The sequence below is a fragment of the Pristiophorus japonicus genome, chromosome 6 (assembly GCF_044704955.1).
Source record: "Pristiophorus japonicus isolate sPriJap1 chromosome 6, sPriJap1.hap1, whole genome shotgun sequence".
NCBI classification, from domain to species: domain Eukaryota; kingdom Metazoa; phylum Chordata; class Chondrichthyes; family Pristiophoridae; genus Pristiophorus; species Pristiophorus japonicus.
The window spans coordinates 40,446,576-40,588,148 of record NC_091982.1 but is presented as its reverse complement, the minus strand read 5'-3'; the positions used below and the strand labels follow the sequence as shown (position 1 = coordinate 40,588,148).

Sequence of the window (141,573 nt, the reverse complement as noted above, 5' to 3'; positions counted from 1 at the left end):
TTCCCCATGACAGTCTCAAATAAGAATATAGAAAATGGGCATAGCCAGCCAACTGCAAAGAAATGGAGGTCAGAGCAGGAGGAAGCTAAAAGCTTACAATAAGATACTCCGACTCAGCTGGCGAATTTGTAAAATTGTAATCATGCCAAGTAATCTATTGAAATATTGTAAAAATACCTTGCGTCTAAAAAAAGGGGAAGCAGTGTAATGTATGCACCTATTAGTATGCTCACAAGTTTGTAGAGCTGTTGGGTTGGGAGTGGCTTAGCCAGTCACGTGATGTTCACAAGACTATATGGGTAGAGCTGCAGAACACCAAAGGGCAAAAAACGTTAGTAGGAGTTGTGTACAGACCTCCAAACAGTAATAGGGATGTTGGGGAGGGCATCAAACAGGAAATTAGGGGTGCATGCAATAAAGGTGTAGCAGTTATAATGGGTGACTTTAATATGCACATAGATTGGGCTAGCCAAACTGGAAGCAATACGGTGGAGGAGGATTTCCTGGAGTGCATAAGGGATGGTTTTCTAGACCAATATGTTGAGGAACCAACTAGGGGGGAGGCCATCTTAGACTGGGTGTTGTGTAATGAGAGAGGATTAATTAGCAATCTCATTGTGCGAGGCCCCTTGGGGAAGAGTGACCATAATATGGTGGAATTCTGCATTAGGATGGAGAATGAAACAGTAATTTCAGAGACCATGGTCCAGAACTTAAAGAAGGGTAACTTTGAAGGTATGAGGCGTGAATTGGCTAGGATAGATTGGCGAATGATACTTAGGGGGTTGACTGTGGATGGGCAATGGCAGACATTTAGAGACCGCATGGATGAATTACAACAATTGTACATTCCTGTCTGGCGTAAAAATAAAAAAGATAAGGTGGCTCAACCGTGGCTATCTAGGGAAATCAGGGATAGTATTAAAGCCAAGGAAGTGGCATACAAATTGGCCAGAAATAGCAGCGAACCTGGGGACTGGGAGAAATTTAGAACTCAGCAGAGGAGGACAAAGGGTTTGATTAGGGCAGGGAAAATGGAGTACGAGAAGAAGCTTGCAGGGAACATTAAGGCGGATTGCAAAAGTTTCTATAGGTATGTAAAGAGAAAAAGGTTGGTGAAGACAAACGTAGGTCCCCTGCAGTCAGAATCAGGGGAAGTCATAACGGGGAACAAAGAAATGGCAGACCAATTGAACAAGTACTTTGGTTCGGTATTCACAAAGGAGGACACAAACAACCTTCCGGATATAAAAGGGGTCAGAGGGTCTAGTAAGGAGGGGGAACTGAGGGAAATCTTTATTAGTCGGGAAATTGTGTTGGGGAAATTGATGGGATTGAAGGCCGATAAATCCCCAGGGCCTGATGGACTGCATCCTAGAGTACTTAAGGAGGTGGCCTTGGAAATAGCGGATGCATTGACAGTCATTTTCCAACATTCCATTGACTCTGGATCAGTTCCTATGGAGTGGAGGGTAGCCAATGTAACCCCACTTTTTAAAAAAGGAGGGAGAGAGAAAACAGGGAATTATAGACCGGTCAGCCTGACCTCAGTAGTGGGTAAAATGATGGAATCAATTATTAAGGATGTCATAGCAGTGCATCTGGAAAATGGTGACATGATAGGTCCAAGTCAGCATGGATTTGTGAAAGGGAAATCATGCTTGACAAATCTTCTGGAATTTTTTGAGGATGTTTCCAGTAAAGTGGACAAAGGAGAACCAGTTGATGTGGTATATTTGGACTTTCAGAAGGCTTTCGACAAGGTCCCACACAAGAGATTAATGTGCAAAGTTAAAGCACATGGGATTGGGGGTAGTGTGCTGACGTGGATTGAGAACTGGTTGTCAGACAGGAAGCAAAGAGTAGGAGTAAACGGGTACTTTTCAGAATGGCAGGCAGTGACTAGTGGAGTGCCGCAAGGTTCTGTGCTGGGGCCCCAGCTGTTTACATTGTACATTAATGATTTAGACGAGGGGATTAAATGCAGTATCTCCAAATTTGCGGATGATACTAAGTTGGGTGGCAGTGTGAGCTGCGAGGAGGATGCTATTAGGCTGCAGAGTGACTTGGATAGGTTAGGTGAGTGGGCAAATGCATGGCAGATGAAGTATAATGTGGATAAATGTGAGGTTATCCACTTTGGTGGTAAAAACAGAGAGACAGACTATTATCTGAATGGTGACAGATTAGGAAAAGGGAAGGTGCAACGAGACCTGGGTGTCATGGTACATCAGTCATTGAAGGTTAGCATGCAGGTACAGCAGGCGGTTAAGAAAGCAAATGGCATGTTGGCCTTCATAGCGAGGGGATTTGAATACAGGGGCAGGGAGGTGTTGCTACAGTTGTACAGGGCCTTGGTGAGGCCACACCTGGAGTATTGTGTACAGTTTTGGTCTCCTAACTTGAGGAAGGACATTCTTGCTATTGAGGGAGTGCAGCGAAGGTTCACCAGACTGATTCCCGGGATGGCGGGACTGACCTATCAAGAAAGATTGGATCAACTGGGCTTGTATTCACTGGAGTTCAGAAGAATGAGAGGGGACTTCATAGAAACGTTTAAAATTCTGACGGGTTTAGACAGGTTAGATGCAGAAAGAATGTTCCCAATGTTGGGGAAGTCCAGAACCAGGGGTCACAGTCTGAGGATAAGGGGTAAGCCATTTAGGACCGAGATGAGGAGAAACTTCTTCACCCAGAGAGTGGTGAACCTGTGGAATTCTCTACCACAGAAAGTAGTTGAGGCCAATTCACTAAATATATTCAAAAGGGAGTTAGATGAAGTCCTTACTACTCGGGGGATCAAGGGTTATGGCGAGAAAGCAGGAAGGGGGTACTGAAGTTTCATGTTCAGCCATGAACTCATTGAATGGCGGTGCAGGCTAGAAGGGCTGAATGGCCTGCTCCTGCACCTATTTTCTATGTTTCTATGTTTCTATGTTTCTAAGACTCAATAAAACCCCAGCCAGTTGGGTTCAGGGGATCCATGATGAGGCAGGTAGTTGTGAGCCTGGTGGATGAACTGGTAATGTGTAGTGTGATTGTTAAACCTTTGTTAATAAACCAACTAGTTCTTAATAATAATGTGTTGCTATGAATTCTTAAGCAAAGAACCCATGAAGCAAATACATTACAGGTGCAGCGCCTAAAATCCAAAACCCTTGGGACCGAGGCCGTTCTGGATTCCGGGCTTTTCCGGATTTTCAATTTGTTTTCTGACGTCACGAATCCAGAAACACCCGAGCCCAGGTTCGGGTATTTCCAGATTTTGAAACATCGGGGGGAGGCGGGATGGGTGGGGGGTGGGTGCAGAGATTCCTACCGAGGAGCTGTTTGAGCTGTCTGGCCCCGCCGAGGATGTTGTCGGGCAGGGCCCTGCCAAGGAGTTGTTCGGGCACACCCCGCCGAGGAGGTGTTCGGGCCAGCCCCACTGAGGAAATCGTCGGGTGGGCTGGCGAGCAGGCCCCGAGGTAAGGGCAGCAATGGTGTGGCGAGCAAGGCGAGGCGAGGCCCGAGGTTGGGCTGTGGCGGGGCCCCGAGGTCAACAGGGTCATCAGGTCTGGATTCTGGAACATTTTTATGGATTCCAGATGACCCTGCCATCGATCGGTCCGGATTCCGCAACATTCCGGATTCTCGACACTACACCTGTACACCTATCTTATATTTAAGGCCTCTTGTTTTGAACTCCCACAAGTGGAAACATCTTCTCTACGTCTATCCTGTCAAATCCATGCCTAATTTGGAAGACCTCTGTTAGGTCACCCCTCAGCTTTCTCTTTCCTGGAGAAAAGAGCCCCAAGTCTGTTCGGTCTTTCCTGATTGTTTATAACCTCGCAGTTCTGGTACCATCCTTGTAAATCTTTTTTGCACCTTCTCCAATGCCTCCGTATATTTTTTGCATGACCAGAATTGTGCACAGTACTCTAAGTGTGGTCTAACCCAGGTTCTATACAAGTTTAACATGACTTCCATACTTTACAATTCTACACCTCCAGATATGAATCTCTGTGGTTTGTTTGCTTTGTTTATGGCCTTGTTAACTTGCATTGCTACTTTTAATGATTTGTGAATGTGTACCCCTTTACTCCTCTATCCCATTTAGACTCCTATAGGATACTTAAAGATAGGAACATAGAAAGTATCAATTGATTTGGTAAAGGCAGTACAGACCAGAATGCCCCAGGTTTGATGCCTGGTGTTGAGTTAGCTGGGATGACAGCAGGCGCAGTTCCAATGGCTTCGATACCCTTGGGATAGAGAGAGAAAATCAGGAGAGTTCTCTTCTGATTGTTACCACATGCCACTCGTTCAAAAGCTTACCATCACTTACTGTTTCGGTTCACCCGTGAAGACTGGTCATTTGGGGAGGTGTTGGAGAGTGCCCAGCACCCAGAGAAACATACTCTAGCGAGAATCGGCAAGTTCATAAAAACATAGAAAATAGGTGCAGGAGTAGGCTATTCAGCCCTTCGAGCCTGCACCACCATTCAATATGATCATGGCTGATCATGCAACTTCAGTACCCAACTCCCGCCTTCTCTCCATACCCCCGATCCCCTTAGCCGTAAGGGCCACATCTAACTCCCTCTTGAATATATCCAACGAACTGGACTCAACAACTTTCTGTGGTAAAGAACTCCACAGATTCACCACTCTCTGGGTGAAAAAGTTTCTCCTCATCTCGGTCCTATATGGCTTACCCCTTATCATTAGACTGTGACCACTGATTCTGGACTTCCCCAACATCGGGAACATTCTTCCTGCATCTAATCTGTCCAGTCCCGTCATGATTTTATATGTTTCTATGAGATCCCCTCTCATTCTTCTAAATTTCAGTGAGTATAAGCCTAGCTGATCCAGTCTTTCTTCATATGTCAGTCCTGCCATCTCGGGAATAAGTCTGGTGAACCTTCGCTGCACTCCCTCAATAGCAAGCACGTCCTTCCTCAGATTAGGAGACCAAAACTGCACACAATACTCAAGGTGTGGTCTCAGCAAGGCCCTGTACAACTGCAATAAGACCTCCCTGCTCCTACATTCAAATCCTCTCGCTATGAAGGCCAGCATGCCATTTGCTTTCTTTACTGCCTGCTGTACATGCATGCCTACTATTGTGTTCCTAACACAGATGAGGCTGCACACAGGGAGGTTAAAGTAACAGTGACCTCAGTCTTTATTAAGACACTTTAGAGTGAGGAACAGGCCTTAGGGGCCGGCTTATATACAGTTCTCCCAAGGGATGCTGGGATCCCTTGGGAATCAGGGGATGGGCTCCCAGGTGGTGGAATATGGGAGTGCATGCTTTACAGATACTCAACACCACTCCCCCCAAAGGCAAGGTGAAAACTATTTAGAAGGTGAGGCGGTCGGGAGCCTTTCTTTACCTGGTGGACCGCCATGATACAAATGTCTGTTCTGGTGTGTTGGCTGTGCCCTCGCTGGGCTGGCGTGTTGTTGGCCCTGCAGGGCTGCTGGGTGAGCCTGGCCTTGCTGGGCTGTTGGGCATGATGGGTTCAATTTCCTGGTCCGGGGTGGTGTCGTTGATCCTTTGGGTGTGTGTTGTGGGCTTGAAAAAGGTGGTGTCTGGGCAGTCTGTGAACCGCAGCCTCGTTTGGTCCAGGTGCTTTCTGCAAATTTGTCCATTGTCTTGTTTGACTACAAACACCCTACTCCCTTCTTTAACTATCACCGTGCCTGCGATCCACTTGGGACCATGTCCATAGTTTAGCACATACACAGGGTCATTCAGATCAATTCCCCGTGACACAGTGGCGCGACCATCGTTTACATTTTTTGCTGCCGCCTGCTCTCTATCTGATCATGCAGGTTGGGGTGAACCAGCGAGAGTCTGGTTTTAAGTGTCCTTTTCATGAGTAGCTCAGCCGGGGGCGCCCCTGTGAGTGAGTGAGGTCTTGTGCAGTAGCTGAGCAGTACTCGGGACAGGCGGGTTTGGAGTGAGCCTTCTGTGACTCGTTTAACGCTCTGTTTGATTGTTTGGCGGCAGTCGGGAGCAGTGTCGAGGAGGTCCATTGGTGAGGCCTATAAAAGGCACAGCAGGGAGTCCGGGGCCCAGCGTTGGTGGCAGTCAGGAGCAGTGTCGAGGAGGTCCATTGGTGAGGCCTATAAAAGGCACAGCAGGGAGTCCGGGGCCCAGCGTTGGTGGCAGTCAGGAGCAGTGTCGAGGAGGTCCGTTGGTGAGGCCTATAAAAGGCACAGCAGGGAGTCCGGGGCCCAGCATCGGCGGCAGTCGGGAGCAGCGTCGAGGAGGTCCGTTGGCGAGGCCTATAAAAGGCACAGCAGGGAGTCCGGGGCCCAGCGTTGGCGGCAGTCGGGAGCAGTGTCGAGGAGGTCCGTTGGTGAGGCCTATAAAAGGCGTACTTGTGCAGCTACAGGGAGAAGGCAAAAAAGAAGTAGAAAGAAACAGAAAAGTCACATCACAGACAAAGGGGGTAAGTGATTGGCTGGAGATTAGTGAGTAGCATTTCTTTTTCTTTCTTTTTTATATCAGTCAGTAACTTTTATCATTGTTGTTGCCAATTTAAGTGTATCTAAGGGTTAAGTCATGGCAGGGGAGCTCGGTCACGTGATATGCTCCTCCTGTACCATGTGGGAACTCAGGGACACTTCCGGTGTCCCTGACGACTACGTGTGCGGGAAGTGTATCCGCCTCCAGTTCCTGCTGGACCGCGTTGCGGAATTGGAGCTGAAGGTGGATTCACTCTGGAGCATCCACGATGCTGAGAATGACGTGAGTAGCACGTGTAGCGAGTTGGTCGTACCGCAGGTGAAGGGTCCACAGCCAGCTAGAAATGGAAGACCAGCAGGAAGAGTAGTGCAAGGAAGGTAGTGCAGGGGTCCCCTGTGGTCATCCCCCTGCAAAACAGATACACTGCTTTGAGTACTGTTGAGGGGGATGACTCATCAGGGGAGGGCAGCAGCAGCCAAGTTCATGGCACCGTGGCTGGCTCTGTTGCACAGGAGGGCAGGAAAAAGAGTGGAAGAGCGATAGTGATAGGGGATTCAATTGTAAGGGGAATAGATAGGCATTTCTGCGGCCGCAACCGAGACTGCAGGATGGTATGTTGCCTCCCTGGTGCAAGGGTCAAGGATGTCTCGGAGCGGGTGCAGGACATTCTAAAAAGGGAGGGAGAACAGCCAGTTGTCGTGGTGCACATTGGTACCAACAACATTGGTAAAAAAAGGGATGAGGTCCTACGAAATGAATTTAAGGAGCTAGGAGCTAAATTAATAAGTAGGACCTCAAAAGTAGTAATCTCGGGATTGCTACCAGTGCCACGTGCTAGTCAGAGTAGGAATCGCAGGATAGCACAGAGGAATACGTGGTGCAGAAGGGAGGGATTCAAATTCCTGGGGCATCGGAACCGGTTCTGGGGGAGGTGGGACCAGTACAAACCGGACGGTCTGCACCTGGGCAGGACCGGAACCAATGTCCTAAGGGGAGTGTTTGCAAGTGCTGTTGGGGAGGAGTTAAACTAATATGGCAGGGGGATGGGAACCAATGCAGGGAGACAGAGGGAAACAAAAAGGAGACAAAAGCAAAAGACTGAAAGGAGATGAGGAAAAGTGGAGGGCAGAGAAACCCAAGGCAAAGAACAAAAAGGGCCACTGTACAGCAAAATTCTAAAAGGACAAAGGGTGTTAAAAAAAACAAGCCTGAAGGCTTTGTATCTTAATGCAAGGAGTATCCATAATAAGGTGGATGAATTAACTGTGCAAATAGATGTTAACAAATATGATGTGATTGGGATTACAGAGACGTGGCTCCAGGATGATCAGGGCTGGGAACTCAACATCCAGGGGTATTCAACATTCAGGAAGGATAGAATAAAAGGAAAATGAGGTGGAGTAGCATTGCTGGTTAAAGAGGAGATTAATGCAATAGTTAGGAAAGACATTAGCTTGGATGATGTGGAATCTATATGGGTAGAGCTGCAGAACACCAAAGGGCAAAAAACGTTAGTGGGAGTTGTGTACAGACCTCCAAACAGTAGTAGTGATGTTGGGGAGGGCATCAAACAGGAAATTAGGGGTGCATGCAATAAAGGTGCAGCAGTTATAATGGGTGACTTTAATATGCACATAGATTGGGCTAACCAAACTGGAAGCAATACGGTGGAGGAGGATTTCCTGGAGTGCATAAGGGATGGTTTTCTCGACCAATATGTCGAGGAACCAACTAGGGGGGAGGCCATCTTAGACTGGGTGTTGTGTAATGAGAGAATTAATTAGCAATCTCGCTGTGCGAGGCCCCTTGGGAAAGAGTGACCATAATATGGTGGAATTCTTCATTAGGATGGAGAATGAAACAGTTAATTCAGAGACCATGGTCCAGAACTTAAAGAAGGGTAACTTTGAAGGTATGAGGCGTGAATTGGCTAGGATAGACTGGCGAATGATACTTAAGGGGTTGACTGTGGATGGGCAATGGCAGACATTTAGAGACTGCATGGATGAACTACAACAATTGTACATTCCTGTCTGGCGTAAAAATAAAAAAGGGAAGGTGGCTCAACCGTGGCTATCAAGGGAAATCAGGGATAGTATTAAAGCCAAGGAAGTGGCATACAAATTGGCCAGAAATAGCAGCGAACCCGGGGACTGGGAGAAATTTAGAACTCAGCAGAGGAGGACAAAGGGTTTGATTAGGGCAGGGAAAATGGAGTACGAGAAGAAGCTTGCAGGGAACATTAAGACGGATTGCAAAAGTTTCTGTAGATATGTAAAGAGAAAAAGGTTAGTAAAGACAAATGTAGGTCCCCTGCAGTCAGAATCAGGGGAAGTCATAACGGGGAACAAAGAAATGGCAGACCAATTGAACAAGTACTTTGGTTCGGTATTCACTAAGGAGGACACAAACAACCTTCCGGATATATAAGGGGTCAGAGGATCGAGTAAGGAGGAGGAACTGAGGGAAATCCTTATTAGTCGGGAAATTGTGTTGGGGAAATTGATGGGATTGAAGGCCGATAAATCCCCAGGGCCTGATGAACTGCATCCCAGAGTACATAAGGAGGTGGCCTTGGAAATATCGGATGCATTGACAGTCATTTTCCAACATTCCATTGACTCTGGATCAGTTCCTATCGAGTGGAGGGTAGCCAATATAACCCCACTTTTTAAAAAAGGAGGGAGAGAGAAAACAGGGAATTATAGACCAGTCAGCCTGACATCAGTAGTGGGTAAAATGATGGAATCAATTATTAAGGATGTTATAGCAGTGCATTTGGAAAGAGGTGACATGACAGGTCCAAGTCAGCATGGATTTGTGAAAGGGAAATCATGCTTGACAAATCTTCTGGAATTTTTTGAGTATGTTTCCAGTAGAGTGGACAAGGGAGAACCAGTTGATGTGGTATATTTGGACTTTCAGAAGGCTTTCGACAAGGTCCCACACAAGACATTAATATGCAAAGTTAAAGCACATGGGATTGGGGGTAGTGTGCTGACATGGATTGAGAACTGGTTGTCAGACAGGAAGCAAAGAGTAAGAGTAAATGGGGACTTTTCAGAATGGTAGGCAGTGACTAGTGGGGTACCGCAAGGTTCTGTGCTGAGGCCCCAGCTGTTTACACTGTACATTAATGATTTAGACGAGGGGATTAAATGTAGTATCTCCAAATTTGTGGATGACACTGAGTTGGGTGGCAGTGTGAGCTGCGAGGAGGATGCTATGAGGCTGCAGAGTGACTTGGATAGGTTAGGTGAGTGGGCAAATGCATGGCAGATGAAGTATAATGTGGATAAATGTGAGGTTATCCACTTTGGTGGTAAAAACAGAGAGACAGACTATTATCTGAATGGTGACAGATTAGGAAAAGGGGAGGTGCAACGAGACCTGGGTGTCATGGTACATCAGTCATTGAAGGTTGGCATGCAGGTACAGCAGGCGGTTAAGAAAGCAAATGGCATGTTGGCCTTCATAGCGAGGGGATTTGAGTACAGGGGCAGGGAGGTGTTGCTACAGTTGTACAGGGCCTTGGTGAGGCCACACCTGGGGTATTGTGTACAGTTTTGGTCTCCTAACTTGAGGAAGGACATTCTTGCTATTGAGGGAGTGCAGCGAAGTTTCACCAGACTGATTCCCAGGATCGCGGGACTGACCTATCAAGAAAGACTGGATCAACTGGGCTTGTATTCACTGGAGTTCAGAAGAATGAGAGGGGACCTCATAGAAACGTTGAATATTCTGATGGGTTCAGACAGGTTAGATGCAGGAAGAATGTTCCCAATGTTGGGGAAGTCCAGAACCAGGGGTCACAGTCTAAGGATAAGGGGTAAGCCATTTAGGACCGAGATGAGGAGAAACTTCTTCACCCAGAGAGTGGTGAACCTGTGGAATTATCTACCACAGCAAGTTGTTGAGGCCAATTCACTAAATATATTCAAAAAGGAGTTAGATGAAGTCCTTACTACTAGGGGGATCAAGGGGTATGGCGAGAAAGCAGGAATGGAGTACTGAAGTTGCATGTTCAGCCATGAACTCAGTGAATGGCGGTGCAGGCTAGAAGGGCCGAATGGCCTACTCCTGCACCTATTTTCTATGTTTCTATGTTTCTATGTTTCTATGTTTGTACTGCCCGCTCTGCCTGCCCATTGGAGGCTGGTTTAAACGGGGCCGAGGTGACATGTTTGATCCCATTGCAGGTCATGAATTCTTTCAATTCGGCAATGGTGAAACATGGCCCGTTGTCACTGACCAGTATGTCAGGCAGGCCGTGGGTGGCAAACATGGCCCTCAGGCTTTCAATGGTGGCGGTGGCGGTGCTTCCCGACATTATTTCACATTGATTCCATTTTGAAAAAGCATCCACCACCACCAGGAACATTTTACCGAGTAATGGGCCCACATAGTCGACGTGGATCCTCGACCATGGTCTGGAGGGCCAGGACCACAAACTTAGTGGTGCCTCTCTGGGCGCGTTGCTCAACTGAGCACACACGTTGCATTGCCGTACAGAGGACTCTAAGTCAGAGTCGATACTGGGCCACCACACGTGGAATCTGGCTATCGCTTTCATCATTACTCTACCCGGTTGTGTGCTGTGGAGATCCGAGATGAACATCTCCCTGCCCTTTTTGGGTTGCACTACGCGGTTACTCTACAACAGGCAGTCTGCCTGAATGGACAGCTCATCCTTTCGCTGCTGGAATGGCTTGATTAGCTCCTGCTTATCATCGGGGATGCTGGCCCAGCTCCCATGCAGTACACTATTTTTTACTAGGGACAGCAGAGCATCTTGGCTGGTCCAAGTCCTAATCTGGCGGGCCGTAACAGGTGATTTATCATTTTCAAATGCTTCCATGACCATCAACAAGTCTGCGGGCTGCGCCACCATCTACAAGTTTGCAGACTGCGCCATTTCCACCCCCGTGGTGGGCAATGGTAGCCGACTGAGAGCATGCACACAGTTGTCGGTGCCTGGCCTGTGGCGGATGGTATGGTTATACGCTGATAGCGCGAGTGCCCACCTTTGTATGCGGGCTGAGGCATTCGTATTTATCCCCTTGTTTTCAGCGAACAGGGATATGAGGGGTTTGTGATCGGTTTCCAGCTCAAATTTGAGGCCAAACAGGTACTGATGCATTTTCGTTACCCTGAACACAGCTAATGCCTCTTTCTCAATCATACTGTAGGCCCTCTCGACCTTAGACAAGCTCCTGGAAGCATAGGCGACATGTTGCAACTTCCCCGCAACGTTAGCTTGTTGTAATACACACCCTACTCCGTACAACGATGCATCACATGCTAGCACAAGTCTTTTAGACGGGTTATACAGTCCAAGCAGCTTGTTGGAGCATAAAATGTTTCTGCCTTTCTCAAAAGCAATTACTCATTTTTTTCCCCATTCCCAGTTCTCACCTTTGCGCAATAACACATGTAGGGGCTCTAAGAGGGTGCTTAACCCCGGTAGGAAATTACCAAAATAGTTGAGGAGTCCCAGGAACGACCGCAGCTCCGTGATGTTCTGTGGCCTGGGCGCAATCCTGATAGCCTCTGTCTCGGCGTCTGTTGGCCGAGTGCTGTCCGCCGCGATCTTTCTCCCGAAATACTCCACTTCTGTTGCCATGAAGATGCATTTCGACCTCTTCAGCCGCAGCCCCACGCGATCCAGTCGCTGGAGGACCTCCTCCAGGTTTTGTAGGTGCTCGACGGTGTCCCGACCCATGACCAATATGTCGTCCTGAAAAACCACCGTGCATGGTACGGACTTGAGTAGGCTCTCCATGTGTCTCTGGAAGATCGCTGCAGCTGACCGAATTCCAAACGGGCATCTGTTGTAGATGAACAGCCCCTTTTGCGTGTTGATGCAGGTGAGGCCTTTCGAAGACTCCTCCAGCTCCTGCGTCACGCAGGCCGAAGTCAGGTCGAGCTTGGTGAATGTCTTGCCTCCTGCCAGCGTCGCAAATAGGTCGTCTGCTTTAGGTAACGGGTATTGGTCCTGTCACGAGAAACGATTAATAGTTACTCTATAATCGCCGCAAATCCAGACCATGCCATCACTTTTGAGTACTGGAACAATCGGGCTGGCCCACTCGCTGAATTCCACTGGGGAGATGATGCAACCTGTCCAATTCGATTTCCACTCTCCCTCATCATGTGAGGTACCGCTCGCGCCTTGTGGTGACTGGGTCGTGCCTCTGGGACCAAGTGGGTCCGCACTTTCGCCCCGGAAAAGTTTCCAATGCCTGGCTCAAAAAGGGAAGGAAATTTGTTAAGAACCTGGGTACATGAGGCCTCATCGACATGTGATAGCGCTCGGATGTCATCCCTGTTCCAGCGGATTTTGCCTAGCCAGCTCCTACCAAGCTGTGTGGGGCCATCACCCGGGACAATCCAGAGTGGCAGTTCATGCACCCTGCCCTCATAGGTGACCTTGACCATGGCGCTGCCCAGGACAGTGATGAACTCTTTGGTGTACGTTCTCAGTTTCGTGTGGATGGGGCTCAGCGCTGGTCTGAGTGCCTTGTTGCACCACAGTCTCTCAAACATCTTTTTACTCTTGATGGATTGACTAGCACCAGTGTCCAGTTCTATGGCTATGGGTAGGCCATTCAATTGTACATTTAGCATTATAGGTGGACATTTCGTCAAAAATGTGTGCACCCCATGTACTTCAGCATCTGCCTCCTCTCTCTGAGGCTCGAAATTGCTTTGATCCACCATGGACCGATCTTCCTCTGCCACGTGGTGGTTAGCAGGTTTTGCAGAGCTTGCAGCTCATCTGCAAGCTCATTGGAGGTGCACCATTGTTCCACAGCTCTTGCAAACTTACCCTTTGAAACGGCATGAATAGGCTGAATGGAAGCCTCCACAACGCCAACAAGGTGTGAATTGCCTTGCATTCATCCTTTGTTGTGGACTCTCAGTCATCTGGGTCACCTGAGGCCTGCTGGCAGTTGCAGACTCGTGGTTTCTGCCCTGTACATTTCTGCTCGCAAACACAGTTCCAGTTATTTTATGAACATTGCTGGCACTTGTGTGCTGAGAGATTTGTTTGGTGTTATCACTGGTGGACAAAAACGCCTGTGCTATCACAATGGCCTTACTGAGGGTTGGTGTCCCTACAGTCAAACGTTTTCGTAGGATGGTCTCGTGGCCAATGCTCAGTACAAAAAAGTCTCTAAGCATCTGCTCCAGGTAGCCATCAAACTCACATTGTCCTGCAAGTCGCCTTAGCTCGGCGACGTAGCTCGCCACTTCCTGACCTTCAGATCGCTGGCACGTGTGGACCCGATACCTCACCATCAGCACGCTCTCCCTCGGGTTAAGATGCTCTAGAACCAGTGTACACAGCTCCTCATACGACTTATCTGTGGGTTTCACCGGAGCCAGAAGATTCTTCATGAGGCTGTAGGTCGGTGCCCCGCAGACTGTGAGGAGCACCGCTCTCCTTTTTGTAGCGCTTCCTTCTTCGTCCAGCTCGTTGGCTATAAAGTACTTGTCTAGCCGTTCGACATAGGTTTCCCAGTCCTCACCCTCCGAGAACTTCTCCAGGATGCCCACAGTTTGCTGCATCTTTGCGTTGGATTCGTATCCTCATCGCCAGTTATTGTGTTCCTAACACAGATGAGACTGCACACAGGGAGGTTAAAGTAACAGTGACCTCAGTCTTTATTAAGACACTCCAGAGTGAGGAACAGGCCTTAGGGGCCGGCTTATATACAGTGCTCCCAAGGGATGCTGGGATCCCTTGGGACTTCAGGGGATGCGCTCCCTGGTGGCTGAATATAGGAGTGCATGCTTTACAGATACACACCTACCTTCAATGACTGATGTACCATGGCACCCAGGTCTCGTTGCACCTGTAAGGGGTTTTCAGGGAGTGTTGTTGTGCCTTGTGTGTCTCTCTCTGGGCTTCTGCCCTCACAGCTTATGCCTGGCCTGTGAGGTACCCTGAGTGCTGCAAGAGCACCCCTGGAGAGACTGTGTCCACAGCTTATGAAGGGGGGTTTTGAGATTCGTGCGTCCCCACAGCTTATGCCTAGCCTGTGAGGCACCTGTGAGTGTCAAACACTCCTAACCCCTTCTTCCCTAGCCTGTGACACACAGTTGAGCATTTTCGAGGCACTCCTAGCTTCCCTTACACTGTTCTGACATAAGACTCACGATCAGGAGATGTAATACAATAGAACTGAGACAAGGTGATTCCAAGAGGAACTTTAGGCTTCCAATTTATTTGACAAGGTGTATCTCAACAAACAGCAATACACCAACCAAACAATCCCCCTAAATCCCACTAAACGGACACAACGAAAATCTTTACACAAGTTTAGCAGTACAATGCCCAACCTCCCACCTTTCCTGGCCTAACTGAGTTGGGAGTTCCGGGGACCAGAGGTTATATTCACTAATGTGCCTTCTGCAAGTTTGGTGGTTTGTTTCTTCTATCTTCGGTGTCTTCGGACACTGGTTTTCCTTCAGTGTCGAGTGGCTTGCTGGTTGTTGGATCACGAGAGTAGGGAACCACACACACTACGTCAGAAACCCCTTTTTATAGCCAGATTATCCAGTCCGCCTCTCCTGCTGAAATTGATTCTTCCCACTGGTGGGCTATGTGATTTTGAAAAATGCAGCAATTTTAGATTATTGCGGGTTTTTTCCACTGATGTTAACCTACTCAAGGTTTGAATGGGTGTTGATTGCGTTGGCCTCCTGTAGCCATTGTGTAGGCCCTTGGGTTGTTTTGGGTTCCCTGGTTTCTGAAGGTCTGCATAATTTTCCTCCAATTCAAGTTTTCTAACCTACTCAAGATTTGGGTTGGCCTCCTGTAGCCATTGTGTAGGCCCTTGGTTTATTTTGGGTTCCCTAGTTTTCAAAAGGTCTGCATAACTTCCTTCCATAGTGTAAACATGGGGAAGACAATAGCCCGATAATGGCTATGGGTCAGTTCCACAGTTTTTGAGCAAGTGTTCTCCCATTGGCTTGAAAGCCACATGCTTCGGGCTGACTCTGTCCCACCATTGGCCCTCCGGTGTCCTCCCCCGTCCAATCATTGCTCTGTCAAGGTCAAACCGTATCAGTTTCAATTCACAGCACAGACTGATCCGACAGCCCTTTTCTTTTTCTGGGTAAAATGAGGGTTTTTTTTGTCCTCCCCTGCACACCTCCCCTTTTACTAATCTGCCACCATTCAGATAATAATCTGCCTTCCTGTTTTTGCCACCAAAGTGGATAACCTCACATTTATCTACATTATACTGCATCTGCCATGGATTTGCCCACTCACCTAACCTGTCCAAGTCACCCTGCAGCCTCTTAGCATCCTCCTCATAGCTCACACTGCCACCCAGCTTAGTGTCATCTGCAAATTTGGAGAGAGGAGGAGATAAAAAGGTTTCTAAAAATGACTAATGTCAGAAATGATCATTATTTCCATGACATTTCATTAATCAGATTTTCATTGAAGATGCCTTATCAATGCTGGTTTTTTACCTCAAATGCTAATTGCCAGTAATACAAAGATATTCTTTTAAATGTTTTTCTCTAGGTTCCAAATTGGTTCTGGCAATGCACTGAGAGTTCAAGCTAATAAAGTTGCACTTTTAGAAAAGCTGTTGTAAAGGGGAACTATTTTCAGACACTTTTACTGACTGTAATAACTTAGACAGTAAACGATGTAAGACAAAATGGAAAAAAAATCCCCCTGTTCACTTTTATTTCACCCATCTTATCCTGCAGTGTGGTGCCTTGTGCCCTGGTCCCAAGGGTTAGCAGACACCTTGCTGCCAGGCAGTGCTGAACTGTAACTACTTAAACTAACCAACGAGAAGCTGGGATTGTTCTCCTTGGAGCAGAGAAGGTTAATTGGAGATTCAATGGAGGTGTTCAAAATGATGAAGGGATTTGATAGAATAGATGGGGAGAAACTGTTTCCATTGGCAAGAGGGTCGGTAACCAGAGGACGCAGATTTAAGAGAATTGTCAAAAGAACCAGGGGGGTTGTTGTGTACGTGTAAATAACTGACAAACTGAGCCAGGAGAAATGTAACTTAACTTAACTGTGCTTTTATACAACCCAAAATGGAGTCTCAAACCGGCATGAACCAGAATGAATCCAGCAACTGTGAATAGTTCCTGCAGGGTCCTAATGCCCGTTCAGTGAGCTGTAACAAATAAATAGAGTATGAACACAACATATTTCCCCCCTTTTTAAAACCAAAGTCTATGTACAGACAAAGTCCTTGAGATAGCCAGGCCATGTTCTGATACGCTGGAGCTTGTGGTGTTTGTTCGAGGTTTTCGGTTGGGAAACAGAACGATGCCTCTGTCTCATCCTGCTGGTCTGTTGACCTGTGAGTTGGGATCAGTCTACAAGCGTTCCATCGAGTTCCATCATTGAGCTCATAGATGTGAGTGCTGAACTTTCGTCCGATCTGTTTTGGAGGCGAAAGTGAAGATGGGAGCTTATGACTCCGGTTTGAAACTGGGTGGTCAGCCTCTCCACCCCCTCCCCCCCCCCCTCCACCCCACACCCCTCTCACCCCCAGGCTAGTAATGATGGTACATCAACTTGCTCAGATTCTCCATTCTTCAGCTGGGGCTTTTGAGTGTGTCGTCTTATGTCAGTGTATGACTTCGCATTTCGTTGCCATTCCGAAATCTGGGATGCAAGTGTGGTTATCTTCGCTCTAGGTTTGGCTGGTGGTTTGAGATTGTCCAGTAGCCAGCGAAGATTCTGCCCAATCATGAGCTCAGCGGGTGTCTTCTCCGTTAGCTTTGTCGAACGGTATATGCGGAGAATGCTTTGAACCGCTTTGTCTAATGTTTGGCCTGCTGTGAGGTTGGCTTCCAAACCCTCTTTGATGACATGGTTAAATTGCTTAACACCTCCATTGCTTTGAGGATTATACTGAGCAGTAAGGCATTGCTTGATAGCATGACGAGAAAGGAAATCCGCGAACTGGTCGGACACAAACTGTGGTCCATTTTCAGTGATTTTGACCTCTGGGAGGCCCCACCTCCTGAACATATGCTGCAGAATAGTGACGATCATTGATGAAGTCTTGATGTTGTAGCGATTTCTAGCCATTTGGAATGCAGGTCATGTACAACAAGGAAATGCTGCTGTTGTGGAGCCGCTTCAACTGGACCGAAGATATCCAACTGAAGTTATTGCCATGGTCTTTGTGGCCATGGAATGGTCTTCATTGGTGCTGGTCGGATGTTTGTAGCCTTTTCGTAGTGTGAGACGAACTCCTCGATGCGAGTGTCAATCCCAGGCCACCGTTCTGAAACGCAACATCTCTGATTCATGCGGACAATGCCAGGGTGTCCATCGTGTGCCAATGAGAGAACGCGCTGTTGAAGCGACTTGGGAATCACTGCTCTATCAACACGAGCTAGGCAGCCTTCGTTCCAAATGGAAAATTCTGTGAAGTCTGTGGAAGGTTTTCATCTCTTCTGGAATTTGCTTAGGTCACTCAGTCTGGAGGAACTGGCACACTAGCTGAAGCGTAGCATCACTCTGTGATTTGGTTTTGAGATCGTCGCAGGAGACAAGATTTCTGATGGACTGAGTGATGATCGACGTTGTCACGTATGCAACCTTCATGTAACTGTAACCTTCATAACAACACTGCATCCTGTATACACCTAAGAAATGCACACCTTGACCACAGGTGGTGAACTTGTGGGAGACACTCCTCACCTGGTCATCCAGGTATATAAAGTGAGGTCCCACACAGGGTCATCACTTCTTGGTCCTGTGAATAAAGGTTCAGGTCACAGAGTGACCTTGTCTGTAGAATGTGCCTCGTGTGAATTTATGGTAGTGTGTAAAGACATTACATTTGGCGATGAGAAACGGGAATCAACGACTCACGAGAATGGCCACCGGTAGCACAGAGGAACGGTACTGGGTTGGTGAGGACTGGGACGATTTCGTTGAGAGGCTCCAGCAGAGCTTTGTCACGAAGGACTGGCTGGGAGATGCAGCGGCTGACAAGCGAAGGGCGCATCTACTGACCAGCTGTGGACCTAAGACGTACGCGCTGATGAAAGACCTGCTCGCACCCGAGAAGCCGGCAGACAAAACCTTTGAAGAGCTCAGCAAACTGATCGATGAGCACCTCAAACTGGCGAGCAGTATACACATGGCCCGACACCGATTCTATACACACCGACGTCGGGAAGGACAGAGCATACCGGACTGCGATGCGGACCTTCGGCGCTTGTCCAGCCTCTGTAAGTTCACAGATGCCTGCAGGGGGGAAATGTTAAGGGATGTTTTTATTGAGGGCATTGGTCATGCCGGGATTTTCAGAAAGCTAATTGAGACCAAGGACTTGACCTTGGAAGCGGTGGCATTGATGGCTCAGACCTTCATGGTGGGGGAGGAGGAAACCGAGATAATATACGTGCAACTCTGCTTCCAACGTGGCGATGGATCAGGGAGTTAACATTGTAAACGCGACTCAGAACCCCGCAGGCAGGCAAGGGCAATTCGACACCACCCAGGCAGCAACAGACTCTAGAGTGGGTCCTCAACAGAGACAATGGCAGGTTGAACGGACATTTACGCCATCACGGTGGACAATGCATCCTGGGATGGGGCCATTGACACCCATTAATAGAGTGCTCAAGAGTAATCAAAGAGACAATCAGAGAGGAATGCCTGGTAACAGCCCTTTTGTTCACAATGATCTCAGCTCATGCTGGAGGTGCGGGGGCAGACATGCTGCAAAAACCTGTAGGTTTCAACAATTTATCTGTAGAAATTGTAACTTCAGTGGACATTTAGCCAGAATGTGCAGGAAGCCCGCAGCGAGGCTAATTTATGAGGCAGACGAACCAGCAGAGGGGTCTGCAAGGCAGGTTGATGCTTGGGACAAAGCAATGGATGCTGAAGTTCAGCGGGTTCATGTGGCAAACATCCACAGCTCATATACCAAAACGTCACCTATGATGATGAAAGTCCTATTAAACGGCATTCCGGTATGCATGGAGCTGGACACAGGGGCCAGCCAGTCACTTATGAGTGTCCAACAATTCGAGAAACTATAGCCACTCAGAGCTAGCAGACCCAAACTAGAACGCATTGACATGCAATTACGGACGTACACCAAAGAGATCATCCCAGTGCTAGGCAGTACAATGTTGGTGGTCACACATAATGGATTACAGAACCGGCTGTCACTCTGGATTGTCCCGGGAAATGGTCCTGCGCTTTTGGGGAGGAGCTGGCTAGCCGAGATGAACTGGAAATGGGGGGATGTGCACGCCATTTCATCTGTGGAGTGAAGTTCATGCTCACAGGTCCTACAAAAGTTCGAGTCATTATTTCAACCTGGTGTCGGGACTTTCAAAGGTACCAAAGTAGTGATACGCATCACCCCGGACGCCAGACCAGTGCACCACAAAGCCAGAGCTGTGCCATATGTGATGCGGGAGAAAATTGAGAGTGAGTTGGACAGGTTGCTAAGAGAGGGCATAATTTCGCCCGTTAAATTCAGCGACTGGGCAAGAAGCCCCATCGTCCCTGTCCTAAAAACGGATGGCTCGGTCAGGATATGTGGCGACTAAAAGGCCACTATCAACCGAGTGTCACTACAAGACCAATACCCGCTTCTGAGAGCAGAGGACCTTTTTGCCATGCTGGCAGGCGGCAAGCTGTTCACCAAGTTGGACCTCACTTCAGCCTACATGGCCGAAGAATCCAAGCTACTGACCACCATCATCACGCAAAAGGGGCTGTTTGTCTACAACAGCTTTCCATTTGGCATTCGATCAGTGGCCACTATCTTCAAAGGAACATGAAAAGCCTGCTCAAATCCATCCCTGGAACAATCGTATTTCAGGACGACATCCTTATCACGGGTCGAGACACCAAGGGACACCTCCACAACCTGGAGGAGATGCTACGCCGAATGGACCAGGTAGGCCTGCGACTAAAGAAGTCCAAGTGTGTGTTTTTGGCTCCAGAGGTCGAGCTTTTGGGCAAGAGGGTTGCCACAGATGAGATTCGACCTACCGAATCCAAAACGGAGGCGATTCGTCGTGTGCCCAGGCCCGGCAACACATCGGAGTTGCGTTCATTTCTGGAACTCTTGAACTATTTCAGGAACTTTCTGCCGAACTTAAGCACATTGTTGGAACCACTACATGGGCTCCTGCGTAAGGGTTGCGATTGGTTTTGGAGGGACTGTCAGGAATGGGCTTTCAATCGGGTGCGGAACCTGCTTTGTTCTAATAAGCTGTTGACTCTGCACAACCCCTGGAAGAAATTGGTTTTGACATGTGATGCATCATCCTATGGGGTTGAGTGCATGTTGCAGCAGAGTAATGATGAGGGCCAACTCCAACCTGTGGCTTATGCCTCCAGGTCGCTCTCCCAAGCAGAACGGGGATATGGGATGGTTGAAAAGGAAGCACTCGCATGTGTCTACGGGGTGAAAAAGATGCACCAGTATCTTTTTGGCAGAAGGTTCAATTTAGAAACGGACCACAAGCCATTAACATCCCTGTTGTCAGAAAGGAAAGCTGTCAATGCCAATGCGTCAGCTCGCATACAGCGATGGGCTTTCACGCTGGCTGCGTATGACTACACCATACGGCACCGGCCAGGCACTGAAAATTGCGCTGACGCGCTCAGCAGACTTCCACTGGCCACCACTGAGGGGGCAGTGGAGCAAAGCGCTGAGATGGTCATGGCCGTTGAAACCTTTGACAGCGCAGGCTCCTCCATCACAGCCCGCCAGATCAAAATCTGGACCAACAGAGATCCCCTCCTATCCTTACATAAGAACATAAGAACATAAGAATTAGGAACAGGAGTAGGCCATCTAGCCCCTCGAGCCTGCCCCGCCATTCAATAAGATCATGGCTGATCTGGTCGTGGACTCAGCTCCACTTACCCGCCCTCTCTCCGTAACCCTTAATTCCCTTATTGGTTAAAAATCTATCTATCTTTGACTTGAAAACATTCAATGAGCTAGCCTCAACTGCTTCCTTGGGCAGAGAATTCCACAGATTCACAACCCTCTGGGAGAAGAAATTTTTTCTCAACTCGGTTTTAAATTGGCTCCTCCGTATTTTGAGGCTGTGCCCCCTAGTTCTAGTCTCCCCCACCAATGGAAACAACCTCTCTGCCTCTATCTTGTCTATCCCTTTCATGATTTTAAATGTTTCTATAAGATCACCCCTCATCCTTCTGAACTCCAAGGAGTAAAGACCCAGTCTACTCAATCTAACATCATAAGGTAACCCCCTCATTTCTGGAATCAGCCTAGTGAATCGTCTCTGTACCCCTTCCAAAGCTAGTATATCCTTCCTTAAGTAAGGTGACCAAAACTGCACGCAGTACTCCAGGTGCGGCCTTACCAATACCTTATACAGTTGCAGCAAGATCTCCCTGCTTTTGTACTCCATCCCTTTCGCAATGAAGGCCAACATTCCATTTGCCTTCCTGATTACCTGCTGCACCTGCAAACTAACCTTTTGGGATTCATGCACAAGGACCCCCAGGTCCCTTTGCACCACAGCATGTTGTAATTTCTCCCCATTCAAATAATATTCCCTTTTACTGTTTTTTTCCCAAGGTGGATGACCTCACACTTTCCGACATTGTATTCCATCTGCCAAACCTTAGCCCATTCGCTTAACCTATCCAAATCTCCTTGCAGTCTCTCTGAGTCCTCTACACAACCCGCTTTCCCACTAATCTTAGTGTCATCTGCAAATTTTGTTGCACTACACTCTGTCCCCTCTTCTAGGTCATCTATGTATATTGTAAACAGTTGTGGTCCCAGCACTGATCCCTGTGGCACACCACTAATCACTGATTTCCAACCGGAAAAGGACCCATTTATCCCGACTCTCTGCTTTCTGTTCGCCAGCCAATTCTCTATCCATGCTAATACATTTCCTCTGACTCCGCGTACCTTTATCTTCTGTAGTAACCTTTAGTGTGGCACCTTATCGAATGCCTTTTGGAAATCTAAATACACCACATCCATCGGTACACCTCTATCCACCATGCTCGTTATATCCTCAAAGAATTCCAGTAAGTTAGTTAAACATGATTTCCCTTTCATGAATCCATGCTGCGTCTGCTTGATTGCACTATTCCTATCTAGATGTCCCGCTATTTCTTCCTTAATGATAGTTTCAAGCATTTTCCCCACTACAGATGTTAAACTAACCGGCCTATAGTTACCTGCCTTTTGCCTGCCCCCTTTTTTAAACAGAGGCGTTACATTAGCTGCTCTCCAATCCGCTGGTACCTCCCCAGAGTCCAGAGAATTTTGGTAGATTATAACGAATGCATCTGCTATAACTTCAGCCATCTCTTTTAATACCCTGGGATGTATTTCATCAGGACCAGGGGACTTGTCTACCTTCAGTCCCATTAGCCTGTCCAGCACTACTCCCCTAGTGATAGTGATTGTCTCAAGGTCCTCCCTTCCCACATTCCTGTGGCCTGCAAATTTTGGCATTGTTTTTGTGTCATCCACTGTGAAGACGGAAGTGAAATAATTGTTTAAGGTCTCAGCCATTTCCACATTTCCCATTATTAAATCTCCCTTCTCATCTTCTAAGGGACCAACATTTACTTTAGTCATTCTCTTCCGTTTTATATATCGATAAAAGCTTTTACTATCTGTTTTTATGTTTTGCGCCAGTTTACTTTCGTAATCTATCTTTCCTTTCTTTATTGCTTTCTTAGTCATTCTTTGCTGTCGTTTAAAATTTTCCCAATCTTCTAGTTTCCCACTAACCTTGGCCACCTTATACGCATTGGTTTTTAATTTGATACTCTCCTTTATTTCCTTGGTTATCCACGGCTGATTATCACTTCTCTTGCTGCCATTGTTTTTCACTGGAATATATTTTTTTTGCGCACTATGAAAGAGCTCCTTAAAAGTCCTCCACTGTTCCTCAACTGTGCCACCATTTAGTCCTTGTTTCCAGTCTACTTTAGCCAATTCTGCCCTCATCCCACTGTAGTCCCCTTTGTTTAAGCATGGTACCCTCATTTCTGATACAACTTCCTCATCCTCAATCTGTATTACAAATTCAACCATATTGTGATCACTCATTCCGAGAGGATCTTTTACGAGGAGATCGTTTATTTTTCCTGTCTCATTACACAGGACCAGATCCAAGATTGCTTGCTCCCTTGTAGGCTCTGTTACATACTGTTCTAAGAAACAGTCCCGTATGCATTCTATGAATTCCTCCTCAAGGCTACCCCCTGCGATTTGATTTGACCAGTCGATATGTAGGTTAAAATCCCCCATGACTACTGTCATTCCTTTTTCACATGCCTCCATTATTCCCTTGATTATTGCCCGCCCCACCGTGAAGTTATTAGTTGGGGGCCTATAAACTACGCCGACCAGTGACTTTTTCCCCTTACTATCTCTAATCTCCACCCACAATGATTCAACATTTTGTTCATTGGAGCCAATATCATCCCTCACAACTGCCCTGATATCATCCTTTATTAACAGAGCTAACCAACCTCCTTTCCCTTCTTGCCTATCTTTCTGAATCGTCAGATACCCCTGTATGTTTAATTCCCAGTCTTGGCCACCTTGCAACCATGTTTCTGTAATGGCCACCAAATCATACCCATTTGTAATGATTTGTGCCGTCAACTCATTTACTTTATTTCGAATGCCGCGTGCATTTAGGTAGAGTGTTTTCATCCTCGTTTTTAAACCATGATTTTTAGTTTTGACCCCTCCTGCAGCCCTTTTATATTCAGTGGCCCGTTTTGTTTCTTTCCTTTGGTTTCTCTGCCCTCCATTTTTACTCATCTCTTTTCCGTTTTTTGTTTTTGTCTCCTTTTTGTTTCCCTCTGTCTCCCTGTATTGATTCCCATCCCCCTGCCATATTAATTTAACTCCTCACCAACAGCACTAGCAAACACTCCCCCTAGCACATTGGTTCCGTTCCTGCCCAAGTGCAGACCGTCCAGTTTGTACTGGTCCCACCTCCCCCAGAACCTGTTCCAATGCCTCACGAATTTGAATCCCTCCCTGCTGCACCACTGCTTAAGCCACGTATTCATCTGTGCTATCCTGCGATTCCTACTCTGACAGCACGTGGCACTGGTAGCAATCCCGAGATTATTACTTTTGAGGTCCTACTTTTTAATTTAACTCCTAGCTCCTTAAATTTGTCTCGTAGGATCTCATCCCTTTTTTTACCTATGTCGTTGGTACTAACGTGCACCATGACAACTGGCTGTTTTCCCTCCCTTTTTAGAATGTCCTGCACTCGCTCGGAGACATCCTTGACCCTTGCACCAGGGAGGCAACATACCATCCTGGAGTCTCGATTGCAGCCGCAGAAACGCCTATCTATTCCCCTTATGATTGAATCCCCTATCACTATCGCTCTCCCACTCTTTTTTATGCCCTCCTGTACAACAGAGCCAGCCACGGTGCTATGAACTTGGCTGCTGCTGCCCTCCCCTGATGAGTCATCCCCCTCAACAGCACTCAAAGCAGTGTATCTGTTTTGCAGGGGGATGACCAGGTGGGACCCTTGCACTACTTTCTTTGTACTACTCTTCCTGCTGGTCTTCCTTTCCCTAGCTGGCTGTGGATCCTTCTCATGCGGTAAGACCAACTCACTAAACGTGCCACTTATGTCATTCTCAGCATCGTGGATGCTCCAGAGTGAATCCACCATCAGTTCCAATTCTGCAATGCGGTCCATCAGGAGATGGAGGCGGATACACTTCTCACACACGTAGTCCTCAGGGACACCGGAAGCGTCCCTGAGTTCCCACATGGCACAGGAGGAGCATATCACGTGACCAAGCTCTCCTGCCATGCCTTACCCCTTAGATACCCTTAAATTGGTAATAACAATGTTACAGTTCACTTACCGATATAAAAAATTAAAAGAAAAGCTACTCACCAATCACCAGCCAATCACTTACCCCATTGGCTGTGACGTCACCTTTTGATTCCTTTCTACCTCTATTTTGCTTTCTCTCCCGCTGTAGCTGCACCTTTTATAGGCCGCTCCCGCCTCTCACCAACTGCTGCTGATTAAGAAATGTGTCCTGACTGGGGATTGGGCGCCCGCACACGGAGCATGCCCCGAGGAGGTCAGACCGTTTCACAGATGGATGGATGTGCTCTCCATCCAAGTCGACTGCCTGCTATGGGGCAGTCGGGTAGTCATACCCCAGAAGGGAAGGGAAGCATTCATCAGGAAACTCCACAGCGAGCACCCAGGCATCGTGCTAATGAAGGCCATTGCCCGGTCACATGTATGGTGGCCGGGAATTGACTCAGACCTGGAACACTGTGTTCGCAGGTGCACGACGTGTACCCAACTGGGCAATGTCCCAGGGAGGCCCCACTCAGCCAGTGGCCATGGTCACGCATTCACGTAGACTACGCGGGCCTGTTCATGGGAAAAATGTTCCTCATTGTTGTTGATGCGTACTCGAAATGGATCGAGTGCTTCATATTGAATTTGTGCACGACATCCACCACTGTGGAGAGTCTGCGTGCGATCTTTGCTACCCACGGCTTGCCGGACATCCTGATTAGCGACAACGGCCCATGTTTCACTAGCTATCAATTCCAGGAGTTCATGTCGGGTAATGGCATCAGACATGTTAGGACGGCACCGTTCAAGCCAGCTTCCAATGGCCAGGCGCAACGTGCGGTCCAAATCATAAAACAGGGCATGCTCCGGATTCAAGGATCCTCCCTTCAATGCCGCCTATCGCGCCTCCTGCTGGCCTATAGGTCCCGACCGCATTCGCTCACAGGAGTCCCGCCCGCGGAACTACTCATGAAACGTACACTTAAAACTCGGCTGTGCCTCATTCATCCTGTCCTGTCAGACATTGTTGAGGGCAAGCGCCAGTCCCAAAATGAGTGCCATGACTGTAACTCAAAGGGGAGATGTAGAGAAATCGATGACCCTGTATTTGTTCTTAATCACGTTTTGGGGCCCAAGTGGCTTGAGGGTACTGTAATTGGCAAAGAGGGGAATAGGGTCATAGTGGTCAGACTTAACAATGGACAGATATGCCGCAAGCATCTGGACCAAGTCAAAAAAAGGTTCAGCATGGACACTGAGGAACCTGAGGAAGATCATGAGATGTTGCCCACACCACTGCCAGAACATTCAGCAGCATGCACAGTCCCTGTGGCCAGCCCGGTCGAGCTTGAATCACCACAGGTGACAGAGACGCATGCCAAAGCTCAACAACCAGAGCCCCAACGGCGGCGCTCCACAAGAGAGCGTCGACTGCCTGAAAGACTTAATCTTTGACCCCATAAGACATTGGGGGGAGGTGATGTCATGTATGTAACCTTCATGTAACTGTAACCTTCATAACAATAGTGCATATTGCCTACACCTAAGAAATGCACACCTTGACCACAGGGGATGAACTTGTGGGAGACACTCCTCACCTGGTCATCCAGGTATATAAAGGGAGGTCCCACGCAGGGTCACCACTTCTTGGTCCTGTGAATAAAGATTCAGGTCACAGAGTGACCTTGTCTGCAGAATGTGCCTCGTGTGAATTTATGGTAGTGTGTAAGGACATTACAAGTCCGAGAGGCGGGAGTTCCTGGCGTTGGTGAGGCCTATAAAGGCTCAGCGGCAGCGAGAGGCGGCGGCAGTCCGAGAGGCGGGAGTTCCTGGCGTTGGTGAGGCCTATAAAGGCTCAGCAGCAGCGAGAGGCGGCGACAGTCCGAGAGGCGGGAGTTCCTGGCATTGCTGCGGCAGCGAGAGGTCTACCTGTGCAACTGCAGCGGGGAGAGAAGGCAAAAAAGAAGTAGAAAGAAATCAAAAGGTGACGTCACAGCCAAGGGGGTAAGTGATTGGCTGGTGATTGGTGAGTAGTTTTTCTTTTTTCTCTTCTATAACAGTGAGTAAACTTTAGCATTGTTGTTGCCTATCTAAGGGTTAAGTCATGGCAGGACAGCTCGGTCACGTGTTATGCTCCTCCTGTACCATGTGGGAACTCAGGGACGACACCAGTGTTCCTGACGACTACGTGTGCGGGAAGTGTATCCTCCTCAGCTCCTGACGGACCGCGTTGCGGAGTTGGAGCTGAGGGTGGATTCACTCTGGAGCATCCACGATGCTGAGAATGACGTGAGTAGCACATGTAGCGAGTTGGTCGTACCGCAGGGAAAGGATCCACAGCCAGATAGGGAATGGAAGACCAACAGGAAGAGCAGTGCAAGGAAGGTAGTGCAGGGGTCCCCTGTGATCATCCCCCTGCAAAACAGATACATTGCTTTGGGTACTGTTGAGGGGGATGACTCATCAGGGGAGGGCAGCAGCAGCCAAATTCATGGCACCATGGCTGGCTCTGTTGCACAGGAGGGCAGGAAAAAGAGTGGGAGAGCGATAGTGATAGGGGATTCAATTGTAAGGGGAATAGATAGGCGTTTCTGCGGCTGCAACTGAGATTCCAGGATGGTATGTTGCCTCCCTGGTGCAAGGGTCAAGGATGTCTCGGAGCGGGTGCAGGACATTCTAAAAAGGGAGGGAGATCAGCCAGTTGTCGTGGTGCACATTGGTACCAACGATATAGGTAAAAAAAGGGATGAGGTCCTACAAAACGAATTTAAGGAGCTAGGAGCTAAATTAAAAAGTAGGACCTCAAAAGTAGTAATCTCGGGATTGCTACCAGTGCCACGTGCTAGTCAGAGTAGGAATCGCAGGATAGCGCAGATGAATACGTGGCTTGAGCAGTGGTGCAGCAGGGAGGGATTCAAATTCCTGGGGCATTGGAACCGGTTCTGCGGGAGGTGGGACCAGTACAAACCGGACGGTCTGCACTTGGGCAGGACCGGAACCAATGTCCTAGGGGGAGTGTTTGCTAGTGCTGTTGGGGAGGAGTTAAACTAATATGGCAGGGGGATGGGAACCAATGCAGGGAGACAGAGGGAAACAAAAAGGAGGCAAAAGCAAAAGACAGAAAGGAGATGAGGAAAAGTGGAGGGCAGAAAAACCCAAGGCAAAGAACAAAAAGGGCCATCGTACAGCAAAATTCTAAAAGGACAAAGGGTGTTAAAAAAACAAGCCTGAAGGCTTTGTGTCTTAATGCAAGGAGTATCCGCAATAAGGTGGATGAATTAACTGTACAAATAGATGTTAACAAATATGATGTGATTGAGATTACGGAGACGTGGCTCCAGGATGTTCAGGGCTGGGAACTCAACATCCAGGGGTATTCAACATTCAGGAAGGATAGAATAAAAGGAAAATGAGGTGGGGTAGCATTGCTGGTTACGGAGGAGATTAAGGCAATAGTTAGGAAGGACATTAGCTTGGATGATATGGGTAGAGCTGCAGAACACCAAAGGGCAAAAAACGTTAGTGGGAGTTGTGTACAGGCCTCCAAACAGTAGTAGTGATGTTGGGGAGGGCATCAAACAGGAAATTAGGGGTGCATGCAATAAAGGTGCAGCAGTTATAATGGGTGACTTTAATATGCACATAGATTGGGCTAACCAAACTGGAAGCAATACGGTGGAGGAGGATTTCCTGGAGTGCATAAGGGATGGCTTTTTAGACCAATATGTTGAGGAACCAACTGGGGGGCGGCCATCTTAGGCTGGGTGTTGTGTAATGAGAGAGGATTAATTAGCAATCTCGTTGTGCGAGGCCCCTTGGGGAAGAGTGACCATAATATGGTGGAATTCTGCATTAGGATGGAGAATGAAACAGTTGATTCAGAGACCATGGTCCAGAACTTAAAGAAGGCTAACTTTGAAGGTATGAGGCATGAATTGGCTAGGATAGATTGGCGAATGATACTTAAGGGGTTGACTGTGGATGGGCAATGGCAGACATTTAGAGACCGCATGGATGAACTACAATTGTACATTCCTGTCTGGCGTAAAAATAAAAAAGGGAAGGTGGCTCAACCGTGGCTATCAAGGGAAATCAGGGATAGTATTAAAGCCAAGGAAGTGGCATACAAATTGGCCAGAAATAGCAGCGAACCCGGGGACTGGGAGAAATTTAGAACTCAGAAGAGGAGGACAAAGGGTTTGATTCGGGCAGGGAAAATGGAGTACGAGAAGAAGCTTGCAGGGAACATTAAGATGGATTGCAAAAGTTTCTATAGATATGTAAAGAGAAAAAGGTTAGTAAAGACAAACGTAGGTTTCCTGCAGTCAGAATCAGCGGAAGTCATAACGGGGAACAAAGAAATGGCGGACCAATTGAACAAGAACTTTGGTTCGGTATTCACTAACGAGGACACAAACAACCTTCCGGATTTAAAAGGAGTCGGAGGGTCTAGTAAGGAGGAGGAACTGAGGGAAATCCTTATTAGTTGGGAAATTGTGTTGGGGAAATTGATGGGATTGAAGGCCGATAAATCCCCAGGGCCTGATGGACTGTATCCCAGAGTACTTAAGGAGGTGGCCTTGGAAATATCGGATGCATTGACAGTCATTTTCCAACATTCCATTGACTCTGGATCAGTTCCTATCGAGTGGAGGGTAGCCAATGTAACCCCACTTTTTAAAAAAGGAGGGAGAGAGATAACAGGGAATTATAGACCGGTCAGCCTGACATTGGTAGTGGGTAAAATGATGGAATCAATTATTAAGGATGTCATAGCAGCGCATTTGGAAAGAGGTGACATGATGGGTCCAAGTCAGCATGGATTTATGAAAGGGAAATCATGCTTGCCAAATCTTCTGGAATTTTTTGAGGATGTTTCCAGTAGAGTGGACAAGGGAGAACCTGTTGATGTGGTATATTTGGACTTTCAGAAGGCTTTCGACAAGGTCCCACACAAGAGATTAATGTGCAAAGTTAAAGCACATGGGATTGGGGGTAGTGTGCTGACATGGATTGAGAACTGGTTGTCAGACAGGAAGCAAAGAGTAGGAGGAAATGGGTACTTTTCAGAATGGCAGGCGGTGACAAGTGGGGTACCGCAAGGTTCTGTGCTGGGGCCCCAGCTGTTTACACTGTACATTAATGATTTAGACGAGGAGATTAAATGTAGTATCTCCAAATTTGCGGATGACACTAAGTTGGGTGGCAGTGTGAGCTGCGAGGAGGATGCTATGAGGCTGCAGAGCGACTTGGATAGGTTGGGTGAGTGGGCAAATGCATGGCAGATGAAGTAATGTGGATAAATGTGAGGTTATCCACTTTGGTGGTAAAAACAGAGAGACAGACTATTATCTGAATGGTGACAGATTAAGAAAAGGGGAGGTGCAAAGAGACCTGGGTGTCATGGTACATCAGTCATTGAAGGTTGGCATGCAGGTGCAGCAGGCGGTTAAGAAAGCAAATGGCATGTTGGCCTTCATAGCGAGGGGATTTGAGTACAGGGGCAGGGAGGTGTTGCTACAGTTATACAGGGCCTTGGTGAGGCCACACCTGGAGTATTGTGTACAGTTTTGGTCTCCTAACCTGAGCAAGGACATTCTTGCTATTGAGGGAGTGCAGCGAAGGTTCACCAGACTGATTCCAGGGATGGTGGGACTGACCTATCAAGAAAGACTGGATCAAATGGGCTTGTATTCACTGGAGTTCAGAAGAATGAGAGGGGACCTCATAGAAACGTTGAAAATTCTGATGGGATTAGACAGGTTAGATGCAGGAAGAATGTTCCCAATGTTGGGGAAGTCCAGAACCAGGGGACACAGTCTAAGGATAAGGGGTAAGCCATTTAGGACCGAGATGAGGAGGAACTTCTTCACCCAGAGAGTGGTGAACCTGTGGAATTCTCTACCACAGAAAGTTGTTGAGGCCAATTCACTAAATATATTCAAAAAGGAGTTTGATGAACTCCTTACTACTAGGGGGATCAAGAGATATGGCGAGAAAGTAGGAATGGGGTACTGAAGTTGCAAGTTCAGCCATGAACTCATTGAATGGCGGTGCAGGCTAGAAGGGCTGAATGGCCTACTCCTGCACCTATTTTCTATGTTTCTATGTTTCTATTACAAACGTGACATAAGTGTCGCTCAGCACCAGAGTCCAAAGCAGTTGTTGAGTGGCTGAGCATGTCAGCTACGTGGTTGCGATTACCAGCGATGTACTGTACATCAAAGTTATACTGACGAAGACAATCTGACCATCGGCTGATACCATAATGGTCTGGGCCCAGATCCATTTAGCTAGTAGTGTCGTTAACGCTTGGTGACCTGTACAGAGGGTAAATTTCCTGCCATAGAGGTAGATGTCCCAGTGTTCACATGCATAGGTGCAAGCAAGTGTTTCATGTTCCCCTGTCGAGTATTTACGTTCTGCAGATGAGAGCGTGCGAGAGGCAAAGGCGACTGGGTGTTCCAGGCCGTCAATCCATTGAGAGCACAGCGCCCATGGCAGTGCCTGATGCATCCGTGGTGACTTACGTTGTGGCATTTGGATCAAAGTGCGTGAGGATAGGAGGGGATGTGATTTTCTTCTTAAGCGTGGTGAATGCCTGAGCCTGGGAATCTGTCCATTTCCAAGGGACGTCCTTGTGCACCAACTTGCGAAGTGGTTCGGCAATGTGCGCATAGTGTGGGATGAACTTCAGATAGAAGTTGCAAGTGCCAAGGAATGATGAAAGTTCTTTGATGTTGGTAGCCTCCTGCATTCGCTGGATCACGTCATTGGCCCCAAGTTTCCACATGATTTGCTCCTGATTTTTAGGAGTAACTGGTGGAGAACGGAGTATCTTAGAAATCGGAATTCTCCACATTTAGATTTCTGCGGTTCTAGTCAGGTAGAACAGTTTCACTTTGAAACAGAATTTTTTTTTCAAAAGTGGGTGTGTCCGGACACTGACGCCTGATTTGAAAGTTTCCACAGTGAAAACGTACTCCAAACTAACTTAGAATGGAGCAAGTGAAGATTTTTGTACGCTTGAAAAAACCTTGTCTACACTTTAAAAAATCAGGCGCAGGTTACAAATTAGGCGTCGGGAACGAGGTTGGGGGGGGGAGGCGGGGGGAAGGGAAGTCATTAAATTCTACAATAAATCCTTAGTTATACTTATACAAATATTATACAAATAAATCCAACCTGAATAAAAATTTATAAGCAAAGAAAAGATTAAATAAACCATGTTCCTAGCTGTGTGAAAGTGCTTCAGGCAGGCCTTTCAGGCAGTGGTGTGGCGTCAGTGTCATCGACGGCAGCGGCAGCAAGCAGCCTTCGAGCTGAGCTGCGGTGCTTGAGGCAGGCCTTTCCTGTTGGAGACATGCAGCGGTGTGGCGTCAGTGTCTCTCGATGGCAGGGGCAGGCAGCAAGCAGCCTTCGAGCTGAGCTGCGGTGCTTGAGGCAGGCCTTTCCTGTTGGAGACATGCAGCGGTGTGGCGTCAGTGTCTCTCGATGGCAGGGGCAGGCAGCAAGCAGCCTTCGAGCTGAGCTGCAATGTTTGAGGCAGGCCTTTCATGTTGGAGACATGCAGCGATGTGGCGTCAGTGTCTCTCGACAGCAGGGGCAGGCAGCAAGCAGCCTTCGAGCTGAGGTGCGGTGCTTGAGGCAGGCCTTCCTTCCCCGCGAAGATGCAGCATCCGGACGGACTTGAGGCCATTCGGCCATGGGATTGCAGCGGCGTCAGTGGCTGGTCGGGAGCAGCAGCAGCCTTCGAGCTGTGAGGGGGACTGACTGAGGCCATTTGGACAGGGAGAGGCAGCCACATCGACATCTTTATATTTAAATTTGCAGAATGGGTGCACCACATATTATGCAATGGTTTGCTTCCTCATGCAAGAAATTCTTTGTTCTTGGTGGAAGTTGATCCATTGCAAAGTTGAATTGGCACTTTTATTTCTCCAAACACACAGTCCTTAATTTGCAGGCACCGGTTCTGCACGTTTAGCAGTGAAAAGCTGAACTCACTGATTTCAGCAGGTGATTTATTCAGCAGTGCTGCTAAAAGCACTCCCTCACACACAGAAATATCAAGAAAATTAAAATACAAGCCTTTGCAGGGGTTCAAGAAACAAACGTTCACTTTTTCTGCAGCACTTTTAAAAATGGCCGAGTGCCAATGTTTACTTCAGACTGCGCGTGCACGAACGCTCCAATGCGCACGCGCAGGGTTGCCGGCACCAAGAAGCCTCATTTAAATTGTACCCGCCCCCTCCTACTTACAAAATCGGCGCGAGTGGTAGGCTCTGCCCCCTGTGCGCCGCGCCAAGCAGACACCGAGCCCCAAGGAGCTCGAGAATACCGCATTTCTTTTCAGGCGCCGTTTTCGGCGCGAAAAACAGGCGCCCAGCTCTGAGGTGCGCCTTTTTCGCCGCGTGTGGAAACTTGGGGCCCTTGTGCTGTGACTCTGTAGCCCAGAATCTTTATTTCTCCAGCAGCGAATGTACACTTACGGCATTAAGTGTAATGTTATGTGTAGCAAGTCTAGCCATAACTGCATGGAGTCGCTGGTCATGTTCTTCCATTGTCCGTCCATGGACGACGATATCGTCAAGCCTGCTAGCATAGTAGTGACAATCTTCTGAAATGCACGGGCAGAAGATAGTCCGTAGGGCATGCATCAATACTGATACAGATCATCATTCGTCATGAATGCCGTGAGCGGTTTGCTAGGGGTATTTGCATGTAACTGCGGCGCATGTCGAGTTTCATAAAGACTATTGAGCTATGGAATTCTGAAGACAGTTCGTCGATGGTAGGAAGAATGTACTTCACAGGGATGATGGCCTTGTTGACCTCTTTCAGGTCGATGCATAGGCGGATCTCCCCATTTTTTTCGCCAACCAGTGACTAAGTTCGAGATCCAGGGTGAGGAGTCGATGCTCTCAATGATTCCCTGAGATTTGAATTGTGTTAGTTCTGCAGATATTTGGTCGCGAACCGCGAATGGGAGACGGCGACATTGCTGTGTAACCGGTTTGATGGAAGGGTCAACGTGGGGATGATGGCAGAATTTTGTTCTCACTCCAAACCCTGTGAAGATTAATGGATACTGCTTGTCAAATTCCACCGTGGACACGGGTGTGCCGGTTGGGTTGTAAAATTTGAAGCCAATCTTGTCAAAAAGGTCAACACCCACGAGGCTTCGTTCATAGAAATATAGAAACAAAGAAAATAAGTGCAGGAGTAGGTCATTCGGCCCTTCGAGCCTGCACCACCATTCAATAAGATCATGGCAGATCATTCACCTCAGTACCCCTTTCCTGCTTTCACTCCATATCCCTTGATCCCTTTAGCCGTAAGAGCCATATTTAACTTCCTCTTGAATATATCCAATGAGCTGGCATCAACGACTCTCTGCGGCAGGGAATTCCACAGGTTAACAACTCTCTGAGTGAAGAAGTTTCTCCTCATCTCAGTCCTAAATGGCTTACCCCTTATCCTTAGACTGTGTCCTCAGTTCTGGACTTCCCCAACATTGGGAACATTCTTCCTGCATCTAACTTGTCCAGTCCCGTCAGAATTTTATATGTTTCTATGAGATCCCCTCTCATCCTTCTAAACTCCAGCGAATACAGGCCCAGTTGATCCAGTCTCTCCTCATATTTCAGTTCTGCCATCCTGGGAATCAGTCTGGTGAACCTTCGCTGCACTCCCTCAATAGCAAGAACGTCCTTCCTTAGATTAGGAGACCAAAACTGAACACAATATTCCAGGTGAGAACATACATAACATAAGAACATAACAGTTAGGAACAGGAGTAGGCCATCTAGCCTCTCGAGCCTGCTCCGCCATTCAACAAGATCATGGCTGATCTGGCCATGGACTCAGCTCCACTTACCCGCCCGCTCCCCATAACCCTTAATTACCTTATTGGTTAAAAATCTATCTATCTGTGATTTGAATACATTCAATGAGCTAGCCTCAACTGCTTCCTTGGGCATAGAATTCCACAGATTCACAACTCTTGAGAAATTCCTTCTCAACTTGGTTTTAAATTGGCTCCCCCGTATTTTGAGGCTCTGCCCCCTAGTTCTAGTCTCCCCTACCAGTGGAAACAACCTCCTGCCTCTATCTTGTCTATCCCTTTCATTATTTTAAATGTTTCTATAAGATCTCCCCTCATCCTCCTGAACTCCAACGAGTAAAGACCCAGTCTACTCAATCTATCATCATAAGGTAACCCCCTCATCTCCGGTATCAGCCTAGTGAATCGTCTCTGTAACCCCTCCAAAGCTAGTATATCCTTCCTTAAGTAAGGTGACCAAAACTGCACGCAGTACTCCAGGTACGGCCTCACCAATACCTTGTACAGTTGCAGCAGGACCTCCCTGCTTTTGTACTCCATCCCTCTCGCAATGAAGGCCAACATTCCATTCGCCTTCCTGATTACCTGCTGCACCTGCAAATTAACTTTTTGGGATTCATGCACAAGGCCTCACCAAGGCCCTGTACAACTGCAGTAAGCTCTCTCTGCTCCTATAGTCAAATCCCCTAGCTATGAAGGTCAACATACCATTTGCCTTCATCACCACCTGCGTGGTCGGCAGAGTACTCGACGCCTCTGGGGGCAACAATGGTATCTTCATCCCCTCTCCTTTTCTCATCCCACTTCACCCTGCCACGTCCCCCACGCCCCACCCCACCAGCATGCTTTATCTCTCCAATCGCCTCTCCTTCTGTCATACCACTAACCTGCCCACCCCACCACCCCGCCCCCATACCAGAAGGCTTTATCACTTTCCAGCTCCTGATAGTGTCCGCATTCCTTGCTCCATTTCCGTCCCACTGCCCTCATCTTAATGCGAATCTTGTGCCATTTATGCTTTCAGAGAACCAGGCAGAAGCTGTCCATCCTGCACCTGAGCCCCCCAACGGGGAGATAAAGAGGAGGAGGAGCCAAGCACTGTGTCATTGCATTCCTCACCCGCAGGCACTAGCTCAGAGACTGGCACTACGCATTTGTTCGAAGTTAACGTAGTAGAGGGCTGCAGCAAGGCCAAGCGGAAAGGGAACCTTGGGAGCCAGACTGGTGTCATGCTGACTGCTGGCACCCAGTCTCAGACTGCTTTCATGCAATCTCAGCTGGATGTCACACATGCTCTGTCTGCTATCACGGTCCATCGGGGATCTCACGGTGTCTCAGCAGTCCACCAAACTGTGCTCCAGCAAATTGGTGGGTATGCTCAGGTGCTGCCCCGGGGGAGTGGCACTGGGTCAGTGGAGCAGGAACCTGCTGTCCTCTCTCAGGATGACAGCATTCCTGAGCCCACCACTGCTACTCTGCCATTGTACTTGTCGTTGCCAGCCCAGACTACCACCGCCCAGCCTGAGATGGTACAGTCTACAGCCGGGCCTTCCAGGCCCAGAGCTGGTCAAGGACGTCCCACAAGGCTATTTGTAGTCTCTGGCCCTGACACACAGCAGCCTTCCACCAGCTGTGCTGCAGCCACAGGACATCCTGCAGAGGAGCACTAGATTAGTTAGACCAAAGAGGGGATATAAGAAAATGCACAAGGGTGATTAGTAAATACATTATATAAGCCTTTGTTGTTATGTATAAATTTTGATTGGAATGATTAATCTTTGCTTTTGTCTCTCATTTCAGTTTTGGGGCTTTAGAATGGAAAGGAAAATGGAAGTGGTGATGGGGACATAGAAACATAGAAAATAGGTGCAGGAGTAGGCCATTCGGACTTTCGAGCCTGCACCGCCATTCAATATGATCATGGCTGATCATGCAACTTCAGTACCCCATTCCTGCTTTCTCTCCATATCACTTGATCCCTTTAGCCATAAGGGCCACATCTATCTCCCTTTTGAATATATCTAATGAACTGGTCTCAACAACTTTCTGTGGTAGAGAATTCCACAGGTTCACAATTCTCTGAGTGAAGAAGTTTATCCTCATCTCGGTCCTAAATAGTTTACCCCTTATCCTTAGACTGTGACCCAGGTTCTGGAGTTCCCCAACATCGGGAACATTTTTCCTGCATCTAACCTGTCCAATCACGTCAGAATTTTATATGTTTCTATGGGATCCACTCTCATTCTTCTAAATTCCAGTGAATATAAGCCTAGTCGATCCAGTCTTTCTTCATATGTCAGTCCTGCCATCCCGGGAATCAGTCTGATGAACCTTCGCTGCACTCCCTCAATAGCAAGAATGTCCTTCCTCAGATTAGGAGACAGAAACTGCACACAATATTCAAGGTGTGGCCTCACCAAGGCCCTGTACAACTGCAGTAAGACCTCCCTGCTCCTATACTCAAATCCTTTCGCTATGAAGGCCAACATGCCATTTGCCTTCTTCACCACCTGCTGTACCTGCATGCCAACTTTCAATGACTGATGTACCATGACACCCAGGTCTGGTTGCACCTCCCCTTTTCATAATCTGCCGCCATTCAGATAATATTCTGCCATTGTGTTTTTTGCCCCCTAAGTGGATAACCTCACATTTATCCACATTATACTGAATCTGCCATGCATTTGCCCACTCACCTAACCTGTCCAAGTCACCCTGCAGCCTCTTAGCGTCCCCCTCACAGCTCACACTGCCACCCAGCTTAGTGTCATCTGCAAATTTGGAGATATTACACTCAATTCCTTCCTCTAAATCATTAATGTATATTGTAAAGAGCTGGGGTCCCAGCACTGAGCCCTGCGGCACTCCACTAGTCACTGCCTGCCATTCTGAAAGGGACCCGTTTATCCCGACACTCTGCTTCCTGTCTGCCAACCAGTTCGCTATCCACGTCAGTATATTACCCCCAATATCATGTGCTTTTATTTTGCACACCAATCTCTTGTGTGGAACCTTGTCAAAAGCCTTTTGAAAGTCCAAATTCACCACATCCACTGGTTCTCTCTTGTCCACTCTACTAGTTACGTCCACAAAAAATTCCAGAAGCTTTGTTATGCATGATTTCTCTTTCATAAATTCATGTTGACTTGGTCCGATCCTGTCATTGCTTTCCAAATGCGCTGCTATTTCATCTTTAATAATTGATTCCAACATTTTCCCCACTATTGATGTCAGGCTAACCGGTCTATAATTACCCATTTTCTCTCTCCCTCCTTTTTTAAAAAGTGGTGTTACATTAGCTACCCTCCAGTCCACAGGAACTGATCCAGAGTCGATAGACTGTTGGAAAATGATCACCAATGCATCCACTATTTCTAGGGCCACTTCCTTAAGTACTCTGGGATGTAGACTATTAGGCCCCATGGGATTTATTGGCCTTCAATCCCATCAATTTCCCCAACACTATTTCCTGCCTAATAAGGATTTCCTTCAGTTCCTCCTTCTCACTAGACCCTCGGTCCCCTAGTATTTCTGGAAGGTTATTTGTGTCTTCCTTCATGAAATCAGACCCAAAGTATTTGTTCAACTGGTCTGCCATTTCTTCGTTCCCTATTATAAATTCACCTGAATCTGACTGCAAGGTACCTACGCTTATCTTCACTAATCTTTATCTCTTCACATATCTATGGAAGCTTTTGCAGTCAGTTTTTATGTTCCTGGCAAGCTTCCTCTCATACTCTATTTCCCCCTCCTAATTAAACCCTTTGTCCTCCTCTGCTGAATTCAAAATTTCTCCCAGTCCTCAGGTTTGCTGCTTTTTCTGGCCAATTTATATGTCTCTTCCTTGGATTTAACACTATCCTTAATTTCCCTTGTTAGCCATGGTTGAGCCATGGTTCCTTCGCGACATGAAAGGAAAAGTTCTCCAATGTTATGTCTGTAGTGTCCCTGCACCTTACTACAAACTCACATGAGGCATGGATATATCAGACACGGTCACTCTGTGACCTTCACCTTTATTGCCAGGACCAAGGAGTGTGGACCCTGGGTGGGACCTCCCCTTTTATACCTGGAAACCAAGGTGAGGAGTGTCTCCCGCAAGTTCACCCACTGTGGTCAGGGTATGCATTTCTAGGGTACAGTACAGTGTACATGAGTTACAGTTACATGACTATGTCATTGCAAGATGGTTAAATACATGACATCACCTCCCCCCTTAAGTCTTTTTGTTTCAGAGGTAAAATCTTCCAGGTGGTCGACGCTCTCTTGTGGAGCACCGTAGTTGTGGCTCTGGTGGCTGAGCCTCGGCACCCGTCTCTGTCACTTGAGGTGATCCCGGCCTGTCCGGCCTGGCCACAGGGACTGTGCATGCTGAGGACTGTCTTTATTGCTCGTCCGCTGGCAGTGGTGTGGGTGCCATCTCATGCTCTTCTTCAGGTTCCTCCATGTCTGTGCTGAACCTTTTCTTTATTTGGTCCAAGAGTTTGCGGCATATCTGCCCATTGTTTAGTCGGACCACCATGACTCTATTTCCTTCTTTGCCAATTACGGTGCCCTCAAGCCACTTGGGTCCCAAAGCATGGTTAAGAACAAATACCGGGTCATCTATTTCTATACACCTCCCCCTTGAGTTTCGATCATGGAGCTCGGTTTGGGACTGGCGCTTGCTCTCAACAATGTCTGCCAAGGCTGGGTGAATGAGGGACAACCGTGTTTTGAGCATGCGTTTCATGAAGAGTTCCGCTGGCGAGAATCTCGTGAGCGAGTGCAAGCGGGACCTGTAGGCCAGCAGGAGGCGCGATAGGCAGTACTGAAGGGAGGGTCCTTGGATGCGTAGCATACCCTGTTTTATGACTTGGACCGCGCGCTCCGCCTGGCCGTTGGAAGCCAGTTTGAATGGCGCTGTCTGGACGTGCTTGATACCATTGCCTGACATAAACTCCTGGAATTCATCGCAGGTGAAACATGGGCCATTGTCACTGACCAGGATGTCCGGCAAGCCACGGGCCACGAAAAGCATACACAGGCTCTCCACAGTGATGGATGTCGTGCACGAGTTCAATATGATGCACTCGATCCACTTCAAGTATGCATCGACAACGATCAGGAATATTTTCCCCATGAACGGGCCCGCATAGCCTACATGAATATGTGACCATGGTCTGGTGGGCCAGGGCCACGGGCTGTGTGGGGCCTCCCTGGGGGCATTGCCCAGCTGGGCACACGTCGTGCACCTGCGAACCCAGTGCTACCCACTATCACTAGGAGGGTAGTGCTGGACAGGCTAATGGGACTCAAGGTAAACAAGTCCCGTGGTCCTGATGAAATGCATCCTAGGGTATTAAAAGAGATCGGAAGTTATAGCAGATGCATTCGTTATAATCTACCAAAATTCTCTGGACTCTAGGGAGGTACCAGCGGATTGGAAAGCAGCTAATGTAACGTCTCTGTTTAAAAAAGGGGGCAGACAAAAGGCAGGTAACTGTAGGCCGGTTAGTTTAACATTAGTGGGGAAAATGCTTGAAGCTATCATTGAGGAAGAAATAGCGGGACATCTAGATAGGAATAGTGCAATCAAGCAGACGCAACATGGATTCATGATTGGGAAATCATGTTTAACTAATTTACTGGAATTCTTTGAGGATATAACGAGCATGGTGGATAGAGGTGTACCGATGGGTGTGGTGTATTTAGATTTCCAAAAGGCATTCGATAAGGTGCCACACAAAAAGTTACTGCAGAAGATAAAGGTACGCGGAGTCAGAGAAAATGTATTAGCATGGATAGAGAATTGGCTAGCTAACAGAAAGCAGAGAGTCGGGATAAATGGGTCCTTTTCGGGTTGGAAATCGGTGGTTAGTGGTGTGCCACAGGGATCGGTGCTGGGACCACAACTGTTTACAATATACATAGATGACCTGGAAGAGGGGACAGAGTGTAGTGTAACAAAATTTGCAGATGACACAAAGATTAGTGGAAAAGCGGGTTGTGTAGAGGACACAGAGGGGCTGCAAAGAGATTTAGATAGGTTTAGCGAATGGGCTAAGGTTTGGCAGATGGAATACAAAGTTGGAAAATGTGAGGTCATCCACCTTGGGAAAAAAAACAGTAAAAGGGAATATTATTTGAATGGGGAGAAATTACAACATGTTGCGGTGCAGAGGGACCTAGGGGTCCTTGTGCATGAATCCCAAAAAGTTAGTTTGCAGGTGCAGCAGGTAATCAGGAAGGCAAATGGAATGTTGGCCTTCATTGCGAGAGGGATGGAGTACAAAAGCAGGGAGGTCCTGCTGCAACTGTATAGGGTATTGGTGAGGCCGCACCTGGAATACTGCGTGCAGTTTTGGTCACCTTTCTTAAGGAAGGATATACTGGCTTTGGAGTGAGTACAGAGACGATTCACTAGGCTGATTCTGGAGATGAGGGGGTTACCTTATGATGATAGATTGAGTAGACTTGTTGGAGTTCAGAAGGATGAGGGGTGATCTTATAGAAACATTTAAAATAATGAAAGGGATAGACAAGATAGAGGCAGAGAGGTTGTTTCCACTGGTCGGGAAGACTAGAACTAGGGGGCACAGGCTCAAAATACGGGGGAGCCAATTTAAAACCGAGTTGAGAAGGAATTTCTTCTCCCAGAGGGTTGTGAATCTGTGGAATTCTCTGCCCAAGGAAGCAGTTGAGGCTAGCTCATTGAATGTATTCAAATCACAGATAGATAGATTTTTAACCAATAAGGAAATTAAGGATTATGGGGAGCAGGCGGGTAAGTGGAGCTGAGTCCACGGCCAGATCAGCCATGATCTTGTTGAATGGCGGAGCAGGCTCGAGGGACTAGATGGCCTATTCCTGTTCCTAATTCTTATGAGTCAATCTCCGGCCACCATACATGTCACCGGGCAATGGCCTTCATTAACACGATGCCAGGTTGCTCACTGTTGAGTTCTCTGATGAACGCTTCCCTTCCTTTCTGGAGCATGACTACCTGGCTGCCCCAGAGCAGGCAGTCGGCTTGGATGGAGAGCTCATCTATCCGTCTCTGAAATGGTCTGACTTCCTTGAGGCACGCCCTGTTTGCGGGCGCCCAATCCCCAGTCAGGACACATTTCTTTATCATGGATAGGAGGGGGGTCCTGTTGGTCCAGAGTTTGATCTGGCGAGCTGTGATGGGGGAGCCCACAGTGTCAAAAGCCTCAATGGCCATGACCATCTCAGCGCTCTGCTCCGACGCCCCCTCGGTGGTGGCCAGTGGGAGCCTGCTGAGCGCGTCAGCGCAATTTTCGGTGCCTGGCCGGTGCCTTTTGGTGTAGTCATACGCAGCCAGCGTGAGGGCCCAGCGCTGTATGCGAGCTGACGCATTGGCGTTGACAGCCTTGCTGTCGGATAACAAGGATGTTAACGGCTTGTGGTCCGTCTCTAGCTCGAACTGTCTACCAAAAAGGTACTGGTGCATCTTTTTTACACCGTAGACACATACGAGTGCTTCCTTCTCGACCATGCCGTATCCACACTCTGCCTGGGAGAGCGACCTGGAGGCATAAGCCACCAGTTGGAGTCAGCCGTCATCGTTACCCTGCTGCAACACACACCCAACCCCGTAGGATGACGCATCGCATGTTAAAACCAGTTTTTTACACGGATCAAACAAAGTCAACAGTTTGTTGGAACACAGAAGGTTCCTCGCCTTATTGAAAGCCCGTTCTTGACAGTCCCCCCAAAACCATTCACAACCTTTACGCAGGTTCCAACAATGTGCTTAAGTTCGGCAGAAAGTTCCCAAAATAGTTCAAAAGTCCCAGGAATGATCGCAACTCCGACGTGTTGCCGGGCCTGGGCGCCCGGCGGATCGCCTCTGTTTTTGATTCAGTGGGTCGGATCCTGTATGTGGCAACCCTCCTGCCCAAAAACTCGACCTCTGGAGCCAAAAACACACACTTGGCCTTTTTCAGCCGCAAGTCTATCCAATCCAATCGGCGAAGCACCCCCTCCAGGTTGTGGAGGTGTCCTTCTGTGTCTCGACCCATTATGAGAATGTCGTCTTGGAATATGATCATTCCAGGAATGGATTTGAGCAAGCTTTCCATGTTTCTCTGAAAGATGGTTGCTGCCGAACGAATGCCAAACGGACACCTGTTGTAGACAAATAATCCCTTGTGTGTCGTGATGGTGGTCAGAAGCTTGGATTCTTCAGCCAGCTCCTGAGTCATGTAGGCCGAAGTGAAGCCCGACTTCGTGAACAACTTGCCACCTGCCAGTGTGGTAAAAAGGTCCTCCGCTCTCGGAAGCGGCTATTGGTCTTGCAGCGATACTCGGTTGATGGTGACTTTGTAATCGCCACAAATCCTAACCGAGCCATCTGCTTTGAGGACGGGAACGATGGGACTTGCCCATTCGCTGAATTCAACGGCCGAAATTATGCCCTCTCTCAGCAGCCTGTCCAGTTTACATTCAATTTTTTCACGCATCACATACGGCACCACTCTGGCTTTGTGGTGCACTGGTCTGGTGTCCGGAGTGATGCGTATCACTACTTTCTTGCCCTTGAACATTCCGACACCAGGTTGAAACAGTGACCCGAATTTTTGCAGGACCTGTAAGCATGAACTTCGCTCCATGGCTGAAATGGCGTGCACATCCCCCCATTTCCAATTCATCTCAACTAGCCAACTCCTCCCCAAAAGCGCGGGGCCATTTCCCGGAACGATCCAGAGTGGCAGCCGGTTCTGTAATCCATTATGTGTTACCACCAAGTTTGCACTACCCAGCACTGGGATGATTTCTTTGGTGTACGTCCGTAGCTGTGCCTCATTGCGTTCCAGTTTGGGCCTGCTAGCTCTGTGTGGCCATAGTCTCTCAAATTGTTGGGCGCTCATGAGTGACTGGCTAGCTCCCGTATCCAGCTCCGTGTGCACCAGGATGCCATTCAGTAAGACTTTCATCATCATGGGTGGCGTTTTAGTGTATGAGCTGTGGATGTCAGCCACATGAACTCTCTGAACTTCAACATCTATGGCTTTACCCCAGGCCTCATCTTGCATTGCAGACCCCTCGTCTGGTTCCTCTGTCTCGCAGATTAGCCTCGCTACTGCCTTTTTGCACATCCTGGCAAAGTGTCCACTGACATTACAAATCCTACAGGTATATTGCTGGAACCTGCAGCTTCTCGCAGTGTGTCTGCCCCCGCACCTCCAGCACTGGCTGAGATTGAGATTGCTGTTAACAAAAGGACTATTACGTGGCATTCCTCTCTGATTGTCCATTTGGCTGTTTCTAAGCACTCTGATGGTGGGTGTTAATGGTCCCATCGCGGGACGCATTGTTCCTCGAGATGGCGTGAATTGCCGATCCCCTTTCCATTGCCCATCCCAGAGTCTGTTGCTGCCTGGGCGGTTTCGAAATGACCTTGCCTGCCTGCGGGGTCCCGAGCTGCATTCACCATGTTAACTCCCTGGTCCGTCGCCACGTTTGGACCAGGGCTGCGCGCGTAAATTAGCTTGGTCTCCTCTTCCCCTGCCATAAAGGTCTGAGCTATTAACGCCGCCCCTTCTAAAGTCAAGACCTTAGTCTTTATGAGCTTCCTGAAAATGCCGGCATGATTAATGCCCTTGATGAAAAAGTCCCTTAACATCTCCCCCCTGCAGGCATTGGAGAACTTACAGAGACTGGCCAAGTGCCACAGTTCCGCCACGAAGTCCGAGACGTTTTGTCCCTCCCGACGCCGGTGAGAGTAGAACTGGTGCCGGGCCATGTGTACGCTACTCACCGGCTTGAGATGCTCACTGATCAGCTGGCTGAGTTCTTCAAAAGACTTGTCTGCCGGCTTTTGGGGTGCAAGCAGGTCTTTCATCAGCGCATACATCTGTGGTCCACAGCTGGTCAGTAGATGCGCCCTCCGTGTGTCAGCCACTGTCTCTTTCTGCCAGTCCTTTGTGACAAAGCTCTGCTGGAATCTTTCCACGAAGTCGTCCTCACCCACACAGTAACGTTCCTCTGTGCCACCGGTGGCCATCCTCGTGGTTCGGTGACTCCCGTTTCTCGTTGCCAAATGTAGTGTCCCTGCACCTTACTACAAACTCACACAAGGCATGGATATATCAGACACGGTCACTCTGTAACCTTCACCTTTATTGCCAGGACCAAAGAGTGTGGACCCTGGGTGGGACCACCCCTTTTATACCTGGAAATCCAGGTGAGGAGTGTCTCCCGCAAGTTCATCCTCTGTGGTCGGGGTGTGCATTTCTAGGGTACAGGTACAGTGTATATGAGTTACAGTTACATGACTATGTCATTGCAAGATGGTTAAATACATGACAATGTCTTTGTAGTATATCGGGACAGATATGACCGCAAGTACCTCAACTTTGGAATCGGAGTATGCATGTAGAGTGGAAATTGCGGGCTGCAGTTGACAGTGCGTGAAGTGGGTTTTATGCACAGCCTCGCTCAAAATGGAGACTTGAGCTCCAAGGTCAATGAGGAGACAGCAGGGCATGTCGTCAATGTTTACCTCACAGTCCTTGAATTTGCCCGAATAGATGTGCGAAATGTCACTAACGGTGTATACCATACTGGGTCAATCAGCCATGATCTTATTGAATGGTGGTGCAGGCTCTAAGGGCCAAATGTTCTACTCCTGCACCTATGTTTCTATGTTTCTATGTTTCTATTGAGGTTGTCCACGTGTTGAATATGCTGCGATGAGTGACAGACACTAGCAAAATGGTTCATTTTACCAAAGCATTTCTTCCCACATGCAGGGCAGTTAGGACTCTGCTGAGTGTGATTTGTCCCCACAGTTAAAGCAGCAAAAATTAAACCCGTGATCTATAGTGGGTGGTTTATTACTAGCCCTGAGTCTCTGCTTTGGACTTTCCACTTTGGATGAACACCATGCACATGGGCTGTAGCTGAAGTCTGCTGCACAGGGGAAGCAGGGGATCTGATCACTTTTGAATCGGAAAGCACTGATTCGATTTGGATGGCCAAATTAGTTGCTTTATCCAATGTCAATTTGTCAGCCTCCATTAGCAAGCATTCCTGATCGTTGTTTTCTCAATAATTTGATCCCTGATCATTTCCTCTGTAAGTGCTCCAAAGTTACACGTAGTGGCCAGTTCAGTTAAGGAAATTATGTACTGTTTGATTGGTTCACCGTTCCCTTGAACCCTTTGACGGAATTGATATCTCTCCATCACAATACTTTTCTTTGGCCCAAAATACTTCTCTAGGGCACTTACCGTTTTGTGGTAGGACTCTGTGTCTTTCGATTTGGCCAAAGATGTGTTGGCCTTCGATGCTGAGGCAGTGGATAAGTATTGCACAGCGGCGAGCTGGTGTTACTTTGTCGCCATCTAACCCAGTTGCCATCATGTATGTAGAAAAACGTTTTATCCATCTCGGCCACGGAATTGGAGGGTCCCCGGGTGTGGAGAGGAAAGGCAGGGGGGTGGGGAGGTTAATTTGAGTCATTGTCATCGCCAAATTATATTGTGTACACGTAAATAACTGACAAACTGAGCCAGGAGAAATGTAACTTAACTTAACTGTGCTTTTATACAACCCAAAATGGAGTCTCAAACAGCTTGAACCAGAATGAATACAGTGACTGTGAATAGCTCCTGCAGGGTCCTAATACCCATCCAATGAGCTGTAACAAATAAATAGAGTATGAACACAATAATGAAGAGAAATGTTTTTACATTGGAAGCAGATTCAATGGTAACTTTCAAAGGGGAATTGGATAAATACTTGAAACAAACATTTGCAGAGTGATGGGTAAAGAGCAGAGGAATGGGACTAATTAAAAAGCTCATTCAGAGAGCAGGTTAATGGGACTAATTGGACAGCTCTTTCAAAGAGCCGGTGCAGGCACGATGGGCGGAATGGCCTCCTTCTGTGCTGTATGATTCCATGATTCTATGATACCTGCAACAGATCTGTAAGCGTAATTGGACTTTCTTGAATTTTTTTCCCCCTTGGACCCTGCTCTCTCTTTTCCCCCTGAACAGGCCACCTGACACCTTGATGGGGGTTCGGAGGGGAAGAGAGATGGAGAAGGAAACAGCGGCTGTGGCTCTATGAACTATTGTTCATTTGTGCCGCATGTGGAAACATCAAACGTCACGTTACCTGGAAAACATTTGAAATGAAATGGCGTGTACATTCATCGCCTACGCCAAGACACAGGAAATACTACATCTAAAGAGAGAAAAAGAGCGAGGGAGGAGGAAACTGCTCAACTGAACAGACGCCTATTATCAGACCACAGAAGAGAACGGCTGCAGAAAGGTCTGCTATAGAATGGAATTAAAAATGCCTAGTGTTTAAGATTCCACTAAAATTTCACAGCAGTCTCAAAATGGCTAGTCAATACTCGTTAAAGGGACATATATTGCCAGAGCTGATTTACTTGATAGGGCTGGTTGTTTTATGCAATGTGGCACTCAGCATGCAGTCAAATGGTGAGTCTTTCGCTATTTTTCTATTTCTTGTTTTAAGCTAGCAGGAAGGAAACATTTTGAAGCGTGTATTTACCTCCACCCCATTTAGATCTCATTTTTCTGTTTACACTATCTGAAACATATAGCTCAAAAATATTTTGGGGTTTCTAAACAATTTACTTTAATTTTGTTTCTATTTAAATGTTCTAAAAGTTCATATATGTTGTTTGATTTTCATTTGAAATAAAAAAAAAGAGAAAGACTTTCATTTATATAGCGCCTTTCATGACCACCAGACGTCCCAAAGCGTTTTACAGCCCATGAAGTATTTTTTTTGAAGTGTACTCACTGTTGTAATGCGAGAGATGTGGCAGCCAATTTGCGCACAGCAAGCTCTCACAAACAGCAATGTGATAATGACCAGATAATCTGTTTTTGTTATGTTGCTTTGAGGGATAAATATTGGCCAGAACACTGGGGAGAACCCTCCTGCTCTTCTTCAAAATAGTGCAGTAAGATATTTTATGTCCACTGGAGAGGGCAGACGGGGCCTTGCTTTAACGTCTCATCCGAAAGACAGCACCTCCGACATTGCAGCGCTCCCTCAGCACTGCACTGGAGTGTCAGCCTAGATTTTTGTGCTTAAGTCTCTGGAATGGGACCTGAACCCACAACCTTCTGACTTAGAGGTGAGGGCACTACCAAGTAAGCCATGGATGACACTATAAGGCATCTTCATCGACAATACGGTCAAGTGCGGTGTACCAAGCATGAATGGCAATAAATCAAATCTTGGTTAAATGAATCGGAACTGCAGGAAATATATTATTACCCCCTCTCCCCTCTCATATTTACAAATTATAAAAATTGACTTTTTGATGGATAATTGTAAAAAATTTTAGAGGATCTTTTAAAATCAAAATTGATCTCAGCCTCAAGTAGTCACATTTTTAATTACGAACATTGAGCAAGTAAAAATAATCTGATACATAGCAGCGTAGACCAAGCAGAGTTTAGCCCATTTATAAAAATATTTGATATATCTACTAATAAAATGGGAAAGTCCTGAACTGTGTTCTAGTGAGTGAATCATTTCAGCCTTTCGTCCTACAAAGTCAATTATACATTACACTTGATTTACAGCCAAAATTATAACCTCATGCATGACCTGGTTATTTACTTTATTTGTCCTTGGTTAATGGCCAACACTGATAAGTTAGTAGTTACTGAGGACATTAAAAGTTAACCACACAGAGTCACATGTGGGCCAAACTGGGTAGGGGTGGCACATTCCCTTCCCATCAGGGAACCAATTGAGATTTTGCGACAATTCAACTGCTTTCATGCTTATTTTCTGGTGCGCCTATAATATGGCAATCACCAGAAATGTTAACGAATTCACTTTCACAACTTGCCATGGTAGGAATCGGACAACTCGGGTTACTAGCCCTGTGCCATTATTGGGCTATTGTACGCTACTGCATCAACCGATCAGAGGTTAGTCCACGTATCAATACTTGATATATCTACTGAGAGAATGGGAAACTAAAAGTCCTAACCAGTTCAAAAAAGTAAATCTTCATCACTAATTAAAAGGTAGAGTGAATTATGCAATAGGAAATTGGAGCTGATGTTTCATTGTCAATATGTATTGGGTTAGTATATTATCCGCTGAATAGGAATTCAATACAGTGCAAATTCCTTTAAACTCTATATGCAAAGCTATGTCTAGATTAAAGACATCCACTTTGCCATACAAACCCAAAGATCTTCAGCTTGTGCTGAATTAGCACAAATAGGGATTACAACTGGCCTCAGCATCCCTGAGCTGAGGAGGATGGGGGAAATCAGCTGGGGAGTTCCTTGACCACCGTCTAGTGACCCCTGCTATACTGTAGATTTAGGTTAATTGACAGTGATGCCCTTCAATGGTTGAATAGCCTACTAATAATGATGAGGTATTGAAGGATTGCAGATACCTGTGGAGCCATATGCTACCCAGGAAAAGGGGGGAGTAAATATTTGGAGGATTATTTTTTTCAAATACAAGCACTGAAAAACTCATAAAACAATCCTGGTTCTTGTTGAAGTTATCCTTGTCCTTGATGGGAAAGAAATGCAGGATTAGATCTACATTCTTAGAAGTAATACTTAGTAAAGAGCTTCACAATCTATAACTTAAAAAATAGTTTCAGTATGTTGTGAAAATACATGACACAAAGATATGACACAGAGCTAGTCATGGTGGAGCTTATAGGTAGGCAATAATATAGACCCCTTACACACAGGAAATATGCTTCTGCTCGAGTCTTTGGGGTACCAAGTGTCAAGGCACCACTTTATCAATGTGACACATACAACCGATAAAGTTGTACCTAATAGAGCATTGAAGTTTTATAGGTAAAAAGTCAGGAGCCAAGATGTAGGCCTCTCCTTCTCATCCTCCAGCCAACCATCTCTTCCTGTTATTTCTAAAGATCAGCAACAACAAAAAAATGACCAGACTTTAAAGAAAATTAAAAATGGCCAGCCACTGATTAGCCTGGCCAGTCTAAACAGAGCCAGTCTCTAAACAGCAGGCCAATCGCCCTGACAGCAGCGATAGGGAACGGGAGCATTCCAAGGTCAATCTCCCTTTGTCTTCCCAGTGCATCTACTTCACTGTTTCGTCTGATAAAGTGGAAGCGATGCAGCGCTCCACTGAGGAGCCCTGCCAATATGAATTAGAGCAGAGGTTAACCTATTTGGAGGTTGGAAGTGTGACATATGTCACATAAGATGGATTAGAATGCGTCATGTAATACAGCAACCTCAGTGCTGCCTCCACTTTTAGAATGTGCATTTGAAACCGGGCGATCAGCCTCTCCACCCCCCCACTCTGCCCCAGGCTAGTAATGTATTTGTATTGATGGTACATCAACTTGCTCAGATTCTTAACCTCAGCCTGATCCTGAGATGCAGCGAAAAGAAGATTCGAAGACAGTCCAGAAAAGTTATCAGCTCTACTTTAATGATTAACATGTAGGACTTCATGCTCTACAGCTCTTTTCATTACACTTTCCATCTGTTATGGAATGCAATCTTATATTCCCATGCAAATTTCTGCTAATTAACTTTCATTTATTTGTCAAGGAGCGATTTTTATGCAATCCGTTATACTGATACCAGCTGCTAACTATCTTTTTGTTTTGAAAGCAGTCCAACAAGTTTTGTCATTATAAGAACATAAAAACCTAAGCAATAGGAGCAGGAGAAGGCCATACGGCCCCTCGAGCCTGCTCCACCATTTAATACGATCCTGGCTGATCTGATCATAGACTCAGATCCACTTCCCTGCCTGCTCCCCACAACCCCTTATTCCCTTATCATTTAAGAAACTGTCTATTTCTGTCTTAAATTTATTCAATGTCCCAGTTCCACAGCTCTCTGAGGCAGCGAATTCCACAGATCCACAACCCTCTAGGAGAAGAAATTTCTCCTCATCTCTGTTTTAAATGGGCGGCCCCTTTTTCTGAGATTATGCCCTCTAGTTCTAGTCTCCCCTATCAATGGAAACATCCTCTCTGCATCCACCTTGTCAAGCCCCCTCATAATCTTATACATTTCGATAAGATCACCTCTCATTCTTCTGAATTCCAATGAGTAGAGGCCCAACCTACTCAACCTTTCCTCATAAGTCAACCCCCTCATCTCCGGAATCAACCTTGTGAACCTTCTCTGAACTGCCTCCAAAGCAAGTATATCCTTTCGTAAAAATGGAAATCAAAACTGCATGCAGTATTCCAGGTGTGGCCTCACCAATACCCGGTACAACTGTAGCAAGACTTCCCTACTTTTATACTCCATCCCCTTTGCAATAAAGGCTAAGATTCGATTGGCCTTCCTGATCACTTGCTGTACCTGTATACTAACCTTTTGTGTTTCATGCACAAGTACCCCCAGGTCCCACTGTACTGCAGCACTTTGCAATCTTTCTCCATTTAAATAATAACTTGCTCTTTGATTTTTTCTGCCAAAGTGCATGACCTCACACTTTCCAACATTATACTCCATCTGCCAAATTTTTGCCCACTCACTTAGCCTGTCTATGTCCTTTTGCAGATTTTGTGTGTCCTTCTCACACATTGCTTTTCCCCCCATCTTTGTATCATCGGCAAACTTGCCTATGTTACACCTTGTCCCTTCCTCCAAGTCGTTAATATAGATTGTAAATAGTTGGGGTCCCAGCACTGATCCCTGCGGCACCCCACTGGTTACTGATTGCCAACCCAAGAATTAACCATTTATCCCTACTCTCTGTTTTCTGTTAGTTAGCCAATCCTCTATCCATGCTAATATATTACCCCTAACCCCGTGAACTTTTATCTTGTGCAGTAACCTTTCATGTGGCACCTTGGCAAATGCCTTCTGGATGTCCAAATACACCACATCCACTGGGTTCCTCTTTATCCACCCTGTTCATTACATCCTCAAAGAATTACAGTAAGTTTGTCAAACATGACTTCCCCTTCATAAATCCATGTTGACCCTGCCTGACCGAATTTTGCTTTTCCAAATGTCCTGCTACTGCTTCTTTAATAATGGACTCCAACATCTTCCCAACCACAGATGTTAGGCTAACTGGTCTATAGTTTCCTGCTTTTTGTCTGCCTCCTTTCTTAAATACTTTTCTACTTTCTATCACATTATTTCAGACTGGTGGGAGTTTCTGAGCATCTCTAATGTTGAATAATAATCCACTGAAATGCAATAAATAACTTTTGCCCCCATGCCTTAGTGGGTAAATACACTATATGCCATGGTAGTAGACCATATACACCAGAGGGTCCCTGGTTCAGTAGAAAGGCTCTGTTGACTTAGCTGATTTTAACAGCCAGACAACTATGGTGGCGCAACAATTGGCCTCAGTTCCCTTCAGCTAAAGAGGGGTAAAATAGAAAGTGTTTCCACTTCTATTCATTATCCAATCACCTATTCTGGATATCAGACCGGTTTGGCGGTGATACTTTCCATAGTTGAATAGCCTACGGACAATCGTTGTTTAAGCTCACATACTAAGAATTGCCGCATGAATAATGTACCGCAGGATTGCCAGCACCTGCATACCTAAACCCCAGCAACAGTTAGCAGTCTCAGAAGAGGGAAGAAAAGAGGTCAAAATTGGCAAAAGAAATGGGAGAAATATATGAGCTAGCATTCATTCTTGACTAGCATTGCACCAAAATAGTCTACTTAAATTATTATTATTATTTATTGTTAAGAGATTGTTATTTTCCAGTAATTGATTGTTAATTGTTTCTTGATAAAGTTGCAGTTGAATGTGTTAACGTCATCAGAAGTGAGACTTGAATCCAAATTGAGCAAAACCACAGTGTGAGAGTCACAGGCCTGGAAATTGGTTGACACTGCAGCTATTATACAGATGTAGAATAGGCGTCAGAGTGGCATGCGCACACACACTCCTCGCAGGAAGTGTGCCACCCATCATATTAGTAAAGGCAGACAGAGGCGACCAGGGCCTGCACTGGAAAGAGGTGTTAGGTCCTTTGCAAATAGGGGACAGAATGCCTGTTTGAGGCCCCCTTCCCAAAACGCCAGGCCTGCTGCATTTAGGATAATCATTTCTACATACAGCCTAACCAACGGTCCTTAAAGGGACCGCTGAATGCCACAACCAAAAACCAAGCATTCTCTTCCTGGCTCCACAGCAGTCCCGAAGACATTTGCTAGCCCCCGTTCGTTGCCTCTCCTGATCGCCCCCTACCTCCCTCCCAATCACCGAGCCCACCCCACCCCACCCCCCAGGGCCTACCTGTGGGCCACTGCCAAGGAGGCAGTCGGACTAACCTTGTCCTCAGGGAACTGACGAGCTGCCTCTCGATGCTCAATTGGTGTCTGGTGAGACCCGAGGTCCAATTTCAGGTGAGCCTCGGGCCTCCAGCTTCTGGCCTATTTCAGGCCTGAAGACGGGTGAAAAGTATTATCACACCCCACCGCCACCAAGTATTTACGAGCAGAGCCTGAGCACCTCAAGTAATAGTCCAGTTGATTTTTCCTATTTCAAATGAGAGTTTAAAATTACAATCTTGTATCCCTGAGTGTGTTTAAAATGCTGGTGTGTATAGTAATTGTTGACAAATACAATGGTATGGAGTATCTACTGGGGGTGCAATCAGGAAAATGCACCCAGAATGTGCTGGAGGCTGCACTGGTGTTGCCCAGATGATAGAATCATAGAATGGTTACAGCATAGAAGGAGGCCATTTGGCCCGTCGAGCCTGTGCTGGCTCTCTGAAAGCGCACCTTAGCTAGTCCCAATACCCCACTCTTCCCCGTAGCCCTGAATTTTTTTTCCTTCAGGTACTGATCCAGTTCCCTTTTGAAAGCCACAATTGAACCTGTCTCCACCACCCTTTCGGGCAGTGCATTCCAGATCCTAACCAGTCGCTGCATAATAAATTTGTACTCATGTCGCCTTTGATCGGTTTGCCAATCACCTTCAATCTGTGTCCTCTGGTTCTTGACCCTTCCACCAATGGGAACACTTTCTCTCTATCTACTCTGTCTAGATCCCTCATGATTTTGAATACCTCCATCAAATCGAAAGGTGATGTTATGTCCAAGTTTCTGTGCAAACTCATTAGCATAAACCCAATCGTAAAATCTCCCATTAATCAGTGCAATCAAGCAGCATAACTGATGACAATCGATTTGTGACTGGAATAGGTCATTGACCAGCAAGACAAAGAAGAGTTGGATTGTCAGGTAATTAGCCATTCTTTAACTGGCTGATTTAATGCTCTTGGTCTTACTTTATAATTGGCTTCAATTGACTGCTGGTCACTGTTGTCTTTAGGAGTCCTTTACTGCAGCCGAGCAGGACCTGTGTGGCTTCAATTTATTGCTCGTCACAGGTCTTATGTATTAATCATTTGACCAGAACAATTTACTGACCAACTTAAACTTGGATTTAAAGTAATAACAATGGTTTAACGTGAACAAAGTGTCTGTGTGCCCGATGATGACCCTCAAATGGGCACAATTGGTGGAAACCCACCACTACAACATGGAGGCATGGTGTGGGCAGGGGGGGCGACTGCTTGTGGCAAAGGGATTTTTGAAAAGATCACGGAAACACGGAGTAAAGAGTTTATGGCCACACCTCACCTACGCTTAAAATTCCACAATCTTTTGGGTTATTTGATTTCATTCAGCTCAATTTCCATTGTGACCTGGACAGAAATTGTAGAGATCCCACCCCAATAATTAGCTGGTGCACTCAGCTCACTGACACAATGAATAAACAAAAATTGACTTTGTTGCTACTTTAAATGGAAAAAGATTCACTCTGAGGCTGTTTCCACCCTACTAGGAAGTAACATTTGTAAATGATCGCACTCTGAACACTTAAAGATGTGATTTCCACATGGAGGGGGACCACTGTACACTTATGATTTTTTTAAATGTTTGATATTAAGAACAAATGCTTGAAATACACAGTAAGTCCATCAGGGAAGGGAACAGACAATTTAATATTTCAGGTGCATACCCTTCTTCAGGACAGAAACTGGAAGATAAGCAAGCCCTTTATAGGATGGAAGAAAAGGAGGAAGAAAAAGGGACTACTGATACTGATCATGGGGAGAAAGTTAATGGGATGAACAACCTGAAAACTATTTGATAGAAAAGCAGGAACCTGTTAGATGATATAAAAGGTCTTCTCAGTGAGACATTGCAAAGACATTGGAAGTATAAAAGAATGTGTTAAATGGTAAGATGGCAAAAGGCTCGGGAAAGGCATGAAGCCAGGAATGAAACCAGGAAATGCTAGAAGCGCACAGTTGGTTTCCCGTTCCTGAAAAAAGAAAAACACAGGGCAACACCTGGAGCACTGAAGCCCCAGCTAGAACCGTGTCCCGATGGAGGATCCATCTGCAAAGCGTCAACTCGCTTTCCCTCCCCTTGGGCGCACTCCTCATCCCCAGCACCTCACGGTGAAAATAAACAACATGGTCAATGTTCAGACCAGAGGGCGAATGAATAGTTAAGAAAAATATGAAATAGTATTCCTTTTCAGAACAGGTGGCTGGATTTCTTGTTTTCATTTTCAGCCTCATGCCTTTTGCCAAACTTTTCACCATATTAGTTATTTGTGTGTTCTTTTTTACTTCCAATGCCTTTTCATTGCCTCACTGAGATGATCTCATATCATGTAATGAGTTTGTGCCTCTCTATTGTGCAGGTCATTTAGCCCATTCATTTCTTCCTAGTGATCAGAGTATCTATTGCCACTCTCCCTTCTCTCTTCCGCCTTACAGAAGGACTTGTTTATATTTCAGTTCTCAAGAAGGAGCAAGCATTTGAAATATTAACCTGTCTTTTCTCTTTACATTGCTGATGGATCTATCTATATTTCCATCATTTCCGTAGATGCTATGTATTTCCATCATTTTGTGTTTCTATTTCCGATTCCCAGCATTTGCAGTTTAATTTTTTTAAATCTTTGATTGTACAGGGAATATGTTACGTTATTAACTGGGGTCACTTACCATTTCCGCTGCAAATTAATGGTATTGTCCCTGGGCCTGGAAATATCACTATTACTCAAATAGTAAGTGGTTTGTAACAGACTCAGCTTATTACAGGAAATGGTAACAACCAAATTGATCTGGAATTGCAGAGTTATGTGTTAAATTTCAATGCCCTGCAACAAGATTTGGTAGGGTGTAGCTTTGAGCCTGCTTTTCCTTATATGGTGAGTTCCCTATCTCAGCTCTGTGATCGTGGGAAAGGACTGAGTGGAGACAGATCCCTTGTTACACAGAGGGAAGGAAAATGGAAGGGAGAGTTACCTTGTGTTAATCCTCTTGGAAAAGGCCTGGGAACTGCTTTTATGTCAGCCATCTTGTCTGGGATGGGACATAACACCAATAGAAGAGACTTAGTAACAAAACGCTTCCAAGAAATTAATAACAATTTTGATTAAACCTGTCAAGATATGAGCTGTTAATGCTGTAAAATTCACCTATTCAAGAACATAATTGAAATTTCTAGGTAAGCATAGGATTTGTAGGCCTGAATTCCATTATTCCACGACCAGTGAACTGTTCCATGTAATGTGTTAGGAGTGTAGACACTTGACTGAATACTGAATAATCCATACACCATCAAATATAAAACTAGAACCCAAGGGGTATTTAGTCTACTGTGTTCAGTCTAGAAGTGAGACAGCATGGAGCCACAGCACAAAAGAGTCTCTAATTTGGTAGCAATTCGTACTATAACCTGATAGGACACATGATGGATTCACATGGTGGACTGGGGGTAATCTTCTCAACAGTCTAGAACTGTTACATTTTTGAAGGTGCAGTTACTCTGGCTCTAGATTAATAGTTCCTAAATTAAGCCTACTGCTCTTTAAAGTGGCAATGTGACAACTTGTTTTCCATTACAGCAGAAAACATCAAGATAAGGGGGAAACCCACACTGCTTTCACCATATAGTCCACATACAATTAAAAGACAAAATTACCCTTAAGGGTCAATTGAAATAGACAACTCCTTTATAACAAAGCTGTAAATCTCTGACAAGATCAGATCCAAGTTGATATTATTGGTCTGCACAACATTTTGATAAAAATACGACTTGACGCTGAATTAAAACAAGTTATTTTCCTGCATTCATTTCTCTAAACATTTGTTTATCTATCTGTATATCTATCCAATTATCTATTTTGCACCTCTGTCCTTTTTTAAAATATAGTTTTTACATAGAACTTACTGCACAGACACAGGCCATTCGGGCCAACTGGTCTACACTGTTGTTTATGCTCCACACAGGCCTCCTTCCACCCTGCTTCATCTAACTCTAAATGATTATCTTTATATTCCTTTCTCCCCGATGTACCCATCTAGCTTCCCCTCATGCAATTTGCCTCAACTACTCCTTGTGGTAGCAAGTTCCACATTCTAAACACTCTCTGAGTAAAGAAGTTTCTCCTGAATTCACTATTGGATTCATTATCTTATTTATATTTCTTTCATCTGACACCAGAATGCATTCACCCACCAAGAAGGCAGACAATCGACCCACTCTTGGGCCTTCCCCCATAGCCACTTATCTAGACAAAAATCTTAAAAAGGGTACTGCATGATGCAGGGGGGTTAGACACTGGTTTTTCACCAATGAGACCATGGTTCAAATACAGGTCAGATTAATGGGACCACAATCTTCACTGGGTGTAAGGGTCCTACGTGAAATCAGTTTGGGGAATTTTAATCCAATTCCTTAGTTAGCATGGAGTCACAGCACGAGAAAGTCTCTAATTTGGTAACAATTATGTACTATAACCAGATAGGACACAGAATGAATTCAGAAATGTTACACTGGTGGACTAGGGGTAATCTTCTCAAGCTGGAATTAAAGCACATTGTTTGGACAGAATAGAGGGAATGTTAGACTGTATTTAACCATGCTATATCTGACCTGGGAGTGCTTGATGATGACATTTGAGCCCCGATTTTAAATGGAGTGTGAGTGGGGTGAGCGGGAAGCAGTGATGATGGTTCCAGGGAGTGGCCTGGGCCATTTTAGCTCCTGAGACTCATTGCCACGTTCCAGGGTGAACTCCCGACTAGACGTGGCAGCAATGATCGGCAGGCAGGAGCAGGAACTCACGCGGAAAGAAGCCGGGGAACCACGGGATCCATCCCAAGCATTGCGGAAGGTGGAGGCGATCACAGTCGGGGGAAGGGGGTGAGGGAGGAGGGAAGCCCAGGGCAGAGGCGTCCCAAGGTTTCCTTGTGGGGTCTAGGGAGCACTCCTACTCCTTCAGGCCTACCTTAAAAAAATTGAAAATTGACACTTAGCTGAGCTCTTCAGGTCACAATACAGCCTGCCGCCAAGATTTCTTGGCGGGCCCAACAATGTACGCGACTTGCACAACCCGGAGTTAAAATCGCCTCGGGATCCGAATTACGTCATTCGATCCTGGCTTTTATATATTAATGAGGCCTCCATCTGTCTCTGGCGGGCATCTTCCCCACAACTGGAAACAGATCAGTTAAAATGGTGGTGAACACGAACATGTTGGGTACGCAGCAGGAAACACCCGACCACCATTTTAACCATCCACCATGTCTCTGTCAGGTGGACAGGGCTAGAATAGAGCTTTTGGTCGCGTGTTCCATTCCTCAATGCTAACACCCCTTTACACTTCCTGGGGAAGAGTCTGGTTTTCAATGAATACATCCTCTCCATGGCTCGTGTAACTTCTGTTTTCTTTCATTTATGAGAAGCCCGCGAATAATTCCTTCTGGCAATAATATTCGAGGCTCATATTCTCTCATCAATAAAATAAAATGCAAAGATTTCTTACTATAATATTAATATTTTCTGTTTTATGAAACATCAGAACAAGGGGGAATTAACCGATTTAAAATAAAGAAATGAACACCTGCTTTAAAATAGCAGGCAAAGGAATGTCATACAAACATGTTAACTATTTATCCACCAATATGGCAAACAATAATTTCCAGGCTATGGTCACAAAAAATAATTTTTATTGATTTTACACAATTCAAATGTTTAACGTGATTATTAAAAAGAAATGTGACAATCGATTTCCATATTTTTCCCCTCTTCCTCTCAGTGTGGTCTTCCCACAGCATGCTCAATAGTCTGTTATTGGATCTGTGATCAGGCCTCTGATAGTCCCACTCTATCATTGACTTCCAAGAGGTATACAATAGTGATTCTGGGATAATTGTCCCTTTGTGAGCTTTACCGCCTGCTCCCATCCATCGGAGGATCCAGTATGATGATGACTTGCTCATGCAGAACGGTGCAGATTACGACAACAACCTGCATTTATATAGCACCTATAATGTAGTAAAACATCCCAAGGTGCCTCACAGGAGCGTTAAATTTGACACCGAGCCACTTAAGGAGATATTAGGACAGGGTGACCAAAAGCTTGGTCAAACAGGTAGGTTTTAAGCAGCGGGAGATGGTTAGAGAGGCAGGAGAAGTTTAGGGAGGGGATTTCAGAGTTTAGGACCTAGCTAAAGGCACGGCTGCCAATGGAGAGGTGAAGGAAATTGGGGATGCGCAAGAGGCTAGAATTGGAGAAACTTAGAGTTCTCAGAGGGTTGGAGGAGGTTACAGAGATATCACCAGGGAATCTGATCAATTCGCAGCACAGTGTATTCTGGTTCCTGAGTGCCCCCCGTCACATTACTTAGCACACGAATACTCTAATCACAGTATATTCTGAAGCAATTTAACATAAATTAATTTCTGTCACATCATTTTATTTGAAATAGTCGTGACTGATCTAGAGCAGACAGATTAACAAGATGTTCATCTTTTTGATACAACTATCAACGTGTGTAATTTTCCCTTGACATTATTAATCTGCCCTTTGATCACAGAAGATCTGATATGAGATTGTAATCTTTTAGTAGAACATTCAACGGAAATTTTCATGACACATTTGGTAACAATCAGGGGATATTTTTATTCACCATCTGTACCAGAGATGTTTTAAAGATTTCCCACTCAGTCGGCTTCAATTTTTATGTGGTTTTATAAATATGCATTTTGTAAGTTTAAAAGAAAATTATCTCAGTTAAAATTACCGCAAGAAGCTGAGGTAAGAAAAAAATCATAATTCTTCACACCACCAAAAGCACAGGAAGAACCATTCTTGGTGCTCACCGTAGTAACTTTGTTTAAGTTCAAAGCAGATTATTGTTTCTAATTTTATTTAGGGGGACACTCCAGTGCAGTGCTGAGGGAATGCTGCACTGCCACAGGAGCCCTCTTTCGGATGAGACATTAAACCGAGGCCCCGTCTGCTCTTTCAAGTGGACATAAAAGATCCCACGGCACCATTTCGAAGAAGAGCTGGAGAAGTATCCCCGGTGTCCTGGCCAATATTTATCCCTCAATTGACATCACTAAAAACAGATTTTCTGGTCATTATCACATTGCTGTTTGTGGGAGCTTGCTGTGCACAAATTGGCTGCTGCGTTTCCTACATTACAACAGTGACTACACTCCAAAAGTACTTCATTGGCTGTAAAGCACTTTGAGATGTCTAATGATCATGATAGACGCTATATAAATGCAAGTCTTTCTTTTTCTTTCTTGTTTTTTCTTTTCTAAATATGTGCATTTTGAAAACACTGCAAAGCAAAAAGCCCATATATGGGAATAGTAGAGATTATCTGGGGTCAACACAGATACAATCAAATCACATGTATGATTCATTCCTCTTCCCTCCCCCATTTCTATTCACTGTGGTGCAATTTTCCTTTCCAATTTTTCTCTTGGTCACCTTCCCAACAATACTGGCTCATGCTGCATTATGGCTCCATGGGCAACAGGGACTCTGCAGAACCTTGCCTGCATGGCTAAACATGAGCCCACCCCACCCAATGCACACATTCCACTGGAGTCACTGTATAGTGATGGAGAAAGGCAAGCCTTACTGGGGCTTGTTCTTCCCTAACCAAAGGTGCGTTGAGTACCATTGTAGCATCATCATCATCATCATCATCGGTGCAGTCCCTCATATCGAGGATGACTTGCTGCCACGCCAAAAAGGGATGAGTTCACAGATGTTTCAATGAAGGACTGAATATTCCAGGTCCTGAACTACATGTTGAAGGGTGGAAGATGCCTGTGCATGAATTTTTTAAGGTGTGGTGGCCGTTACACACCAGCAACCGCACAGGCTTGACAGAGCTAGGTCTTGGTCCAGTGGCAAGGATTAACCAAGACGACTAGAGACCAGCTTTGCTGCATGGACCTAGTGCGCGCACATATTGTAGTGTGGGCTGGACCATTGTACAACCCATAGCCAGCCCACCCGAGATCTGCTAATTCAACACAAACTGGGAATCAAAACTGAAACTGGGTTGTGCATTCATCCATTATCAGGGAAACTCGGCCAGAGCATTCTTGAAGGTCACATACAGCATAAATTGCAACACTTTGGAGCCAAAATTGCCTTGTTTTGGAGGCGCTAAAAGGGTGTAAAATGGTTTTTGTTCGGGCGCGTCGCTAAAATCAGGACGACGGTTTTGTGGAGGTGTTCTGAGGAGCGCATCACTCCTGTCAGAAGCGCCCTGCTAGGCTGCACGCGGTGATGATGATGTCATCGCCATGCACATCACCCCATTACTGCCTCGGTCGTGCACTCTCACTTACCGCCTGGCGGTGACAATGACAGCTTCAGATGTCGAGTTGCAGTCGGGAATCGGCTGGAGCTGCGTTATTTAAAGACGCCATCTTGAAACAAAATTTCTGTTGGCCATTACCTTTTTCTGCTTTCCAACACATAGGCAGAGTGGCTGGCGGATCGACCGTAGTGATTTTTACTTCAAGACCTGTTCTGCCTCCTAACTATTCCCCAGTATCACTCAGGGCAGATATAAAATTACAACATTTCTCTCGCTTCGTGGGGGCTGTGTTGGCACTCGACCTCCTGCTTCAACGTCACCATTGGAGGCTCCTTAGGTGAAGACAAAGGCAGAGAGAAAGGCAGAGAGAAAGGCAGAGAGATGGACATGGGGCAACGCAGGGAGAGGCACAGAGAGAATGTGGCCAGAGGGAGAAGGTGCCACAGGGCTGGCAACAGGAGGTCTTACTCTCCCAGGGTATTCCAGCAGCAGTTCTCTGACATCAGTTTCACTGAGGAACTGTATGTGTTCGAAGGCTATGCTCCAGCAAGGAAGTGGTCACAGAGCTCTGCCATCTGCTGCAATCAGACCTCGAACCTCAGACCAGAGTGAGGGCGGTTCTCTCAGTGGCAGTCAAGGTCACCATCGCGCTCAATTTCTACACCACTGGAACCTTCCAGGGAGTAACAGAGACATCTCAAACATCTTCCAGTTTGGCGTCCATTGCTCCGTCCGTGAGGTCACCTTTCCTTCCTCATGATCAGAGGGAAACAGCACAAGTGGCATGTGGCTTTGTCAGGATAGTGGGCTTCTCCATGGTGCAGGGTTCCATTGACTGCACCCACATCGCTTTGTGGGCAACGCATCACAATCGTCAGATCTTCTGTAACCGCAAAGGTCACGATGCTTTCACCCTGCGCCAGATCGATGTGCTAGCTCTGTTCCAGCCACCACATGACATTCGCGGCTGGCTGCTAGGAGACAAGGGCTATCAGCTCTTCACCTGGCTCATGACTCCCCTCCGCAACCCCACCACTCCTGTCCAGCACTCATAGAATGAGAGCCATGCTGCCACCAGGAACATCATTGAGCAGACCATCGGAGTGCTGAAGCAATGGTTCTGCTGCCTTGACTGCTCGGGAGGAGTACTCCAATACTCGCCTGAGTGGGTGTCATCGTCTGCTGCATGCTGCACAATCTTACCATCATGAAGGCACAACCATTGCCACCAGGCATAACCGCACCACCTGAGGAGCAGAACGAGGAGGAGGAGGAGCAACATCAACAATGGAGGAAGCAGCGAGACCATCGCGATTGTGCAAGTGAGGTGCGTGTTCATCTCATCAGTTTGGTTCCAGTGAATTCCATCCCACTTCTGGGTTCCACTGGAATCCCCAGGGCCTGATAGTCTGCATCCCAGAGTACTTAAGGAAGTGGCCCTAGAAATAGTGAATGCATTGGTGGTCATTTTCCAACATTCTATAGACTCTGGATCAGTTCCTATGGATTGAAGGGTAGCTAATATAACACCACTTTTTAAAAAAGGAGGGGGAGAGAAAACAGGGAATTATAGACCGGTTAGCCCGACATCGGTAGTGGGGAAAATGTTGGAATCAATTATTAAAGATGTAATAGCAGCGCATTTGGAAAGCAGTGACAGGATCAGTCCAAGTCAGCATGGATTTATGAAAGGGAAATCATGCTTGGCAAATCTTCTAAAATTTTTTGAGGATGTGACTACTAGAGTGGACAAGGGAGAACCAGTGGATGTGGTGTATTTGGACTTTCAAAAGGCTTTTGACAAGGTCCCACACAAGAGATTAGTGTGCAAAATTAAAGCACATGGTATTGGGGGTAATGTATTGACGTGGATAGAGAACTGGTAGGCAGGCAGGAAGCAAAGAGTAGGAATAAACGGGTCCTTTTCAGAATGGCAGGCAGTGACTAGTGGGGTACCGCAAGGTTCAATGCTGGGATCCCAGCTCTTTACAATATACATTAATGATTTAGATGAAGGAATTGAATGTAATATCTCCAAGTTTGCAGATGACACTAAGCTGGGTGGCAGTATGAGCTGTGAGGAGGATGCTAAGAGGCTGCAAGGTGACTTGGACAGGTTAGGTGAGTGGACAAATGCATGGCAGATGCAGTATAATGTAGATAAATGTGAAGTTATCTATTTTGGTGGCCAAAACAGGAAGGCAGATTATTATCTGAATGGTGACAGATTAGGAAAAGGGGAAGTGCAACGAGACCTGGGTGTCATGGTACATCAGTCATTGAAAGTTGGCATGCAGGTACAGCAGGCGGTGAAGAAGGCAAATGGCATGTTGGCCTTCATAGCGAAAGGATTTGAGTATAGGAGCAGGGAGGTCTTACTGCAGTTGTACAGGGCCTTGGTGAGGCCACACCTTGAATATTATGTACAGTTTTTGTCTCCTAATCTGAGGAAGGACATTCTTGCTGTTGAGGGAGTGCAGCGAAGGTTCACCAGACTGATTCATGGGATGGCAGGACTGACATATGAAGAAAGACTGGATCGACTAGGCTTATATTCACTGGAATTTAGAAGAATGAGAGTGGATCCCATGGAAACATATAACATTTTGATGGGATTGGACAGGTTAGATGCAGGAAAAATGTTCCCGATGTTGGGGAACTCCAGAACCTGGGTCACAGTCTAAGCATAAGGGGTAAACTATTTAGGACCGAGATGAGGAAAAACTTCTTCACTCAGAGAATTGTGAACCTGTGGAATTCTCTACCACAGAAAGTTGTTGAGGCCAGTTCATTAGATATATTCAAAAGGGAGATAGATGTGGCCCTTATGGCTAAAGGGATCAAGGGATATGGAGAGAAAGCAGGAATGGGGTACTGAAGTTGCATGATCAGCCATGATCATATTGAATGGTGGTGCAGGCTCGAAAGTCAGAATGGCCTACTCCTGCACCTATTTTCTATGTTTCTATGTCCCCATCACCACTTCCATTTTCTTTTCCATTCCAAAGCCCCAAAACTGAAATGAGAGACAAAAGCAAAGATTAATCATTCCAATCAAAATTTATACATAACAACAAAGGCTTATATAATGTATTTACTAATCACCCTTGTGCATTTTCTTATATCCCCTGTTTGGTCTAACTAATCTAGTGCTCCTCCGCAGGATGTCCTGTGGCTGCAGCACAGCTGGTGGAAGGCTGCTGTGTGTCAGGGCCAGAGACTACAAATGGCCTTGTGGGACGCCCTTGACCAGCTCTGTGCCTGGAAGGCCCGGCTGTAGACTGTACCATCTCAGGCTGGGCGGTGGTAGTCTGGGCTGGCAGTGACAAGTACAATGGCAGAGTGGCAGTGGTGGGCACAGGAATGCTGTCATCCTGAGAGAGGACAGCAGGTTCCTGCTCCACTGACCCAGTGCCACTCCCCCGGGGCAGCACCTAAGCATACCCACCAATTTGCTGGAGCACAGTTTGGTGGGCTGCTGAGACACCGTGAGATCCCCGATGGACTATGATGGACCCAGGGGCGATGGTAGCAGTCAGAGCATGTGTGGCATCCAGCTGAGATTGCATGAAAGCAGTCTGAGACTGGGTGCCAGCAGTCATTGAATGCATGACACCAATCTGGCTCCCAAGGTTCCCTTTCCGCTTGGCCTTGCTGCAGCCCTCTACTAAGTTAATTTCTAACAAATGCGTAGTGCCAGTCTCTGAGCTAGTGCCTGCGGGTGAGGAATGCAATGACACAGTGCTTGGCTCCTCCTCCTCTTTATCTCCCCGTTGGGGGGCTCAGGTGCAGGACAGGCAGCTTCTGCCTGGTTCTCTGAAAGCATAAATGGCACAAGACTCGCATTAAGGTGAGGGCAGTGGGACGGGAATGGAGCAAGGAATGCAGACACTGTCAGGAGTTGGAAAGTGATAAAGCCATCTGGTGTGGGGGGGCAGGTTAGTGGTATGACAGAAGGAGAGGGGATTGGAGAGATCAAGCATGCTGGTGGGGTGGGGGTTGGGGGACGTGGCAGGGTGAAGTGGGATGAGAAAAGGAGAGGGGATGAAGATACCATTGTTGCCCCCAGTGGCGTCGAGTACTCTGCCGACCACGGCACCCACCCTTTGGGCCCATGAACCGCAGCACTTGCTTCTCAAGGTCAGAGAGGGGTCACAGGTCATGTTCTCCTTCTCCACTCCTCTGATACTCCCATCTGTTATGTGTTATTATGACCTGCAAAAGAAAGGAACTTGTGTGAGTAAGAGTCCAGCAATGTATGTAGAAGATAAGCCTGCCGTGGTTGAACAGCTGTGAATGTAGGCAAGGTGTGAGATGAAGATGTAAGTGTGAGTATCTGCAGATGCTTGGTGGTTGAGTGGTGTGGAACTGGTAGTTTGAACACTGTGCACAGGCTGAGGTTGACAGGTTCGTATGGAGGAGGTGAGGAAGCTTGTACTCACTTTCACCACCCGACATAGGCCATTGAATTTCTTGTGGCACCGGGTGAGACTTCTCTGCACCACAGTGCTGGCCGACACCTCCCGGGCCACCAGTTGCCACATGGCCCGAAAAACCTGCCGTGATGGCCTTCTTCCCGGTGCAGGGAACATGGAGTCCCTCCTAGTCACTAGTGTTCCCAGAGCCACATTGTTAAATCGTGTGGCCCTCTCCCTTGAAGGGGGAATTTTAGCAGCTATTTCAGTTCCTTCCTGCACTCCAGAGATGAGTGACTGAAGGTCAGCAATGCTGAAAACGAGCATCAGCAGGTTCAAATGACCTCCCCTTTAAGAGGCAGATAGAGTTGGAGTCAAGGATGGAGTGATGACTGGAACGCAGCTGAAAATGGGTAAGTGGCTGTGAAACTCTTTTTGGAGTTTATCTGCAAAACAAAAAAACATTAAACCGTGCCACCCGACCTGGGTGACACACCAGACATTTACAAAGCCCTTTTTTTTTTTCTTCTTTTTTTTTTGTGTTTTTCTTTTTTTTTTGGTTTTTTTTTGGGTGCTAAAATCAACTTTTTTTCCAGTGCCCCCTATAAAAGGGGAGGGGGACACTAAAAGCACCGGCAATTAAAAGAAATTAAACTTTAAAACGTAAAATCAAATTAAAATTTGGTTGCCGGGCGTGATGATGCACTCCAGTCCCTCCGGTGCCCACCTCTCGCGGAAGGCCGCGAGCGTACCGGTGGACACCGCGTGCTCCATCTCCAAGGACACCCTGGACCGGATGTAAGAGCGGAAGAGAGGCAGGCAGTCAGGTTGAACGACCCCCTCGACCGCCCGCTGCCTGGACCGGCTGATGGCACCCTTGGCCGTGCCCAGGAGCAGTCCTACGAGGAGGCCTTCGGACCTACCCGCTCCCCTCCGCACAGGGTGCCCAAAGATCAGGAGAGTGGGACTGAAGTGCAGCCAGAATTTCAGGAGCAGCCCCTTCAAATAATGGAACAGGGGCTGCAACCTCGTGCATTCAATAAAAACATGGAACACGGACTCCTCCAGACCGCAGAAATTGCAGGCGGCCTGGGAGTCCGTGAACCGGCTTAAAAATTTATTGCACGGCACTGCTCCGTGCACCACCCTCCAGGCCAAGTCCCCGATGAATAGTGGGAGGACCCCTGCGTAGAGTGCCCTCCATCGGGGACCCCCGCCTCCTCCGGACGGCAGGATGGTACGCCATGGCGTGTCCGGACGGCAGGCGAGGATGGCAAAGTTGAGAGTGTGCAGGAGCAGCCCGTACAGGAAACCCCTCCGCGCGGAACTGAAGGGCACGGAGGGGATTTCCCCGAGGCGGCTCAAGTTGTGAGGCGCCGGCCCCCGAGGGAGGTTCCGGGGTTTGGCGCCAATGAGGAATTCCGTCCGGACGGGGGTCAGTTCGGACGGGATCTCCCCACGTGCTTGAGCCTCCTCGATGCACCTAACGGAGTCAGGGCCCAAAGCTGTTTTTAGCGACTCGATGGCATCGGCCGCGTGGCGGACGTTGGCAGAATTTAGGCGCCGCGCCAGCGTGTCTGGCGCCATCCAGCCCGCTCCTCCGCCATCGAGCAGGTCCCTGACCCTGGTCACCTCACCAGCCACAGCCCTCTCTTCCGACCGCCACATAAAACCTCGGTCGTGGAGGTACGGATTCCCGAGCAGCGGCTCCTGCAGGACGGCCGCCACTCCAGCCGGCGGAGAACTGCGCTTAGTGGCTGTGAATAGCGCCCCTGCAGCATTCAGCTGAGGCCATTAGCGCCTCATTTACTGCCCCCTCCCCCTCACTCCTGGGGCAGAAATGTCCAATTTGCCACAATTTGGCAAACCATCTCGCTGGGCACTAAAGTTCTCAGTAAAAAATTACCACCCCAAAGGGAGTGCTACAGAATTTCACCCACTTTATTTTTGTTGAAAGACTTAGAAGAAGAGTACTTGCCAATAGTGCAAAATTGAAAAGAGTGGGATAGAAGACAGAGTGGTTAGATGACGGCAAACTTAAGTTTTCAAGAGTGGTTGTAAGTATTAGAAAAAGGGACTAGATAGTGGGTAAATAATAGAGTAAGAGGGCCTGGTGAACACGAGATAGTTCGTTGTGGGACTTATTCAAGATGATCATGATGCTATTTCAGGAGATCCAAGAAGATATATTCTCTGAAACATTTTGATATTGACTAATTCCACAAATTTCAGTGCACAGGAAGCATTCATTACAGGCTTGGGGGAGTTTGACAATATATCCTGACTGATTACGAAAGCTTGTTATTAAAGTTTCTTAGCAAAACAAAATGCTTAATTATGCTTACACATTGACAAATCAGGGAAACTGAAGGGCTGATAATGTGGTTCCAGCGAGACTACTACTATTTGGTACACGCCTGCAGTGCAATGAACTAACCTTATGTTCTAATGTGAGAATTTTTCCAGGCGACTGCAGAGTATATCTGCCACATCAATCACTCTGCAGTTCAGAAATGCCTCAATAGGTTACCAACGTCATGTTTGACATGAAATCAATTCATCATTTTCCCACACAGTCCATTGTGGGGGCAGGTGTGTTCATATCATCAGTACATAGGAATTACTGGAGGAAAAAAAGGTTCATCTAGTTCTCCTTCTACCATCCTGATACAATGATAATGGAATTGCTGATGAATCATAGCAATTACCCTCTATCAATTAATCTACAAATGATACAGCAACAGCAACTTTATAACGCTTTTAATGTAGTAAAATGTCACAAGGTTCTTTACAGGAGCATTATCAGAAAACAAAATTGACACCGAGCCACAGGGGAACATGCATCAAGTAAATTATCTGTTATGTCTTGGTTAAAGAGTCAGACTAGATATTGCAAGCTCAAAGTAAGTGTGACCGTAGTCCTTTATTGCAGATCTCAGAGTGCCTCTCCAGCCTGTGAGGCCTCTTTATATACAAGGGATTGTGGGATCCCTTGGGACTCCAGGGGATAAGCCCTCTGGTGGTTAGACATGGTAATTACAGGTTTACATACATAACACCAATGTCATGTTTGACGTGGAATCAATTCACCACAAGGAAAGCACCAGTGGTAGAGAGCTTTGGGAACCATCAATCCAAAGACACCTTTTTCTCCCAAGCACGCTACACTTACCACAGTTTATGTTTCAAATTAGTCATACACTGTATCCCAAAATGTTGTTGTCTGAAACCAATCTCTCATTTGAATGTATCAATATGAACTGCCTCCACCGTCTTCCTAGGGACTCTCTTCGATAGATTGACCACTCGCTCACTGAAATATTGTTTCCGTAGATTAGTTTTGAATTTAGCCCCTGTCAAGCACAGGCCGTGTCCCCTGCCTCTCCTGTTCTGGACAAGGTGAAGTAGCTTATCATCTAATATAATTTCCATCAATCCCTTCAATATCATAAAAACAGCAATCAGATCACCTCTCAACCTTCTCTTTTCCAGTGAGAACATACCCAATTTACATAATCATTGGCTCGGATATCCTCAAGTTTTCCAATATTGCAAAATCAGACTTAGTTTCCACATTTTCTGGCTTCAAACCTATGCCAGATATGAGAACATTCCAGAATCAGTAGATATTCTAGAATATCAGTTTTGTAGTTCAAAGGTTACTTTCATTTTGTTGAGTTTTGCATAGTCAGACCACAGTGTGTAAAAGCGTTTTCTGCTTTCCTTCTAGACGTGAATTGCATTGTCTACAATGAGGAATTTATGGAGTGTACGTGGAGCCACAGTGAAGGGAAACCAAACTACACCCTGCACTACTGGTAAGCTACTGGTCAGGTGAAGTCGTTTTGGGAGTTTGTTGTCGTAGAATTTGATTCAGAAGCACAACACAGCAGCAGTTCATATGAATATCCATTTACCTTGCTGAGCAGCTAAAGAGGACATCTTTTCCAAGGGCTTGATTGGTGAATACACTGACCACTAGGGTACTGAGCTGTGTGGGGCAAGAGAGGACTCAGTTTACAGTCTGTGTTCAGTGTTGAGTTAACCTAGCTCAGCTGGGGGAAATAAGGCGGGGCGGGCGAGGGGGGCAGGTGGAGTTAGTTCTTGGTAATTACTCATCAAGTAACCATTTCTTTTAATAAGTAAAGGCAAACACCAGCATATGTTGATTTACCACAAACCGGAAGGCCCAACTGGGCCCTTTTCTCACATCACAAGCTGGTTATTCTGGCAAATCATCGATTACTTTTCTTTTTCTTATTTATGGAAATTGATATAAAATTACCATCAACTGTGACATGTCCTCTAGCAGGGGAAGGAGAAGGACGAGGTTAAAGAATCGATATTCTAGAATCATAGGGGGAGAAATTGGGCTACCTTATGCCTTCCATTAGCACACCTGGGGCGTGGTGAGAACAATGCCTCCCGCTAAATTCGGCGGGGGTTTGCGGCAGCGGTAACACGTAGCGCTCCGCTCTGCTGTGCCCGGCAATGCTGACGCCAACACCGTACCGTGCGCAGTGCCCTGGTCGCACCCTGAACAAAAATTGGCCCTCGCCCCCTAGTTTACGGCCTGGTGCTGACAACGACAGCTTCCGCAGTTGTGTTTCAGTTGGATGTTGGCTGCAGGAGCATTATTTAAAGGTGCCAGCATCCGGTGAAGTTTTCGTTGGCCAATAATGTTTCCTTCTTAGTTTCACATAGACAGACACACGTTTTGACCAATTTGAGCAAGTTGCAGTTGAAGGACTGTTGTGGCTCCTAAAGATTAATTGAGGGCAGATTTGAAAGTCCAACATTTATATTGTTTTGTGGGGCTGTGCGGGCACTGGATCTCGCGCTCCGACATCACCGTCGGAGGGAACTGAGGCAGAGAGAAAGACAGCAAAATGTGGCCAGAGGGAGGAGGGCAAACAGGGCTCTCAACAGGAGGCCTTACCCTCCCAGGGTATTCAAGCAGCAGTTCTCCTACTTCAGTTTCACTGAGGAACAGTGTGTTCAAAGACTGCACTTCAGCAAGGATGTGTTCACAGAGCTCTGCCTCCTCCTGCAACCTGACCTCAAGCCTCAGACCTGTGTGAGAATGGCTCCCTCAGTGGCAGGCAATGCGCTCAATTTCTATGCCAGTGGATCCTTCCAGTGTGCAACAGGAGAAATCTCCAATATCTCCCAGTTTTCCATCCATTACTGCATCGGCGAGGTCACAGATGCTCTCTACAGAAGGAGGAGGGACTACATTTCCTTCCCATTGACCAGAGAGAATCAGCGCAAACGTGCATGTGGTTTTGTCAGGTTAGCGAGCTTCCCCATAATGCAGGGCGCCATTGGCTGCACCCACGTCGCATTGCGTGCACCGCATCACAATCCTGAGGTATTCCATAACCGCAAAGGCTACCACTCACTGAATGTGCAGTTGTTCTGAGACCACAGATGCAGAATCCTCACCGTCAATGCCCGCTATCCTGGCAGCAGCCACGATGCATTCATCCTGCGCCAGACCGATGTGCCAGCTCTTTTCCAGCCACCACATGAAGCTCACGGCTGGCTGCTGGGAGACAAGGACTATCCGCTCGCCACCTGGCTCATGACTCCCCTTTGCAACCCCAACATTCCTGACCACCACTCACATAAGGAGAGCCATGCTGCCACCAGGAACATCATTAAGCAGACCATTGGAGTGCTCAAGCAACAGTTCTGCTGCCTTTACCGCTCGGGAGGAGTCCTCCAGTACTTGGCCTTTTCGTCGTCGTCTGCTGCATGCTGCACAACTTGGCCATCATGAGGGCGCAGCCATTGTTACTAGGCATAGCACCACCACCTCAGGTGGACAAGGAGGAGCAGGAGGACGAGGAGGAGGAGGACGAGGAGGAAGAGGAACAGGAGCGATGGAGGAGGCAGGCACTCAATCGGCATTCTGCAAGGGTGATTCGCAACCACCTCATCAGACTTTGGTTCCAATGAATTCCAGGCCACTTCCCGATTGCTCTGCACGTCCCCATCATTACATCAATTTTCCTTTCCATACCACAGCCCCAAAACTGAAATGAGAGACAGCACCAAAAATGCAAAATTCCAATTAAATGTTTATCCGAAAACATTAACCACACATTTAAATAACAATTACATTTACTATTCACCCTTGTGCAAAACCTTATATCCCCTCTTAACACTGCCTTTACCTATTCGACTGCTCCTAGCCGGAAAGTGATAAAGCCTTCTGGTGTGAGGGGGAAGTGGGATGAGAAAAGGAAAGGGGATGAAGATACCATTGTTGCCCCCAACGGTGTCCACGTCGCCGACGGCCATGGCGCCCACCACCTGCTGCCCAATGAGTCGTGGCACTCGCTCCTTCAGGTCTGAGAACTGCTAGAGCTGAGGTTCACCCCCTCCTGTCCCCTGTTGATCCCTCCTATTGTGATATGTCTTTACTATACAGTATAAATGCACACGAGGCCCATACTTGAGAGAAGGTCACTCTGTGACCAGTTACCTTTATTACCAAGACCTCAAGAGGCAGACGGTGGGTGGAGTTTCCCCTTTTATACCGGAAAGTCCAGGTTAGGAGTGTCTCCCACAAGTTCGCCCCCTGTGGTCAGTGTTCTCAAGGTGTACAACTTAGCTCAGCTTATACATGGGTTACAATGACATGACATCACCTCCACCCAAAGTCTTATTGGGAACAGGTTAAGTCTCTCTGATGGTTTACGCTCCCTTGTAGAGCGCCTGAGTTGGGGCTCCGTTTGTTGGGCGCTGGCCTGAGTGTCTGCTGTTTGCGATGCCTCAGGCCTGTCCGGACTGCCCACAGTGACTGGGCTCTCTCCACATGGTTCCGGTGTTCGGTCACCTGTGGTGGAGTAAACTCTACGTCGTGTTCTGCCTCTGCTCCTTCTATGGGGTTGCTGAACCTCCTTTTAGTTTGATCCACATGTTTGCGGCAGATTTGTCCATTGGTAAGTTTAACTACAAAAACATCGCGCCCTCGCATTCCCGTCGTGTTAGTCACATTGTGATTGACGCCTGCTCTCAACAATTTCTTTCATAGGGATAACCTGGTTTTGAGCGTCCTTTTCATTAGCAGCTCTGCGGGTGGAACCCCTGTGAGTGAGTGTGGTCGGGATCTATTGGCCAACAGGAGGCATGATAAGCGGCTTTGTAGGGAACCCTCTTGGATTCTGAGCATCCCCTGTTTGATTATCTGCACTGCTCATTCTGCCTGGCCGTTTGAGGCCGGCTTGAACGGTGCTGTTCTGACATGGTTGATTCCATTTCAAGCCATGAAGTTCTGGAATTCAGTGCTTATGAAGCACGGGCCATTGTCGCTGACCAAGACGTCCGGTAGAACATGGGCGGCGAACATTGCCCGTAGACTTTCTACCGTGGCAGAGGATGTGCTTGAATTTAAAATGGCACACTCAATCCATTTGGAGTAGGCGTCTACTACAACCAAAAACATTTTTCCCATGAAAGGACCTGTGTAGTCCACATGGATGCGTGACCATGGCTTGGCGGGCCAGGACCAGAGGCTAAGGACCAGGTTGCACCTGCGAACACAAAGTTCCAGGTTTGCATCTAACCCTAGCCACCAAACGTGTGACCTGGCAATTGCCTTCATCATGACAATGCCCGGGTGCTCATGTGAAGTTCTCTGATAAACACCTCTCTGCCCTTCTGGGGCATGACTACTCGGTTTTCCCACAGTAGGCAATCGGCCTGAATCGAGAGTTCATCCTTGCGCCTATGAAACGGTTTAAACTCCTCAGGGCATGCCCCGTACATGGCTGCCCAGTCCCCATTCAGGACACATTTCTTAACTAAAAACAGTAGCGGGTCTTTATTTGTCCAGACTTTAATCTGGCGGGCTGTCACGGGTGAGCCTTCACTTCCGAAAGCTTCAACAGCTATGACCATCTCAGCATCATGCTCAGCTGCCCCCTCAGTGGTGGCTAGTGGTAGCCTGCTGAGTGCATCGGCATAGTTTTCACTGCCCGGTCTGTGCCGAATTGTGTAGTCATAGGCGGCTAACGTAAGTGCCCACCTCTGTATGCGGGCCGATGCATTCGCATTTATGGCCTTGTTGTCGGCCAAAAGGGACGTTAGGGGTTTGTGATTTGTCTCCAACTCAAATTTCCTGCCAAACAGGTACTGGTGCATTTTTTTTACTGCATATACACATGCTAGCGCTTCCTTTTCTACCATCCCATAGCCCCTTTCTGCCTGGGACAGACTTCTGGAGGCATAAGCTATCGGCTGTAACTGACCATTGGCATTCACATGCTGCAACACACACCCGACCTCATAGGACGACGCATCACACGTTAAAACTAGTTTCTTACACGGGTCATATAACGTTAACAGTTTGTTGGAGCATAACAAATTGCATGCTCTATCAAAACCCCTTTCCTGGCTGTCCCCCCAGACCCAATCACGACCTTTGCGTAGGAGCACGTGTAGCGGCTCTAACAGCGTGCTCAATTTGGGCCAAAAGTTGCCAAAATAGTTCAGGTGCCCCAGGAACGAACTCAGCTCCATCATGTTACGGGGTGCTCTCTGGATCGCATCCGTTTTGGACGCAGTAGGTCTGATCCTGTCTGCTGCTACCCTCCTCCCCAGGAATTCTACCTCCGGAGCTAGGAAGATGCACTTCGCCTTTTTCAGTCGCAGCCCTACCTGGTCCAGTCTGCGTAGCACTTCCTCCAGGTTGTGGAGGTGTCCTTCAGTATCGTGACCCGTGATGAGGATGTCATCTTGAAAAACCACCGTCCTTGGAATTGACTTGAGGAGGCTTTCCATATTTCGTTGAATGATCGCGGCAGCCGAACGAATCCCGAATGGACATCTGTTATACTCAAGCAACCCCTTGTGTGTCGTGATGGTGGTCAGCTTCTTTGACTCACTCACCAGCTCCTGGGTCATGTAAGCTGAGGTCAGGTCCGATTTTGAAAACAGTTTGCCACCGGATAGTGTCGCAAAGAGGTCCTCCACTCTTGGTAGCGGATATTGGTCTTGGAGTGACACCCGATTGATGGTGGCCTTGTAATCGCCACATATCCTGACCGACCCATCCGCCTTGAGCACTGGCACCATCGGGCTCACCCAGTCACTGAATTCGACTGGCGAGATGATGCCTTCCCTCAGTAGGCGGTCCAATTCGCATTCTGTCTTTTCCCAAATCACGTACGGCACTGCTCTGGCCTTGTGGTGTATTGGCCTGGCGTCCAGGTTTATGTGAATCACTACCTTGGTCCCCATTAAAGTGCCGATGCCGGGTTGAAATAATGAGTCAAATTTGTCCAGGACCTTTGAGCATGATACTCGCTCCACAGAAAAAATTGCATTGACATCGCCCCATTTCCACTTCATGACAGCAAGCCAACTCCTCCCCAGTAGTGCGGGACCGTCCCCTGGGACAATCCAGAGTGGCAACCTGTTCTCCGAATCTTTGTGGGTCACGACTACCGTGGCGCTGCCTAGCACCGGAATGATCTCCTTTGTATATGTCCATAGCAGTGCGTCAATCGGCAATGATTTTGGCCTTCTGGCCTTGGACACCCACAACCTTTCGAACTGTTTGATACTCATCAGGGACTGGTTGGCCCCCGTGTCGAGCTCCATTGATACTGGGATGCCATTGAGGAGCACGTTCATCATTATCGGGGGCGTCCTGGTATATGAGCTGTATATGTCCTCCACATGAACTCGCTGAATTTCAGCTTCCAGCGATTTCCCCCAGTATTCATTTGGCCTCGTAGGGCTTACATCAGGCCCGTCCTCCTCGTACATCAACCTGGCTGCAGGCATCTTGCACATACGCGCCATGTGACCGCTGACATTGCAGTTTCTGCAGGTATATTGCTGATACCTGCAAGCTCTGGCTCGATGTTTGCCTCCACACTTCCAACCCGAGATGAAGGCCCCATTGTTGGAAATAAAAGGTCATTACCAGTCGATCGTCTTTGACTGTCTCTGTTACTGTCCTTAAGCACACCATTCTAAAAAGGGAGGGAGAACAGCCAGTTGTCGTGGTGCACGTTGGTACCAACGACATAGGTAAAAAAAGGGATGAGGTCCTACGAAATGAATTTAAGGAGCTAGGAGCTAAATTAAAAAGTAGGACCTCAAAAGTAGTAATCTCGGGATTGCTACCAGTGCCACGTGCTAGTCAGAGTAGGAATCGCAGGATAGCTCAGATGAATACGTGGCTTGAGCAATGGTGCAGCAGGGAGGGATTCAAATTCCTGGGGCATTGGAACCGGTTCTGGGGGAGGTGGGACCAGCACAATCCGGACGGTCTGCACCTGGGCAGAATCGGAACCAATGTCCTCGGGGGAGTGTTTGCTAGTGCTGTTGGGGAGGAGTTAAACTAATATGGCAGGGGGATGGGAACCAATGCAGGGAGATAGAGGGAAACAAAAAGGAGGCAAAAGCAAAAGACAGAAAGGAGATGAGGAAAAGTGGAGGGCAGAGAAACCCAAGGCAAAGAACAAAAAGGGCCATTGTACAGCAAAATTCTAAAAGGACAGAGGGTGTTAAAAAAACAAGCCTGAAGACTTTGTGTCTTAATGCAAGGAGTATCCGCAATAAGGTGGATGAATTAACTGTGCAAATAGATGTTAACAAATATGATGTGATTGGGATTACGGAGACGTGGCTCCAGGATGATCAGGGCTGGGAACTCAACATCCAGGGGTATTCAACATTCAGGAAGGATAGAATAAAAGGAAAAGGAGGTGGGGTAGCATTGCTGGTTAAGGAGGAGATTAAGGCAATAGTTAGGAAGGACATTAGCTTGGATGATGTGGAATCTATATGGGTAGAGCTGCAGAACACCAAAGGGCAAAAAACGTTAGTGGGAGTTGTGTACAGACCTCCAAACAGTAGTAGTGATGTTGGGGAGGGCATCAAACATGAAATTAGGGGTGCGTGCAATAAAGGTGCAGCAGTTATAATGGGTGACTTTAATATGCACATAGATTGGGCTAACCAAACTGGAAGCAATACGGTGGAGGAGGATTTCCTGGAGTGCATAAGGGATGGTTTTTTAGACCAATATGTCGAGGAACCAACTAGGGGGGAGGCCATCTTAGACTGGGTGTTATGTAATGAGAGAGGATTAATTAGCAATCTCGTTGTGCGAGGCCCCTTGGGGAAGAGTGACCATAATATGGTGGAATTCTGCATTGGGATGGAGAATGAAACAGTTAATTCAGAGACCATGGTCCAGAACTTAAAGAAGGCTAACTTTGAAGGTATGAGGCGTGAATTAGCTGGGATGGATTGGCGAATGATACTTAAGGGGTTGACTGTGGATGGGCAATGGAAGACATTTAGAGACCGCATGGATGAACTACAACAATTGTACATTCCTGTCTGGCATAAAAATAAAAAAGGGAAGGTGGCTCAACCGTGGCTATCAAGGGAAATCAGGGATAGTATTAAAGCCAAGGAAGTGGCATACAAATTGGCCAGAAATAGCAGCGAACCTGGGGACTGGGAGAAATTTAGAACTCAGCAGAGGAGGACAAAGGGTTTGATTAGGGCAGGGAAAATGGAGTATGAGAAGAAGCTTGCAGGGAACATTAAGACGGATTGCAAAAGTTTCTATAGATATGTAAAGAGAAAAAGGTTAGTAAAGACAAACGTAGGTCCCCTGCAGTCAGAATCAGGGGAAGTCATAATGGGGAACAAAGAAATGGCAGACCAATTGAACAAGTACTTTGGTTCGGTATTCACAAAGGAGGACACGAACAACCTTCCGGTTATAAAAGGGGTCGGGGGGTCTAGTAAGGAAGAGGAACTGAGGGAAATCCTTATTAGCCGGGAAATTGTGTTGGGGAAATTGATGGGATTGAAGGCTGATAAATCCCCAGGGCCTGATGGACTGCATCCCAGAGTACTTAAGGAGGTGGCCTTGGAAATAGTGGATGCGTTGACAGTCATTTTCCAACATTCCATTGACTCTGGATCAGTTCCTATAGAGTGGAGGGTAGCCAATGTAACCCCACTTTTTAAAAAAGGAGGGAGAGAAAAAACAGGGAATTATAGACCGGTCAGCCTGACATCGGTAGTGGGTAAAATGATGGAATCAATTATTAAGGATGTCATAGCAGTGCATTTGGAAAGAGGTGACATGATAGGTCCAAGTCAGCATGGATTTGTGAAAGGGAAATCATGCTTGACAAATCTTCTGGAATTTTTTGAGGATGTTTCCAGTAGAGTGGACAAGGGAGAACCAGTTGATGTGGTATATTTGGACTTTCAGAAGGCGTTCGACAAGGTTCCACACAAGAGATTGATGTGCAAAGTTAGAGCACATGGGATTGGGGGTAGTGTACTAACATGGATTGAGAACTGGTTCTCAGACAGGAAGCAAAGAGTAGGAGTAAATGGGTACTTTTCAGAATGGCAGGCAGTGACTAGTGGGGTACCGCAAGGTTCTGTGCTGGGGCCCCAGCTGTTTACACTGTACATTAATGATTTAGACGAGGGGATTAAATGTAGTATCTCCAAATTTGCGGATGACACTAAGTTGGGTGGCAGTGTGAGCTGCGAGGAGGATGCTGTGAGGCTGCAGAGCGACTTGGATAGGTTAGGTGAGTGGGCAAATGCATGGCAGATGAAGTATAATGTGGATAAATGTGAGGTTATCCACTTTGGTGGTAAAAACAGAGAGACAGACTATTATCTGAATGGTGACAGATTAGGAAAAGGGGAGGTGCAAAGAGACCTGGGTGTCATGGTACATCAGTCATTGAAGGTTGGCATGCAGGTGCAGCAGGCGGTTAAGAAAGCAAATGGCATGTTGGCCTTCATAGCAAGGGGATTTGAGTACAGGGGCAGGGAGGTGTTGCTACAGTTGTACAGGGCATTGGTGAGGCCACACCTGGAGTATTGTGTACAGTTTTGGTCTCCTACCCTGAGGAAGGACATTCTTGCTATTGAGGGAGTGCAGCGAAGGTTCACCAGACTGATTCCCGGGATGGCGGGACTGACCTATCAAGAAAGACTGGATCAACTGGGCTTGTATTCACTGGAGTTCAGAAGAATGAGAGGGGACCTCATAGAAACATTTAAAATTCTGACGGTGTTAGACAGGTTAGATGCAGGAAGAATGTTCCCAATGTTGGGGAAGTCCAGAACCAGAGGTCACAGTCTAAGGATAAGGGGTAAGCCATTTAGGACCGAGATGCGGAGGAACTTCTTCACCCAGAGAGTGGTGAACCTGTGGAATTCTCTACCACAGAAAGTTGTTGAGGCCAATTCACTAAATATATTCAAAAATGAGTTAGATGAGGTCCTTACTACTAGGGGGATCAAGGGGTATGGCGAGAAAGCAGGAATGGGGTACTGAAGTTGAATGTTCAGCCATGAACTTATTGAATGGCGGTGCAGGCTAGAAGGGCCGAATGGCCTACTCCTGCACCTATTTTCTATGTTTCTATGTCTATGTTTCTATTAACAGGTGTTGATGGCCCCATTACTGGCCGCATTGTCCATTGCAATGGCATGAATCGCCGTTCAACTAGCCATTGTCTCTGTTGAATTCCCCCTTTGCTGGGGCATGTCCGATTGCCCTTGTCTGCCTAGAGAACTGTGTGCCGTGTTAACAATGTTGACTCCCTGGTTGTTTGTCGCATTTGAGCCAAGATTTTTGCCATAAATCATTCTGGTCTCTTCCTCCCCCGAGATAATTGTTTGGGCTGTCAGTGCCGTCGGTTCCAAGGTCAAGTCTTTGGTCTCAATCAGTTTCCTGAAAACCCCAGCATGCCCGATACCCTAAATAAAAAAGTCTCGCAGCATCTCTGCTCTGCATGCATCTGGGAACTTACATCCGCTTGCCAGTTGCTGGAGATCTGCCACGAAGTCTGGAACGCTTTGCCCTTCTTGCTGCCGCTGCATGTAAAACCGGTGTGTCGCTATGTGCATGCTGCTCGCCGGTTTAAGGTGTTCCCCGATCAATTTACTGAGCTCTTCGAACGTCTTGTCCGCTGGCTTCTCTGGCGCTAGAAGGTCCTCCATCAGGGGGTAGGTTCTGAATCCACAAACCGTCAGGAGATGAGCCCTGCGTTTGTCGGCCAAATCCTGTCCCAACCATTCCTTAGTGACAAAACTTTGCTGTAGTCTCTCAATAAAGTTGTCCCAATCATCACCAACACAGTACATCTCCTCTGTGCTTCTAGTGGCCATGCTCGCGTGGTTTAAATCCCAGTTTCTCGTCGCCAATGATATGTCCTTACTATACAGTATAAATGCACACGAGACCCATACTTGAGAGAAGGTCACTCTGTGACCAGTTACCTTTATTACCAAGACCTAAAGAGGCAGACAGTGAGTGGAGCTTCCCCTTTTATACCGGAAAGTCCAGGTTAGGAGTGTCTCCCCCAAGCTCGCCCCCTGTGGTCAGTGTTCTCAAGGTGTACAACTTAGCTCAGCTTATACATGGGTTACAATGATAGTTGAATACATGACATATTGTGTGCCACCTTGGCCTGCAAAGAAAGGAATGTGTGTCAGTCAGAGTCCAGCTACGTATCTGGGAGATGTGCATGCCATCATTGAATAGCTGTGAATGTAGGCAAGGCATGAGATGAGGATGTGAGTTTGAGTTGGTGCAGATGTTTGCTGGGTGAGTGGTGGGGGAGTGGAGCTTTGCGAAGTGTGCACAGACAGAGGTTCAGATGCTGGTATGTAGGACTTGTTGAAGCATGTACTCACCTTGATCACCCGACTGAGGTCGTTGAATTTTTGATGACACTGTGTCAGGCTGCGTTCCATGACACCACTGGCCGAGACCTCTTGGGCCACTTCTCTACACATTGCCCTAAAGACCTGGGGCAATGGCTTCATTCCACTGGTGGGGCCAGCACTTCCCTCTTTGTTCCACTACCCCCACCAATGCCTCCAATGCAACATCAGTGAACTGATGAGCTCACTCCCGTGGATTTGGATTGGGAGCAGTCATAGCCATGATGTGTTTCACTTGCTCTCAGGTTGACTTCAGTTCCAGGAATGATGAAAATGAGCAGCTGCATATTGATACAACCTCCCCTTTAAGAGCTAGAATAAGGCAGTGTGAAAGATTGATGATTGCTGAATGCAAGTCACCTGAAATTCAGTAGCTCTCTGGTGGCAGCACCCTGTAGACCCCCACTGAGATCATTGGTGCTTGATTTACCACCCCCTTCCTTCCTGGGGCACTAAAGCCCAATTTAGAAGAACTTCAGAATCCTTTGCGCTTGGCGCTAAATTTTCAAAATGTAAAAAATTAGCGGCCATTACCGAATTTCTCCCCCTGGAATCACAGGGCGAGACTTTCCCAGAAGCCCCACACCGCCCGATTGCCGCCCAGAAAGACCGCTAGGATTCTGCAAATAACGCTGGCAAAAATTCCCATAAAAAAGGTAAAAAATACCGTCCGGCAAGAAAATGGATCTTACACCAAGATTCTCGGTGGTTAAAGGCGAAACTACATAAAATGGGCAGTTCTTACCGTGAATGGACGGTAAGTACTTAAAATCTAGTCCGAGGTTGGGCCTCGGGAGAGAGGAAAATCAAAAAATATTTTTTCAATTAAAAAAAAATAAAAAGTTATAAAACATTCTCAAGACACTTTTTAATGTAATCACCATTATAGAATTTTAAAAATAATTATAAAAAACTTTTAACTTACCTTTCTTTGCAGGGTACTCACCTACTGCCCTGTTTCCAGCAGCTTTTCATAGGCAGATTTCTCGGCAGTGCGTATGGGTCCCCGTTGAGGCAAAACTTGGATCGTGGCCGTTTTCTCAGCGGTGCACGCAGATGCACGTGGGCGGTTTGCTCCCCAGCGGTATTTTCAAAATGTCGGTGGAACTCGTTAAAAAATAAAGAGGAAACTTTCACCGGGCGGATTTTCACAAAAAACAGCTGTACCACCCAGAAAACTGCCAAAAATGAAGGCGAAAGTCTAGCCCATAGAAAGGTTACAGCACAGAAGAAGGCCATTTGGCTTGTCGTGGCTGTGCTGGCTTTCTGCAAGAGCACCTCAGTTCGTCTCACACCCCCACCATTTCCCTGTAGCCCTGCAAATGTTTTTCTTTCAGAATTGACCAAGTTCAGGCCCTATATTTCTTTTTAATGAGCATTTAATGCCCATTCCTAATTGCCACTATGAAGGTGGTGGTGAGCTGCCTTCTTGAACAGCTGCAGTTCGTGTGATGAAGATATTCCCACAGTGCTATTAGGTCGGGAGTTCCAGGATTTTGACCCAGTGACAACGAAGGAATGATGATATATTTCCAAGTCCAAATGGTGTGTGACTTGGAGGGGAACTTGGAGGTGATGGTGTTCCCATGTGCCTGCTGCCCTTGTCATTCTAGGTGGTAAAGGTCATGGGTTTGGGAGGTGTTGCCAAAGAAGCCTTGGTAAGTTACTGCAGTTCATCTTGTAGATGGTACACACTACAGCCCCGTTGAGCCGGTGATGGAGGGAGTGAATGTTGAAGGTGGAGGAAGGGTGCAAATCAAGTGGCTGCTTTGTCCTGGATGGTGCTGAGCTTCTCGAGTGTTGTTGGAACTGCACTCATCCATCACATTCCTGACTTGCACCTTGTAGATGGTGGAAATGCTTTGGGGAGTCAGGAGATGAGACACTCGCTGCAGAATACCCAGCCTCTAACCTGCTCCTGTAGCCACAGTATTTATGTGGCTGGTCCAGTTAAGTTTCTGTCCAATGGTGACCCCCCAGGATGTCAATAGTGATGCAATTTGATGATGGTAATGCTATTGAATGTCAGGGGGAAGTGGTTAGATCCTCTCTTGTTGGAGATGGTCATTACCTGGCACTTGTGTGGTGCAAATGTTACTTCTCAACCCAAGCCTGAATGTTGTCCAGGTTTTGCTGTATTGGGGCATGGACTGCTTCATTATCGGAAGATGGTTGCAAATGCTTCAGCCTTGTCTTTTACACTCACGTGCTGGGTGCTGCCATCATTGAGGATGGGGATGTTCACGGAGCCTCCTCCTCCTCCTGTCAGTTGATTTACTGTTGATGACTGAATGTGGCAGGACTGCAGAGCTTTGATCTGATCCATTGATTGTGGGATCACTCAGCCCTGTCCATAGCATGCTGCTTCCCCTGTTTAGCATATATGTAGTCCTGTGTTGTAGCTTCCCCAGGTTGGCACCTCATTTTTGGGTACGCCTGGTGCTGCTCCTGGCATGCTCTTCTGCACTCCTCATTGAACCAGGGTTGGTCACCTGGCTTGATGGTAATGGATAAGCCGGGCCATGAGGTTACAGATTGTCGAATACAATTCTGCTGCTGCTGATGGCCCACAGCACCTCATGGATGCCCAAATTTGAGCTGCTAGATCTGTTCTGAATCTATCCCATAGTGCCACAAAACACAATGAAAGGTGTCCTCAGTGTAAAGACGGGACTTTGTCTCCACGAGGACTGCGCGGTGGTCACTCATGGACAGATGCATCTGCGGCAGGTAGATTAGTGAGGACGAGGGTTTTTCCATTGTGTTGGTTTTCTCACCATCTGCTGCAGGCACAGCCTTGCAGCTATGTCCTTCAGGACTTGGCCAGCTTGGTCAGTATTGTTGCAATGAAACCACTCTTGGTGATGTACATTCTCTGCCCTTGTTGCCCTCAATGCTTCTTCCAACTGGTGTTCAACATTGAGGAGTATTGATTGAGGAGCTGAGGGAGGTAATCAGCAGGAGGTTACCCTGCCCATGTTTGACCTGATGCCATGAGATGCCAGGAGTCAATGTTGAGTACACCCAGGGCCACTCCCTCTCAACTGTATACCACTGTGCCACCACCTCTGGTGGTTCTCTCCTGCTGGTGAGACAGGATATATCCGAAAGGTATTGTTGTGTATCTGTAAATCATGCACTCCCATGTTCTGCCACCAGGGAGCACAGCCTCTGAAGTCCCAAGGGATCCCAGCATATAAGCCGGCCCGTAAGGCCTGTTCCTCATTCTGGAGTGTCTTAATAAAGACTGAGGTCACTGTTATGTTAACCTCCCTGTGTGCAGTCTCATCTGTGTTAGGAACACAATAACTGGCGATGAGTATACGAATCCAACGCAAAGATGCAGCAAACTTTGGGCATCCTGGAGAAGTTCTCGGAGGGTGAGGACTGGGAAGCCTATGTCAAACGGCTAGACCAGTACTTTGTAGCCAACGAGCTAGACGGAGAAGGAAGCGCTGCAAAAAAGAGAGCGGTCCTCCTCACGGTCTCTGGGGCACCGACCTACAGCCTCATGAAAAATCTTCTGGCTCTGGTGAAACCCACAGATAAGTCGTATGAGGAGCTGTGTACATTGGTTCGGGAGCATCTTAACCCGAGGGAGAGCGTGCTAATGGCGAGGTATCGGTTCTACACGTGCCAGCGATCTGAAGGTCAGGAAGTGGCGAGCTACGTCGCCGAGCTAAGGCGACTTGCAGGACAATGTAAGTTTGATGGCTACCTGGAGCAGATGCTCAGAGACTTTTTTGTACTGAGCATTGGCCACGAGATCATCCTACGAAAACTTCTGCCTGTAGAGACACCGACCCTCAGTAAGGCCATTGCGATAGCATAGGAGTTTATGTCCACCAGTGATAACACCGAACAAATCTCTCAGCACACAAGTGCCAGCAATATTCATAAAATAACTGGAACTGTGTTTGCGAGCAGAAATGTACAGGGCAGAAGCCACGAGTATGCAACTGCCAGCAGGCCTCAGGTGACCCAGATGACTCAGAGTCCGCAACAAAGGATGAATGTAAGGCAATTCACACCTTGTTAGCAAAACCTGCTAACCATCACGTGGCAGAGGAAGATCGGTCCATGGTGGATCAAAGCAATCTCAAGCCTCAGAGAGAGGAGGCAGATGCTGAAGTACATGGGGTGCACAATTTTCGATGAAATGTCCACCTATAATGCTAAATGTAAAATTGAATGGCTTACCCGTAGCCATGGAACTGGACATCGGCGCTAGTCAATCCATTATGAGTAAAAAGATGTTTGAGAGACTGTGGTGCAACAAGGCACTCAGACCAGCCTTGAGTCCCATCCACACGAAACTGAGAACGTACACCAAAGAGCTCATCACTGTCCTGGGCAGCACCATGGTCAAGGTCACCTACTATGGCACGGTGCATGAACTGCCACTCTGGATTGTCCCGGGCGATGGCCCCACACTGCTTGGAAGGAGCACGCTGGGCAAAATCCGCTGGAACTGGGATGACATCCGAGCGCCATCACATGTTGATGAGGCCTCATCTACTTAACAAATTTCCTTTGCTTTTTGAGCCAAGCATTGGAAACTTTTCCGGGGTGAAAGTGCGGATCCACTTGGTCCCAGAGGCACGACCCATTCACCACAAGGCGTGGGCGGTACCTCACATGATGAGGGAGAGAGTGGAAATCGAATTGGACAGGCTGCAACACGAGGGAATTCAGCGAGTGGGCCAGCCCGATTGTTCCAGTACTCAAAAGTGATGGCACGGTCAGGATTTGCGGCGATTATAGAGTAACTATTAATTGTTTCTCGCTACAGGACCAATTCCCGCTACCTAAGGCAGACGACCTATTTGCGGCGCTGGCAGAAGGCACGATGTTCACCAAACTCGACCTGACTTCGGCCTACATGACGCAGGAGCTGGAGGAGTCTTCGAAGGGCCTCACCTGTATCAACACTCACAAGGGACTGTTCATCTACAACAGATGCCCGTTTGGAATTCGGTCGGCTGCAGCGATCTTCCAGAGAAACATGGAGAGCCTACTCAAGTCGGTACCATGCACGGTGGTTTTTCAGGATGACACATTGGTCACGGGTCGGGACACTGTCGAGCACCTACAAAACCCGGAGGAGGTCCTCCAGCGACTGGATCACATAGGGCTGTGGCTGAAGAGGTCGAAATGCGTCTTCATGGCAACAGAAGTGGAGTTTTTGGGGAGAAAGATCGCGACGGATGGCATTCGGCGCACAGACGCCAAGACAGAGGCTATCAGGAACGCGCCCAGGCCACAGAACGTCACGGAGCTGCGGTCGTTCCTGGGACTCCTCAACTATTTTGTTAACTTCCTACCGGGGTTATCACCCTCTTAGAGACCCTACATGTGTTATTGCGTAAAGGTGAGAACTGGGTATGGGGAAAAGAACCAAGTAATTGCTTTTGAGAAAGCCAGAACCATTTTATGCTCCAACAAGCTGCTTGTATTGTATAACCCGTGTAAATGACTTATGTTAGCATATGATGCCTCATCGTATGGAGTCGGGTATGTATTACAACAAGCCAACGTTGCGGGGAAGTTGCAACCTGTCGCCTATGCTTCCAGGAGCTTGTCTAAGGCCAAGAGGGCCTACAGCATGATTGAGAAAGAGGCATTAGTGTGTGTGTTTGGGGTAAAGAAAATGCAACAATTCCTGTTTGGCCTCAAATTTGAGCTGGAAACTGATCACAAGCCCCTCATATCCCTGTTCACTGAAAACAACGGGATAAATACTAATGCCTCAGCCCGCATACAAAGGTGGGCACTCGCGCTATCAGCGTATAACTATACCATCCACCACAGGCCAGGCACCGACAACTGTGCGGATGCTCTCTGTCGGCTACCATTGCCCAACACGAGGAAATGGCGCAGCCTGCAAACTTGTTGATGGTGGCGCAGCCCACAGACTTGTTGATGGTCATGAGAGCATTTGAAAATGATAAATCACCTGTCTCAGCCCGCCAGATTAGGACTTGGACCAGCCAAGATCCTCTGCTGTCCCTAGTAAAAAACTGTGTACTGCATGGGAGTTGAGCCAGCATCCCCATTGAAATGCGGCAAAAAGACGAGCTGTCCATTCAGGCTGACTGCCTGTTGTGGGGTAATCGCGTAGTGCTACCCAAAAAGGGCAGGGAGACATTCATCTCGGATCTCCATAGCACACAGCCGAGTATAGTAATGATGAAAGCGATAGCCAGATTCCATGTGTGGTGGCCTGGTATTGACTCTGACTTAGAGTCCTGTGTACGGCAATGCAGCGTGTGTACTCAGTTGAGCAATGTGCCCAGAGAGGCACCACTAAGTTTGTGGTCCTGGCCCTCCAGACCATGGTCGAGGATCCATGTCGACTATGTGGGCCCGTTTCTCGGTAAAATGTTCCTGGTGATGGTGGATGCTTTTTCAAAATGGATAGAAAAAAATATGTGAAATAATATCGGGAAGCACCGACACCACCACCATTGAAAGCCTGAGGGCCATGTTTGCCCTCCATGGCCTGCCTGACATACTGGTCAGTGACAACGGGTCATGTTTCACCAGTGCCGAATTTAAAGAGTTCATGACCCGCAATGGGATCAAACATGTCACCTCAGCCCCGTTTAAACCAACCTCCAATGAGCAGGCAGAACGGGCAGTACAAACAATCAAACAGAGCCTTAAATGAGTCACAGAAGACTCACTCCAAACCCGCCTGTCCCGAGTACTGCTCAGCTACTGCACAAGAACCCACTCGCTCACAGAGGTGCCCCCGGCTGAGCTACTTATGAAAAGGCCACTTAAAACCAGACTCTCGCTGGTACACCCCAACCTGCATGATCAGGTATAGAGCAGATGGCAGCAACAAAATGTAAACGATGGTCGCGCCACTGTGTCACGGGAAATTGATCTGAATGACTCTGTGTATGTGCTAAACTATGGACATGGGATTGCGGGAACGGTGATAGCTAAAGAAGGGAGTAGAGTGTTTGTAGTCAAACTAGACAATGGACAAATTTGCAGAAAGCACCTGGACCAAACGAGGCTGCGGTTCATAGACTGCCCTGAACAACCCACAGCAGACACCATCTTTTTCGAGCCCACAACACACACCCAAAGGATCAACGACACCAGGAAATTGAACCCATCACGCCCAACAGCCCAGCAAGGCCAAGCTCACCCAGCAGCCCTGCAGGGCCAACAACACGCCAGCCCAGCGAGGGCACAGCCAACACACCAGAACAGACATTTGTACCGAGGCAGTCCACCAGGGAAAGAAAGGCTCCCACCCGCCTCACGTTATAAATAGTTTTCACTTTGACTTTGGGGGTGAGTGCTATTGTGTTTCTGTAAAGCATGCACTCCCATGTTCCGCCACCAGGGAGCGCATCCCCTGCAGTCCCAAGGGATCCCAGCATCCCTTGGGAGCACTGTATATAAGCCGGCCCCACGGCCTGTTCCTCACTCTGGATTGTCTTAATAAAGACTGAGGTCACTGTTACTTTAACCTCCCTGTGTGCAGTCTCATCTGTGTTAGGAACACAATAGCTGCAATGGCCTCCCAAAGCATGTCTTGAATAGAAACCTGTCAAACTACATTGAAATATTGGAATTGGTGCTTTTGCTGTCCTAGTGCTATGTTACTATGTGCAGGCACTGAATGGAGACCAACAGTCTCAACCAAGGCATAGAGAAAATCAGAGGCAGAATCATCATTGGGTCACTGTCATACGGTTCCTTGTGGATTACTGGAAAGTAGATGTCTGGGAGTCATCAGCCCACCCCCTAAACCAAGCATACTGGGTAGAAAAAATAGGGATTTTCTCTCCCCATAAAAATTAAAAATGATCAAATATGAATTCCTGATACAGTCACTTCAGACATGTAATTTGAAAACTGAAGTTGTTCCATATGAGAACTGCAAATACAAAGCTTATTTTGAAGCTTAATGTAAGGCAAAGAATCAGAAAGAGTCCGTCTTTCGGATGGGACATCTGATCTCTCAGGTGGACATAAAAGAGCCCATGGCACTATTTCAAAAAAGAAAAGGATAGTTTTCTCCAGGTGTCCTGGCCAATATTTATCCCTCAACCTACGTCACAAATAAAAAAACAGATTACAAAAGCAAAATACTGCGGATGCTGGAAATCTGAAGTAAAAACAGAAAGTGCTGGCACTGGTACTGTCTGACCTGCTGAGTATTTCCAGCATTTTCTGTTTTTATTTCAAAAACAGATTATTCAGTCATTGCTGTTTGTGGGAGCATGCTGAGGACAAACTAGCTGTCGCGTTTCCTACATTACAGCGGTGATTACACTTCAAAAGTACTTCATTGGCTGTAAGGCCCTTTGGGAGTCTTGCGGTTGTGTAAGGTGCTAAATATATCAAAGTTTTTCTTTGGGCTCTAGGGGTATCAAGGAATATGGAGATCAGGCTGGAAAGTGGAGTTGAGGTCGAAGATCAGCTATGATTGAATGGCGGAGCAGGCTCGAGGGACCACATGGCCTACTACTGCTCCTAAGTCTTATGTTCTTATGTTCTTATGTTTTTTCTTTAAATAATTCTTGAACATACAACGATTTTCAAAAATGTTCAATTTTCCAACTGATTTTGAATTTCCAGCTTATAAACAGTTTACTGAAAAGGAGACAGTAACCACTTCTCACCCCTTACAGGTATTACTCAGAGCCAGAAACGGAATGTAGGAACTACATCCAGCAGGATGGCTATAACATTGGATGCAATTTCTCAAACAACGAGATTAAGCAATTTCGAGACTTTAACATTTACAGAAATGGATTCAGTGACTCAGGAAATGAGTCAACACCTACTCAAACATTCCAGCTGCAGAGCCGAGGTAGGAAAACTGGTAAATAAGACACAATATAAAGCCAGTGTGCATTATTTGGCCCTGGCAATGATATTCTAATGGCAGAGGGATGGGGCGGTTGATGAATATTATAGCAGATTGGGGTTAGGAGTGCAATGCCTCCTTTGCTAATACTGATGTCTTTTCAAGAATGACACTAAACATTGTTGACTAGAGTACCATCACTCCAAACTATGTCAGTATAATTTGCAGCGTAAAAAAAAATTCATTGTCGCATGAATTGTGTCACCATCTGTTAAGACATTCTAGCTGCAAAACCATTGTGGGAGAACGTATAAATGAGACACGGGATATGAGTTGGTAATGTAAGTGTTCATTATAAAGCAAATTAATCTCAAAAGGATTGGTCCTGATTCTCCTAGGTGCTCCAGTGGACTGTGGGTGGAGACAGAGAGACTTCTAAATCTAATCTCACATACACTTAAACACAAGATACACATACACTATTGGTTTCCAATTCTCTCTGAAATCAGTCTTTAACCCAGTCTGCTTACTTCCATAATAAGACTCTATCGTCAGATATAATATACAGCTGAATAAATGTCAGAAATCCAGTAAATGGTTAACGGTTTCATTTTACTTAAGAAAGACTTGGATTTATAGCACTTATAGCAACTTTCATTATCACCGGATATCTCAAAGCATTTTACAGCCAATGAATTAATTTCAATGAATAGAAGGAAATTTGTTTAAGACCTGAGCACACGAATGTCGTCAGCGGGCGATAGCGCTCGGATGTCGTCCCAGTTCCAGCGTATCTTTCCCAGCCAGCTCCTGCCGAGCAGCGTGGGACCATCGCCCGGTACCATCCAGAGTGCACCGCTCCATTGTAGGAGATCTTTACAGTAGCACTGCCAATTACAGGTATCAGTTCTTTTGTGTAAGTTCTTAGTTTTGTGCGAACTGGAGTTAAGACTGGCCTTGAGGCCTTGTTGCACCACAACCTTTGGAAAGTCTTTTTGCCCATGATGGATTGGCTCGCGCCCGTGTCCAGCTCCATTGACACCGGGAGTTCATTTAGTTCAACATTCAGTGTTATTGGGGGCCAATTCGTGGTGAATGTGTGCACCCCATGTGTCATGTATGTAACCTTTATGTAACAACACTGCAATACTGTATATACAGAAGAAATGCACACCTTAACCACAGGGGGTGAACTTGTGGGAGACACTCTTCACCTGGTCACCCAGGTATATAAAGGGAGGTCCCACGCAGGGCCAGCACTTCTGGGTCCTGTGAATAAAGGTGCAGGTCATGGAGTAACCTTGACATTAGAATGTTCCTCGTGTGGATTTGTGGTATTATGTAAGGACTTTACATTGGCGACGAGAAACGGGAATCAACGACCCACGAGAATGGCCACCTGCAGCACAGATGAACGGTACTGTGTTGGTGAGGACTGGGACGATTTCATTGAGAGGTTCCAGCTGAGTTTTGTCACGAAGGACTGGCTGGGAAACACAGCGGCCGACAAGCGAAGGGCTCATCTGCTGACCAGCTGTGGACCTAAAATTTACGCGCTCATGAAAGGCCTGCTAGCATCCGAGAAACTGCCGGACAAAACCTTCGAAGAGCTCAGCAAACTAATCGGTGAGCACCTCAAACCGGCGAGCAACGTACACATGGTCCGACACAGATTCTATACACCCCGACGTCGGGAAGGACAGAGCATTTGTTGCGGACCTCCGGCGCTTGGCCAGCCTTTGTAAGTTCACAGATGCCTGCAGGGGGGAGATGCTAAGGGATTTCTTTATTAAGGGCATCGGTCATGCTGGGATTTTCAGAAAGCTAATTGAGACCAAGGACTTGACCTTGGAAGCGGTGGCGTTGATGGCTCAGACTTTTATGGTGGGGGAGGAGGAAACCAAGATAATATACGCTCGCAATTCTGCCTCCAACGTGGCGATGGATCAGGGAGTCAATATCATAAACGCGACACAGAGCCCCGCAGGCAGGCAAGGTAGCTCGACACACCCCAGGCAGCAATTGACCCAAGAGTAAGTCTCCAACAGAGACAATGGCAGGCTGAACGGCCATTTACGCCCCCCCCCCCCCAGTGGATAATGCGGCCCGGGATGGGGCCATTGACACCCACTAACAGGGTGCTCAAGAGCAGTCAAAGGGAAAATCAGCGAGGAATGCCTTGCAACAGCTCTTTTGTTCACAACAATGGGAATCTCCGTTCATGCTGGAGGTGTGGGGGCAGACATGATGCCAGGACTTGTAGGTTCCAAAAGTTCATCTGCAGAAATTATAACCTCAGTGGCCATTTAGCCAGAATGTGCAGAAAGCCTGTAACCAGGCTAATATATGAGGCGGATGAACCAGATGAGGGATCTGTGAGGCAGGATGACGCTTGGGGCAAATAAATGGACGCTGAAGTTCAGCGGGTTCATGTGGCAAACATTCACAGTTCATACACCAAAACACCACCTATGATGATGAAAGTCCTATCAAATGGCATCCCTGTACGCATGGAGCTGGACACAGGGGCCAGCCAGTCACTCATGAATGTTCAACAATTCAAAAAGCTGTGGCCACTCAAAGCCAGCAGACCCAAACTAGAACGCATTGAGATGCAATTACGGACGTACACCAAATAAATCATTCCAGTGCTAGGCAGTGCAATGTTGACGGTCACACACAATGGATCGGTGAACCGGCTGCCGCTCTGGATTGTCCCGGGCAATGGTCCCGCACTGTTGGGGAGGAGCTGGTGGGCTGAGATGAACTGGAAATGGGGGGATGTGCATGCCATGTCATCTGTGGAGCGAAGTTCATGCTCACAGGTCCTACAGCAAATTGAGTCACCATTTCAACCTGGCGGGACGTTCAAAGGCACCAAAGTGGTGATACGCATCACCCCGGATGCCAGACCAGTGCATCACAAAGCCAGAGCTGTGCTGTATGTGATGCGGGAGAAAATTGAGAGCGAGTTGGACCGGTTGCTGAGAGAGGGCATCATCTCGTCCGTTGAATTCAGCGACTGGGCAAGCCCCATCATTCCCGTCCTAAAAGCAGATGACTCGGTCAGGATCTGTGGCGACTACAAGGCCAGAATCAACCGGGTGTCCCTACAAGACCAATACCCGCTCCTGAGAGCTAAGGACCTTTTTGCCACGCTGGACCTCACTTCAGCCTACATGACCCAAGAACTGGCCGACGAATCTAAACAACTGACCACCATCACCACGCACAAGGGACTGTTTGTTTACAACAGGTGTCCGTTTGGCATTCGATCAGCGGCCGCGATTTTTCAAAGAAGCATGGAAAGCCTGTTCAAATCCATTCCTGGAACAATCGTATTTCAGGACGACATCCTCATCACCGGTCGTGACACCGAGGAACACCTCCACAACCTGGAGGAGGTGCTACACCGACTGGACCGGATAGACATGCGACTCAAGAAGTCTAAGTGTGTGTTTTTGGCTCCCGAGGTTGAGTTTCTGGGCAGGAGGGTTGCTGAAGACGGGATTCGGCCTACCGAATCCAAAACAGAGGCGATTCGACGAGCGCCCAGGCCTGGAACACATCGGAGTAGCGTTCATTTCTGGGACTCTTGAACTATTTTAGGATTTTTCTGCCGAACTTAAGCACATTGTTGGAGCCGCTACACGTGCTCCTGAGTAAGGGTTGTGATTGGTTTTGGGGGGACTGTCAGGAACAGGCTTTCAATCGGGCGCGGAACCTACTTTGTTCAAATAAGTTGTTGACCCTGTACGGCCCCCGTAAGAAATTGGTTCTGACATGTGATGCATCATCCTATGGGGTTGGGTGCGTGTTGCAGCAGAGTAACCCTGAGGGCCAACTACAACCTGTGGCTTATGCCTCCAGGTCATTCTCTCAAGCTGAACGGGGTTATGGGATGGTTGAGAATGAAGCACTCGCATGTGTCTATGGGGTGAAAAAGATGCATCAGTACCTTTTTGGCAGGAGGTTCGAATTAGAAACGGACCACAAGCCGTTAACATCCCTGCTGTCAGACAGCAAGGCTGTCAATGCCAATGCATCAGCTCGTATACAGCGATGGGCTCTCACACTTGCTGCGTATGACTACACCATCCGGCACCGGCCCAGCATCAAAAATTGCGCTGACACGCTCAGCAGGCTTCCACTGGCCACCACCGAGGGGGCAGTGGAGCAAAGCGCTAAGATGGTCATGGCTGTCGATGCCTTTGACAGCGCAGGCTCCCCCATCACAGCCTGCCAGATCAAAATCTGGACCAACAGAGATCCCCTCCTCTCCTTGATTAAGAAATGTGTCCTGACTGGAGATTGGGCACCCGCACACGGAGCATGCCCTGAGGAGGTCAGACCGTTTCACAGACGGATGGATGAGCTCTCCATCCAAGCCGACTGCCTACTATGGGGCAGCTGGGTAGTCATGCCCCAGAGAGGCAGGGAAGCATTCATCAGGAAACTCCACAGCGAGCACCCGGGCATTATGCTGATGAAGGCCATTGCCCGGTCACATGTGTGGTGGCCGGGAATTGATTCAGACCTGGAACACTGTGTTCGCAGGTGCACGACGTGTGCCCAGCTGGGTGTTGCCCCCAGGGTGGCCCCGCTCAGCCGTGGCCTGGCCCACCAGACCATGGTCACGTATTCACGTAGACTACGCGGGCCCGGTCATGGGAAAAATGTTTCTCATTGTGGTTGATACGTACTCAAAATGGATCGAGTGCATCATTTTGAATTCGTGCACGACATCCACCACCGTGGAGAGTCTGTGCGCGGTCTTTGCAACTCATGGCTTGCCGGACATCCTTGTTAGCGATAATGGCCCATGTTTCACAAGCTACGAATTCCGGGAGTTCATGTCGGGTAATGGCATTAACCATGTCAGGACAGCACCGTTCAAGCCGGCCTCCAATGGCCAGGCGGAACGTGCGGTCCAAATCATAAAACAAGGCATGCTCTGGAATCAAGGACCCTCCCTTCAATGCCGCCTATTGCGCCTCCTGCTGGCCTATGGGTCCCGACCGCACTCGCTCACGGGGGTCCCGCCCACGGAGCTACTCATGAAACGAACACTCAAAACGCAGCTGTCCCTCATTCATCCAGTCCTGTCCGACATTGTTGAGGGCAAGCGCCAGTCCCAAAACGTGTACCGTGACCGAAATTCAAGGGGGAGATGTATAGAAATTGATGACCCCGTATTTGTTCTCAATCACGCTTTGGGGCCCAAATGGCTCGAGGGTACTGTAAAAGAGGGGAATAGGGTCATAGTGGTTAAACTTAACAATGGGCAGATATGCCGCAAGCATCTGGACCAAGTAAAAAAAACGTTCAGCATGGACACTGAGGAACCTGAGGAAGATCATGAGATTGTATTCACACCACCGCCAGTGAACGAGCAACAAGAACATTCAGCAGCATGCACAGTCGCTGCGGTCAGCCCGGACAGGCCGGAATCACCACAGGTGACAGACACGCATACCAAGGCTCAACAACCAGAGCCTTAACTGTGGTGCTCCATGAGAGAGCATAAGCCAGCCGAGAGACTTAACCTATGATCCCAATAAGATGTTGAGGGGGAGGTGATGTTATGTATGTAACCTTTATGTAACAACACTGCAATACTGTATATACGTAAGAAATGCACATCTTGACCACAGGGGGTGAACTTGTGGGAGACACTCCTCACCTGGTCACCCAGGTATATAAAGGAAGGTCCCACTCAGGGTCATCACTTCTTGGTCCTGTGAATAAAGGTTCAGGTCATGGAGTGACCTTGTCCATAGAATGTGCCTTGTGTGGATTTGTGGTATTGTGTAAGGACTTTACACCATGTACCTCTGCCTCCTCGATCTGAGGCTCTGGTTCGTCGTGATCCTCCGTGGATCTGTCCTCCACTGCAAAAGGTGGTTTGCAGGTTTTAGAGGTTTTGCAGCTCGCCTGCACACTCGTTGGAGATGTCCCATTGTTCCACAGCCCTTGCAAACGTACTCTTTGAATCGGCATGAATGGAAATGATGATCATCCCCGCAGCGCCAACAAGGTGTTAATGGCCTTGCATTCATCACCCTTGATGGTGGACTCCGACACATCTGCGTACATGTAGCTGCAGTTATGTGTGACCTGCCCTGTAAGTTACGATTCGAAAACAACATCACTTTGTTCACAGTACTTGTAGCAGCACTTGTGTGCTGAGAGATTTGCTTAGTGTTATCACTGGTGGCAATGAACGCCTGGGCTATCGCTATGGCCTTACTCAAAGTTGGGGTCTCTACAGTCAAAAGTTTGCGAAGTATGGTTTTATGGCCAATGCCAAGTACGAAAAAGTCTCTGAGCATGTGCTCCAAATATCCTTCAAATTCGCAATGTCCTGCAAGGCGTCTTAGCTCGGCGACATAACTCGCCACTTCCTGGCCTTCGGATATTTTGTAGGTGTAGAACTGGTACCTCACCATCAGAACGCTTCCCTTCGGGTTCAAATGCTCTCAGACCAGTGTGCACAAATCGTCATACGATTTCTCAGTGGGTTTCGCTGGAGTGAGCAGATTCTTCATGAGGCCATATATGGGTGCCCCACAGACGGTGAGGAGGATCGCCCTTCATTTGGCAGCGCTCTCTTCCCCATCTTGTTTGCTGGCCACGAAGTATTGGTTGAGTCGCTCCACAAAGGTTTCCCAATCATCTCCCTCCGAGAATTTCTCCAGGATGCCCACTGTTCTCTGCATCTTTGGGTTCGTTATCTGTATCTTGTCCCAGTTGTTGTGTATGGAGAAAGATTCAGACTGAACACTGTGAACTCAAAGTAAATTGTGACTGTAGTCTTTTATTGCAGGTCTCCAGAGTGCCTCTCCAACCTGTGAAGCCTCCTTAAATACCTGTGCTCCCAAGGGATTATGGGATCCCTTGGGACTCCAGGAGATGAGCCCTCTGATGGCTGTACAGAGTAAATACAAGTTTACATATACAACAATAATGACCAGATAATCTGTTTCTGTTATGTTGATTGAGGGATAAATATTGGCCAGGACACTAAGGATAACTCCCCTGCTCTTCTTCGAAATAGTGCCATGGGATCTTTTACACCCACTTGGGAGAGCAGACGGGGCCTTGGTTTAATGTCTCATCCGAAGGACGGCACCTCCGACATTGCAGCACTCCCTCAGCACTGCACTGAAGTGCCAGCCTAGATTTTTGTACTCAAGTCCCTGGAGTGGGACTTGAACCCACAACCTTCTGACTCAGAGGTGAGATTACTACCCACTGAGCCAGAGGTAGGAGAAAACTGTGCAGAATGTATTTTAAGGAGATTAAATGGGTTGGGTAAAGTTTATAGTAGACCTTTAAAAGGAGTACATTTGATGGTCTTTATTCATTTCATGCATTGTTGCAGATTCGTTCTTGTTAATGTGCTCAGAACTGCAAAGGTGCCCAACATGGAATTATGCAGAAGCAAATTGGTACAAAACACCCATCCCACATAAAGGCATAATTTTTCAGGTGTACAATATCCACTTCGAGATTGAGATTAGGATCACAGAATCAGCAATGAAGGTCTATTTGAAGTAGATTTTAATACTGCACCATTGTATGAGAAATGCTTAGCTAAGAATTTGCAAGATATAAAGTATTCTTGTAAATGTGCTGATTTTTGAAACTATTGGTATTGACATTAGCAACGGTGTAATCATAATTTGGAAGCAATTACTTTCTTTTTACAAATTTCTTACAATTTGTTATTATGTAGTAGACTTGAAGAGACAACAGATGTATTAATGGGATCTACGCTTTATCTAAATACTCTAGTGAATTACATGTAACTTGCATAAAACAAATCACCCCTAATATAGAAAAAATAACACAGCAAATAATAATACAGCATCCTTCCCGGATAACTCAGGCAAGTGAAAATGCAGCACACGGGACCACCCACAGGAACATAGGAACAGGAGCAGGCCGTCCAGCCCCTTGAGCCTGTTCTACCATTCAATTAGATCATGGTTGATCTGTGACCTAACTCCATATACATGCCTTTGCCCCATATCCCTTAATACCGTTGCTAAACAAAAATCTATCAATCTCTGATTTAAAATTAACAATTGATCTCGCATCAACTGCCCTTCGCGGAAGAGTTTTCCAAACTTCTACCACCCTTTGCGTGTAGAATTGTTTCCTAATTTCACTCCTGAAAGATCTGCCTCTAATTTTTAGACTATGCCCCCTAGTCCTAAACTCCCCAACCAGCGGAAATAGTTTCTCTCTATCCACCCTATCAGATCTCCTTAATATCTTGAAAACTTTGATCAAATCACCCCTTAACCTTCTAAATTCCAGGGAATATAACACAAGCAATGACTCCACAGTGCTTTTAATATTATTTTTAAATCATAAAGTTTTCTGACATTGAGGGAAAAGAACTTGGACATGCAAAGGTTTATTCAGTAAAAATAAACCTTCAGTAAAAATGGTAAAGAAATGTTTATGATTTTGATTAGTAAGAAGGAAAGATTGGTATTGACACTCCCAGACACTATTTGAAGTCAAACTTTGGGAGGAAACATCAGTACAAAGGACAGCTCTGAAAAATGTTGTAAGCAAGTTCATTTCAGGTTTCAGATCTCTGAACTAAGAGATGCTAAGAAACAAAATCAAATCTTGTTAGAAGTAAATGAGATTAAGAGGGGGACATAATGCAAGTTTTTAACAAAGAGCCTTGCAAAATATAGATATGGGTGTAAGGATGTTAATCATATGAAATGCTGGTTGGGAGAACCAGAGGGCATGATTATAAGCTAAAGAAGCTAAAATGCTCAAGAATAAATTCTCTGTGTTTGGTGCGTTGACCTGTGGAATAAACTTTCCAACTGGTACTGGGCATTCCAAAGAGGATCAGATGGGTTCCTCATTAACCAGAGAGAAGAGGGATATGGGTTTGGAATGGGGAAAGGAGAAAAGTAAGTAGAATGATCCGTGAAATGGGATCTGAATGATGAAGTCAACTGGATGGGCTGAATGGCCCTTTCTCATTCCTTCGCTGTTAAGTCTTTATATCAGCTAGTTATTTCCCGCAGCCTTCTGCATTTTACTTTTCATGCAAGGGCCCTGACCATTCTGATGGCCTGTTATTGCAAGAAAATGTATTTGAGCCAAGAATTTTTTTTAATTAAAAAGTATACCAGCAAAACATGACTTACACTCTTGTGCGGTATTGTGCACCATTTTGCTTTATCAGAGTTGTTAACAGAAGCCAAATGATCCATTTTTAATCTGTTTAATTTAACTGGTCCCATCTAATATTCTGTTGGATGATTTACTTTTTAATTTAACAGTGGTAACTTTGTATGCAAAAAGGCTCCACAGTATGCTTTATTACTTTACTGGCAAATGCAGGTAATAAAGTATACCTATAGCCCAAAAGGCCTTCTACGATATCCCACTGATAGTACTTGGGCTTGGACGTACTGACTGTGTGTGAATGTTAGGGATATTGAAAATATATAATTATTGCATTGGATTTGCACCTTCATTTGTTCACAAATGATGATAGCTCTTGAAGCTCGGGCAGTTCACTCACTCCAATTCTGTTGAGCTACAATCTTTTTCTGAAAGAATCACTCTCTGAAATGCAAGGATTGATCCACTTCTTTAACTGGACAAAAACTCAATTCATACTTTTCAGTGAAACCCAATGCTCCTGGAAACCTGAAAGTGAATGCCACGATCAACAACGGGCTCTCTTTGAGCTGGGAAGCACCGATGCCACGACGGAGATGTCTGATGTACAGAGTGAGGTACCAGAGTAATAAGGATAAAGACTGGCAGGTATAGTGTGGCAGTGAACGCTTTGTCTTAAAGGTTGGCAAGAACTTTACCTTATAAAAAAAGGATAACTACTAATTTTTAGGAACTGGACGGTGTAGCAGAAGTACATTATCCTTATCCCATTGGGAACTAGGATGAAGGTCTCCTCTCTCTGCCTTGGATCAAGCTGCTCTGTGTAGATCTTTTCACCAGAATTAAGGCAGATGTCTGGCATATAGTTACCGAGAAAATTCTGAGATTTGGGATGATAACTGCTTTACGGTATTACTTGGGGGAAGGTATGCTGACACACACATATGGGCAGGACTTGGTGCATATCATAATTGGTTTGCAGAAAAGCAATCAGCTACTGCTAAGCTTCACATGTCCATCCGATGGACCCACCAATTAATGGGATATGGTGTGTGCCCATGCTGTAGTAAGGAGGATGATAACAACCTGTGCTGACCCACTGAGATGTCCAGCATTTTCTGCCCCTATCCCAGGCCAAAAGGAACCCCCGTTGCTGCCCCTATACCCGGGCGAATAACCCCGCTGCTGCTGCCCCTATCCCTGGCTGAAAGGAACCCCCACTGCTGCTGCCCCTATCACCGGCTTGGCTTCCACCTCCCCCCCGTCACCCTGGGCTTCTTTGGAAGCCCAGCGCCGAGCTCCTGTGTCCGGCCGAGGGAGATAAACAAGATGGCGTCTGTAACGCCGATTTCTTTCTGACTCCGATTTGGTAAGGTAAGGTTTTTGAAGGCGGTCCCCAGTGGTCCCCAGCACTGTTGTTGAAAAATCCGTATTGGTGAAATTCGCAAAAACGGACAAAAATGGCGTTATGGGTGGGTTTGACCCTGAGTGATGTCATAAAATCCTTAACTAAAAAAAATGACCTGTTAAGGACGGCGTTATAACCTTGGCGACACTTGCAAAATTAAGTTAGCTCCAAAGGTGGTGAATTTTGGGCCCTATTATATGTTCTTTACTGCTACTTTACAGTAATATTCCTGCCTTACCTTTCTTTGTGCTTGTGTGCAACTTCTCCCAACCTTCTGCCAAGTCCTGAGTCAGTGATAGTGTGTTAATTCATTTTGTGACAAATTGCTGCACTAGTTACTGTGTGACTATCCATTGCCACTAGAAATGTGCCCATGATTATCCATCACAGCGGTGACGTGCCATTAGGGCCGAGTCTGAAAATTGGGCTTCTCTCATATTTCCATATGCGATTCTCCACAACGTTTCTACATTCTACAGCTGGATTACCAAAGTTTTCAATGCTTTGCAATGCTAATTTCCATTTCCAGTAGTTAAACCACAATCTCAAGAAAAACTATGCATTTCCATAATTTCATTATCAGGTCGTAACTATTGTGTTCCGAACACAGATGAGACTGCACACAGCGAGGTTAAAGTAACAGTGACCTCAGTCATTAATAAGACACTCCAGAGTGAGGAACAGGCCTTAGGGGCCGGCTTATATCAGTGCTCCCAGGGGATGCTGGGATCCCTTGGAACTTCAGGGGATGCGCTCCCTGGTGGCGGAACATGGGAGTGCATGCTTTACAGATACACAACATCACTCCCCCCCAAAGTCAAAGTGAAAACTATTTACAAGGTGAGGCGGTCGGGAGCCTTTCTTTCCCTGATGGACTGCCTCGGTACAAATGTCTGTTCTGGTATTTTGGCTGTGCCCTCGCTGGGCTGGCGTGTTGTTGGCCCTGCAGGGCTGCTGGGTGAGCCTGGCCTTGCTAGGCTGTTGGGCGTGATGGGTTCAATTTCCTGGTCCGGCGTGGTGTCGTTGATCCTTTGGGTGTGTGTTGTGGGCTCGAAAAAGTTGGTGTCTGCTGTGGGTTGTTCAGGGCAGTCTGTGAACCGCAGCCTCGTTTGGTCCAGGTGCTTTCTGCAAATTTGTCCATTGTCTAGTTTGACTACAAACACCTTACTCCCTTCTTTAGCTTTCACCGTGCCCGCGATCCACTTGGGACCATGTCCATATTTTAGCACATACACAGGGTCATTCAGATCAATTTCCCATGACACAGTGGCGCGACCATCGTTTACATTTTGTTGCTGCCACCTGCTCTCTACCTGATCATGCAGGTTGGGGTGAACCAGCGAGAGTCTGGTTTTAAGTGTCCTTTTCATGAGTAGCTCAGCCGGGGGCACCCCTGTGAGCGAGTGGGGTCTCGTGCGGTAGCTGAGCAGTACTCGGGACAGGCGGGTTTGGAGTGAGCCTTCTGTGATTCGTTTAAGGCTCTGTTTGATTGTTTGCACTGCCCGCTCTGCCTGCCCATTGGAGGCTGGTTTAAACGGGGCTGAGGTGACATGTTTGATCCCATTGCAGGTCATGAATTCTTTAATTCGGCACTGGTGAAACATGGCCCGTTGTCACTGACCAGTATGTCAGGCAGGCCGTGGAGGGCAAACATGACCAAAAATGGTGGCGGTGGCGGTGCTTCCCGACATTATTTCAACATTCAATTCATTTTGAAAAGGCATCCACCACCACCAGGAACATTTTACCGAGAAACGGGCCCGCATAGTCAACATGGATCCTCGACCATGGTCTGGAGGGCCAGGACCACAAACTTAGTGGTGCCTCTCTGGGCGCGTTGCTCAACTGAGCACACGCACTGCATTGCCGTACACAGGACTTTAAGTCAGAGTCGATACCGGGTCACCACACGTGGGATCTGGCCCGGTATCATTACTATACCCGGGTGTATGCTGTGGAGATCCGAGATGAACGACTCCCTGCCCTTTTTTGGTAGCACTACGTGGTTACCCCACAACAGGCAGTCTGCCTGAATGGACAGCTCATCCTTTCGCCGCTGGAACGGCTTGATTAGCTCTTGCATTTCAACGGGGATGCTGGCCCAGCTCCCATGCAGTACACAGTTTTTTACTTGGGATAACAGAGGATCTTGGCTGGTCGAAGTCCTAATCTGGCGGGCCGTGACAGGTGATTTATCATTTTCAAACGCTTCCATAACCATCAACAAGTCTGTGGGCTGCGCCACCACCAACAAGTTTGCAGGCTGCACCATTTCCACCCCCGTGATGGGCAACGGTAGCCGACTGAGAACATCCGCACAGTTCTCGGTGCCTGGCCTGTGGCGGATGGTATGGTTATACGCTGATAGCGCGAGTGCCCACCTTTGTATGCGGGCTGAGACATTAGTATTTATCCCCTTGTTTTCAGCGAACAGGGATATGAGGGGCTTGTGATCGGTTTCCAGCTCAAATTTGAGGCCAAACAGGTACTGATGCATTTTCTTTACCCCGAACACACACGCTAATGCCTCTTTCTCAATCATGCCATCGGCCCTCTCGGCCTTAGACAAGCTCCTGGAAGCATAGGTTGCAACTTCCCCGCAAAGTTAGCTTATTGTAGTACACCCGACTCCATACGACGACGCATCACATGCTAGCACAAGTCTTTTACACGGGTTATAGAGTACAAGCAACTTGTTGGAGCATAAAATGTTTCTGGCTTTCTCAAAAGCAATTACTTGTTTTTTTCCCCATATCCAGTTCTCACCTTTACGCAATAACACATGCGTAAGAGGGTGCTTAACCCCGGTAGGAAGTTACCAATATAGTTGAGGAGTCCCAGGAACGACCGCAGCTCCGTGACGTTCTGTGGCCTGGGCATGTTCCTGATAGCCTCTGTATTGGCATCTGTGGGCCGAATGCCGCCCGCCGCGATCTTTCTCCCCAAAAACTCCACTTCTGTTGCCATGAAGACGCATTTCGACCTCTTCAGCTACAACCCTACGCGATCCAGTCGCTGGAGGACCTCCTCCAGGTTTTGTAGATGCTCGACGGTGCCCCAACCCGTGACCAATATGTCATCCTGAAAGACCACCGTGTGTGGTACCGACTTGAGTAGGCTTTCCAGGTTTCTCTGGAAGATCGCTGCAGCCGACCGAATTCCAAACGGGCATCTGTTGTAGATGAACAGTCCCTTGTGCGTGTTGATGCAGGTGAGGCCCTTCGAAGACTCCTCCAGCTCCTGCGTCATGCAGGCCGAAGTCAGGTCGAGCTTGGCCAACGTCGCAAATAGGTCGTCTGCCTTAGGCAGCGGGTATTGGTCCTGCAGCGAGAAACGATTAATAGTTACTTTAGAATCGCCGCAAATCCTGACCGTGCCATCATTTTTGAGTACTGGAACAATCGGGCTGGCCCACTCGCTGAATTCCACTGGGGAGATGATGTCCTCGCGTTGCAGCCTGTCCAGCTCGATTTCCACTCTCTCCCTTATCATGTGAGTTACCCCTCGCGCCTTGTGGTGAATGGGTCGTGCCTCTGGGACCAGGTGGATCCGCACCTTCACCCCAGAAAAGTTTCCAATGCCTGGCTCAAAAAGGGAAGGAAATTTGTTTAGAACCTGGGTACTTGAGGCCTGCTGGCAGTTGCAGACACGTGGTTTCTGCCCTGTACATTTCTGCTCGCAAACACAGTTCCAGTTAATTTATGAACATTGCTAGCACATGTGTGCTAAGAGATTTGTTTAGTATTATCACTGGTGGATATAAATGCCTGTGCTATCGCAATGGCCTTACTGAGGGTCGGTGTCTCTACGGTCAAAAGTTTTCATCGGATAGTCTCGTGGCCAATGCCCAGTACAAAACAGTCTCTGAGCATTTGCTCCAGGTAGCCATCAAACTCACATTGTCCTGCAAGTCGCCTTAGCTCGGCGATGTAGCTCGCCACTTTCAGACCTTCAGATCGCTGGCACTTGTAGAGCCAATACCTCGCCATCAGCACACTCTCCCTCGGGTTAAGATGCTCCCGAACCAGTGTACACAGCTCCTGATACGACTTATCTGTGGGTTTTACCGGAGCCAGAAAATTCTTCATGAGGCTGTAGGTCGGTGCCCCGCACACCGTGAAGAGGACCCCTCTTCTTTTTGCAGCGCTTCCTTCTCTGTCCAGCTCGTTGGCTACAATGTACTGGTCTAGCCATTTGACATAGGCTTCCCAGTCCTCACCCTCCGAGAACTTCTCCAGGATGCCCATAGTTTGCTGCATCTTTGCATTGGATTTGTGTACTCATCGCCAGTTATTGTGTTCCTAACACAGATGAGACTGCACACAGGGAGGTTAAAGTAACAGTGACCTCAGTCTTTATTAAGACACTCCAGAATGAGGAACAGGCCTTTGGGGCCGGCTTATATCAGTGCTCCCAAGGGATGCTGGGATCCCTTGGGACTTCAGGGGATGCGCTCCCTGGTGGCGGAACATGGGAGTGCATGCTTTACAGATACACAACAGTAACTTTGAAGAAGGGCAAGCATTTCTCCTGGGGTTTTGTTTGAAACACCAGGGAAAAACACCGCATTGCTGAGGCAGAATCAAGGGAGCTTTATTCTGAATCCAACCAATTCTGTATCTGACTTGGAAACAGGTGATTGTATCATTTCTTTCAACAACAACAACCTGCCTTTATATAGCGCCTTTAATGTCGTAAAACATCCCAAGGAGCGTTATCAAACAAAATTTGACACCGAGCCACATAAGGAGACTGTCGGGCCGGTGACCAATAGCATACCAATTTCCGCCAAAGAATTTAAAATTACTCGAAGATACTAAAGGAGCAAAAAGCAAATGGCATTCTGGCTTTTGCACCTCCAGGCAAATGCCATCAGTAAATACAAGCACCTCAGAGTCAGCACCTATTAGTTAAACTGGCAGCAGTTTTTATGATCTTTATATTTTTTGTCAAAATCTTTTAAATACTTTGACAGTGATGTGTTGGCTTTGATGAACTAGTCACATATTGATGGTGCATGGAATTTCACTCCTGCTAGCAGATAAAATCTTTTTCTTCTTTCCCCATATTTTTTCATTTCTTCAAGGTAGTCATTCATGATGGGGTACTTTTCTTGTCCAATTTTTAAATTAGTTTACCTTACCAGTGATGGAAGGAAATAAAGAGAGCGAGAATGAAAAATAGAAGGCCTTCTTCATGTGTGAGCCTTGACAGCGAGACAAATTTGCACCCGACCTGATTTTCAGGCAATTTAGTGAAGCAATAGTAGACTTTGCTGCAGCCTTGCAAAAGACCACTTTACATAGTGACATTATTCAAATGAGGTCCAACGGCAAACTTCTCAACGTTTCACAACACACTTCTCTCAGAAATGGACCAGGCTTGCTTAAAACATGTTTTTAAAACTAGGTTGCCTTTGGGTAGCAAGTGATAATTTCTGGATAGTTTTGGTGGGCTGGGCATTTCTATGTTGCGGCATTGTACATCTTCCACATTGGCAGAAGATTTCATTACCACTGCTGCAAAACAACTTGCAGCTAAAACAATGTGGGCTTTGTGCACTCTCAGTAATACCCTCGGATCCAAGTCTACAAACCAGTCTAGTCATACTTGGGGATATCAGAGAAGACCTGTTTCGAGTACCTCCGCTTCACCGGAAATTAGTGACCAAGGAGGCCCATCCACCGCATTCTTAGGATGGGCAATAAATGCTGGCCTTTTTAATGATGCTTACTTCTCAAGAATTTGATAAAAAAATAAACGAAAAGCTGTGACAGCTGCTTCAGACTATGTTGCTGACTGGTACGCTCCCTGTAGTTGTAAATTTAACATCATTACTCTTTTACCATACAGGATCTTTCCTGGGGAGTCTAGAACCAGGAGTCACAGTCTCAGAATAAGGGGTCGGCCATTTAGGACTGAGATGAGGAGAAATTTCTTCACTCAGAGGGTGCTGAATCTTTGGAATTCTTTACCCCAGAGGGCTGGGGAGGCTCAGGCTGAGAGTATATTTAAGACGGAAATCGATAGATTTTTGGATACTAAGGGAATCAAGGGATATGGGGATAGTGCAAGAAAGTGGAGTTGAGGTAGAACATCAGCCATGATCTTATTGAATGGCAGAGCAGGCTCGAGGGGCTGAATGGCCTACTCCTGCTCCTATTTCTTATGTTCTTATGTTCTTATAGTGAAAGAGGTAGGTTTTAAAGGAGGAGAGAGAGGAGGAGAGGTAGAGAGGTTTAGGAAGAGAATTTCTCAACACAAAAATTTAAACTTAAAACTAAGATGGACTTTAGCCTATTTAATATTTCATAGATAATTGTAGATATTTCCACTTATGGACTCAGTATTCGCAGAATGTGTGCAGAAAATGAGTTGAGTAGGATATCAATGAAAGGCAGATTGAATGAGCTCTGGTAATTTCAATAGGGTACGATAGGTTAAGAGAAAATATTATACAGTTGTTCATTAATTTGGATGTAGGACATCGAATAAGAGGGTTTAATTGTAAGGAAAAAGAAAAGGTGTATTTAAGAATTTAAACAAAAATTCTTCGTTCACAGGATACTGGATGATCAGACTTTTCCCATGTATGATACATTATCCCCTGTGCTTTCTTATGTTGCCTAGATGTTGCCCTCACATTTTCTTCTATATACTGAGAGATCTAGCACCTGGTCATAGCGGCCATTCTTCTTCCATTGAGGAGCTTGTGAGCAAACTTTCATACGGTGTCCAGCTTAGGGATCAAAGGTTAGCATTTTTGAATGGGTTGTGAGGAGGTCTGAATACAATCTGTGACAATTGACTGGATATCAATTGTTATAAATTGTTGAACCTTGGGTATGGTAGCATAGTGGTTATGTTACTGAACTACTAATCCAGAGACCTGGACTAATGATCCAGGACATGAGTTCAAATCCCACCAGGGCAGCTGCGGAATTTAAATTCAATTAATTAATAAATCTGGAATAAAAAGTTAGTATCAGTAATGGTGACCATGAAACTACTAGATTGTTGTAAAAACCCATCTGGTTTACTAATGTCCTTCAGGTAAGGAAATCTGCCATACTTACCCAGTCTGTTCTATATGTGACTCCAGACCCACAGTAGTGTGGTTGACTCTTAACTGCCCTCTGAAATGGCCCAGCAAGTGACTTGCCACTATATCATCATAGGCAGTCCCTTGAAACGAGGATGACTTGCTTCCATGCCAAAAAGGATGAGTTCACAGGTGCTTCAATGAAGGACCTGAACTACATCCTGAAGGGTGGAAGATGCCTGTGCATGGATTTTTTAACGTGTGGTGGCCGTTGCACACCAGACACCACACGGGTTTGACAGAGCTAGCCCTTAGTCCAGTTACAAGGATTACCCAAGACGACTGGAGACCTGCTCTGCTGCACGGACCTAGTACACACACATATCACAGTGTGGGCTGGCCCATGCTGCCCCTGGGGCCCTGGCCCCGAACTCACGCCTCCCCTGGGCTCCGATCACAGTCTCTCACCACTATAAGGCAGCTCACCACTAGCTTCTCAAGGGCAATTAGGGATGGGCAATAAAGGCTGGCCTTGCCAGCTACGCCCATGGACGAATACATTTTTTAAAAAACTGGTTGTCCATGATGCTTCACCTCAGAGAAGCTTGGATTTTCTCTTCCTCCTTATGCTATAAATAGCAAGTTACTGAGGATCTGCGAAAATGTTGATGTGAACGGAATTCCTTACAAATAACAGAAGTTTGTTATATTGTTGGCCTCTGTGTTGAGATTGTAAATTTGATTAGATTCTACTTTTTCTTGTTTTGTTCAAACAGAGTGCAACAGTCACTGAGCAAACAAGGTTTAAATTGGCAAGTGTGGATTCAGAGAAACTTTACACCTTTCAAGTGCAAAGCAAGATTAACCCGTATTGTGGCACAACTGACCTGTGGAGTGAGTGGACCTTACCTGTTTACTGGGGAAGAAATGACACCCAAATAGGTAAATTAAACATATATGTAATGCAATAGACTAGATCTTCGTAAAAACAGTGTTCTAATAATGTTTGCCCCGAACACTATTTTGGTGCTGTGGGCATTGTATATATTCCGATAATATTAATAACACAGGATGTCTATAGAAAGTGGCTGAGGAAGAAAGCTAATAATCTCTGAGCCAGCAAACAAGTGGGATTAAACAGGATGACATCAGCACTTTTTAAAAGGTCCATTTACCAGTCACAAACTGCCCAATGCTCGATTGGTTTGTGCAACGCGCAGTCTGAGTGTGAACCATGCAGTTTTGTGATGTGGGCCTGCATTCACCAGAAATCAGACTTACATTTCCCAAATATATTTCACATAGGAACTGTACAGCTATCAGAGAGAGGAATGTTTTTATCCCATGAGCCTGGACTGGCCATGAACCCAAGTCCTAGAGCTGTGAATAGCTGTATTTAAAGAAAGAATGAAAAAAAAGGCTTGCCTTTAGATCGTACCTTTTATGACCTTTCCCATCAGCAACATCCTGAAGCGCTTTACAGCCAATGAAGCACTTTTGAAGTGTAGGCACTGTTGTAATGTAGGAGATGTCTAACCATCTGATTTGTTAAGTACCACCCTTTTCCAAGTAGCCATGCTTCTAAAAACAAATCGTAGGATTTTATTTTGGGGAAATAAAATGAACACAACATGTTGGGGGACTAACAATGGTAATACAAATCGGAAGGGATGCGAAACGGGATGCTATTCTCTATCTCCCGTTTTATATAATCGCCCAAAGTCAGCATTACACCTGGAGAGAAGACTGCTGATGGGAAAGATGGGGAAGCTTGAATATGGTGCATTTTTGCACCTTTGTTAGTTGCAATTCAGCCTTCTTACACATTCAAAATTAGATAATTTTACTCACTCTGTGATAGCCGTAATGCGGAGTGGCTCCCCCAAAAGGGCACACGATTCTTCTGAATTCTCATAGAAAAAGGTGGGTGGGGGGGAGTGCTGGCGGGGGCACTCAGGAGAGCTCTCGATTTCTCATATGGCCTATCCACCAGGAGAGGCCAGCAAGTAGCATTGACGATGACAATTCAAACTCTCAAATCAGTACAACCCACCAGTTGAGGTTGCCAAATTTCATTGGGAAACTTTGGGGAGATTTCTATAAGTTGCTGGAGTTAAATACTGTATTACAGCAGAAAAGTAGGAGCAGTCAGAGAATAGGACAGAGGCAGGCGGAGAGAAAAGAAAAACTCCCCAAACCAGATTGGTTCTGCAGAACCACACTTCGCAACCGAACTGCATTGATAGTGAGAGAAATTGCTTATTTAAGGATGGGGTCAGGGGTATGAAGGCAGCAGGAAAATGTACTGATAATTAAAAGAAACATTGAAAAATATCTGAAAAATGTGAGCAGAATTTGTTATTTTTATTTACAGTGAATTCAAAAGAAGGACTCCATACTTTAATCTCTGTACTTTCACTATTGGGATTAATTGTACTCGTGGTTTCTCTCATGAGGAGCGAAAGGTGAGTTACAAACAACACGAGTCCCCAAATATTGTTATTTATATATCACTATACCATGCTGCACCATCTTTTTCTTTCATTCATCTGCTACCAGTGTATCGCCAGGATGCACTATGCACCCACTTCGACATCTATAACATGCCACTCACGGTATACAATATAGTATTTGTCAACTCTTTTGTCGAGGGCTACAGTTCTATTGAAGGGCCACTCTCACAAATGCACCCACAAGCAGCGCTGAGGTGAGATGTGGCTCTGTGATTCTTTACATGGTGATATTGTAACATAGTGAGATATACCACCATGTGATGTGATTGAGTGGAGGTCAAGTAGACGGTTGTGGGGCAGGGGTATGGGGTGGGAATTGTCCTGATCTCACTCTGTATCTTTGATGAAGTTAGGCGTGAAATCCTGAAGAAACATCAACCTTCTGCCAAAGTTATGGTGGGACATTGAGAAGACCCTCATGGAAATGTTATTCCCCAGGTGGCTAGTCAAAACTAAAAATCATGGTTTAAAAACTAGTATTAAAACACTCTACCTAAACGCACGCAACAGTTGAAATAAAGTAAATGAGTTGACGGCACAAATCATTACAAATGGGTATGATTTGGTGGCCATTACAGAAACGTGGTTGCAGGGTGGCCAAGACTGGGAATTAAACATACAGGGGTATCTGACAATTCGGAAAGATAGACAAGAAGGGAAAGGAGGTGGGGTAGCTCTGTTAATAAAGGATGATATCAGGGCAGTTGTGAGAGATGATATTGGCTCTAATGAACAAAATGTTGAATCATTGTGGGTGGAGATTAGAGATAGTAAGGGGAAAAAGTCACTGGTGGGTGTAGTTTATAGGCCCCCAAATAATAACTTCACGGTGGGGCGGACAATAATCAAGGGAATAATGGAGGCATGTGAAAAAGGAACGGCAGTAATCATGGGGGATTTTAACCTACATATCGATTGGTCAAATCAAATCGCACGGGGTAGCCTTGAGGAGGAATTGATAGAATGCATACGGGATTGTTTCTTAGAACAGTATGTTACAGAACCTACAAGGGAGCAAGCTATCTTAGATCTGGTCCTGTGTAATGAGTCAGGTATAATAAACGATCTCCTAGTAAAAGATTCTCTCGGAATGAGTGATCACAGTATGGTTGAATTTGTAATACAGATTGAGGATGAGGAAGTAGTGTCTCAAACGAGTGTACTATGCTTAAACAAAAGGGAATACAGTGGGATGAGGGCAGAGTTGGCTAAAGTCGACTGGGAACACAGACTAAACGGTGGTACAATTGAGGAACAGTGGGGGACTTTTAAGGAGCTCTTCCATAGTGCTCAACAAAAATATATTCCAGTGAAAAAGAAGGGCGGTAAGAGAAGGGATAACCAGCTGTAACCAGAGAAGGGATAACCAAGGAAATAAATCAGAGTATCAAATTAAAAACCAATGCGTATAAGGTGGCCAAGGTTAGTGGGAAACTAGAAGATTGGGAAAATTTTAAACGACAGCAAAGAATGACTAAGAAAGCAATAAAGAAAGGAAAGATAGATTATGAAAGTAAACTTGCGCAAAACATAAAAACAGATAGTAAAAGCTTTTACCGATATATAAAATGGAAGAGAGTGACTAAAGTAAATGTTGGTCCCTTAGAAGATGAGAAGGGGGATTTAATAATGGGAAATGTGGAAATGGCTGAGACCTTAAACAATTATTTTGCTTCGGTCTTCACAGTGGAAGACACAAAAACCATGCCAAAAATTGCTGGTCACGGGAATGTGGGAAGGGAGGACCTTGAGACAATCACTATCACTAGGGGGGTAGTGCTGGACAGGCTAATGGGACTCAAGGTAGACAAGTCCCCATGTCCTGATGAAATGCATCCCAGGTATTAGAAGAGATGGCGGAAGTTATAGCAGATGCATACGTTATAATCTACCAAAATTCTCTGGACTCTGGGGGGGTACCAGCGGATTGGAAAACAGCTAATGTAACGCCTCTGTTTAAAAAAGGGGACAGACAAAAGGCAGGTAACTATAGGCCGGTTAGTTTGACATCTGTAGTGGGGAAAATGCTTGAAGCTATCATTAAGGAAGAAATAGCGGGACATCTAGATAGGAATAGTGCAATCAAGCAGACGTAACATGGATTCATGAAAGGGAAATCATGTTTAACTAATTTACTAGAATTCTTTGAGGATATAACGAGCATGGCGGATAGAGGTGTACCGATGGATGTGGTGTATTTAGATTTCCAAAAGGCATTCGATAAGGTGCCACACAAAAGGTTACTGCAGAAGATAAAGGTACGCGGAGTCAGAGGAAATGTATTAGCATGGATCGAGAATTGGCTGGCTAATAGAAAGCAGAGAGTCGGGATAAATGGGTCCTTTTCGGGTTGGAAATCGGTGGTTAGTGGTGTGCCACAGGGATCGGTGTTGGGACCACAACTGTTTACAATATACATAGATGACCTGGAAGAGGGGATAGAGTGTAGTGTAACAAAATTTGCAGATGACACAAAGATTAGTGGGAAAGCGGGTTGTGTAGAGGACACAGAGAGGCTGCAAAGAGATTTAGATAGGTTAAGCGAATGGGCTAAGGTTTGGCAGATGGAATACAATGTCGGAAAATGTGAGGTCATCCACCTTGGAAAAAAAACAGTAAAAGGGAATATTATTTGAATGGAGAGAAATTACAACATGCTGCGGTGCAGAGGGACCTGGGGGTCCTTGTGCATGAATCCCAAAAAGTTAGTTTGCAGGTGCAGCAGGTAATTGGGAAGGCGAATGGAATGCTGGCCTTGATTGCGAGAGGGATGGAGTACAAAAGCAGGGAGGTCCTCCTGCAACTGTACAAGGTATTGGTGAGGCTGCACCTGGAGTACTGCGTGCAGTTTTGGTCACCTTACTTAAGGAAGGATATACTAGCTTTGGAGGGGGTACAGAGACGATTCACTAGGCTGATTCCGGAGGTGAGGGGATTACCTTATGATGATAGATTGAGTAGACTGGGTCTTTGCTCGTTGGAGTTCAGAAGGATGAGGGGTGATCTTATAGAAACATTTAAAATAATGAAAGGGATAGACAAGATAGAGGCAGAGAGGTTGTTTCCACTGGTCGGGGAGACTAGAACTAGGGGGCACAGCCTCAAAATACGGGGGAACCAATTTAAAACCGAGTTGAGAAGGAATTTCTTCTCCCAGAGGGTTGTGAATCTGTGGAATTCTCTGTCCAAGGAAACAGTTGAGGCTAGCTCATTGAATGTATTCAAATCACAGATAGTTAGATTTTTAACCAATAAGGGGATTAAGGGTTATGGGGAGCGGGCGGGTAAGTGGAGCTGAGTCCACGGCCAGATCAGCCATGATCTTGTTGAATGGCGGAGCAGGCTCGAGGGGCGAGATGGCCTACTCCTGTTCCTAATTCTTATGTTCTTATATTCTTATGTGCAATTCTTGTGACGGCTGGGCATATGGTATCTCTGGTGGGGTCCTGAGAGGAGGTCTCTAGGCTTCCTCTGAAATGGAGAAAATGTGTGGACAAAGAGAGCAAAAGGAGAAAAATAAACTATTGGAGGGAAGGAAAATTAGTTCATCTCTGTTTGTCCTCTCTCTTTCCATTTTATCTTTTCTCCTGTATCTTGTTTCTCTTTCCCTTTATGTTATCTTTCTCTGTTCACTAAGCTATCAGTGTTATGTCTCAAATAAAGCAATGTGACTGAGTACTGTAGACTTGAATAAGTGTGACCTTAGTCTCTTTATTCTGACTCCAGATTGCTGGCACAGCATAGGAGGCCTGCTTATATGCAGTGCTCCCAAGGGATGCTGGGATCCCTTGGGACTCCAACAGATTCTGATGACAGTAAAATGCTGGTTACAAGGTGTTGCATACATAACAATCAGTATCTGCCAGAACCAGGACTCGGTTTAGTTATCTTTTCCCTTTCTCACTGCTGGAGGTGAAGGATGGTGGAGTACAAGTGGCCATGAGGCTAGACAATCTATAGTCTAACCATAGCTTATAGGGGATAGGCTATCGCCAAACATCCACTATAAGCCCACTGACTGCCACAGCTACCTGACGACACATCCTCCCACCACGCTTCATGTAAGGACTCTATTCCATTCTTCCAGTTTCTCCGTCACCGTCACATCTATTCTGACAATGCCACATTTCATACTAGTGCTTTCAATATGTCTTCCTCTTTCCTCAACTGAGAATTCCCCTACATCATGGTTGACATGGCTCTCAACCATGACTGTTCCATTTCCCACACTTCTGTTGTCACCCCTTCCCCACCCTCCCAGAACCATGATAGGGTTCCCCTTGTCCTCATCTTTCACCCTACCAGCCTCCACATTTAGCGGTTCATCCTCCGCCATTTCCGACACCTTCAGCGTGATCCCACCACCAAACACATCTTCCCCTCCCCTCCCCTCTCAGCATTCCGAAGGGACCGTTCCCTCTGCGACATCCTGGTCCACTTCACAATCACCCCCAGTACTCCCCCCCCTTCCCACGGCACCTTCTCAAGCAAGTATTGGAGATGCAACACTTGCCCTTTTACCTCCTCCCTTCCCACCATCCAGGGCCCCAAACAATCCTTCCAGGTGAAACAGCAATTTACTTGTACTTCTTTCAATTTCGTATAGTGTATTCGCCGTTCACGATGTGGTGTCCTCTACACAGGGGAGAACAAACGCATATTGGTTGACTGGTTTGCAAAACACCTCTATTCAGTCCGCAAGTGTGACCTGCACTTCCGGTCGCCTGTCACTTTAATTCTGTAAGAGAAGGGATAATTTGATACCATCCATTCCTAACTAAGGAAATAAGGGATCGTATCAAATTGAAAACAAGGGCATACAATGTGGCCAAGAGAATTGGGAAACTTTTAAAAGCCAGCAAAGAATGACTAAACAAATAATAAAGAGAGGGAAGATAGATTATGAAAGTAAACTAACACAAAATATAAAAACAGATATTAAGAGTTTCTGCGGTACATAAAAAGGAAAAGAGTGGCTAAAGTAAATGTTGGTCCCCTGGAGGATGAGACTGGGGAATTAATAATGGGGAACAGGGAAATGGCAGAGACGTTGAACAAATATTTTCCATCGGTCTTGACGGTAGAAGACACTAAAAACATCCCAACAGAGAATAATCAAGGGGCTATAGAGAGGGAGGAACTTAATACAATCACTAATGAAGTAGTACTTGGTAAAATAATGGGACGAAAAGCAGACAAGTCCTCTGGACCTGATGGCTTGCATCCTAGGGTCTTAAAGGAAGTGGCTGCAGAGATAATGGATGCATTGGTTGCAATCTACCAACATTTTCTGGATTCTGGGGAGGTCCCAGGAGATTGCAAAACCATAAATGTAACGCCCCTATTTAAAAAAGGAGGCAGACAGAAAGCAGGGAACTATAGACCAGTTAGCCTAACAGCTGTCTGAGTCCATTATTAAAGAAGCAGTAGCATGACATTTGGAAAAGCATAATTCAATTAAGCAGAGCCAGCATGGTTTTATGAAATGGAAATCATGTTTGACAAATTTGTTGGAGTTCTTTGAGGATGTAACGAGCAGGGTGGACAAGAGGAACTAGTGGATATGGTGTATTTGGATTTCCGGAAGGCATTTGATAAAGTGCCACATAAAAGGTTACTGCACAAGATAAAAGTTCACGGGATTGGTGGTAATATATTAGCATGGATAGAAGATTGGCTAACTAACAGAAAACAGAGATTCGAGATAAATGAGTAATTTTCCGGTTGGCAAACAGTGAGTAGTGGGGTGCCGCAGGGATCAGTGCTGGGGCCTCAAATATTTACAAGCTATATTAATAACTTGGATGAAGAGACCAAGTGTAATGTAGCCAAGTTTGCTGATGATACAAAGATGGGTGGGGAAGGAAATTGTGAGGAGGACACAAAAAATTTGCAAAGGGATATATACAGGCTAAGTGAGTTGACAAAATTTTGGCAGATGGAGTATAATGTGGGAAAATGTGAGGTTATCCACTTTGGCAGAAATAATAGAAAAGCAAATTATAATTTAAATGGAGAACAATTGCTAAGTACTGCAGTACAGAGGGACCTGTGGGTCCTTGTGCATGAAACACAAAAAGTGAGTATGCAGGTACAGCAAGTAACCAGGAAGGCAAATGGAATGTTGGCCTTTATTGCAAGGGGGATAGAGTATAAAAGCAGAGAAGTCCTGCTACAACTGTACAGGGTATTGGTGAGGCCACACCGAGAGTACTGTGTACAGTTTTGGTCTCCATATTGAAGGAAGGATATACTTGCATTGGAGGCAATTCAGAGAAGGTTCACTAGGTTGATTTCAGAGGTAAGGAGGTTGACTTGTGAAGATAGGTTGAGTTGGTTGGGCCTATACTCATTGGAGTTCAGAAGAATGAGAGGTGATCTTATCGAAATATATAAGATAATGAGTGGCCCAAAACTAGCGGACATCGACTCAGAATAAGGGGCCGCCCATTTAAAACTGAGATGAGGAGGAATTTCTTCTCTCAGAGGGTTATAAATCTGTCGAATTCTCTGCCCCAGAGAGCTATGGAGGCTGGGTCATTGAATATCGGAGATAGACAGATTTTTGAGCAATAAGGGAATAAAGGGCTATTGGGTGCAGGCAGGGAAGTGGAGCTGATTCCATGATCAGATCAGTCATGATCGTATTAAATGGCGGAGCAGGCTCAAGGGGCTAGGTGGCATACTCCTGCTCCTAGTTATTGTGTTCTTATTCTACTGTTCATCGTTCCACTCCCACTCTGAGCTCTCTGTCCTTGGCCTCTTACGCTATGCATACCGATGCTCAACGTAAGCTCGAGGAACAGCACCTCATCTTTCTATTGGGATCTTTACAGTCTTCTGGACTCAACATCGAGTTCAACAATTTCAGACCATAACCTCTGCCCCTATTTTATCAGTTGGCAGCTGTTGATGCTTCTGGTATACCCATTTACACCTCTTCTCCACCCATCTTTTGTTTCTTTACTTGTCCCATTAACATCTCCTTGTGCTTTGAGCAATCATACCTTTTGTCAATTAATCTCTCCTGCCTTCCATCCCATCATAGACCTTCCATTTTGTTCTTTCCTCCCTTCCCCTCTTTCCCAGCATCTGTACTTGCTTATAAACTGTTAAATCTCTAACTTCTTCCAGTTGTGATGAAAGATCATCGACCTGAAATGTTAACTCTCCACAAATGCTGCGAGATCTGCTGATTTCCAGCATTTTCTGTTTTTTATTATAGTATAACCATGTCTCGCCACAAAATGTTTATTCTTGCATTTGCAGACCTCTCCATTATATTTGTGTCTAGATCTGTAGAATATTTATGTTATGTCTTTAGATGCTCTGATAATGACTCCACGAGGCAATGTGTTGTACTTGAACTGTAGTGACCTTAGTCCTTTATTGTTAACTCCAGAGTGAGAATCACATCTGGTGGCCTGCCTTTTATACTAGGCCAGGCCGCCTGTACAGGTAATTTGCAAGTCTCCCACTGCGGTGCCCTCTGGTGGCACACCTTGGAATAGTGCAAGCAGTAACCATGTAGGATAGATGACAGTTTATATATTTGCGGCAATCCATCCATGGAATATAGGGCTAATTTTCAGCAGAATAGCGTGCAGTCAGAGTATTGGATGCAGGGAATTGTGTGCGCTTTACACAACCCACCTAATTTTCCATCAACTAATTTAAATGGAAGCAATATTGGCCAGACAGTGTAACGTGTTTGCTATCCTTGTTGCCCAATATTCTGATAGATGCTCCCAGGCTGCACTGCTTTGCTAAAAATGATCCCTTATAAAAAAAAAGACTTGAATTTATATAGAGCCTTTCACATCCTCAGGACGTCCCAAAGAGCTTTACAGCCAGAACATAAGAACATAAGAAATAGGAACAGGAGTAGGTCATACGGCCCCTCGAGCCTGCTCCGCCATTCAATAAGATCATGGCTGAACCGATCATGGATTCAGCTCCACTTCCCCACCCGCTCCCCATAACCCCATAACCCCTTATCGTTTAAACTGTCTATTTTCGTCTTAAATTTATTCAATGTCCCAGCTTCCACAGCTCCCTGAGGCAGCGAATTCCACAGATTTACAACTCTCTGAGAGAAGAAATTCCTCTTCATCTCTGTTTTAAATGGGTGGCACCTTATTCTAAGGTCATGCCCTCTAGTTCTAATCTCCCCCATCAGTGGAAACATCCTCTCTGCATCCACCTTGTCAAGCCCCCTCATAATCTTATACGTTTCGATAAGATCACCTCTCATTCTTCTGAATTCCAATGAGTAGAGGCCCAACCTACTCAACCTTTCCTCAAAAGTCAACCCCTCATAGAAACATAGAAACATAGAAAATAGGTGCAGGAGCAGGCCATTCAGCCCTTCTAGCCTGCACCGCCATTCAATGAGTTCATGGCTGAACATGAAACTTTAGTACCCCCTTCCTGCTTTCTCGCCATACCCCTTGATCCCCCGAGTAGTAAGGACTTCATCTAACTCCCTTTTGAATATATTTAGTGAATTGGCCCCAACCACTTTCTGTGGCAGAGAATTCCACAGGTTCACCACTCTCTGGGTGAAGAAGTCTCTCCTCATCTCGGTCCTAAATGGCTTACCCCTTATCCTTAGACTGTGAACCCTGGTTCTGGACTTCCCCAACATTGGGAACATTCTTCCTGCATCTAACCTGTCTAAACCCATCAGAATTTTAAACGTTTCTATGAGGTCCCCTCTCATTCTTCTGAACTCCAGTGAATACAAGCCCAGTTGATCCAGTCTTTCTTGATAGGTCAGTCCCGCCATCCCGGGAATCAGTCTGGTGAATCTTCGCTGCACTCCCTCAATAGCAAGAATGTCCTTCCTCAAGTTAGGAGACCAAAATTGTACACAATACTCCAGGTGTGGCCTCACCAAGGCCCTGTACAACTGTAGCAAAACCTCCCTGCCCCTGTACTCAAATCCCCTCGCTATGAAGGCCAACATGCCATTTGCCCTCTTAACCGCCTGCTGTACCTGCATGCCAACCTTCAATGACTGATGTACCATGACACCCAGGTCTCGTTGCACCTCCCCTTTTCCTAATCTGTCACCATTCAGATAATAGTCTGTCTCTCTGTTTTTACCACCAATTTATCCACATTATACTTCATCTGCCATGCATTTGCCCACTCACCTAACCTATCCAAGTCACTCTGCAGCCTCATAGCATCCTCCTCGCAGCTCACACTGCCACCCAACTTAGTGTCATCCGCAAATTTGGAGATACTACATTTAATCTCCTCGTCTAAATCATTAATGTACAATGTAAACAGCTGGGGCCCCAGCACAGAATCTTGCGGTACCCCACTAGTCATTGCCTGCCATTCTGAAAAGTACCCATTTACTCCTACTCTTTGCTTCCTGTCTGACAACCAGTTCTCAATCCACGTCAGCACACTACCCCCAATCCCATGTGCTTTAACTTTGCACATTAATCTCTTGTGTGGGACCTTGTCGAAAGCCTTCTGAAAGTCCAAATATACCACATCAACTGGTTCTCCTTTGTCCACTTTACTGGAAACATCCTCAAAAAATTCCAGAAGATTTGTCAAGCATGATTTCCCCTTCACAAATCCATGCTGACTTGGACCTATCATGTCACCATTTTCCAAATGCGCTGCTATGACATCCTTAATAATTGATTCCATCATTTTACCCACTACTGAGGTCAGGCTGACCGGTCTATAATTCCCTGTTTTCTCTCTCCCTCCTTTTTTAAAAAGTGGGGTTACATTGGCTACCCTCCACTCGATAGGAACTGATCCAGAGTCAATGGAATGTTGGAAAATGACTGTCAATGCATCCGCTATTTCCAAGGCCACTTCCTTAAGTACTCTGGGATGCAGTCCATCAGGCCCTGGGGATTTATCGGCCTTCAATCCCATCAATTTCCCCAACACAATTTTCCAACTAATAAAGATTTCCCTCAGTTCCTCCTCCCTACTAGACCCTCTGACCCCTTTTATATCCGGAAGGTTGTTTGTGTCCTCCTTAGTGAATACTGAACCAAAGTACTTGTTCAATTGGTCTGCCATTTCTTTGTTCCCCGTTATGACTTCCCCTGATTCTGACTGCAGGGGACCTATGTTTGTCTTTACTAACCTTTTTCTCTTTACATATCTATAGAAACTTTTGCAATCCGCCTTAATGTTCCCTGTAAGCTTCTTCTTGTACTCCATTTTCCCTGCCCTAATCAAACCCTTTGTCCTCCTCTGCTGAGTTCTAAATTTCTCCCAGTCCCCAGGTTCGCTGCTATTTCTGGCCAATTTGTATGCCACTTCCTTGGCTTTAATACTATCCCTGATTTCCCTAGATAGCCACGGTTGAGCCACCTTCCCTTTTTTATTTTTACGCCAGACAGGAATGTACAATTGTTGTAATTCATCCATGCGGTCTCTAAATGTCTGCCATTGCCCATCTACAGTCAACCCCTTAAGTATCATTCGCCAATCTATCCTAGCCAATTCACGCCTCATACCTTCAAAGTTACCCTTCTTTAAGTTCTGGACCATGGTCTCTGAATTAACTGTATCATTCTCCATCCTAATGCAGAATTCCACCATATTATGGTCACTCTTCCCCAAGGGGCCTCGCACAATGAGATTGCTAATTAGTCATCTCTCATTATACAACACCCAGTCTAAGATGGCCTCCCCCCTAGTTGGTTCCTCGACATATTGGTCTAGAAAACCATCCCTTATGCACTCCAGGAAATCCTCCTCCACCGTATTGCTTCCAGTTTGGCTAGCCCAATCTATGTGCATATTAAAGTCACCCATTATAACTGCTGCATCTTTATTGCATGCACCCCTAATTTCCTGTTTGATGCCCTCCCCAACATTACTACTACTGTTTGGAGGTCTGTACACAACTCCCACTAACGTTTTTTGCCCTTTGGTGTTCTGCAGCTCTACCCATATAGATTCCACATCATCCAAGCTAATGTCTTTCCTAACTATTGCATTAATCTCCTCTTTAACCAGCAATGCTACCCCACCTCCTTTTCCTTTTATTCTATCCTTCCTGAATGTTGAATACCCCTGGATGTTGAGTTCCCAGCCCTGATCGTCCTGGAGCCACGTCTCCGTAATCCCAATCACATCATATTTGTTAACATCTATTTGCACAGTTAATTCATCCACCTTATTGCGGATACTCCTTGCATTAAGACACAAAGCCTTCAGGCTTGTTTTTTTTAACACCCTTTGTCCTTAACATCCCCGGAATCAACCTAGTTAACCTTCTCTGAACTGCCTCCAAGGCAAGTATATCCTTTTGTAAATATGGAAACCAAAACTGCACGCAGTATTCCAAGTATGGCCTCATCAATACCTTGTATAGCTGTAGCAAGACTTCCCTGCTTTTATACTCCATCCCCTTTGCAATAAAGGCCAAGATACCATTGGCCTTCCTGATCAATTGCTGTACCTGCATACTATCCTTTTGAGTTTCATGCACAAGTGCCCCCAGGTCCCACTGTACTGTGGCACTTTGCAATCTTTCTCCATTTAAATAATAACTTACTCTTTATTTTTTATCTGCCAAAGTGCATGACCCCACACTTTCCAACATTATACTCCATCATGCCAAATTTTTGCCCACTCACTTAGCCTGTCTATGTCCTTTTGCAGATTTTTTGTGTCCTCCTCACACATTGCTTTTTCTCCCATCTTTGTATCGTCAGCAAACTTGGCTACGTTACACTCAGTCCCTTCGTCCAAGTATTAATGTAGATTGTAAATAGTTGTGGTCCCAGCACTGATCCCTGCGGCACCCCACTAGTTACCTGTTGCCAACCAAAGAATGAACCATTTATCCCCACTCTCTGTTCTCGGTTATTTAGCCAATCCTCTATCCATGCTAATATATTACCCCCAACCCCATGAATTGTTATCTTGTGCAGTAACCTTTTATATGGCACCTTGTCAAATGCCTTCTGGAAGTCCAAATACACCACATCCACTGGTTCCCCTTTATCCACCCTGTTCATTACATCCTCAAAGAACTCCAGCAGATTTGTCAAACATGACTTCCCCGTCATAAATCCATGCTGACTCTGGCTGACCGAATTTTGCTTTTCCAAATGTCCTGCTACTGCTTCTGTAATAATGGACTCCAACATTTTCCCAACCACAGATGTTAGGCTAACTGGTCTATAGTTTCCTGGTTTTTGTCTACCTCCTTTTTTAAATAGGGGCGTTACATTTGCAGTTTTCCAATCTGCTGGGACCTCTCCAGAATCCAGGGAATTTTGGTAAATTACAACCAATGCATCCACAATCCCTGCCGTTACTTCTCTTAAGACCCTAGGATGCAAGCCATCCGGTCCAGGGGATTTATCTGCCTTTAGTCCCATTATCTTACTGAGTACCACTCCTTAGTGATTGTGATTGTGTTAAGTTCCTCCCCTCCTATAGCCCCTAGACTATCCACTGTCGGAATATTGTTAGTGTCCTCTACCTTAAAGACTGATACAAAATATTTGTTCAGAGTTTCTGCCATCTCCATGTTCCCCATTACTAGTTCCCCGGTCTCGTCCTCTAGGAGGACATTTACTTTCGCCACCCTTTTCCTTTTTATATACCTATAGAAATTCTTGCTATCTGTTTTTATATTTTGTGCTAATTTACTTTCATAGTCTATCTTCCCTTTCTTGATCATTTTTTTAGTTGTTCTTTTCTGGCTTTTAAAAGCTTCCCAGTCTTCTGTCCTCCCACTAGTTTTGGCCACTTTGTATGCCCTTGTTTTTAGTTAGATACCGTCCTTTATTTCTTCAGTTAGCCATGGATGGCTATCTTTTCTCTTACACCCTTTCCTCCTCACTGGAATATATTTTTCTTGAGAGTTGTGAAATATCTCCGTAAAAGCACACTGTTCATCAACCATCCTACACTTTAGTCTATTTTCCGAGTCCACTTTACCCAACTCTGTCCCCATACCTTCATAGTCTCCTTTATTTGAGCTTACTACGCTGGTTAAGAATCCAAATTTCTCACCCTCCATCTGAATTTGAAATTTAATCATGCTATGATCACTCATTCCGAGGGGATCCTTTACTTGGAGAATGAAGTAATTTTGAAGTGTACTTTCTGTTGTAATGTAGGAAATTATGTTGCATTAGATTTTGTTTTACAGAGAATTCAAAAGAAGGGCTCTCTATTTGAACCACAGTGCTTTCACAATCAGGATTAATTGTACCTGTGCTGACTTCCATTAGGTGATCTCAGTTAGAGAGCCCAGCTGAGAAATGAGTTTGTACATGATGGGAAGTTGCAATTTGACCTTGAATGGGGAGCCCTGTACGTTGACATCGGAATTACCACTGCTGGACCTCTGCCTTGTAATCAGATTGCTTCTGTCTTATTCATTCATATGTCCTGCTCAGTTTTATGGATACGTCAAGGTTTACCAGCTGTATTATTTTGCAGGTTGAAGGTGATAATCATCCCAAAGATTCCGAATCCAGGCAGAAGCTTTGACCCTTTGTTCGACACCCACAATGGCAACTTTCAGGTAAAAAATAGAAGGAAATAAAATAGCCTCTGTTCTTTGAAGCAAATTCTTTTCAATCCTTTGGTCTTTCGAGAGGTATCACTCAGGCAATTCCTCACAGGGAGGGTGGAAAATCATCCCGCCCACATTTTGATTCAACTCCCCAGTGGCCTTCTACAGAGTGGTATTACCAGAGAACAGGTTGTAGGTCTTGCTCATCCCTTTAACCAGGGAATGGTGAATTGATTATATGGTGGGGGATGGGGGCGAACAGATGGAAACTACAGAAACAGAGTGAAACTAAGGAGAAAATTATAAATGACTATTAGCCATGCAGTTGCTCACAGCATGCCCGAATAAATTTTGTTTTAGGAGCATTATACCTGTATTATTCTGCTGCTGCAGTGTTGCAGTGTGTAACTTGCTGTGTCCTTTTAAAAAGCTACAAGGGACAATATCTGAACCATCCTCAGGTCAATTAGAGGCTGATTAGTCTTAGCACATGCTCAGGTTGAATAGAGATCAGACTGGCTTTCTTATTTTATACTGTGCTTTTTAAGTGTGACACAGAAATGTACTGGATGTAATTTTTTTGAAATAAATAGATATACTGCTGTTTTCATTTTTTTTTTAATCTTTGATTTTCTTCCTTCTTCTGAAGTTGATGATTTGTCCTGAAGGACAGTTCCATAGACAGGCACCCTCCGTTATCTCACTAAAACTGCTTCACACGTGAGCACAAGACAGTTTGCGTCAACAGGCGAATTTACTCTGAGGCACGTTGTTGTGTATCTGTAAAGCATGTACTCCCATGTTCCGTCACCAGGGAGCGCATCCCCTGAAGTCCCAGGGGATCCCAGTATCCCTTGGGAGCACTGTCTATAAGCTGGCCCCAAAGGCCTGTTCCTCACACTGGAGTGTCTTATTAAAGACTGAGGTCACTGTTACTTTAATCTCCCTGTGTGCAGCCTCATCTGTGTTAGGAACACAATAACTGGCGACGAGAATACGAATCCAACGCAAAGATGCAGCAAACTGTGGGCATCCTGGAGAAGTTCTCGGAGGGTGAGGCCTAGGAAGCCTATGTCGAACGGCTAGACCAGTACTTTGTAGCCAACGAGCTGGACGGAGAAGGAAGCGCTGCAAAAAGGAGAGCGGTCCTCCTCACAGTCTGCGGGGCTCCGACCTACAGTCTCATGAAAAATCTTCTGGCTCCGGTGAAACCCACAGATAAGTCGTATGAGGAGCTGTGTACACTGGTTCGGGAGCATCTTAACCCGAGGGAGAGCGTGCTGATGGCGAGGTATCGGTTCTACACATGCCAGCGATCTGAAGGTCAGGAAGTGGCGAGCTACGTTGCCGAGCTAAGGCGACTTGCAGGACAATGTGAGTTTGATGGCTACCTGCAGCAAATGCTCAGAGACTTTTTTGTATTGGGCATTGACCACGAGACCATCCACCGAAAACTTTTGACTGTAGAGACACCGACCCTCAGTAAGGCCATTGCGAAGCACAGGCGTTTATGTCCACCAGTGATAACAGCAAACAAATCTCTCAGCATACAAGTGCTAGCAATGTTGATAAATTAACTGGAACTGTGTTTGCGAGCAGAACTGTACAGGGCAGAAACCACGCGTTTGCAACTGCCAGTAGGCCTCAGGTGACCCAGATGACTCAGAGACCCCAACAAAGGATGAATGCAAGGCAATTCACACCTTGTTGGCGTTGTGGAGGCCTCCATTCAGCCTATTCATGCCGCTTCAAAGGGTATGTTTGCAAGAGCTGTGGAACAATGGGGTACCTCCAACAAGCTTGTAGACGGGCTGCAAACTCTGCAAAACCTGCTAACCACCACGTGGCAGAGGAAGATCGGTCCATGGTGGATCAAAGCAATTTCGAGCCTCAGAGAGAGAGGAGGCAGATGCTGAAGTACATGGGGTGCACACATTTTCGACGAAATGTCCACCTATAATGCTAACCGGAAAATTGAATGGCTTACCTGTAGCCATGCAACTGGACACTGGCGCTAGCCAATCCATCATGAGTAAAAAGATGTTTGAGAGACTGTGGTGCAACAAGGCATTCAGACCAGCCCAAAGAGCTTATCACTGTTCTGTGCAGCGCCATGGTCAAGGTCACCTATGAGGGCATGGTGCACGAACTGCCACTCTGAATTGTCCCGGGCGATGGCCCCACACTGCTTGGAAGGAGCTGGCTGGGCAAAATCCACTGGAACTGGGATGACATCCGAATGTTGTCACATGTCGATGAGGCCTCACGTACCCAGGTTCTTAACAAATTTCCTTCCCTTTTTGAGCCAGCTATTGGAAACTTTTCCGGGGCGAAGGTGCGGATCCACTTGGTCCCAGAGGCATGACCCATTCACCACAAGGCGCGAGCGGTACCTCACATGATGAGGGAGAGAGAGGAAATTGAGCTGGACAGGCTGCAACGCGAGGGCATCATCTCCCCATTGGAATTCAGTGAGTGGGCCAGCCCGATTGTTCCAGTACTCAAGAGTGATGGCACGGTGAGGATTTGTGGCAATTATAAAGTAACTATTAATCGTTTCTTGCGACAGGACCAATACCCATTACCTAAGGCAGACGACCTATTTGTGATGCTGGCAGGAGGCAAGACGTTCACCAAGCTCGACCTGACTTCGGCCTACATGATGCAGGAACTGTAGGAGTCTTCGAAGGGCCTCACCTGCATCAACACGCACAAGGGACTGTTCATCTACAACAGATGCCCGTTTGGAATTCGGTTGGCTGCAGCGATCTTCCAGAGAAACAAGGAGAGCCTACTGAAGTCGGTACCACACACGGTGGTCTTTCAGGACGATATATTGGTCACGGGTCGGGACACCGTCGAGCACCTACAAAACCTGGAGGAGGTCCTCCAGCGACTGGATCGCGTAGGGCTGCGGCTGAAGAGGTCGAAATGCGTCTTCCTGGCAACAGAAGTGGAGTTTTTGGGGAGAAAGATCGCGGTGGACGGCATTCGGCCCACAGACGCCAAGACAGAGGCTATCAGGAATGCGCCCAGGCCACAGAATGTCACGGAGCTGCGATCGTTCCTGGGACTCCACAACTATTTTGGTAACTTCCTACTGGGGTTAAGCACCCTTTTAGAGCCCCTACATGTGTTATTGCGTAAAGGTGAGAACTGGGTATGGGGAAAAAAAAACAAGTAATTGCTTTTGAGAAAGCCAGAAACATTTTATGCTCCAACAAGCTACGTGTATTGTATAACCCGTGTAAAAGATTTGTTCTAGAATGTGACGCGTTGTCGTACGGAGTCGGGTGTGTATTGCTACGAGCTAACGTTGCAGGGAAGTTGCAACCTGTTGCCTATGCTTCCTGTAGCTTGACTAAGGTCGAGAGGGCCTACAACATGATTGAGAAAGAGGCATTAGCGTGTGTGTTCGGGGTAAAGAAAATACATCAGTACCTATTTGGCCTCAAATTTGAGCTGGAAACTGATCACAAGCCCCTCACATCCCTGTTCGCTGAAAACAAGCGGATAAATACTAATGCCTCAGCCCGCATACAAAGGTGGGCTCTCGTGTTATCAGCGTATAACTATACCATCCGCCACAGGCCTGGCACCAAGAACTGTGCGGATGCTCTCAGTCGGCTACCATTGCCCACCACGGGGGTGGAAATGATGCAGCCTGCAAACTTGTTGATGGTGGCGCAGCCTGCAGACTTGTTGATGGTCATGGAAGCATTTGAAAATGATAAATCACCTGTCACAGCCCGCCAGATTAGGACTTGGACCAGCCAAGATCCTCTGTTGTCCCGAGTAAAAAACTGTGTACTGCATGAGAGCCGGGCCAGCACCCTGTTGAAATGCAAGAGCTAATCAAGCCATTCCAGCGGCGAAAGGAACGAGCTGTCCATTCAGGCAGACTGCCTGGTGTGGGGTAATCGCGTAGTGCTACCAAAAAAGGGCAGAGAGACGTTCATCTCGGATCTCCACAACACACACCCGGGTATAGTAATGATGAAAGCGATAGCCAGATCCCACGTGTGGTGGCCCGGTATCGACTCTGACTTAGAGTCCTGTGTACGGCAAAGCAGCGTGTGTGCTCAGTTGACCAACGTGCCCAGAGACGCACCACTAAGTTTGTGGTCCTGGCCCTCCAGACCATGGTCGAGGATCCATATCGACTATGCGGGCCCGTTTCTCAGTAAAATGTTCTTGGTGGTGGTGAATGCTTTTTCAAAATGGATTGAATGTGAAATAATGTCGGGAAGCACCGCCACCACCACCATTGAAAGCCTGAGGACCATGTTTGCCACCCACGGCCTGCCTGACATACTGGTCAGTGACAACGGGCCATGTTTTACCAGTGCCGAATTTAAAGAATTCATGACCCGCAATGGGATCAAACATGTCACCTCGGCCCCGTATAAACAAGCCTCCAATGGGCAGGCAGAGCGGGCAGTACAAACCATCAAACAGAGCCTTAAACGAGTCACAGAAGGCTCACTCCAAACCTGCCTATCCCGAGTACTGCTCAGCTACCGCATGAGTCCCCACTTGCTCACAGGGGTGCCCCCGGCTGAGCTACTCATGAAAAGGACACTTAAAACCAGACTCTCGCTGGTTCACCCCAACCTGCATGATAAGGTAGAGAGCAGGCGGCAGCAACAAAATGTAAACGATGGTCGTGCCACTGTGTCATGGGAAATTGATCTGAATGACCCTGTATATGTGCTAAACTATGGACATGGTCCCAAGTGGATCGCGGGCACGGTGATAGCTAAAGAAGGGAGTAGGATGTTTGTAGTCAAACTAGACAATGGACAAATTTGCAGAAAGCACCTGGATCAAACGAGGCTGCGATTCACAGACTGCCCTGAACAACCCACAGCAGACCCCACCTTTTTCGAGCCCACAACACACACCCAACGGATCAACGACACCACGCCGGACCAGGAAATCGAACCCATCACACCCAACAGCCCAGCAAGGCCAGGCTCACCCAGCAGCCCTGAAGGGCCAATAACACGCCAGCCCAGCGAGGGCACAGCCAACACACCAGAACAGACATTTGTACCGAGGCGGTCCACCAGGGAAAGAAAGGCTCCCGCCCGCCTCACCTTGTAAATAGTTTTCACTTTGAATTTGGGGAGGAGTGATGTTGTGTATCTGTAAAGCATGCACTCCCATGTTCCGCCACCAGGGAGCGCATCCCCTGAAGTCCCAAGGGATCCCAGCATCCCTTGGGAGTACTGTATATGAGCCGGCCGCTAAGGCCTGTTCCTCACTCTGGAGTGTCTTAACCTCCCTGTGTGCAACCTCATCTGTGTTAGGGAGACAATACACATAATGCTGTTGTCAGCCCACACCAGCACACATACCTTCCAGTAGGGGGGGCACCATATAGTGATTAGGAGCAGGAATATATGGCTGACATCATCTGAAAACAGCGCCAGTTTCCACATGTACGCTGAGGACACCGAACTCTACCTCACTACCACTTCTCTTGACCCCCCTCTCCGGTCTCTAAATTGTCAGACCGCTAGTCCGACATCCAGTTCTGGATGAGCAGAAATGTTTTCCAATTAAATATAGGGAAGACCAAAGCCATTGTTTCGGTCCCCACCATCAACTGCATCCGTCTCCCTAACATATGCCTGATGGTGAACCACGCTGTTCACAACCTCGGTGTCCTATTTGGCCCTGAAATGAGCTTCCGATCACATATCCGCGGCATAACTAGGACCACCCATTTCCATCTCCGTAACATCGCCCGTCTCTGCCCCTGCCTCAGCTCATCCGCTGCTGAAACCCTGATCCATGCCTTTGTTACCTCTAGACTGGATTATTCCAGTGCACTCCTGGCTGGCCTCCCACAGTCTACCCTAGGTAAACTTCAGGTCATCCAAAACTCGGCTCCCGGTTCCTAAATTCCACCAATCCCGTTCACTCATCACCCTTGTACTCGCTGACCTACAGTGGCTCCCGGTTAAGCAACGCCTCAATTCCAAAATTCTCATCCTGGTTTTCAAATCCCTCCATTACCTCACCCCTCCCTGGGTGTAATTTCCTCCAGCCCCACAACCATGCAAGATATCTGTGCTCCTCTAATTATGCCCTCTTGAGAATCCCTGATTATAATCGCTCAATCATTGGTGCCTGTGCCTACTGTTGCCTAGGCTCTAAGCACTGGAATTCCCTCCCTAAACTCTCCGCCTTTCTTTCTTCTTTTAAAATGCTCCTTAAAAACTACTTCTTTGAACAAGCCTTTGGTCATTGGTCCTAATTTGTCCTTATGTGGCTCAGTGTCAGATCTTTTGTCTTTAATACTCCTGTGAAGTGCTCTGGGACCTTTTACTACATTAAAGGCGCTATATAAGTACAAGTTGTTGTTGTTGTGTTATCACCCCCGCCCTTTCTAACCCAGGGATGCTGAGGCCAAGAGCAGTGTCCTTCCCGCCACCTGGACTGAGATCATTTAACTCAGAAAGTATCAGGAATCAAACCGTGGATCTTTTACACTCAATAGTTCGGTTCCAAACAGGGCAATGCACTTATCAACTGAACTGTTGAAGAGCTTGTTATTTAACATTTCCAATTGGCAGAAGTGATATTAGCAAGCGACAATAGGAAGCGTAATGAGAGAAAGAAATAAAGATATGTATGAGACACCATGAACATGGGAATAGCTTAAAGTGGTGCAAATAGAATGAGAAGCATGAAAAACTGGCAAAGTGAAACAGGCTCCAGCAGCCCAGGAGCCTGGTAGAAGAAGAAAACAGAAACAAGGGTGCAGACCACTTCACCAGCAGTGTTCCGATGGACGCTCCGCATCCCAAACACCCACTCGGCCCTTCCCTCTATCCCCAGAAACATCGGCACACCCATTCCACATTGCCGGGACTAGCTGCCAAGAAAGTGAAAGCCATAGTTAAGGTCTGAAGTTATTAAAGTTAATATGAAGGCCAGAGGACTGCAAAATGCGCAAGCTCCATTAGAACAGTGTAGAAGGCCAAAGACAGAGAGGTCAGAGTGGGGGCGGGAGAGGTAGTTGAAATATAAGTGACAGGGAGCTCAGTGTCGTATGCGTGGGCAGAACGCAGGTGTTTGGCAAAGCGGTCACCTAATCTGCCTTTGGTCTGCCCAAGACTGCACTGTGTGCAGTAAAGAAAAATCTTGTTCTTATTGAAATGAGATTCTGCTTGTTAAATTTTTTCACTGGATACGATTTACGGAACATTTTTTTTTTTATAAATTTGTTGCCAATCTTTCCAATTCTTTGTCAGATCACAAACGCCAGAGGTCACCTTGCACACATCAAGGATCACCCTGCGCCAATGCTCTTAGCCAAAAGGCCTGGAGCCCAAGCGCCGTTCCTGGAAGTACTGCAATACCAGGTTCGTGCCATGGAGGTGGATGGGTCAGGCCCCCCACACACCTCCGTGGAGGTGGATGGGTCAAGCCGGAACATTTTGGCACAGCCTCAGTTAAAGTGCGTCCGTTGCCTGTGGTTTCTGAGCAGCCCAGATGTTAAGGTTTGTCGCCTTCAGACGCAGAAAGAGCGCAAATCATTACAAAGGGATGCATAATCCCACCTCCTTCCTCTCCCAGCCACTGTCTCAATATGTCTAAAGTAACATTTAACTTGCTGCTAGGTTTCAGCAAAATAGTGCCATCCTAGCATCACCTTCCGTCGGTTTAATTTCTTACGCGGTACTGATTGGGAATGCAGAGTAATGACATTATTATGGATCTCCATTTGAATTGGGGAGCTCTGACTGTACTGGGGTCTCTGCTGCCATCAACGCACGGTATTTATATTTCCAAGTGCGGGAGATGGCGGGAAGATCGTACGTTCGCCACTGGCTGCCCTTGTAAACTTGGCTTAAGAGACATTGGAAGAGATGTTAACTTCCTCCTCCCGGCGGAAATGGGGTTATAATGGAGCCACCATTTTTCCAGGAGCTGTCGGCTGGTAGCCCAGAAGCCGGCCTGAATCAAATAGCAGGCTCAATAATCAATGCAAATGAGGGTCCTTATACATAAAAATAAATCCCTGATGCGGGTTTAACTGCCCACTGGGCAGAGCGCAGTGCTCCGTGGATGCTCCGGTCAGTAAAACCTAGCGGTACAGCAGAAGAGTCACGAGAAGGTCAATGCTAAAATTACTTTTCGCGGGACCTCCTCCGGGCTCCACAACAACAAAAACAAAATAGTAAAATATTTCACAGGCACATCAATAAAAAAAAGAAGGTTGGGATGGGAATAGGGCCATTAAGGGATAGACAGGATAATACCACAGGTAATGATAGAGAGATGGAAGAAATGTTAAATAATTATTTTGCTTCAGTATTTACCAGGGAAATAGAACAGATACACATGACTTTGGATGATGAGGCTAGTAATGAGATGTGCATTTAAAATAAAAAGAGAGGATATAGTTAATAAACCAATCAAACTCAAAGAGGATAAAACCCCTGGTCTGGATGGATTGTATCCATGCATTTTAAAAGAATCTAGGGAAGAGATAGAGGCATTACTACACATATTTAATAATTTGTTAGAAAAAGGTGTACTGCCAGAGGACTAGTGGATAGCTAACACAATACCTATAATCTAAGAAAGGGGATAGATCATGTCCAGGGAATTATAGACCAGTCAGCTTAACATCGCTGGTAGGAAAAATAATGGAATCCCTACTAAAGGAGAAAATAGAAGAACATCTAGAAACCAAAAATATAATAATAAATATTCAGCATGGATTTCAAAAGGTAACATTTTGCTTGACCAACCTCATTGAATTTTTTGAAGAGGTATCCGAGAGAGTAGACAATGGTAATGTAGTAGATGTAATTGATCTAGAGTTTCAAAAGACCTTCGATAAGGTACCTCATAATAGACTGATGAACAAGGTCAGAGGATGCGGAGTCAGGGGTCAAATAGAATGGATAGCTAGCTGGCTTCAAGGCAGAAAGTAGAGAGTAGGGGTAAAGGGTAACTATTCACAGTGGCAGGAGGTGGGTAGTGGTGTTCCACAAGGATCAGTGCTGGGATCACTGTTGTTCACAATTTATATTAACGATTTAGACTTTAGAATCAAAAACACAATTTCTAAATTGGGGAATAGTCAGTACTGAGGAGGACTGCAACAAATTACAGGAGGACATTAATAAACTTGCAGAATGAGCATATAATTGAGAAATGAAGTTCAACACAGATAAATGTGAGGTATTACATTTTGGTAGGAAGAGTAGGGAGGCCACTTATTACTTGGAGGGTGTGACTCTAGGTGGGGTAGAGGAACAAAGGATCTCGGATACAAATACACAAATTACTAAAAGTAGCGACACCGGTTGGCAAGGCCATAAAAAAGCAAACCAAGCACTAGGGTTTATTTCTAGAGGTATAGAATTGAAAAGTGGGGAAGTTAACAGGATGTAACGGCAATCATGAGCGAGAAGGCAAGAAAAATAAAGCAAGCGACAGAGGAAAAAGTGAACGCAAATGGAGAAAAAATAGCATGCAAGAAGAAAATGAGAGGGAAGGATATCAGAACAGGAAACTACAAGAAAATAATCAACACGGGGATTAAAATATCACAAATAAAGTTTGAGTGCAAAATGTACTGCCCGTCGTGTCACTGAGCCATTCAGACCCAGAAGTTGCCCAGGTTCAAGCCTGTACTATGCTGAATTAATGTTTTTCAGTTAACGTGATGGCGAGATAGAGAGGGAAAGAATCAGAAAGGACCCCACTCCGATTTGTAATCCAAAGACCTATTCCAAAGAAGCCTTATGTGTGGTCATTGGGTGAGAACAAGATCAGGCTTGGCTGCGATATTTTAACAACAGCAGCAACTTGCATTTATGTAACATAGTAAAACATCCCAAGGTGCTTCACAGGAGCCTGCTTGTATTTACTGTTGAGTCTCTGACAGGAAGAACATGCAGTTGTGTGGGGTACAGGGGATGTATGGGATTGTAGCCTAGCTCGAGGCAGTGGGGGTAAACCTGACTTTGTGCGATTGTGTAAACCGGGATATAGTGAGTTGGTGGCCCGTTTTACATCTCTCCCCATTTTTATTTCCATTGAAGTAAATGACTTCAAAGTCAAAATTACCACCCGGTGTCTTGAGCAGAGAAGGGTGGGAGATCTGAGGGGAAAAAAACAAATGCAAACTCTTTTCGATGTAACTGAGGCCAGTCCCACCTTGTCTCCACTCACTGTATGGTTAAGTAGATCACCACTGCCACCACCCCCGCACCCCCCAAAATCTCCCAGTAGCTAGAATGTGGAAACATTGAGGTTTGTACCATTCTATCTCAATACGGTGTGTGGTGTTTTAATCAGATGTTGGATGTCTTCTTGAGTAGGGTGACTTATCTACACTTGTAGGAAGGAATAATCTGATGAAATTATTGAGTAAGCAGCATCAACTGGAATTTTATTCAATATATAAAAGGCAATGATTTTGAATGGAAATAAGTTCAAAGTTGTCAGTGGTGTAGGTCTTGGGTGGAGAGCTTCAGCTAGCCACCTGATAGTCCCAGTGCAGGGCCCAGCCTATTTCCAAGACACTAGCATATATGTGGCACGCTGTATACCCAGAATGGGCATTCCAATGCAACTCACAAGCTCCAGGCTATCCAGGAGATAGGCAGGGGAGCTCTGGACTGGTGGATTCCATAGGATATACAGCACATGCTATTCGGCCCAACCAGTCCATGCTGGTGTTTATGCTCCACTCGAGCCTACTCCCATCTTTCCTCACCTAACTCTATCAGCATAACCCTCTATTCCCTTCTCCCCCATATACTTGTCTAACTTCGCCTTAAATGCATCTATATTATTCGCATCAACCACTCCCTGTGGTAGCGAGTTCCACATTCTCACCACTCTCTGGGTAAAGAAGTTTCTTCTGAATTCCCTATTGGATTTCTTGGTGACTATCTTATATTAACGGCCTCTAGTTATGCTCTTCCCCTCTATCAAAGTATCCACTCTATCTAAACCTTTCATAATTTTAAAGACCTATATTAGGTGACCCTCAGCCATCGTTATTCAAGAGAAAAGAGACCCAGCCTGTACACAAACGCTTTACTATGGTCTTTTACTCATTACAGGACTGGCTTGGCGTCCCAAAGGACACATTGGAAGGTTTCAAATCAAACTACCATGAGAATGTGTGCATCGTGAGCGAGTCGCCGCCCGACTCCCTCCAGAGCAGTGACCACGGAGGGTCCTACGAGCAGCTCGGAAGGACAGAGATCCCAGGGAAGGCGTCGATTCCTGGCAACAGGGGAGAGATTCAACCAAAAAACACCTCACCAGCAACGCTGTTTTCTGATATTGCGGTTTTTGTAGAGAGCAGTAGGTATGCCATTAATGAAAACATCTACGTGAGAGTCTAGTCTTTGCGGTGTTTGCAAACTTTTACGACTCTGGAGAAATCCCAGATAGAGCGGTACAAAATCCTAAAAGTTTCTGCGGGCCTTTCGGGAATAAAATCGCTGCAATTGTTAATCTTCCCAGTAAACTCCCTAAGGAATTAAAACAGAAAATGTTGGACATGCACAACATGCCATTCAGGATATGGGAGAGAAACAGCCGCTCTTTCTCTTTCAGAAGCTGATCGACCTCTTGTGCTTTTCCAATATTTTCCAGTTATAATTGAGATAGCAAACTGTGGCGTTTCTTTTAATCCCTCTAGTATATCCGAGACACAGAAAGTTGGACCAGATAAACAGAGTTAACGTTTCAGGCCGATAATCGTTCATCAACCTAAAAACGTTAACTCTGTTGCTCTCTCCACAGATGCTGCCTGTCACCAGCATTTACTGTTTTTATTTCAGACTTCCAGCCTCCACCATATTTTGCTTTTGGAAAAAATAAGTATTACTTTACATATTATTCCTTATTTGAGGGCTGATTTCCCAATTGAGTGCTGCTGGAGTGGAGTGGCAGTCGTAGGCTGTGCTGGTTTGGAAATTGTAGGCCCGAAGCCTACATCTTTCATCCATTCATTTAAATTTAAATTTAAGCAGAGGGCTCCCGATTGGGAAATCAGTCACTTGGCTTCAAAATACCAAATTGGTATTTTGTGTTGCTATAGAGTAGGCATTTTTTTCAATAACGGCATAAGAATAGACTTGTCTTCTTAAGGGAGAGAATTTGAAATGTTGTGATTGATCTTTCCTGATTTAAAAATATTGAAAGTAGGACCATATGCAGAAATAACTAATGGTAAGAAGTGTGCTTCCAGGCTGTATCACATCTCACCAATTGAGCAATCATATCAAAGAGCTAAGCGCAAGTGTTTTGTCCATGAAGCATGTCACAACCTTGAAGCACACTGCCGTGTATTTTCTTGCTATTCTTGTGTAATGCGTATATGAGACTGATCTGAGAGTGTTTTTATTTTTTGTTTTGTTTCATATTTTGTTGAGGCTATAGCAGCACCAAGTCTGGCTGAGGAACATAACAGTGGGCAAGAACTGACCAGGAGAGAGAAAGTCGGTGGCAGCCTGAGCAATATAGCGTGGGGTTCAATTGATTGTTACTGTGAAGTGGTGTCATAAGTAACTTATACCAGACTTTTAACATGCTGTTTGATGCTGAATTAACAAATGCTTTGCATGTATTATGATTCTGTAATTCTGTCTCCAGTGTACCTTTAAAATTTTGTATATGCCTTTGAAGATTTCCACATGGACAGGTACTCCAAAATGTTTTAAAAGTTTTGCTTCAACGATAAAACATTACTTGAACTCATCAAAATGGGTGTTTCAATTGTTCAAAGACATTGAGGTAGATCATAATTTTAGTTGGTAGTGTAAAATGGGCGAAAATGAGTTGACAGCCCATTGTATGTCTCTCCTATTCTTTATTTCCATTGGCTTCAAGGACAGTTTAGTAACCTGGAGTCCTGATTCCAAAATGGCAGTCTTGACCAATGTTAGGGAGGGATCAAATCAATAATATCGATTTTTTTTTAAAGAATTACTGGTCATAAAAACATTTGTTTTTAATTCAAGCTGGATATAACAAATTGCTGAAGGTTTCATTAATTTAATAATGACGTATAGCTCCATTAAAAAAAATTTTGGCAATTGCCTTTCCAGCTTGTCTTTAAATACTACACAGATTGTAAGCTGAAGTAAAAACAGCTGAGTAAAGACTATAATTAAATAAGGGCTAGAAATTCGCCAGACTGTCGTTATGTGACAAATAACACTGAGAAGAAGAAAAATTTCGCCATTTTTTAATGGGGCAAGTTTGGCCAAAAAATACCCCCGTCCTTAAAAAAACGGCCCTGCTGGAGGAATCGTGTTGGAAAACGCTCACGGTAAAGTTAGAGAGGACTGCGTTTTCCAACACGATTCCTCCAGCAGGGCCGTTTTTTTAAGGACGGGGGTATTTTTTGGCCAAACTTGCCCCATTAAAAAATGGCGAAATTTTTCTTCTTCTCAGTGTTATTTGTCAAATAACGATATCGTGAAAATTACAGGGGAAAAAACATCCAAAAAATTGTCAAAAATAAAAAAATGAAAATTGAGAAAACATTCAAAAAGCATTAGCAACAGAATCACTGAAAAAACAATTGTTTTAAAATTCAGCTTAACTTTTTTGTAGGTCTTCTTACATACCGACATTTTTGAAGCTGCAACTCCAGGTTTTTCAAAACGGTGTTTTGCGAAGTGAATATAGCAGTGCCAAACGGGCAAACTTAGGCGGCACCGCTTTTTAGGTATGGCGTCACTGAAAATGCCGATATTTTGACAATGCCATCCTTAAGGTTTCTGAAATTTTAAGCAGTTTATTTTTAGGATAAAAACTTCACTTTAACGTGAAAAATTGCGTTAAAACGCACGTTAGGATCGCGAATTTCTAACCCTTAAGAGATTTCACATAGTTCTCGCTGATTTGGGCAATTGTTTTATGTTTCCAGGAGCAGCTTATCAAAGAGGGTTGGAAATCGGATAGACAGCGCACACTAACCAGGCAGCCAGGCTGAGAGGCGGTGCCCTGTACGTGAAATCTCCCTTTCTTATCATTATTCACCCTCCATAGTTTTCGTCCGACATGCCACAGGTGTACCGGTGGAAAATCTGAAAAGTGAAATTGATGTGAATTGATAATACAATAGGGCGGATGTACCTTACGAAAAAGTAATGGAAAAAGTTGACAATTCTGAACTAGTGAATTTTCAAATGTAATAAATGACAAATGAGATCAGGTCTACCTAACTGACATATAGAAAAGGAACAAGGGATCTGCTGCCACATGTTCCATCAAGCACCAGCCAGGCTCATGAGAGAAGCACTGCTTTCCCCATTGCCCCGTGCCTTTTTCAACTATCACAGAGACTACAGAACTGGTATAAAGTGTAAGAATCACAGAATCATAGAATGGTTACAGCACAGAAGGAGGCCTTTTGGCCCATCGAGCCTGTGCTGGCTCTCTGCATGATCCCATGAAAGACATTTTCCTTTAATGGTAATCAATTATTCTGTATTCCATTTCCCCCTGCCTTGAGTCTCTCTAGATCACTCACCTTCATTGATCAAAATGACTGCCAGACCACCCACCAGTGTTAAAAAGAAAAGAAAGACTTGCATTTACACTGCACCTTTCATGCCTTCAGGACATCCCAAAGTGCTTTACAACCAATTACATAATATAGTGTTAATATGTTGGCAGTTTCTAAGAGATGTGCATGACAGCTGCTTCGTGCAACTCTCTCTCTCTCCCTCCCTCACTGTTCAATGCACCAGTGGCATTTGTTGCCTCTCCCTGCAAATAAATGGTGAGTTTCAAGGACTCACTATGTCATATGCCTGAAATTGAGGTCGGAGGCTTCCTTCGTACGAACGCCTCCGACCCGAAAAAAATCTTCGAAAGTACCTGGTGGTCTCGGAGGAACGTAAGATCCCAGTCGGAGGACTAGATTCACTGCGCAGCACATGGGGAGATGCCTTTCAGGTACATAAGTCCAAGCTGGAGTCACGTGGACTTGGACAACCAATCACAATGCAGTATTCTCATTGATAAAAATGGGAACTCAGTTTGTACGAGTTCCCTGCCGTCCGGACACGCCATGGTGCAACATCTTGCCGTCTGGAGGAGGCGGGGGTCCCCGATGGAGTGTACTCTACGCGGGAGTCCTCCCATTATTTATCGGGGACTTGGCCTGGAGGGTGGTACACGGAGCAGTCCCGTGCAATAAATTTTTAAGCCGGTTCATGGGCTCCCAGGCCGCCTGTAATTTCTCCGGTCTGGAAGAGTCCGTGTTCCACGTTTTTATGGAGTGTGCGAGGTTGCAGCCCCTGTTCCATTATTTAAAGGGGCTGCTCCTCAATTTCTGGTTGCACTTCAGTCCCACACTCCTGATCTTTGGGCACCCTGTGCGGAGGGGAGCGGGTAGGTCCGAGGGCCTCCTCGTAGGACTGCTCCTGGGCACGGCCAAGGGTGCCATCAGCCGGTCCAGGCAGCGGGCGGTTGAGGGGGTTGTTCAGCCTGACTGCCTGCCTCTCTTCTGCGCCTACATCCGGGCCAGGGTGTCCTTAGAGATGGAGCACGCAGTGTCCACCGGTACGCTCGCGGCCTTCCGCGAGAGGTGGGCGCCGGAGGGACTGGAGTGCATTGTCACCCCTGGCATCCAAATTTTAATTTGATTTTATTTGTTTTAAAGTTTAATTTGTTTTAATTGCCAGGTTTTAGTGTCCCCCTCCCCTTTTATAGGGGGCACTTGTAAATTATATGATTTTAACGCCCCAAAAAAAAATCACAAAAGGAAAAAAAACACAAAAAAAAAAGAGGGCAGTTATAAATGTCTGGACTGTCCCCCAGATTGGGGGGGCACTCGATCTAATGTTTATTTGTACTCCCCAAAAGAGCTGTAGAGCTGTTGAACTACAAAAATACAAAAAAAACAAAAACAAAAACAAAAAAAGGGCCTTGGGAAATGTTTGTAGTGTCCCCCAGATTGGGGGGGGGGGGGCACTTGATCTAATGTTTGTTTTGTTTACTCTAAAAGAGTTGGACGAGTTCCCATTACTATCAATGAGCAAAACCCCTGAAACACCCAAACACAACATAATAAATAAATAAAACAATTCAGATATTTAAAATTAATTGAAATTAAGTGTAATTAAATCTTTTAGAAAAAAAATGTGGTGGAATTTTTTTTTAATGTGTTTTAATAGTGTTAAAAAATAAACTTACCCTAATGGACAGGGTTTTTATTATAAAAATGTGTATTTAAATTTAATTTTTATATGTCTTAGAACTCTTATGCTGATAAAAGTAAGCTATGCGCCTGCTTTCACCAGGTGTAAAAGTTTGAAGGACATTTGCTGAGCACGAGTTGGGCAAATAGCCCAATTTCTCCCGCGCGGATGTCCTTCTCCCGGAGATGCGGAGGATCTATACGGAGAAATCTTTGACAGATCAGAAAAGGTGTTTTTTGGCGCATGCACATCGCGCCCCGAAAACCCGCTTTTGCGAGGCCTCGTTGGGTCCGTGCGCACGTGCGCACTTCGTACAGACCCGGCGAGGCTGGAATTTTAGGCCCAATATGTGGGAGAAGCATTTTGCGGCACAGTAAGTTGAAGCCTTGCCAAAACTATTATACATCATAAGGACTAAGTATTGAGTTCACCTTCTTTTAAATTCTGCCAAATCCACTACATCAGCTTTTTTTGAATATGTGCATTTTAATTTACGCTTTTATTGCAAGACTACCATTTCTCTAAAATGAGCCTCAGCACAGTAGTATTGTAGCAGTTTGTGAGCTTCTTAATGGACATTTTGATGGGACTTCCCAACATATACATCAAACCTCTGACAGGAAGGCTATTCATTCTTCAACCGCCCCATGGAAGCACAGAAATAGATTTGCTGATATAAAGCTTGGTTATATCAGGTGAGGGCTGGGGCAGGGCTGAGATGAGAAGAGTTGTCTTGACCTGCCAGAGCTAAACTTACCTTTTAGACTAAAAAAAAACCTTGATAACTCTGTTTTTGGCTCACGCTTATTTGTTTGAACATTCTGTATATATATTAACTATTACATTCAAGAAGGAGACTTAACAGACCTATGCTTGCGCTAAGTTGTTAGGCCTATTCCATGAGATCTGTGCACCCCCTGCAGTAACTCAAGAATTACATCAGTCTGCTGCTCTACATGTACCCGAATCATTTCCTGTAATGAATAAATAAATAAAAACGCACAGTTTGCCCGCCTGAGGTTTTTTTATTTACTTGGAACTGTCAACAGTCAAATTCTTGGCTCCATTGAACGCTCAGTAGGTTGGTACTGAACCACACAAACCCAGGTTGAATCTGCAGGTGCGCCGATCTAGGAAATTCTAAAAGCTAGCCAACAGCTTTCAAAAAGTGGACATGGCCTCGAAAAAGCTGGTAACTCAAGAATAGCCCTGATTATGACCTATGAAAGCTATATGGGCATCGCACCTCAGGATGGATATATTGAACTTGGAGAGGGGGCAGCACAGATTCACCAGAATGATACCGGGGTTAAAAGGATTAAATTATGAGGACAGCTTGTATAGACTAGGCTTGGCTTGTATTCCCTGATTAATGGGGTGATCTAATCGAGATGTTTAATTAAAAGATTTGACAGGGTAGGTTGAAAGAAAGGGGGCAAAATTGGGCTCCTTTGCACCTCCTGTTGCGATGAGTTAACGCCCGGACGCGGCGCTGTTAACGACTTCCGCCATATTGGGCGGGAGTTTAGCGGCGGTGCTATGACGTTGCGCCTTGATCTCCTGCGCCCGGAGAGCATGACATCATCGGCGTATACATCATCCCGTTAGTGTCCCGGTCCCGAAATTGAGTGTCGTCCCCTGCAGCAGCACTGGGCGATAACACCGACAACTGCAGGGGACGTGTCTTGGGCGGCCGGCTGCTACCAGGACGAAAATTGAAAGCGAGGTGGCTGAGTGAAATAAAAACGCACTTTTTTGTTGCTGCTCCTGATTCGGTTTCTTCATGGAGTCCTGGCCACGATCGCGGGCAACCTCGTTCCATAGTGGTCCAGGTAGGTCACTTTTCCTCCTGCAGAGTCAGCAGCGTGGGCCCTTCCCTTTACGTGAGGGAAGGGTCCCTCAGATGTGGCAGCGCTACGCGGCCCAAT

At 46.4% G+C, this 141,573-nt stretch overlaps 1 protein-coding gene across 3 annotated transcripts; it reads left to right on the top strand.

Moving 5' to 3' along the window:
• Positions 1-47,394: 47,394 nt before the first annotated feature.
• LOC139265122 (cytokine receptor common subunit gamma-like) lies at positions 47,395-137,477 on the top strand. 3 transcript variants are annotated; one of them, XM_070882029.1, is made up of 9 exons: positions 47,395-47,623; positions 69,934-70,021; positions 89,603-89,784; positions 99,452-99,594; positions 108,173-108,338; positions 109,771-109,861; positions 123,362-123,446; positions 134,540-134,786; positions 137,365-137,477. In XM_070882029.1, the coding sequence occupies exons 1-9, from the start codon at positions 47,521-47,523 to the stop codon at positions 137,397-137,399; spliced, it is 1,140 nt and encodes a 379-aa protein (XP_070738130.1). In that variant the 5' UTR covers positions 47,395-47,520; the 3' UTR covers positions 137,400-137,477. The 3 variants fall into 3 exon arrangements, with proteins under 3 accessions (XP_070738130.1, XP_070738132.1, XP_070738129.1); XM_070882031.1 differs by lacking the exon at positions 137,365-137,477 and adding an exon at positions 135,870-136,126 and having other exon boundaries at positions 134,540-134,790; XM_070882028.1 differs by lacking the exon at positions 137,365-137,477 and having other exon boundaries at positions 134,540-134,926.
• Positions 137,478-141,573: the final 4,096 nt, after the last annotated feature.

Excerpts from the sequence above, each read along its gene's own strand:
- LOC139265122 (XM_070882028.1), top strand. The coding sequence starts at position 47,521 with ATGGCTAGTCAATACTCGTTAAAGGGACATATATTGCCAGAGCTGATT. Across the intron at positions 47,624-69,933 it reads ACTCAGCATGCAGTCAAATG|ACGTGAATTGCATTGTCTAC; the intron begins GTGAGTCTTTCG and ends CTTTCCTTCTAG. Across the intron at positions 123,447-134,539 it reads CCCACAATGGCAACTTTCAG|GACTGGCTTGGCGTCCCAAA; the intron begins GTAAAAAATAGA and ends TACTCATTACAG.